The sequence below is a fragment of the Pocillopora verrucosa genome, chromosome 7 (assembly GCF_036669915.1).
Source record: "Pocillopora verrucosa isolate sample1 chromosome 7, ASM3666991v2, whole genome shotgun sequence".
Classification (NCBI taxonomy): domain Eukaryota; kingdom Metazoa; phylum Cnidaria; class Anthozoa; order Scleractinia; family Pocilloporidae; genus Pocillopora; species Pocillopora verrucosa.
Window position 1 is genome coordinate 25441125 of NC_089318.1, and position 125533 is coordinate 25566657.

Sequence of the window (125533 nt, forward strand, 5' to 3'; positions counted from 1 at the left end):
TACGTTTAAAATTTCGATAAAACCATGAAAGATTTCATATTAACGAGCAATAGATCAGTCTACAATCCCTTGTCACGAGTAAATAACAAATCTCTTCAAATGTCCAGTTTAGAAATTAAAATTGTTCTTTTACTTCATGAAAGTTCTCGTGCTTGTCTTTTTCTTTGTTTTTGTTCTTGCTCTCCAATGTTGTGTATATTTTTAATGTTTCTGTATTCCTATTACTTCATCCTGCGATTGAGACTTAGGCTCAGTCATTTTCTTTTCAATATAGGACACAAAATATTCGCAATTCAAAATCCTTTTTTCAGTTCCCCGGAGAAGGACAGTCTCCTTCATATAAAACTGAATTGACAAGGATGAAGACAACCTCCGAGTTATACTGTTCTTGTACCAAGAGCTCATAACACACATAACACTGGAATCCGCCATGCTGTAGTTTCATAAATCTCTCTTGGGCAGATAAATCAGCTACTTCGATGTTTATTATGTTTATTTTAGTGTCAGCATTGAGAAATAATTCCTTCATCGAATTCAAACTAATAAAGAGAGAGGAGAAGTTTTTTTCTCGGGGTCGAATAAAGAAAAATCTTTTTATCCGTCACGAGTGTGTAATTAAGAGAATCTAAGCATCTTCGAGGATTCAATCTCTAAACCCGTAGATCTCGATGTTTTTAATTTCTTCATTCGACGATGGAGCTTGAACTTTACTCTCTTTCCTTATTTATTTTCAGACATGACGCTTTCGACGATTCAGATCCCAGGAGAATGCGGGAAGTCTTGTCAAATATGAACCCAGCGTATGTCATGACTCACTAGCGAGGTCTTTTGTAACTTTGGACTGGAGATTTAGATCATAAAATTTGAATTTCAAGGTTCGAATCCTCGAGGGAAACTAGAGATTTTTCTTTCTCCCTCGCTTACGACGAATTAATGTCATATTTCTCTGATTCTTTCGTCGTAAGTTTAAATTTTTTTTCATATGTGTATTTAGTCATTAATCCAGTACTCACCTGTAACTCTTGTGAAATTGTGATTTTCCCCGCAAGCGTATAACAAAACGGTTTACTTGGTAACACGAGCAGTTTCGAAGAAGCTGAATACAATTATGAGCTTATTGAACTCAAAACAAAAAATGGTGCATCATTTGTTAAATTTGTAAGTCACGAATCTATTTTTTGGTCGTGCATGCTATTTTACTTTTCAATCGTCATGCTGGAACTGAACGTCAGATAAATTTATAGCTTTTCTTTTTCGTTTTAAGGAGCGGAGTAGGTCACAAATATGAATGTAACGCAGAGTCTAACTTCCCAGCGGCCAGGGACAGTCTCGTGGACTAAATGTCCAGTAGTCAGGAATTTTCACAGAAATTCTACCGAGAGGTTCTTTCAAACTTCTTAAGAGTGTTGAATGCTTGTTAAGAAATTTCATACGATTCCAAAGTTTAGTAAGTGTTTTTGTTGACGAGTTATTGCCTAGTGTCATGTAAAGAGCGTTTGATCCGATCATGAAGTCATTTCCCATGCACCCGTTTCCTGTCACGCTCTCGTCGCCTTCGCGGTCACACAACAAGCAAAAGCTGGCACTAATTAGTGTTAAGAATTACTAACAGAAATATAATTCCTTGAGTGAGGCTTAAGCGTATAACACGGCGTTTATAGGTTAAATTTGGACTGACCAAAAATCACTGTAAATTTTTCAGGTGCACCTGATGGCCGGCAAACTTAAAACTCAACTGACATCATTAGAAACTAAAACCTTACCGTAGCTTGAATTTATCTAACACTTTTAAAATGTAACAGAAAATTTTCTTTTATATCGACAATGAAACATTTATCAAAGAGACTAAATTTTGATCGCAACCTAAGGATTCAACACCAACGGATTCATTTGCGACTTTGATCACCGCTCGTGTCATTAGAGAAAATCGAGAGAAAATTTCCCTATTGATTAGCGCTGGTGCACACACAGAGTCATCTGCAACCCACCTTCGGATACTTCGGTGGCTGGGATGCATGCGGGCACTGGCCTGGACGTTAAGCCCTCAGCATTTTCTTCGGCAAAGCTGGCTTGGGGGCGGGCCATACCCGCCTTCATAAACAGTAATGCCGCCACAAGATAAATATACCCTCAAAGATGGTTATGAAAAAATTTTAAAATTTGCTTCTCAGCAACTGCTGGTAAGGACCACCTTTAAATAAACAAAGATAGAAGACCTCTTTGGAATAGATACACTGAAGACACTACTGCAACTTTGAAGATCTGTTGAATTATGCAATTCTTTTTAGTCAGCCTGTTATTAGAGTATTTTGCATATAGTTGGGTAAGAACAGAGTAAGAAAGAAGTTCGAAAGAAGGTTTATTCCCCAACTACAATGTTTTGTATCTCCAAGACACTTCGCTGATCAAAACTTTCTTCACGGCCATCGGCGTTTTGACTCGCTGAACAGGAGTTGAAATCAAATGCTTTGAAGGACCTGAGATGTTCTTTATATAATCAGCTCGTAAATCGGTTAAATATTTGTCGCTAAAACCGAGAATATTTTCAATTTTCCAAATCAACAAAATTGTGCCAAAAGCAGGAATTTCAGATAAAGAACGCTTAGAATTTTGTAATTGATGAGTATTGGGAAAAGGCCGTTTTTGAGTATTTCTTTCGTAGGAGCTAAATGTTTGGAATATTTTATCGAAAATTCCACTCAAGGCCAATTTTGTATTGCAAGGAGCCCCACCGAATTATTCCACGGTTGTAGGTCAGCGGACAAATCTTGCATTTCTGTTCCTGGCGCGCTTATAGAAAATGCTGCTATAATGACGCAGTCTAATTGTGAATCAGACTCAAGAAACCATTACGAAGGCCAAGATGGTTTTTGTAACGTCTTGGATAAGTTTTTTTACATTCCCATGTTTAAGGGAATATTTTTCGCAGAAGTCAGAAACAGAATGCAAAGAAAGGTAGGTCTTTAATCATTTAGTCCAATTTCGATAAAAGTTTTTAGTTGGTGAGTAAACAACGGAAAACTTTTACAGACCGATTGTGCGGCTACCTTTATCAAACCATTAAAATACTTTACTGGCTACCGAACATAAATGTGAATATCCAAGAGTTTAAGTAGAAAAAATTGTGTTTTAGGCGAGCTCAAGGTATTGAACATCTAAATGCACTCGATAAACGGAAGGAACGAGGCTCTCTTTTTGCCAAACTTGATTTAAAACAAAGTATCATAAGTGGTCGTTATTGTGACGCTATCATTTCTATTTTTCAGTTTTGAAAACGACTCCCGCAAAAAGATGGAGAAGCACAAAGACAAGTAACCTGATTTTTATGCCGTGTAAACGTAGCTGATTTCTTCTTATCATTTCTTTTTTTAAAGCTTCCGAACTGGAAGGACTACTTGCTAATATATAGCTGAACTGCGTAGAGCGGCCCCGGCATATTCCAAATTCCAAACCCCATCAAACCTTGAAGTTTGAAAGTTTCATCAGAACTGTTGGTATATTTAGGTCACCTTCAAATCCTGCGATAACATTTTCGTTTAATTTAAGCCTAGAGAACACAAAAATCACGCTGTGGCAAAAAAACAAACAAAAACAAACAAACAAACTGAGCAAGTCTTTAGTTTGAATTTTTTTTTTTTAATTGTCAAGGTTTCAACTACACCTAATACAGCAAGCTTGGAAAGAGTACAGAACTAGACGAAGAGTAATAATTTTTAGCCTTAGTGATCTAAATTTTACTTATTTCATCTGTAGTCCGTGTTCAACTTCTACATTTTTAAACATCCCAAAGACCAAAACAATTGACCGTAAAGAGAGTGAATTTTTTGTCTTTCAAAAATTACGATTGCTCGTTTATTCCAGACTGAACAAGAAGACAAGCAATCATTTGATTACTTATAAACGACAAACGTGAGAAATAATAATTCAGACAGCTTTTCATATTAATGCTTATGCAAAGCACGTGAATATTATACAATGTTACAATTAGTTTTTAATTCAATATTTCAAACTACAATCTTCTCCTCCTCCTTAATTTCTTATTTCGTATTCACATGCGGCTCACGTGTGATATAATCTAACGAGATTTGAACTTGGCATTGGCAGTTGATCCAGACACTTCCGTGTACTCTTCATTTTTGTCTTGTTTCGTTTTGTTGTTTTTTTCTTCAAACTATATAGAATAATCTAGCACATCTCTAGCCTTCTGATTGGCGGTGTTTCTGTAACATCTAGAAAATTTATCAGTATTAAAGGCTAAGGGTTTAGTCACGGATGCAGAAGGTTCCTATGCAAAACTTAAGCCATCGGCATCACTATTCCTTGCAATGGACCAATAAAAACAATTAATTTTTTTCCATATTGCTCTGTGCAAAGATCCATAGAAAAAGAAAAAGTCATGAGATGTCCAATTATCTTACCAAAATGCAAAGAGTGGAAGATTTGGACAACGTTGATTTCCAGGGCCTAATTGAAGTTAAGAAACTTTGGAAAGGAGGCTTTGGCGAGGTAGGAGTTTCTGTAATATGTATATTATAAATATTAAGACACATGCGGCTACTAAGAACCCCCCTTCGATCGACGAGTTAAAGGAATTTGAAGACGACATGCTAAAAATGATACAATCGACGAAACTCAAACAAGTAAACAACCCTTTTCTCAAGACGACGAAGACGACACCAAACGCATAAAAAAACGAAACCAAGCTACTCATCGCCGCTGCCAAAACAACGAACCTTTACAAACTAGAACCGTCAACATACAACGATCTACTAAAGCAAAATAACACAAAGTCCTACAAAAAAGCACAACCTAATACCACACGAGCCATCCATTCAGAAAACAAAAACATCGCAACGAAACGAGGCATCGATGACAGAGTGGACATGACAGCTAACAAAGACGCTTTCATAACACTGAAAGACCACAAACCGAACTTCGCTAACAAACCGACCTGCCGACTAATTCACCCCAACAAATCCGAGATAGGCAGAATCAGCAAAACAATCCTCGACAGAATCAACAGCAAAATCACGAGAGCATCCGAATTCAATCAATGGAAAAACACAGCATCCGTGATCGAGTGGTTTAAAGCCATTAAAAACAAACAACACCACAGTTTTATTTGGTTTAACATCGAATAATTCAACCCCTCCATCAGCCAAGACCTCCTGAACAGAGCACTCGACTTCGCCTCAGCCTACGACAACATCACCGACAACGAAAGAAACATAACCCATGCAAAGCATTCGATCCTAATGCCCAAACAAAAACCCATGCAAAAGAAGGCCGATACAACATTTGAAGTCACAATGGGCGGCTACGACGGTGCCGAAACATGCGAGCTAGTAGGAAGTTCCCTCTTTTCCCAACTGCGGAAACTCAACATCAACATCGGACTTTACAGATACGACGGACTGGCCATTTCAAACACCACACCGAGAGACACAGAAAACATCAAAAAAGAAATATGCCGCATCTTTAATCACAATGGACTACGAATCACCATCAAAGCCAACAAACAGACCATCAATTTCTTAGACGTCACTTTCAACCTGAAAAAACACCTACCAGCCCTTCACAAAGCCTAACACCACACTACAAGACGTCCACCGCGAAAGCAACCACCCACCAACCACCACAAAGAACATACCCGCCGGCATTAACGAAAGACTGTCATTCCTTACATCTGACAAAGCATCCTTCAACCAAGCCGCTCCTCCATACAAAAAAGCACTCGACGAATGCGGATACCGGTGCACTCTACACTACGAACCAGCCACGACTAACAACCGAAAAAACAATGGAACAACATACTCTGGTACAACCCCCCATTCAGCAAAAACGTCAGCACCAATACCGGACACAGATTCCTTGCCCTAGTAGACAAGCACTTCCCGAAAGACCACAAACTTAGAAAAATCTTTAATCGTAACACAATCAAGATCAGTTACAGTTGCATGAATAACACTAAACAGGTCATCGACAACCACAACAAACGCATTTAACTTCATCCAAACACATCAATGACACCGCAGATAACACAAACACAATAGACACCAAAACTTGCAAATTAGTACAATCATTGTAACGGATTGTAACATGGTACAATTTGACGCTTAAAGTCACCGCCTCTAAGCTGGCATTAAGTGCAGTAGCAGTAGTTACTTGTGTTTTATCATAGCAAGTATGTTTAATTCAAGATAAAGAAGATATCAAGCTTTATTAACAATTACAATATAATTTGGTCTTCTTTTCACGAGATACAGACCTCGCTGCACTCAGTCCCGAAGTCATGACCACGAGTCAAATATTTTTCCATCCGACCCACCAACTCAGTCTATAAGTACATAATCTGATACCTTGAGGAACAACTCAAAACAACGAGATAAATGTTTAAAAAAAAAATTGCATAAAAATTTCCCCGTTCACCGGACGACCAGCTGCCAATTTACAGAATGCAGCCAAGGAGTTGCCTAACCTTGGTTGAATTAACAGTTACATTAACGGTTGAATTAATGTCGCAACAAACTGTTCAAGGTATTGTTAAATAGACTCTTTAACGCTTGGCTATCCTCCTCATACTTCAGGTCTCGCAATATTATTGCCAAAAAACCCATGGATATTACGCAGTAAAAACCTTGAAGAAGAATGAAGCAAAAAAATTGATGGTGTTGAAAGAAACACTCATCCTCCTCCGCTTGGCTGGGAGCTCCTGCGTTACGCAGTTATGCTGGGCATTTACCATCAAAGTATGTATTTAAGAGGTAATTTAGTGTTAACAACTTAAATTAGCCACCGTAAAGGGTAAAAAAGCTAGACTAAAGCTGACACTTCGAGCGTTAGCCCTTCGTCAGAGCGATGCATGTATTTAAGAAACGTTTTTTATGGAACTTTGCACATCGTACCAGTGGAGCGTTGTGAGGACTTCTTTGTTTCAGACTCAACGCAAGTTGAGCCTGCCACTGTTGCAGTCAGTTTTTGTTTATTAACAAATAGCTAGTTATTGTTTAGGAGCCGGTTTTTTTAAGGGGGGGGAGGGCAAAAGATTTAAGGGAGGGGGAATCAGTCGTCGTCAACAAAGTATAAGGGAGGAGTTAGGGTAAATTGATTTCAATTAACATCCAGTGAGAAAGAATCATAAAACATAAAGCATTAATTGAAACAGCTGTAATGCTGAGTCAATACACTAAGTAGAATATGTTTTTTTCACAGCTCACAAAAACAGCATTAGCGCTGGAGTTTTTGCCCGGCAGGGACTTCGCTGGAGTTCTTCGAGGGGAGGGAGGAAAACTGAGTGAAGAACGCGCCAGGTAAGTTTTGAATGAACATAAATTTTACACCTTGTGAAGGAAAAAAAGCTAAGCATCCCAGGAGTATTTAAGGTTGTTTTCCTAATTGTCACTCATGCTCATTAATTCTTTACCAAAATGTAGGCTTTTTCTATGCCGCTGTCAATGCATTCAGTCTTAAGTTTGCAGACTTGCAGTTGCTTATTTTCTTTCGACTAAGACCGAGATTACAACGTAGAAAGTCAATTAAATGTATTCATACGACAGCGTCTGGTATTTCAGGTTTTACGCCGTCGACATTGGCCTAAGATTAAAATATTTGAATTAAAAAAAAGTCATCCACAGGTATGTTTGTGGCATAACGCACTCAGTAATGTCTCATTTCGAAGGAAAAATTTGCTTTTTACCCAGTGTCTTGGAGACCTTCGTCAAACAACACAGACGATATTGATAACGATACCAGTAACGATAGAGAAAATGACAGCGACAACGATAACAATAAGACTGACGACAAGAATTATAGGAACGAGAAGGATTATGGGAATGATAAAGATACTTCATAGTTTAGAGAAGATAAAACAGCCGGCATACACCCGTTTCTTTCCAATTGCTTCTAGGATACAAAAATATCTTCTCGTTCATTCCGGCTTAATTCCAATGTCGATTAACTTACCTTCCCTGTCAAACAAGCTATCTTGGTGCAAATTGGCTAAAATATAATGCACCAGTGGTGGACGACGAATCTTAGTGAGAAAACGAGAAAGGGCTTGTTTTTGAAGTCGTGGCGCCACAATTGACATGAGCTGTATTGGATTGGAATCTAGAAAGAACAGGTAGAAGATTTTCCATTATAACAGAAAAATTGATGTAAATCTGGTTTGCCCTGATGTAAAGTGATGTACACTAAAAAATGAGTGAAAGAAGTTTTTTCCAACCTATTTCATCCGAGATCCAAAACCGGAAAATATTCTGGTAAACTCAAATGGCCACCTGAAGTTGTCAGACTTCGGTCTGAGCGAAGTTGTCGCCTTTACAATCACTGAAGAATGTGGAACTTATTCATATATGGCGCCTGAGGTATAAGGCATTGTAGCAGATTATACTGAAAAGTCTTTGTTCAAATTTCTGGTGTTTTCTCTCACTATTTATTTACCTTCTCGTTAGATTTTTAAGAAAGTTCTTCTTTCTTTTCCTCTTACGCTGAGGGTAAAATGTATTCCTATAATCTTCCACTAAGGCCAATCTTAAGTCAAGGCATTGTCAAACGAGATCCAACAATTTTCTCAGCAACAAAGGGGTATGTAACCTCTCTATTTTTCACGAAAATTTGACAAATTATGATAGTAATATTTTGTACTGCCTCTCCGCCCTCAGTTCCGACAAAAAGAGAGTAGAAGGACCCCCTGCCAGAAGACCCTGACCACGCCCATGTTAATACATTGATATTTCAAATCAGGCTCATGCAGTTGAATTGTTAAAACACTTTTTGCAATGCTAATGAACTGCACTCAATCTGTGTTACAGATGATCATGGGAGAGCCTTATACTTACTCTGTGGACTGTTGGTCCTTTGGCGTGACTTTATTCCTGATGCTAACCGGCAAGGTTTGTTCAAATAATGTTGCCACAACTCACTCATATAAAACATGTTTGCAGTGTCAATTTAATGATAACGACAATGATATTGAACTTGGATCAATACACTCTCAACATCTGTAAATAATAACTGGCCCTTGGGAAGGACGCAAATGCTTACGAATCAAACCTTTAACAGTGAAGTAATCATGAATTGCCATTACCTTTCGTCCCATGGGAAGAGGACACCCTCCTGTGGCAAACATGGTAAGGGGGCATACCACCCGAAAAGGGGATTTTTTTTTAGGCTTCAGGTGTCCTAAAGGTTACAGAACAGATTACATTAATGGACAGTAAAGGAGGTTGGAAATAGTTCACCGAGGGATTTGGAAGAGAATGAAAGTTCAACGCTGATTAAAATCATGAGCCCATTTCAATAGTTTAGAAAGACGTTGCAGTCCTTTGTGCATTTGTGAAATGATTGAAAGTTGTACATGACAGCGGCATCTTTTCTGCAAAATATGGCGAAAGAAAAGACTGAGAAGGGCTTGGATATGACTGAGGACCGAAAAACAATAAAGGTTCCTACCCCCCATGGGGTATGCTATACAAAACTTACCAAGAGATATACATACATGTACATGTTTATAACTTAAAAATCATGAAATTTATTATTCAAACTAAGTTTTAGTAAATCTTTACATTAATATGGATTTTCTGATGAACCAGCTGTCAGTTATGTTAAATGGAAATTGCCAACTTCCACAATAATTAACAATAATTACATTGTTATCTTACTTCCCTAACCTACATTACTGGTTGCCTTTGTTAGAAAACCTTGGAACAGTCAAGCTCAGTTGCCTCAAACGCTGTCAGAGACTTTTTGTTGACAATACTTTTAGTAGAAATTTCATGCCTTAGACAAACAAATTCAACACCTAATTAATCTTTCTTTTTTCATGATTATTGTTGCTGCTTTTTTTTCAGTTTTTTGCTCTATTTTCATGACTAATTGCTGTAATTTTTTTTGCTGTTTTTATTCTTACAAAACATTTTTGTAAGAGTTCCAATACTTGTGGATCATCCACACACTTTGCAAACATTTGGCATGCAGACAAGACAGAGGTAGTCAATGTTCCCTTTGAGAAAAAACACCTTTTAAATGACGTCTTCAATTTACTTTATTTGAAACTCTGATCTGAAAATATTTGTCACAAGACTTGTTAGTAGTGAGAAGTATCAACCAAGTTTCCTTTCATAACTTAATTTCTTAAATGTCCCAATCACTGGATCTCCCAAAAAATATTACATCTTTTATTTTTGGTGCATATTCTTTATATAAAAATGAAAAGCGCTAGTCACACTTCAATAATAACAGCTCTTAAGTTTACTTGTTGTTCTTCTCTGTCTGTCAGCTATCAACAAAATCGTTTTATACTTCGGGCAGTGCATAACTATTTGTGGACCAGAGTTCCAACGCACCTCTGTAATCGCATATAGCTACTTCTATCTCTTGTACAAATGTTTCTCCTTTGTAAGACGCGCTCTACTCTGTTGTCAATACTGCTTTAAGTTCAGTGGAAACGACTGACTGAGGAATCGAGATGGCGGTGTTGGAACGTGTTGCTGAACGCTTGCTACGGTCAAGCTTTGTAGATTTAGGTACTGGTACACTGGGATCATCTATGTATCTCTTATACTTCCGAATGTGGTATCCTTCTTTTATAAATATGAGGGTAAAAGACGATTTGTAGTCGCATTCAAAACTGTGATTGGCTTGTGTTATTTCTCACCTTTGCCATTAACACAACTCAAGTGAGTTTCGAGTCTTTGTTTCCTCAACAACTTTCGGCCACAAATCGTGCATTTGTAATACGATCGATTCTTGTCGATAATTTCTACATAGAGTGAGCTCACATCATTATTTATATCACCAAGGTACCATCTTCTAGAAGCAGAGAACCGGTTGAAGAGGTCAGAATAAAGTTGTGCGCTTCTCTTAACACTGCAATCGGCAAGACAGCGGATTCACTTTGCTAGCCAATGACAAGTCCTAAAAGATCCACGTGATCATGCCCGTGATCGGAAACAAAGAAGACTCCATTTGGCGCTCATCTTCGAATGTACTTTTCATCGGTTGATCGCTTTTCTCAACTGTTTTGCTTTATATAACATTTCTAAAGATAGCTTTTATTGTGGTTCAATGGGAAAACGAGAATAGCGTGAGTGTTGTAAAAGAAAAGAAAGTCGTTGGCGCCGTGGAGTTGAAAGAAGGGACAACAGTTGACATATTGACTGGTACAAACAAGGGTCGAGTGGCCATCTGTAAAGCTACGATTTTGAAAGTTTGTGGTGAGTAAAAATTGCGATATTCGTTCCGTGATTAAAATCTTATAAAAGAATAGATGTAGCGGGTTGAATTAAGCTTACATAACGCTCGGCGCAACTGAAACTAGAATAATTCTGAGAATCGAATCGGTCACTTGCATGCCGCAGTTTCTTAAGCTTATGCTTTACAATGAAATAAACCTATCAGTAAGGTTTCAAGATTCCTCTAGTCACGTTTGGGAACATTCAAGATTCATAATAGGAACTGTTATTAAACAAACCTTAGTACATAAAGAAGCCCTCCTTGGTAAAAACAAAATAATGTATTCAGCCCTTTTTTAGTAAAATCCATGAGAGAGATGTACTAACTCCAATATAAAAGTCACTCAATATAACAGAAATTTCTCAATTTGAGAATCCAATGAATGCCCTTTTCCTCATAGCCATCTTAAAAGCCTGGTCTGAGCTTTAAATATACATATTTTAATACATTATTTTTTTTTCAAATTCAGATGTCAAGGAATCCAGATACAAAATGGTCAAGGTTCTTGTAGACAACCTCATTCAAGGCCAACTCATTGTGAGCCCAGGAAAAAAAATACAAACAGTACAAACAGCAGCTAAGTTTTCAGTGTAGGATAACTTCATTCTAATTTATTGTTACAGTTACAACAAGATTTTAATCAAAAAATCAATTTTATTTGTCTGTAATTAGCCCCTTCACTCCCAAGAGTGATTGGTTTTCAAATATAACTTAAGATATTGTATTTTATGGAAAAGAATCAACAGATTTTATTCACAATTTGTGTCAAACCAAATTTAATGATTGATTAGATCTATTTTATATGAATAGCTGTAATTGAGGATTAATCCGTATGAAGTTTTCAAGAAAAGAAAAATAAATCAAATTTCATCCTAATATTACCACACATTGATGTTAATAATTAATCAAAAATATTTTACATGAAAGCCTTAATTAAGCTTCTAAATAAATTTCATTAAATACTTGAACTCTAGCCGGGTTTTTTTAATTTAAAGTATTTATTTTATATCATTAGCCTCAAATTTTTGCTTAAAATTCCCAGTAATTCTTAAACATTCCTAAAAATTCCCAAAAATTCCCAGAAATTCCTAGGAATTTTTTAGATTTACAGCTTTTCAGGGAAAGTCATTGGTTCTCTGAGTTGCAGTTCCTAGGAATTCCAAGTCCTGTTGGCTTTAAACTTGGAATTTCTAGGAATTTCTAGGTTTTTAGAACCAGAGTTGTTATGGTTGGGAATTCCTAGGAATTCCTAGGAATTCCCAGTCCGAATTTACCATGAAAATTCACACCTTTATTCCTAGGAATTCCTAGGAATTCCAAAAGCCATTTTGCAAGGGATTGCCTTTTAAAGATACCTATTAAAGCTGTATTCAGAAGCAAAGACACGTAGGTAGTATACTTCTGCCTTACTTTTATATTAAGGGATTTCTTTTTATGTAACATATATCCATTTCTTTAATTTCCTCCTTAACCTGCCTGCAAATAATTAAATTTTATGTTTTAATTCAAGTGTGAGAAGATAAAACAGAAGTGTTGTAGAGTTCTCCTTTCAGACTGAATTCAGGTGAGAACATCAGTAAACTAGTTGATGTCATATGCTTCTCCTGAATCTTTAATTTTATTGCTCTGTGTTTTTTTTACAAAGGGTCTTTTATATCTTTGTGTGCCAGCTAATGAGTAAAATCTCGTTGAATAGATAATAAATAAATCCATCTTAAAGTTTTTGGCATTTACTATTTTAAAATTCATAAATGGCATTCTCTTTTAACCCATGTAAAGAGATATTACACATTTCTTAAACTAAAATCTGAATCATGAAGTCAACTTAACTTTAATGAGTTTGAAACTTCATTGTAAATAAGAACACTTTACTAGAGTATGTTACATTTATTTGCTGCCTTTCTGGTGCATATGATTACATAACCCTTTAACTCTGAAGATCTCATCAGTAATTCTCCTTACTGTCTGCCAAACAATTTATGTGCTATTAGGTTGGAGGATTTGGAATTGGATCAACCGATTATCCCCTAATTGATATTTTTCCTTATTCTCATTACTTGTCTGTTTGATAATGTACTGATGGTGTAAGGAGAAATTCTCTCTAGATCACTAGTGGGACTAAAAGGGTTAAAATGGGGGATTTCATTATACTGTAATGATTAAAATTGTTCAAAATGTAGCAAAAAAAAGAATGTTATGTTATGTTTCATTTCTCCCTGCTCTCAATATAGTGGAAAAACCTGTTGCTGGTTGCTTATGTCTTTAATGTTTGAATGTTCATGGGAAATGCTTTTTTTTTTTTAATTGAAGATAGAGAAGTTTTCAAAGCTGATAGAAATAAGCTGTTTGCAAGTAATGAAAAGCAAACTGACAATCATACCTCAATGCTTGACATTTTTGTGATTGGACAAAACGTTTTCTCCACACGTGAAAATGTCATTTCTCTGATTTGATTGGCTGTAAACAGCTGTGAATGGCAAAAATATTTGACAGATCATAATAATTACTTAATGACTGAGTGGGAAGTCCGTGCATCATGATTGAGAGCCAATATTTTCCATCTAATGAGTACGGGAAAGAGCCAGTTTGAATGTGTCTCAAAGGATAATTTTTAGAATATCCTCTCAAAAATCCCACTCAAAACTTACTTTTGTCTCCTTGGAGTCCCCTAAAATCTTGCATGGTTGTAGGTCAGTGGACACGCATTAGGAACCAAGGAAGGTTCACACATTACTGTTATATTACATGCAATAATAAGATACATGAAAAAGTTACTCAGTTGCGATTGGTTAAGGTAAATGCAGCCTATAGGTGATTCAATGCAGAAGAGGGTTACTTTGGTGCAAAGAAGTAACAAACCAGACTAAACAATTCCTTGAAATGTTTAGCCGGACTTTGAATTTTTTTGCGCCTTAAAGATGGGAAAATACCATTGCATATTATTGTTTTGATTGTATGTGGTTGTTTTTACCAAACGTACAATGTCATTTGCAGGCTTTGAATAAATTATTTTTGCACTTGATGTGCATGCTTTGCTTCTGCATAATTATTATAAGCTTTCTCGTATTTTTTCATGTATATTATTAATATGTAATCACAATTTTTCTCCTGCAGTTTGGAATAAATAAGCATGAGTAAATTTTTTCAAAGACCACAGACACATGGTTTAAATGTTGTAAAAGGTTTAAGATTCCCTCTGCTATGCTTCAGCAAGTTGATAATTTTGTTTCAAGAAAACATTTTGTTACGCTGTAAACGATCATGTCTTAGATTGGTCAAAAAACTGACAGGTGAATTCATGTGTGTAAATGAACTTTATTTTCTGATTGAATACAAAATTCTCTAAGGGATTTGTTTGCTGACGTCATGAGCGTGCACAATAGGAATATGAAGCAAACTCATGCAATTGAATTTGATCAGACAAATTTACTAGCTATGTTGTAAAATGAATTAATCGTATGACAGTGAGGAAGGGAAATTCACTTTTTCATGTTGGTTTGATTCTTGGCTGGTTTAAAAGGCCCAGTGAGATAAACTATATACCAGGCATAAATTGACTTCACTAATTTAACAGCAGTATGTTTCACTTAATTTTCAACAGTGTCACACTTAATTTTGTGAACTTTTACTCCTTTTTTTTGTGGAATAGACTTCTGTCAAACATGCATAACAGAGAGGGTCTTGTTTCTGCTTGCATGGTTCATTTACAGGGTATTTAAAGATATTTATCCAAGACAAGGGAAATAATTTAATGCAATGTTTCCTCCTCAACTCCTTGTGAGAAAATGGTTTCCTAAGGTAACATGACTTGTAAACCAATTCTAATGAAGAAATTGAACTCAATCAGCTGATACAGAATTTTTAAAGTTTTTTCCATTCATAACCCAAAATTAGTTAATTTGAATTAGCTGCAAGAGAAAGGTCACAACTTGAAAAGGTTTCCTTCAAACTTGAGTTGTGTTGATTTGTTCTGTGTGTTTAAATTTATTTGATTTTTAGGGTACTCTGAGGGACGGGACACAATTTGACAGCAGTATCCCTTGAGGAGAACCATTCGTGTTTACATTAGGAGTGGGACAAGTTATCAAAGGTGGATACTTGTGATATAGCATGCATGACTATGTGCAAAACAGGCTGATATTTGTAGTTTGCCATGATATTATGCATTTAAGCAAGTGATTGAACTTTCTACTGGTTTAGCAATCAATTGGCCCATGTGGGAATTGGGGAGAAGGCAAGAAACATTTGGACATCACAAGCTTATGAGGATCTATTACTTTAATTTATTAACAAGCATTGGGTTTAATGGTTTGATAAATTTTAGGTTTCAGAATGTTTATAGTTAACTTAGTTTCTCAAACATCTCATATGTTTTTTTTACCCAACTGTTTTATTTTATAGTCATTTGTTATAAGGCAGGGAAAACAAAGCAAATAGAGGAGTGGTTTGGGACAGGTCTTGTAATGTTCTTGTTGGATTACATTGGAAAATAACCAACTGTCCAAACAGCTGTGCAATTTCACATGATATTTGTACTCAATTTGTGTGTTATTTGTACTCTCTGAGAGCAGTTGAATAATAATTTAAGATATTTGGTGTATATTAGAAGTGTTTTTACTATTTAATAAGTCATGATTTAATTTTTGTTACAGGATGGGATCAAGGACTATTAAAGTAAGTTACAACTATAGACCATTCATCATTTGTTTTTAAGTCTTATTTATACACAATAAATTCCTCTCTCCACATTACTTACATTTTCAAACTACTTCCTCAAACTTTTCCAGAACTGTACCGAACTATACAAGAAAAGTAAACTGTGAAAAGCAAGCTTTTGAACCTTGTTGTTCCTTATCTTAATTTTGTTAAAGCTGGGGTGAATTTTGTAGTAAAAGTGCTAGTGCATATGAGTTATGGATAAGTGGTCTGGATTTAGTAGTCTGGTGTAAGAGAATTTCTGGCCAGTGATTCAATGTTCACTGTGCAAGCATGAAGTGTCAAGCATAGTCCACACAACATGGCAGGTACAGATGTATTGGGGGTCTATAAAATTGACATTTTTTTGCTCTCTCTACTTATAGCTAAGGCTGAAGAGAACCTCAACAGTTACTAATAAACTGGCTTCAAACCATTCAGCAAATGTGGAACTAGCAGCAACATAAAATTATTTTTACCCTTGTGGTTTAACCTGTTCAATTACTTATAGACATTAAATTACAAAACATGAAAACCAACCTCTTTGGAAGTCCTTTTTTCATGCAATCTTGAAAAGCATCAGTTGATTTGTTGACAACTTGAAATATGTAGTTATTGCAAAAATTTCAATAACTATGTAAAAAATGAAATATTTCTAGTCAGTAGAGTTAAGCCAAAGGGTTGTCATTTGATTTGGTATTGTTTTAGCCTACAAAGTATAATCTTACACTGTTAAATGGGCACTTAATTAGTACAGCAACTAACAATGGCCAATGAAAAAGAGATTCAGATTCAGATTCAGCTGGGAAGAGCTGAGGAGGAAAGGGAAGAATAGGAAACAGTGACGTTCTCTTGTTATGATCATATGTGCCTAAGGGTATGATGAGGACAGGCTGACTGACATATGGTATAGTTCCTATAGTTCTTTTTGGTGTCCAGCTACCAGCTTTTCTGTTTTAACATTTTGCTGTTACTTACTCAAGGTATAAATAAACTTCTTGTTGTTATTGTTGATTGAACCTTTTTTTTTTTTTCGTGTTGTTTTTAGTATGTGTGAAGGAGAAAAGAGGAAACTTGTAATCCCATCAGACCTTGGTAAGTCCCTGCTCTGATATTTAAGTATATAATTTACGTCCAATGCAGTGAGTAAGAATTGTTGCCAGTAGATACTAGTAGGATTGATAATGGGGCAACTTACCTTGCTTGAAATGCAAGCTTATGTAGATATAATTTATCTGTTACATACGAGCAAGCTGAATTATGCAAGAATTCTACCAGTCATATTCTTATTAAAATAATTTTCAGCTGTTTTTGCTATACTAAGAGGAATTTTCTTTCTTTTGTGCAGGTTATGGGGACAGAGGAGCTCCCCCTAAGATCCCTGGTGAGTAAACAGCTTGTGGTCAACAGAGACAATGCTGAGTCAGAGCATTACATGAACACCGAAGACATTGATACCAACCTCTGAAATTGTGAAATCTGGAAAGATTTGATTTTGAAGCATGGCGTTAAAGCCACCCCACCCACTTCCCCCACAGATTTGTTCATCAACACTCTGCTAGTCTCTCCTCACAGCCTGCAAGTTTGCACATAATCTGACAAAAAAGGAAAAACCACAAAACTACAACTATCTTATTTAAGGAATTATTTTGAAGTATTAATTGCTCACAATTCATATTGTCTACACTCTTATTTACTATGTATTTAACCTAAGGTCACCAGAGAAATTTGAAGTAACCATGACAATGCAAAACACAGGGCAACAAACCAAGTGGTCTATGAGCAATTGTAAAGTGGCAAATAAAAATCCCTTAACACTTTGACCCCTAGAAGTTACCAGCAGCTAATATCTCCCTTTAGTATATACCACACAGGTGAATAGTACTTTTCACACGCACTGATTGGCTATTTGGAAGTGAATAGCAAGTACTAATCACCTTCCAGCAGCCGATGACACAGCACGTCAAGAGTTTAATTTCTGACCATTTTTTGCTATATTGAAAGAAACAAACTAAATGTTTGGTATCTGTGCGGTACCTGCTAAAACAATTATTTGCATCCACTTTTGTGAATAATTGTTAAATAATATCAGCCCTGAGTCAGACATTAAGGTCACAAGAATAAAGGAAATCACCAACTAAAGAAGCTCTTGATTGTTACACAAAATTTTTCCTTTTAACGCCCTAGGAAATGTAGAGTGAACAGTGTGGAAAATACCCATACTGATGTTAGGCCAGTTAAGGTTTAAGGGGTTCTTTCCTTGTGTGATACATGAAGGCCTTCTTCAATCATATTCCGGCATGAACTTTTTTCCTCAAAACGCAACTTAAAATGAATGTACGCCAATTATTTTATCTTTTCAGGGGGCGCTACATTGGTATTTGAGGTTGAGCTGTTGAAGAAAGAGCGAAAAACAGAATTGTAATCAGATCTTGAACACCATATAGCGTGAAGGAAATCTTCTGATGTCAGAACTTTTTGAAAATAAAACTGTCTGTAAGAAAATCATAGAATACTTTCTGTTCATGTTATTTACGCTTCATATTTATTTTTTTTTTTATTTAGATTTTCGGGAAAGGACGGTTTTTGATTGACGAGAAAAGTGTTCTTTGGTTTTGTGGGTAGAAAGTTATCGGTTTTTGGGTATATCTCTAGCACAGAAGATGTCCCCGCATTTCAAACTTGAATATCTCCCACGTGTTCCTCAAATAGACTTCCTGTTGACTTTTTTGAGTCATGGGTTTGGATTGCCATGAGTTTTCTTAAAGGAACCAATCACACCCGAAGACTTCCTACTACAAGTAATGAGAATTGGTGCATTCATTAAAGTGTGGTGTTGTCAAGTGCCTTAACAAGCGCCTTTGCAAGCGTCTTGACCAGCGCCTTTACAACCGTGTCCTGGAGGGGCTCCTAATGACCGTTCAATCTTAAAATATCCATTTAGCGTTAGAACCCCTAGCCGAGTCTACATGCAAAATTTGAGCCAAATCAGTGAACCTGCTTGTCCGACCAGCCTCTCGGTTTGCAATTGGAAAATTCGCTTAAACAGAGTGTTTATGAACACTTTATAGCATTCAAACGCGTAGGAAAAATCTGTCGTAGTATCGGTAATACTAGGATTAAATACAGGTCTTAAAAAATTGTGCCATTTTAATTCCAACAAATCTGATGTTCTTGACACGAACTAATTATAACTAGGTCTAATTCCTCCAAAAGTTAATTAAAATTTCCATTGGACTGAAACTAAGATAATCGAACAATCAAACGACCAATTATTTTTCAAGTTCTATGGAAATCTTTACAAAAACATATGGCTTTAATAGCTTTATGTAAACCTTAGGGCAAAAACCGATTGAAAAAATCGGATGTTCGTGACACAAAAACTAATTAAAACTAGAAAAAATTCCTCCAAAAGTTAATTGAAATTTCCATTCGACTGTAACTAAGCTAATTTAACAATCAAACGACCAATTATTTTTCAACGTTTATGGAAATATTTACACACGCATGTGGCTGCAATACTTTATATAAACCTTAAGGCAAAAACCGATTGAGAAAAAAAAATTGCAAAAACATTTTGGGAATACGTTTTCAAGGTGTTTCAACTTGAACGTAAATATAACACCTAAACTTGTTTACAGATAACAACCTCGTTCATTTTAGATAAAAAAATGTGATGATGATTTCAATACATCACTAATTTAAAAAAATTACTTTTAAGCTAGTTCGAACAGTTCATTAAAAATAAAAAAATGCAAAGTCTTTTTTCTTCTGCGTGTCCAAAATCCTTATAGCTCATAAGAGCATTTAAGACGTGGAGAATCAACTTTTGCAAAAACAGAGATCCATATGGGCTCTTGAAGGCTCTTTCGCTTCTCCTGCTCTCAGTAGAGGACTCTTACAGAGATTTTATAGGTAGCCTTGTGGTTTCTGCTCCAAATATGAACGCTTGCGGGCAACTTTTTACTTTGTTGGGTTCTGTCTTTTCTATGATACAGCTCCAATTCTCACTGCCTTAACTGAAAAGTAAAAAAAATTATAATTCAGGGAGAATCGTTGAGATCATCTAAAATTTTTCATTCGGCCTTACGACATGAAACGATAAACTGCCCAACGATTAGTATAGCAGAAAACTGTTTTTCATTCCTATCAAATTATCTAAGAAAAAGTCTGTGCCCACTCAATTTAAAAGCATTTCAATTTCTTCGGGAAAAAAAGAAACTCCCAAACTTTACACAGCAAGATAACAAAAAAAGCATTTATGATCAAATATGTATCTCTAATTTGGATTTAAAGTTACTTTGCAATGCATAAATGTTATGAAAAGAATAATTACATGGATCAGCAACTAGATGTCGTTGAAATCAAGTGTGACGTCATCACCAATGAGTACAAATGGTGCCCAGTACTTCACCTCCTTGAAGGTTTCGGATTTTCTCAAACACTTCATGGCCTGATTGAGAGCTTCACTTGCCTTCTTGCCTTTAGCAAGTGCATCGTAGAAGAAACTCATGAACTCCAGGGTTCCTTCGTCTGCAATCGCCCACAGGGTTACCACAACAGCTCTAGCGCCAGCACCCAAGAATGCTCGGGCGATGCCAACCACACCCTCGGCCATGACCTCCCCACGAGCACTGTGACAACAGCTTAGAACAACCAGTCGCGCCCGCAGCCCAGCCTCCATGACATCTTTCATCGTCAGTAGATAGTCCTTCTCTTGAGGCTGAGGGGTTTCTCTTGTGGTGTTTGGTGCCAGGATAACTTCACCAGTTTCCATTTTACCATGTGCTGCTATGTGTACTAAAGCCACTGATGAGAGTCGTTTTAACACTTCATCTTTTGTTGCCATTTCTCCAATGAGAGGGGAAATACTGAGGATTCGTCCAATCATCTCCGCCTCTTTCCTTGCTCCCGGAAGTTGTACCAACCGCCTTCCTTGATAGATGATCTCTTCAAAACATGGGTCGCCAACAAGCAATGCACCGCTCTTCAGGTGAAAGTCAGCTGGGCAATCATTGATTAGTTGTAAGGTCGTCAGGGACGGAAGCACGCGGATTCTGAATAAATCACTCAGATAAGTTGACTTCGAGTCCTCCAATGCTGCATAAGGCACAAGACAAAATGGTCCCTCAGGAACAACCGTAAGCTCGTTTCCTTCGATCAGATCAGCAATAGGAGTAACGATGATGTCATAAAGCTTCTGTAGAGCACTTAATTGCGAGTTCTTTACATCAATTTGAATCATATCATTCGCTGCTTCCTCCGCTTTCAGCGAGTCATGGGAAGGATTTTCGTATTTAACAGCATCTCTTGAATCGATCTCCTTCAAGGCAGTTCTGTTCAGTTGCTCGATGAAAAATTCCAGTTCCTCTTCATACTTATAATTGTTGACATGTACCTTTCTCAACTGGACATTATCGTCGCTAAGGAAAACCCAGTAGTAAACGCACGGTCCACTGATAGCTATGAAAACCGTACCTAATGGAACAAAACTCAGGGTAAGGAACGAGATGCTGTTCCTTGAAGAATATCGGGGCTGATATTTTGCTTCTAGCAGATCTTTTAGAGCTTGAGCACGTCCTTTTTCTGCGGCAAGAAGAGCGTTGACAAATTCATTTTGAATTAGGTTTATACGCCACAAGCCTGTGTATGCACTTTTATGCTGATTACGATAAGAAATCTTCCACTGATCGTTGAATCGCAGACCGGTCCTGATACTATCAAACCCCTCTACAGAAGAGTGAAAGCAGTCAGAAGCCCTCTTGAGATTTCCTTGGCACTCAAAATAACTTCCAAGAGAACAGAGTGAGGATGCCTCTCCAGCCTTGTCTCCCACTTCCTTCGCAATTTCTAGATGACGTTGATGGTAATCGATTGCTGTTCTGAACTGTCCCAGACGACCATAAGAGCAGCCGAGATTGCCATAACTGTTTCCCTCTCCGGCCTTGTCTCCCACTTCTTTAGCAATTTCTAGATGACGTTGATGGTAATCGATTGCTGTTTTGAACTGTCCTAGACTATGATAAGCGCAGCCGAGATTGCCATAACTCTTTCCCTCTCCCGCCTTGTCTCCCACTTCTTTAGCAATTTCTAGATCACGTTGATGGTAATCGATTGCTGTTTTGAACTGTCCTAGACCAAGATAAGCGCAGCCAAGATTGCCATAACTCTTTCCCTCTCCGGCCTTGTCTCCCACTTCTTTAGAAATTTCTAGAACACGTTGAAGGTAATCGATTGCTGTTTTGAACTGTCCTAGACCACGATAAGCGCAGCCGAGATTGCCATAACTGTATCCCTCTCCGGCCTTGTCTCCCACTTCTTTAGCAATTTCTAGATGACGTTGATGGTAATCGATTGCTGTTTTGAACTGTCCTAGACTATGATAATCGCAGCCGAGATTGCCATAACTGTTTCCCTCTCCGGCCTTGTCTCCCACTTCTTTAGCAATTTCTAGATCACGTTGATGGTAATCGATTGCTGTTTTGAACTGTCCTAGACCACGATAAGCGCAGCCGAGATTGGCATAACTGTTTCCCTCTCCGGCCTTGTCTCCCACTTCTTTAGCAATTTCTAGATGACGTTGATGGTAATCGATTGCTGTTTTGAACTGTCCTAGACTATCATAAGCGCAGCCGAGATTGGCATTACTCTTTCCCTCTCCAGCCTTGTCTCCCACTTCTTTAGCAATTTCTAGATGACGTTGATGGTAATCGATTGCTGTTTTGAACTGTCCTAGACTATGATAAGCGCAGCCGAGATTGCCATAACTGTTTCCCTCTCCGGCCTTGTCTCCCACTTCTTTAGCAATTTCTAGAACACGTTGATGGTAATCGATTGCTGTTTTGAACTGTCCTAGACCACGATAAGCGCAGCCGAGATTGCCATAACTGTATCCCTCTCCGGCCTTGTCTCCCACTTCTTTAGCAATTTCTAGATGACGTTGATGGTAATCGATTGCTGTTTTGAACTGTCCTAGACTATCATAAGCGCAGCCGAGATTGGCATTACTCTTTCCCTCTCCAGCCTTGTCTCCCACTTCTTTAGCAATTTCTAGATGACGTTGATGGTAATCGATTGCTGTTTTGAACTGTCCTAGACCACGATAAGCGCAGCCGAGAATGCCATAACTGTATCCCTCTCCGGCCTTGTCTCCCACTTCTTTAGCAATTTCTAGATGACGTTGATGGTAATCGATTGCTGTTTTGAACTGTCCTAGACTACCATAAGCGCAGCCGAGATTGGCATAACTCTTTCCCTCTCCGGCCTTGTCTCCCACTTCTTTAGCAATTTCTAGATGACGTTGATGGTAATCGATTGCTGTTTTGAACTGTCCTAGACCACGATAAGCGCAGCCGAGATTGGCATAATTCTTTCCCTCTCCGGCCTTGTCTCCCACTTCTTTAGCAATTTCTAGATCACGTTGATGGTAATCGATTGCTGTTTTGAACTGTCCTAGACCACGATAAGCGCAGCCGAGATTGGCATAACTCTTTCCCTCTCCGGCCTTGTCTCCCACTTCTTTAGCAATTTCTAGATGACGTTGATGGTAATCGATTGCTGTTTTGAACTGTCCTAGACCACGATAAGCGCAGCCGAGATTGGCATAACTCTTTCCCTCTCCGGCCTTGTCTCCCACTTCTTTAGCAATTTCTAGATGACGTTGATGGTAATCGATTGCTGTTTTGAACTGACCTAGACTACCATAAGCGCAGCCGAGATTGCCATAACTCTTTCCCTCTCCGGCCTTGTCTCCCACTTCTTTAGCAATTTCTAGATGACGTTGATGGTAATCGATTGCTGTTTTGAACTGTCCTAGACCACGATAAGCGCAGCCGAGATTGGCATAACTCTTTCCCTCTCCGGCCTTGTCTCCCACTTCTTTAGCAATTTCTAGATCACGTTGATGGTAATCGATTGCTGTTTTGAACTGTCCTAGACCACGATAAGCGCAGCCGAGATTGGCATAACTCTTTCCCTCTCCGGCCTTGTCTCCCACTTCTTTAGCAATTTCTAGATCACGTTGATGGTAATCGATTGCTGTTTTGAACTGACCTAGACTACCATAAGCGCAGCCGAGATTGGCATAACTGTTTCCCTCTCCGGCCTTGTCTCCCACTTCTTTAGCAATTTCTAGATGACGTTGATGGTAATCGATTGCTGTTTTGAACTGTCCTAGACTATGATAAGCGCAGCCGAGATTGCCATAACTGTTTCCCTCTCCGGCCTTGTCTCCCACTTCTTTAGCAATTTCTAGATGACGTTGATGGTAATCGATTGCTGTTTTGAACTGTCCTAGACCACGATAAGCGCAGCCGAGATTGGCATAACTCTTTCCCTCTCCGGCCTTGTCTCCCACTTCTTTAGCAATTTCTAGATGACGTTGATGGTAATCGATTGCTGTTTTGAACTGTCCTAGACCACGATAAGCGCAGCCGAGATTGGCATAATTCTTTCCCTCTCCGGCCTTGTCTCCCACTTCTTTAGCAATTTCTAGATGACGTTGATGGTAATCGATTGCTGTTTTGAACTGACCTAGACTACCATAAGCGCAGCCGAGATTGCCATAACTGTATCCCTCTCCGGCCTTGTCTCCCACTTCTTTAGCAATTTCTAGATGACGTTGATGGTAATCGATTGCTGTTTTGAACTGTCCTAGACCACAATAAGCGCAGCCGAGATTGGCATAACTCTTTCCCTCTCCGGCCTTGTCTCCCACTTCTTTAGCAATTTCTAGAACACGTTGATGGTAATCGATTGCTGTTTTGAACTGTCCTAGACCAAGATAAGCGCAGCCGAGATTGCCAGAACTGTATCCCTCTCCGGCCTTGTCTCCCACTTCTTTAGCAATTTCTAGATCACGTTGATGGTAATCGATTGCTGTTTTGAACTGTCCTAGACTATCATAAGCGCAGCCGAGATTGCCATAACTCTTTCCCTCTCCGGCCTTGTCTCCTACTTCTTTAGCAATTTCTAGATGACGTTGATGGTAATCGATTGCTGTTTTGAACTGTCCTTGATTACAATGAGCTATTCCTAGAAGGTTACAACGGATTCCCTCTTCGGTCTTTTCTCTGTCGACTTTGGCATTTCCCATAATACACTCGTGGCTCTCTATTAATGTTTGAGATTTGCTCAGTAAGTGAAGCAGAGGTTTGTTATCCTTCTCAATCTTATATGGGTTAAGAATAAATAACTGATGAGTGGATGTGAACAAATTTCAATAAAAATTAAAATATTAGAGGTACAATTCTATAAGTTGAGACATTTCATGTATGTGAATCGCTGAGAAAATAAGTATGTCAGTCAAATCCTAGAACCTTACATTTAAAATTTGCATTTTTACATTAACTGAAATAATACTGATTCTAATTTTGAAACAATGGCTGAAATATTTCCAGATTGTGAATCGAAAAAGCTTCAAGAATTTATAGAAAATGCAGCAAATGTAAACACCAAAAAAAAAGACCTTTATGTGGCCAACAGTTCGGACGACGTGGGCTGAAGAAAAACGGATCCGTCTGGATATTATGAGCTTCGAAGCCAAGGAAATTGATGTGAATCTGAAGAAGTTTTTATCTCAGAAAGAATGACGACTCGGACTATAAGTCAGACAGTTTGGGGTTAATGTCAGCGTCACTGGACGTTCTTTTAATGGAAGCTCGTGGTATTTTGCAGAATTTTGGAACATCGCTCTCGCGGTGTTTTTCTCAAATACCCCTAAAAAAACATGCGCTATTCCCTAAACAAACCTTAGAAAAGGACATACCTGTCGAAAGTGGATTTCTTTTGACGATTTCCTATTTTAAATATTTTCTTACCAGAGTGAATATTAATATAAGTGTTAACAAGCTCACTAGGCGTAATCATTGTTTGGTTTGGGCGTCCTGCTGATATTCTTAGAGAGACACTGATGAGGGGCGTTCTGCGAATTAGATAAAATTGCCGTTCTGTCAAATGAAATGTTTTGGAATAACTGAAAATATTTTAGTTTCTTTTAACTGCTCAGCTTGGTGTTAGTGAAAACTGCTTGCATTTCTTTGCGTATAACATTTGAAACACTCGTTAAAGGATACGGCCAATCCCATATGTAGCCAGCTCCTTGCTTCTTTGTACAAGCAAAGCTCCACGCAAGCACTGGCGGCTGAGAAGGTAATGACGTGAGGTATCTAATTAATTACTATCCACAAATAAAAGTAGCCAGAAAATCGTCTCACACCCCATTCACATCAGCAAAACATTTTTAGTCAAACCGGGTTTAACTGAATGAAAACCAGAAAGAGAGGACTGAAAAACTTAATTTTTTCATAGAATTCATACAATCGCTTATTTGCATTTTCAATATGTTATATGTGAAGTCGACTAACATCGGTTTATACTAATTCTATGAAGAAAAAATTTAAACTGTATTTAACAAAACGACTTCAAACATGTTTAATCTTTGGTGTAAATGAACCATTACTGGTTTAATTTTCATTTATAGCTCACTGACCTTAACTTGCACTTTTTATCTACATAGCAAACATTTACGGACCAGTTATTGTTGATACTCGAGGTACAGTCAGCTGCCGTAATCCATACAATTCTCTTGAAGAAACCACAGCAAAGTGGTTTGATGAATTTTGACTGCAACACCCACCTTTCTTAATAGCTTTGATTAAATTGGGTTCCAACTGAACAGAAACTGTTGCATCATTGAGACATTCTTCGTAGTTTCCTAAGGAATTCAGGAACTAAGTGTCAGTCGTCATCACGTGCCAATTTACGTATCCGTCTTTATACCTGTCCTAGACTTGGCCTTAGTTAAAACCAGGAGAAAATCATTTTATCGGGTAAAATTGGGGGAGATAAGGTTCACATTTTGACCCAGATTTGACCCAGATTTAAGAGAATGTGGTCAAACTCCTTCGTATTTCGCCTCTTGTCCTTTAGATATTTCAAACTTGGCAACTGGGTATGATCACAAGAAACTCACAGAGTTCATCTCAGGGCAATTCTCCTCATATTGATTTTTAGTTGGTGGTTTACTTATCAAAGAAGCAGCTCTACGCTTCCTTGGTATCATATTAGTCCATCGCTGGAGTTGCCTTCTTATGCTGAATAAGCCGACGCATACCCGAAGTGCTGTATTACAAATTATTTTAATTCTCCTTTGGGAACGATGTGTTTCGGAAAAAGTATTGTTCTTTGCAACCTTGAAGACTTGAATAAAATATGAGTAGATTACTCGGATCTAGGAATTCCGGTTTTTCTAAAGCTTCTCTTCACTTTAGACTATATGACCCTGTAAGTGCTTTGCTCATATCTGATTGCTTTTCCGGGCATCTTTTGAGAGGATTCCTTGCTTTTTTCTCCATAAAATTCGTCTTTTAAAAAAGTGATTGATTCTTAAGTTGGCAGATGGCCGAGCCATTATTTCGGTGGTCGAGTCAGCAGAATATGAGTCACAACGACTGGCTAGGGAGGACATGACGCCACTTAAGAGGATTACCACCTTGATTTAAGGATACGCACTTTTTGAGGGGTAACCATCATAAACTAAATTGTTCCGTTTTAGCTTGATATAATCGTAAGCCGGCTGAGACGCAACAATTCGAAATGGAAGATGTTATACTGAGTGAATTAGACGCGTAATTAATTTTAACCACAGAACGGATAAACCTCCGCACAACATCAGTCCTGAGATGTTGGTCTTCGAACCTGTGTGGGAATTTCGATATTCTTATTAGTTGCTTTGCAATTTATTTGGCAAGTATACTTTTCATAATTTACGGTAAGAATATCTCACAATTGCGATGAAACTTTGCAGGAGAATTTCATCCTAATGGAGAATTTCCACGTGTGCGATCGACATGAAATATTAAAGTTGCCAGTTTCATTTCAATATTCATACGATAAAAGGATGCAAAAATGGCAGGGAAGTCAGCAGGCGAGGATAAAATCCCGTTTAAAATGGGTGCAGAATGTACATTCATTAACTTCACGGAGTACATTCCATGAAGAATTTAGTAGTTTTAAAAAGATTCTTACCCAAATGGAAATGAGCTGCTGCTCTGTTGCTATAAAGCTTGGCGTTCAGCCGTATATCTTCGCAGTTCACTTGAAGACCTTCCGAGTAGGAGTTTATCGCGTTTTGATGTTCTTCCTGTCTGTATTCTTTGTTACCTTCCTCGAGACATACTCTTGCTATATCTGAAAACACACCGGTTTAACATTAATGATTTCGTTTTAACAAGGTTTCGTTTTTATGTCGTTAGATCCCCTTTCTAATTCCTATCCTTTACAGGCCTTTCGTTCTTTTTGAACAGTCGGTTACTGCATACATGAGCCCGCCGACCATTAACCCTCACCCCACTGATATCTATAAGTTTTATAAACCGTTAACTCTAAGATGATGTTTTGAATCACTTCAAATGGTCTCCAGACCAATGAAATTCGGGAACTCTGGCCATATATGGTGTGGTGTGTTTGAAAGAACGCAGAACAGATAAAACTTTTTGCAAACGTTATTGTCCATTTGATTTCCACGATCAGTCTCCTCTCGACCTTATTTGCAAGTGTGTTATCTCAAATGTTTTTAAATTGTATCAGGATATCTTTAGCAAGAGTAGTGATTCATAATTTATAATGCAACTGCAAAAGTGCACGTGGTGTAAATGAGAAGCATTCTCGACATTTTCTTTGATTTTGACTCAAATCCCTCCCTGATACTGAGTACGATACTAATTTTTTCATTACATTTTTCTCTTATTTCTCGCGGTAATAGATTTAATGATGATTTTCATTCCATGTATATGTATACAATTGTACACCTCGCACTGACAGCTTGTTCGTGACCCACGCAAAAAAAAAATTCAGTGTTTGTTCTGGTGATAAAGTTTGAAATTCGAACATATAGTTTCTGTTTCAAAAGTTATTCACAGAATAGGTAAAAAAATTTAATAAAAATGTGCTTAGTTAAAAACCATACCGAGGCGTCTTTTAAAGAATCTAATTTCTCACCTCTTAATGGATCATCGTACACCTCCAGTTTGGTGTCATTTGATGTCACTTGCCTTTCGTTTGTCCCTGAAATTCGATCATTTGATAAACATTATTACTATTGCCAGAGAAAACGCAAAAATATGAAAAATAAAACTTCATTAAAATGAATTATTATGCATAAAAATTCATTTATAGTCCATGCGAATTGCTCAAATTATGACGATCGAGTTTGAAAAGCGCTAGGTCAAAACTGGTGTTCAGTTCCTTTTTCCGTGATGTCATCGGCCATTTTGAATCTTTATGCGGATTACCGCTGTACTTCCAGTCCCAGACTTGCCACTCTTGATAATGCCCACTAAAGATGTACTTAACTATTCCATCACTAAACATCACAACCGCTTCAAAATGACCATGTAGCAGTGTTTTTCTATGGCTCTCTCTCACCTGTGACCCGAATCTCATTGTTCAAATCCAGTCCTTCTCCCGTTGTCCGAAGTTTACTCTCCGCCATAGCTGGAAATAAAATAGAATATAATTTTACTGCGCTTGAAAACATCCTCACGAAACAAAAAAGGATACTTAAATGAAAATAATACAAAAAGAAAGGCGGAAACCAACTTGTCTCTGATACTTAGATAAAACGAAAGAGTGAGAATTTCAAAGTTTTCTCCCTCATGCTGTTGTGATGGGATTTTGCTTAAAAAATTCCCCACTCTCCGGATACGGACAGCAGTGTAATGCCTGTGGGTTTCCCGTGAAACGAGGTTGTTGAATCTTCGAGTTGTACGGCGCATTTTACAAACTCAAAACGCAGTCAAGGGTTTGCACAACTGTCACGAGTTCTTCCAAAATCCCGCAGCCTATTATGCAAAGAAACACGTTTACATACGATCATCTAAACATAACTATCAACTAATTAGAGCGAGAGTAAGATTTCATTTGGTTTACGTATTTTCTAGCGAATTTTCCATAGCTCTCGTGAATCAGAGTTATCAGTGCGTTTTTCCAAAGTGTGAAAAAGGCTCCAGCGAACAATATATTCCACAAATATTCTTCTGAAGAGAGCTAAGTAATCATGAATGACCGGAAGCCACTAACCCGTAACAAAATGTGTTTTGAGAAAAGTCTTCCTTTTTCATTTGTAATTTATTATGATCCAGAATTTTCTGAATAAGATGGTATTTTAGGAGCTGTATATTTATCTTTGCATCGGCCTTCTGGCTATCGAGAACAATAATCTGCTTACACATCAAAAGTAAGTGGAGAACCAAGCGCTGGTTCTCGCATCTTGTAGGCCATCGAGAGACTTTGCTGCCAGATTATAGGAGCATTTGAAACCGAAATAAAACTGGAAAAACCTTCAGATATCACAAAACTATGGAGAAATTAAAAAATATCTGTAAATGTATTACTGACATAAAATAATATGTTGCTGTTTAATTTTAAAGGGAATATAAGGAAATTTCTCTTGTTAGACAGGCGTGGTATTCTCCGCGTTGTTCGGAGCAGGATTCTATGCAACCATTAGCATTTTCAGAGCCTAAATGTTTACCTTCCGAAGTAAACACATGAGCTAATGTAGTTCGTCATTGCGCAGAGAGAATTCCCGCCAAAACCGAATTCCGACCAAACCGCGAAATACGACAAATCACCTTTTGGATGAGTAGTTTAAATTGTTGAAGAAAAAATTAATATTATTTTTTGAGGAGGTCGAACGATGTTTGCAAAGCTTCCAAAAAAAAAAATAAATAAATAAATGGTAACGCTGGCGAAGTTTCATTTTCATACATGATCAAGAATTCGTAATAATTAAAATTTTGGGGGTGAAAGTTTTCATTTTTATGTCACCTCGCTCTTTATCACGTTACCCCAACTTCCCGTCTTTTTTTTTGTTATTTTCATGTGGTGTAACCCACGAGCGAACAAGATTAAGGCGAATCCAGCTGTGTTCTGATCAGCTACCTGAGAGGGTGTGATGTGCTCTCTCAGGATTTCCCACGTTGAAGTCGAAAAAAAGAAATGATGTGCTTGTAGCTGGTTCATTACTTTGTAATTTCTTAAGCAGACATTTTTTTGTTTCACAAACATAAAACGTTTTACAGAAGTTTTAAATACAAAGGAGCCACGAATATATCTCCCTGTAAGTCAAAATAAAGAAAACTATAACGAGTCCCGCAGATTCATTCATTTTGGTAACCTCTTGGTTTATATAAATAATTTTTCTGTATAATATATCCCTCATTGACGAAACCATCGTCTCGGTCCTTAACAATCCTGAGAAGGAACTTGGCCGGATTTACGCCTTCTTAAGCTCATGATCAAGCATGTCCATGCCAGTTGCGGGGTATTACGTGTCATGATTAACAATTATTCGCCGCAGGCTCAGTGAATATTGTTGAATAATCCCTGAGACTAATCATCGAAACAATTACACTATAGTAATTCATAATATGAAAACTGTTTAGTACCTGTTAAATCGCCATCCTCTGAATCGGTTTATCCTCCAAAAGTTGTCATTATTATTTCTATATACCTGAAAATATCAAGAATAATACGTTAAGCTTTACTAAAATTTCGATGGAACCATGAAAGATTTCATATTAACGAGCAATAGATCAGTCTATAATCCCTTGTCACGAGTAAATAACAAATCTCTTCAAATGTCCAGTTTAGATATTAAAATTGCTCTTCTACTTCATTAAAGTTCTCGTGCTCGTCTTTTTCTTTGTTTTTGTTCTTTCTCTTGAATTATGTGTATATTTTTAATGTTTCTGTATTCCTATTACTTCATCCTGCGACTTAGGCTCAGTTATATTTCTTTCAATGGAGGACACAGGCCATCCGCAATCAAAATCTATTTTTCAATTCTCCTGAGCAGGACAGTTTCTGCCATATAAAACTGAATTGACAAGGATGAAGACAACCTACGAGTTATACTGTTATTGTACCAGGAGCACAAGCGGTGCACATAACACTGGAATCAGCCATGCTGTAGTTTCATAAATCTCTCTTGGGCAGATAAATCAGCTACCTCAATGTTTATTATGTTTATCTTAGTGTCAGCATTGAGAAATAATTCCTTCATCGAATTCAAACTTATAAAGAGAGAGAAGTTTTTTTCTCGGGGTCGAATAAAGAAAAATCTTTTTATCCGTCACGGATAAAAAATTAAGAGAATCTAAGCATCTTTGAGGATTCAATCTCTAAACCCGTAGATCTTGATGTTTTTAATTTCTTCATTTGACGATGGAGCTTGAACTTTACTCTCTTTCTTAATCCACTTTCAGACATGACGTTCTCGACAATTCAGATGCCAGGAGAATGCGGGAAGTTTTGTCAAATACGAACCCAGCGTATGTCTTGACTCACTAACGAGGTCTTTTGTAGCTTTGAACTTGAGCTTTAGATCATAAAATTTGAATGTCGAGGTTCGAATCCTCGAGGGAAGCTAGATATTTTTCTTTCTCCCTCGCTTACGACGAATTAATGTCATATTTCTCCGATTCTTTCGTCTTAAGTTTAAATTTTGTTCATTTGTATTTAGTCATTAATCCAGTACTCACCTGCAACTCTTGTGAAATTGTGATTTTCCCCGCAAGCGTATAACAAAACGGTATACTTGGTAACACGAGCAGTTTCGAAGAAGCTGAATACAATTACGAGCTTATTAAACTGAAAACAAAAAATGGTGTATCATTTGTTAAATTTGTAAGTCACGAATCTATTTTTTGGTCCTGCATTCTATTTTACTTTTCAATCGTCATGCTGGAACTGGATGTCAAATAAATCTTCAGCTTTTTCATTTTCGCGTTAAGGAGCGGAGTAGGTCACAAATATGAATGTAACGCTGAGTCTAACTTCCCAGCAGCCACGCACAGTCTCATTGACTAAATGTTCAGTAGTCAGGAATTTTTACAGAAATTCTACTGAGAGGTTCTTTCAAACTTCTTAATAGTGTTGGATGCTTGTTAAGAAATTTCATATGAATTCAAAGTTTAGTAAGTTTTTTGGTTGACGAGTTATTGACTAGTGTCATGTAAAGAGCGTTTGATCCGATCATGAAGTCATTTCCCATGCACCCGTTTCCTGTCACGCTCTCGTCGTCTTCGCGGTCACACAACAAGCAAGAGCTGGCACTAATTAGTGTTAAGAATTACTAACAGAAATATAATTCCTTGAGTGAAGCTTAAGCGTACAACATGGCGTTTATAGGTTAAATTTGGACTGACCAAAAATCACTGTAAATTTTTCAGGTGCACCTGATGGCCGGCAAACTTGAAACTCACCTGACAAAGAAACTAAAACCTCGTCGTAGCTTGAACTTATCTAACACTTTAAAAACATAACAAAAAATTTTCTTTTATATCGATAATAAAAAATTTATTAAAGAGACTACATTTTGATTTCAGTCGAAGAATTCAACCCCAACGGATTTATTTGCGACTTCTATCACTGCTCGTGTCATTAGAGAAAATCGCGAGCAAATTTCCTTATTGATTAGCGCTGGTGCACACACAGAGTCATTTGCAACTCACCTTGGGATAAAGTGGTGGCTGGGATGCATGCGGGCACTGGCCTTGACGTTAAGCCCTCAGCACTCCCTTTGGGAAAGCTGGCTTGGGGGCGGGCCATACCCACCTTCATAAACAGTAATGCCACCACAAGATAGCTATACCCTTAAAGACGGTTATGTAAAAATTTCAAAATTTGCTTCTCAGCAACTGCTGCATCAAATTTAAATAAACAAAGATAGAAAACCTCTTTGGAATAGATACACTGAAGACACTACTGCAACTTTGAATCTGTTGAATTATGCAATTCTTATTAGTCAGCCTGTTATTAGAGTATTTTGCATATGGTTGGGTTCGAACAGAGTAAGAAAGAAGTTGGAAAGAAGGTTTATTCCCCAACTACAATGCTTTGTATCTCCAAGACACTTCGCTGATCAAAACTTTCTTCACGGCCATCGGCGTTTTAACTCGCTGAACAGGAGTTAAAATCAAATTCTTTGAGGGACGCGAGATGTTCTTTATCGAATCAGCTTGAAATCGGTTAATGTTTGTCGCTGAAACCGAGAATATTTTTATTATTTCCTATCAACAAAATTGTGCCAAAGGCAGGAATTTTAGATAAAGAACGCTTAGAATTTTGTAATTGATGAATATCGGGAAAGAGCCGATTTGAGCGTTTCTTTTGTTAGAGCTAAATGTTTGGAACATTTTGTCAAAAATTCCACTCAAAAGCAATTTTGTGTTGCGAGGAGCCACACTGGATTATTCCACGGTTAGAAGTCAGCGGACACCCACCTTGCATTTCTGTTTCTGGCGCGCGCCTATATAAAATGCTGCTATAATGACGCAATCTAATTGTAAATCAGAATCAAGACCACCATTACGAAGGCCAAGATGGCTTTTGTAACGTCTTGGATAAGTTCTTTTACATTCGCATGTTAAAGGGAATATTTTTCGCAGCAGTCAGAAACAGAATGCGAAGAAAGGTAGGTCTTAAATCATTTAGTCCAATTTCAATTAAAGTTTTTAGTCCGTGAGTAAACAACGGAAAACTTTTACAGACTGATTGTGCGGCTAGCTTTATCAAACCATTAAAATACTTCACCGGCTACCAGACAGAAATGTGAATATCCAAGATTTTAAGTAAAAAAATTGTGTTTAACTGCCATAATTGGAAACGAGACCTTATTGAACCAATGTGTGAGAGCTGGGTGGGCGCTTGACAAAAATTGCGAGGTGAGATACGGCGCAGGGGTGATATTTAAATCGGACAACGAAACAGGTGGTAAATATCATTATGCTGTGAAAATATTAAGAGTTTCTCTCGCGACTTGAGGTTTGTAGCTTTAAAAGTCCATGTAGCGCGACAACAACAAAAAAATGCATGCGATCATCACAAGCAAACATTGAGCAATAAACACCTCTCCGATTCAAGTCAATAGACGTGCTCTGTAACGGCTGCCACGCCTTTGCCACCAGACATTGATTCGTTTTAAGTTTGTTTCGTATTAAACGTGTTAAACCGCAATAGAGACGTTACTGTTTGTCCATTAGGGACGTGATCTTTAAGTTCCACCCAGAACCGCATTTTAGTTAGTTATCTTGCGTTGGGCTAACGATAAGACGTGTTTATCGAAAAGCGCCCTTTTGCCCACCTTATCTCGAAGTTCGTTTTGGTCAAACTCTTACAAGCGGGACTGTTATGTAAGTGCTTATGTTCCTTTTCTTTGTGCTTGTTTAAACATCTAGTCTTTCGGTAGTTTCGCCCAGTTTTTTATACCAGTTTCTTTGCAACCTTGTAACACGTGGCTTACATTGTTCATGCTTTGTTAGTAAGCTACTCGTTTTTTACACTCGGTTATTAGTTTTGTTAGAATTCGTTTTCAAGCGGTTCTCCTTTATCCTTTGAAGAGAGTCTTTTGTGATCTTGCTTTTATATCGGAATGATTGGAATGTTGGTTCGTATCTTAGAATTTAGCTTAGCTTCTTCCTTATAATTTCATATTTCAGTTTACGATAAGTACTTGGATACCTCAACTACGCTAATAAAACGATTCAAATCTTTTCCGTGAAATATATCCTCGCTTCATAGTGCGTCTTCATTAGCGAAACTCATAGTTGTCGTTGAAATCTGCTTCGCTTGTGTCGGCCGCTACATGCTCTTTTTGTCTTTATTTAGCTGGTGATATACGGCTGAGCAACTCTGGCCGAGTAGAGGTTAGACTTTGAGGGATCTGGGGAGCAATATTCAGGGAATAAGGTGAACGCACGCTCACGGTACACTTGCACGCTAAAACAAAATAACGAGCTTTTAACACTTTAGCAGCGTGTAAGTTACTTGCCTTATTAACTTCGCAGCTATTGTCGTGCTTCGTACGGTCGAAGCACAGGAACGTGTTGAAATCTTGCTCGCAACTTTGCACGATATAACACGGCGACCGTGCCAATTTTACAACACGCCTCTTAAAGTTAAAGTTGCTTTCGATTTGTAAAAAGAAGTACGTCCTAATCTAAAAGGCTTTTTAGCTCACCGACATGCCCGGTCGATATACGATACTCAGTATCCAGTGCAACTAATTTGCCAAACGTAAAGGAATATTTCGACTTGTTGGCCATCATTTAAAACTATGTTTGAATTTCTTTCCTTCACTTTTTAATTCCTCGTTTTCTTAAAACAGCTTGCAAAACATGGGCCGAACGAGGAAAGTTCTCTGCTCTTGAAATCGTGCATGAACTTTTGAAGGTAGCAGGCACAAACTTTTAAAATAATAAGAGCGAACCTGTATGATGCCAAGCAAATGGCTACTTCGTTGAGAGTAAACTGTGTTCTCACCGTGTTTGTCTGTTTCGCTAGTCTCCGAGGCATTATTTATTTATATTGTTAAATTTGTTAAATCGACAAGTACGAAAGTCCGTGTGGTGCAGTGGTGGTTTTTATTTTTTTATATACGGACGGAGTTTACAAAATAATGAAATATCTAATATCTCAGAAATATCTTTTTCCTTAATTAACTAACAGCCTATTTGCCAAACTTTAAGCGTTATAGACTCCTTTGACTGTCGTCACCTAACTTGTTTGTAAACGCATTATTTTTGGCAAATAAATGATTTTCTGGTCTGCCTTTTATGCCCGGTTCTTACGCAAGGTATAGACCGCAGCGCTAAAGACTAAGAGCTCGTAAGATGCCAAGATCGGCGTATAGTAAGTAATGCGCGGCTTCACTCAGAGAGCTTCGTTTTGCGCCGGCTGACTAGCGGTTATTTATTTTAAAAATGACGGCTTGCATAAAGTGACGAACAGCGACCGCGTAGGGGACATGGAGCCGTAAATCTGTTGCAAAAGGACTCACAAAGGTTCAGTACTGGGCTAATTAACTTCGTGAAGCGATAAGGATTTGTATTTTACGAGATAAGAATTAAGTTTTAAAAAAGTAATTTATGTGTTCAAACTGAGCTCCTCTGGACCTTGTGAAACACTTCGTGCTCACTGAATTCCTTGTGAAAATCCTGAGTGAAAGAGCCGTGATTTGCAGTAAATGTTTCCTTTTTTATAGTAAATTTCGGATAGGACAGAAGATCTTCTTCATTTTCGCTTATATTCTGTAAGTAATATACTTTACAAACACCGTTCTGTATGTATGTTTCAGTGGTGTTGTTGTCCTTACGTGTGACGGTGGCTTGGTAGATTAGTGATGATTGGAGGTAGTTTCTTTTAAGTGGGCATGTGTTCTTCTGTCGGTAGTTGCATGAATTTTTGTCTTTTGTGTTGGTGTCATCTGCGTAACAATTCTCGCTGCTACAGGCAACAAAATGGCGTCGAAGAGAACGTGATGCTAACATGGTACAAGTTGACACTTAAAGTTACCGCCTCTAGGCTGGCATTAGTATTTGAATTAAAAAAAAGTCATCCACAGGTTTGTTTGTGGCATAACGTACTCAGTAATGTCTCATTTCGAAGGAAAATTTTGCTTTTTCCCCAGTGTCCTGGAGCCTTTTGTAAAAAAACACAGACGATATTGATAACGATAGCGGTAACGATAGAGAAAATGACAACGGCAACGATAACAATAACACTGACGACAAGAATTACAGGAACGAGAAGGATTATGGGATGATAAATAGAAATGTTTACTTCATAGTTTAGAGAAGATAAAACAGCCGGCATACACCCATTTCCATCCAAGTGCTTCTAGGATACAAAAAGATTTTCTCGTTCATTCCGGCTTAATTCCAATGTCGATTAACTTACCTTCCCTGTCAAATCAGCTTTCTTGGTGCAAATTGGCTAAAATATAATGCGCCAGTGGCGAACGAGGAACCTTAGTGAGAAAACGAAAAAGGGCTCGTTTTTGAGATCGTGGCGCCACAATTGACATGAGCTGTATTGGATTGGAATCAAGAAAGAACGGCTAGAAGATTTTCCATTATAACATAAAAATTGATGTAAATCTGGTTTGCCTTGTTGTAAAGTGATGTACACTCAAAATGAGTGAAAGAAGTTTTTGCCAACTTATTTCATCAGAGATCTAAAACCGGAAAATATTCTGATAACCTCAAATGGCCACCTGAAGCTGTCAGACTTCGGTCTGAGCGAAGTTGTCGCCTTTACAATCACTGAAGTATGTGGAACTTATCCATATATGGCGCCTGAGGTATAAGGCATTGTAGCAGATTACCCTGAAAAGTCTTTGCTCAAATCGCTGATGTTTTTCTCACTACTTATTTAGCTTCTCGTTAGATTTTTAAGAAAGTCCTTCTTTCTTCTCCTATTCTGAGGATAAAATGTATTCATATAATCCTCCACTAAGGCCAATCTTAATAAAGGCATTGTCAAACGAAACCCAACATCTTTCTCGGCAATATGGGGATATGTTACCTCTCTGTTTGTCACGAAAATTTAGCAAATTATGATAATAACATTTTGTGATACCTCTCCGCCCTCAGTTTCCGATAAAAACAGAGTAAAAGGACCACCTGTTAGAAGATCCTGACCACGCCCTTGTTAATGCATTGATATTTCAAATCAGGCTCATGCAGTTGAATTGTTAATACGCTTTTTACAATGCTAACGAATTGAACCTTTTGCCTCACTGTGACATTACATTTGATTAAAAACATTAACACTTTGTAAGAATCGCCAATATTCCAGTCCAAGAGGAAGTACAAGAAATTTACAGATTAGTAACTGACGCCCTGAGGTGTGTACTCAACAGGATTTACAGTACAGGTTTTGTTTTATCCACTCAAAATGCTTTTACATGGAAATGTTCACACATGACGTTAATTTAGTCAAACAAACATAAGTTGAAACTTAATCCGGTCAAAAAAAATGCTCCACCAACCAAAATTAATTGAATTCACAATAAAAGATTTGATCATCGAGGTTTGCGGATCACAAAGTTTTGCGATGAACTAAAAGGACCCAATGGACTTAGTAGACAACTTAGACAACTCCCTCAGTAAAGTGCTTCTAAATAAATATTTTTAGCAAACACTGCAGAGGAAATAGTGCAGTTCATTTTTAAAGGTATTTCAACTTCAACGAAACAAATCTTTTATTTCTCTCCCCTCCCCCTTTCATTATTTTTGACCGTCGACCGCCCCCTTGGTATAAATTTATTCCTCTCCCCAGCCTTCCGCTGCCATTAAAATCAAAGATGGCGGCCATAATATTCGTTATGAAATTACTTAGCACTCGCTCGCCAAAATTACGCCTGCTCTGCAGGCTATAATCACCAGCGCACCTTCTTTGAACCAAGCATAATCTGAACCATCCGTATGGCCATTGAGACAATTTGCTTCAAGCTGAAAAGGGGTCATCATCAAAGGGAAGCGAACTACAAGGGATCCGAGAAAGAAGAGGAGGTAAGCCGTGTCTTATCTGGGTTTTCTCTAACGCTATGGCCCAGAAAAATTCAATCTTTTTTTACCAATCGTCGTTTGATACTAGCTTTAGTTTATAATTAAAATCACGTTTCGGCAAAACAATGACTTTGGCCTTCATCGCCTAAAAACCCTCGCGCCGGTTCATCGCTCGAATAACATTCTAAAGTGTTCGTATTCTTCAAGTTATTTCTTGTCCTGTCGTTTGGAATGTTTTATACGGTCATGGTGTTAATGGAAAAGAAGTTATCTTACGGATTTTGTTTTGTCTAGAAAGTTTTCAAATGATAGCGAACGGCGAGCGCAAGTTTCTATCTCTTTCTCTCTTCAGTCAACTATCGTAGGATTTACTCTATTTTTAAAAAAATCGCGCTTTGTCCAAGAAGTATTGTTTTAGCCTGAGAACGAAGTAGTGGCCTTTCCCAAAATTCAAATAAAATGAGATCGAGTCAGCGATGATCAATTGTTTACATTGAGTCTGATGCGGTAATTTGATTTTGACAATATTGTCATGTGAGAACCCGTCAAACATCTGAGAATTAAAATACGGACCGCAAATGTGTGGTGCAAACAAACTTACGGGTGAAGTGGAGTTAGTTCTACTGCGGAATGAGTGAATTTCATTGTTTAGTTATGGTACTTTTCAGCGCTATGTTTTCATGTTTTCTACTCGAACTTCAGGAAATGGTTTCAATTGTCTCACAAAACATGGAGCCACTTTCTCTTTGCTCAACATCTCAGTCGAGGCGTACGTAATGCTCGGGTTATGGTGAACATGCCTCCGATACGATATTTTTTTCCTAATGGTGGAAACTGAAGAATCAACCTCTGAAACCGATAATGATCACATTTTGCAAGAAGCGTCTGAGCTGTGATCGTGTAATTAAATGGGGTCTTAGCAATTTGAGCTCACAAGCACGCTGGTAAGCACATGGTTAGTGTAAGTAATTGTTGTTCACAGTTTTTGAATTCGGGAGCCGTTTTTGAGAGTCTGTTTCTGTAACTTTCCTGGATATTTCTGTTGAATTCATTGAGCTACAATCTCGGAATTTCATAAGCGATTATGAACGATAATTCGTATCAGCACCATAATTCAGGGAGGTTTTATTAACCGTGACATTATCAGTTTACAATTCGTGAACCATTTCTGTAACCTGCTTGGATATTTTCTTTTGAATTAATCGAGTCACACTCTCGGAACCGTATATGTAGCACAAGTGAAGCACATTTTCAACTTTCCAAATGATTTTAGGAAACTATACTTAATTGACTCTCGATAAATTGGCCTGCCATAACGCGTTGATTATTTTATCATTTTGTAGCCCCAAAAGCTCGGCTTATGATTCCGGAGGTACTGAACTTGATATACTTGATTTAAAAGGCAGCCTTCAAAGAGGATATATGACCGTATATTGCACCCGGTTTACATATGTAGATAATTACATGAAAGATACCTATTAAAGCTGTATTCAGAAGCAAAGACACGTAGGTAATATACTTCTGCCTTATTTTTATATTAAGGGGTTTCTTTTTATGTAACATATATCCATCCCTTTAATTTCTTCCTTAATCTGCCTGCAAATAATTAAATTTTATGTTTTAATTCAGGTGTGAGAAGATAAAACATAAGTGTTGCAGAGTTCTCCTTCCAGACTGAATTCAGGTGAGAACATCAGTAAACTAGTTGATGTCATATGCTTTTCCTGAATCTTTAATTTTATTGCCCTGGGTTTTTTCACAAAGGGTCTTTTATATCTTTGTGTGCCAGCTAATGAGTTAAATCTCAGTGAATAGATAATAAATAAATCCATCTTAAAGTTTTTGGCATTTACTATTTTAAAATTCATAATTGGCACTCTCTTTTCATCCATGTAAAGAGATATTACACATTTCTTAAACTAAAATTTGAATCATGAAGTCAACTTAACTTTAATGAGTTTGAAACTTCATTGTACATAACAACACTTTACTGGAGTATGTTATATTTATTTGCTGCCTTTCTGGTACATATATACATGTTATTTGCAGGCTGGGAGGTCTGTATATATGGTGAAAAACTGTGACGGAGGTCTTGAAAATACTGCCCAAGGCCATAGGCCGAGGGCAGCATTTTCAAGACTGAGGTCACAGTTTTTCACCATACCGACCAACCCTTAGCCAGTAAATAACATATTTATTTTTTTGAAACTTGACGAAATTTGTTCCGAAAGAACCCAAATGATTTAGGGCTGTAAATACGGCAAGATCTTCCATAAACTGAACAGTTTTTGAGCCAGTAAATGGTAGTTAAAATAGAGGTGATGCAAATTCAAGAGAGATGCGTCAGCGAAACATTTTCATTTCCATAACGATAATTTAAAAGGCTTCCAAACAAACTTTGAAACATTATTTTTACAAGTATCTGTCACAATCTGACACCTGTCAATTAGAGAGTGTGTAACCAAAAGAAAGCGTAAAAACATTTGAAAAACAACGGAACTTAAGTTTGGCAAGGACTGTCATGACAATGTTTTCTTCAAAAACAGTCAATGATCTAATGGAAAGTATTATTCACTCTCATCGACGATTCATTCATGTACGAAGATTTACCTCTGTTCATTAAATAAACGGCAAGGAAAGTAATCGTGAATAAATTCAATTTTTTTATTTTGAAGTTGTGAGAGTTTGCTTGTTTGTTTGCTGCAATGGCATGTGTAAATCTGGTCTTTCCTCCACAAAAACTAAATTCGAATGGCACACTCCAACGAGACACAAGGGGATTTAATGCGGCCTATTCTCAAAAAATTCCTTCAGTTTCTCTTGTGCAATTTATGGTACAAATGTTCAAATTGAAGAGACTTGGAAAGACTCACCGAGAGCATATGTTTGTTGTAAAACTTAAATTAAAACTTCGCTCGCTCTTTCAATGCGAACAAATTGCTTGAGAAAATTCAGGTATTAAATGAATGAAAGTTCCTTCATTCAGTTTAACTGTAACAAAATCCCTCACATTTTAACTTTCTTGGTACTTTTTGTGAACGATTAAAATTAATTGCAGACAGGTTTTAGGCCACTTGTCAACCAACATAACGACACTATTGTTTATACAAATTCATTCTGAAACCAATATTTTTCTGTCAACCAAAGTGATTTGAGTGAGAGAAAAGGGAGGATTCATAAGTTATTCATCGGCTTGAAGTAGTTACTGATGTGTTTGCTTAAAAATACTGCCCAGCCGGAAACACGAGCTATATTTTATGAAAAATGGCAACAAAAGTTGGGATGTACTTGGCGACTCACGAAAGCATTACCGTGGCCCGTGGGCAGAGATAGGAAAATACTGACTGGGTAAAGAACCAATCAGATTGCAAGATTCATTACTGTGCCCTCTCAAAAAAAAATAGGATTACATAACCCTTTAACTCTCAAGATTTCATCAGTAATTCTCCTTACTGTCTGCCAAACAATTTATTTGCTGTTAGGTTGGAGAATTTGGAATTGGATCAACCAATTATCCCCTAATTGATATTTTTCTTTATACTCATTATTTGTCTGTTTGATATTGTACTGATGGTGTAAGGAGAAATTCTGTCTAGATCACTAGTGGGACTAAAAGGGTTAAAATCTGCGACTTCAATATGTTATAATGATTAAAATTTTTTAAAATGTAACCAAAAAATTGTGAGGAGAATCTGATGTTATGAGACAATGGAAAAACCTGTTGCTGGTTCCTTATCTCTTTAATGTTTAAATGTTCATGGGAAATGCGTTTTTTTTTTTAAAGTGAGGATACAGAAGTTTTCAAGCAACCTGACAATCACACCTTAATGTTTGACATGCTTCACTCAAACATGTCAGTTGTGTGTACCTACTGTTGTAGAGGTGTCTTTCTTGCCCTGTGGTTCATGAGCTGTCGCCTCTTATCGAGTCCAGCTTTGTTTACCCCCATTGCACTTGCCTTAAACCAACATCTACCAGAATACTTTGAATAGTTCATACTAAGATAGAAAGGGGCCTCAGTGGTCAGCATTGAGTTTGTTCGTTTCTTGCGATAAATTTTGTAAACAAACGCAGGGTTTCTCTCATCGAAAACTCAGTACTTCTGACAGGTTCTTCATGATTGGATGAAACGTTTTCTCCACATGTGAAAATCTTATTTCTCTGATTTGATTGGCTGTAAACAGCTCTGAATGGCGAAAATATTTGACGGATCATAATATTTACTTGATGACTGAGTGGGAAGTCTGTGCATCATGATTGAGAGCAAATATCTTCTCTCTGATTAGTACGGGAAAGAGCCAGTTTGAATGTGTCTCAAAAGGATAATTTTTAGAATATCCTCCTCAAAAATTCCACTCAAAACTTACTTTTGTCTCCTTGGAGTCCCCTAAAATCTTGCATGGTTGTACATCAGTGGACATGCATTAGGAACCAAGGAAGGTTCATGCATTACTGTTACATTACATGCAATAATAAGATACATGAAAAAGTTACTCAGTTCTGATTGGTTTAGGTAAATGCGGCTTATAGGTGATTAAATGCAGAAGAGGGTTTATTTAGTACAAAGAAGTAACAAACCAGACTCAACAATTCCTTGAAATGTTTAGCCGGACCTTAAAGATGGGAAAATATCAATGTATATTATTGTTTTGATTGTACACAGTTGTTTTGACCGAACGCACAATGTCATTTGCAGGCTTTGAATAAATTATTTTTGCACATGATGTGCATGCTATGCTTCCACATAATTATTATAAGCTTTCTCGTATTTTTTCATGTATATTATTAATATGTAATCACAATTTTTCTCCTGCAGTTTGGAATAAATAAGCACAAGTAAATTTTTTCAAAGACCACAGCCACATGGTTTAAATGTTGTAAAAGGGTTAATATTCCCTCTGCTATGCTTCAGCATGTTGATAATTTCGTCTCAAGAAAACATTTTGTTACGCTGTAAATGATCATGTCTTAGGTTGGTCAAAAAACTGACAGGTGAATTCATGCGTGTAAATGAACTTTATTTCCTGATTGAATGCAAAATTCTCTGAGGGATTTGTTTGCTGATGTCATGAGCGTGCACAATAGGAATATGAAGCAAACTCATGCAATTGAATTTGATCAGACAAATTTACTAGCTATGTTGTAAAATGAATTAGTCGCATGACAGTGAGGAAGGGAAATTCACTTTTTCATGTTGGTTTGATTCTTGGCTGGTTTAAAAGGCCCAGTGAGATAAACTATATACCAGGCATAAATTGACTTCACTAATTTAACAGCAGTATGTTTCACTTAATTTTCAACAGTGTCACACTTAATTTTGTGAACTTTTACTCCTTTTTTTGTTGAATAGACTTCTGTCAAACATGCATAACAGACAGGGTCTTGTTTCTACTTGCATGGTTCATTTACAGGGTATTTAAAGATATTTATCAAAGATGAGGGAAGTAATTTAATGCAATGTTTCGTCCTGAACTCCTTGTGAGAAAATGGTTTCCTCAGGTAACATGACTTGTAAACCAATTATAATGAAGAAATTGAACTCAATCAGCTGATACAGAATTTTTAAAGTTTTTTCCATTCATAACCCAAAATTAGTTAATTTGAATTAGCTGCAAGAGAAAGGTCACAACTTGAAAAGGTTTCCTTCAAACTTGAGTTGTGTTGATTTGTTCTGTGTGTTTAAATTTATTTGATTTTTAGGGTACTCTGAGGGACAGGACACAATTTGACAGCAGTATCCCTCGAGGAGAACCATTCGTGTTTACATTAGGAGTGGGACAAGTTATCAAAGGTGGATACTTGTGATATAGCATGCATGACTTTGCAAAACGGGCTGATATTTGTAGTTTGCCATGATATTATGCATTTAAGCAAGTGATTGAACTTTCTAATGGTTTAGCAATCAATTGGCCCATGTGGGAATTGGGGAGAAGGCAAGAAACATTTGGACATCACAAGCTTATGGGGATCTACTACTTTAATTTATTAACAAGCATTGGGTTTAATGGTTTGATAAACTTTAGGTTTCAGAATGTTTATAGTTAACTTAGTTCCTCAAACATCTCATATGTTTTTTTTTTACCCAACTGTTTTATTTTATAGTCATTTGTTATAAGGCAGGGAAAACAAAGCAAATAGAGGAGTGGTTTGGGACAGGTCTTGTAATGTTCTTGTTGGATTACATTGTAAAATAACCAACTGTCCAAACAGCTGTGCAATTTCACATGATATTTGTACTCAATTTGTGCATTATTTGTACTCTCTGAGAGCAGTTGAATAATAGTTTAAGATATTTGGTGTATATTAGAAGTGTTTTTACTATTTAATAAGTCATGATTAAATTTTTGTTACAGGATGGGATCAAGGACTATTAAAGTAAGTTACAACTATAGACCACTCATCATTTGTTTCTAAGTCTTATTTATACACAATAAATTCTTCTCTCCATATTATTTACATTTTCAAACTACTTCCTCAAACTTTTTTAGAACTGTACTGAACTGTACAAAAGAAATAAACTGTGAAAAGCAAGCTTTTGAACTTTGTTGTTCTGTATTTTAAAATTTTGTTAAAGCTGGGGTGAATTTTGTAGTAAAAGTGCCAGTGCATATGAGTCATGGATAAGTGATCTGAATTTAGTAGTCAAATGTAAGAGAATTTCTGGCCAGTGATTAAATGTTCAGTGTGCAAGCATGAAGTGTCAAGCATTGTGCGCATGACATGGCAAGTATAGATGTATCCATAGGACCTGACTTGTCATTCCCTAGGGGGTCTATAAAATTGACATTTTTTTGCTCTCTCTACCTAAGGCTAAGGCTGAAGAGAACCTGAACAGTTATTGATAAACTGGCTTCAAACCATTCATTAAATGTGGAACTAGCAGCAACATAAAATTCTATTTACACTCGCAGTCTAACCTGTTTAATTACTTATGGAAATTAAATTACAAAACATGAAAACCAACCTCTTTGGAAGTATTTTTTATGCAATCTTGAAAAGCATCAGTTGATTAGTTGACAACTTGAAAATACAGTTATTGCAAAGATTTTAATAACTATGAAAAAAATTAAATATTTCTAGTCAGTAGAGTTAAGCCAAAGGGTTGTCATTTGATTTGGTATTGTTTTAGCCTACAAAGTATAATCTTACACTGTTAAATGGGCACTTAATTAGTACAGCAAGTAACAATGGCCAATGAAAAAGAGATTCAAGAGAATAGGGTGAGCTGGAAAGAGCTGAGGAGGAAAGGGAAGAATAGGCAACAGTGACGTTCTCTTGTTATGATCATACAGTATTGTGCAAAAGTAATGCAAACACCTGTCGACGAAATTCGGCGAAATTCCTGGCTTTTCGACGAATTCTTGACCGAAACGAAACTTCGACGACATTTCCGCGAATTTTCGAGGCATGTATTGTTTTGAACGGCTCGAACTTTCGGCGACAAATTCCTTGATGGCGTAAATGCGACTCGAAATTTCGAGCGAAAATTCGTTCTATGCGGCGAATTTTCGGGGCGAAAATTCGTTGTATTGTTCATTCTTCTCAAAAAGATTTGGTTGAATTTGTGGTTGGTTACTACACTATGTAATACTCCCATAAAATTTCCCGCTACGATTCCAGTCTCCGCGCGCCCTATATTGTTTGCAACCATGGCAACACAGGTTGTTGTGTCGATGCGTTTGGGATCATTTATGTACTCTACTTTTGATAGTAATCATGGCAAAAGTTTCCAATTATTCTAGAAATAGAATCGAGATCCTTCACAAGCAAGGCCTCCACCCAGCTGAAATACTGAAAGCGTTGAAACACGAAGGGTTGCTAGTGAGCTTTTCCAGTATTACGCGCATCATTAAAAAGTTGCGACTTACCGGTTCCGTGGCAAATTTACCTCGATCGGGAAGACCTCAAAAGCTGTCTACGGAAGCAAAAACTTTCGTAGATCAGCAAATGCGCAGGGATGACGAGACGACCAGCAATACGATAAAGAAGAAGCTGGAGAGACATGGAATCTGCGTGAGTGCGTCCACTATTCGTAGAGCACGCAAACAGCAAGGTTGGACTTTGCAGCGGACTGCCTACTGCCAGCTAATCCGTGACGCAAATAAAGTCAAGCGATTAGAGTTCGCACAACGCGTCCTAGAAAGTGGTGACACTTTCAACAACGTGATTTTTAGCGACGAGTGTTCGATTTCCCTTCAGGCGTATCGCCGCACTTGCTTTAGAATGGCAAATGAGCCCACAAAGCGAAAGCCGAAACCTAAGCACCCACTGAAAGTGCATGTCTGGGGAGGGATTAGCAGAAGTGGTGCCACGAAGATTTGTATCTTTGATGGCATCATGGACGCTGATTTGTTTTGCAGCATTTTAGAGACGACGCTGGTTCCTTTTATCAGCGAAAAGCTCCCCGACCATCGTTTCATGCAAGACAATGATCCCAAGCACACATCCAGACAAGCACAAGCCTTCTTTGAAGAGCATGAAGTCAACTGGTGGCGTACTCCCCCGGAGAGTCCTGACCTTAACCCAATTGAAAACTTGTGGCATGAGCTCAAGTTCTACTTGGAGTCCAAGGTCAAGCCAAAGAACAAGCAGGAGTTGGTGGATGGAATTAAGAAGTTCTGGGAGAGGAAAGTCACGCCGGAAAAATGTAACAAGTATATTGACCACGTTTTGCAGAAGGTTGTTTCAGCTGTGGTGGAGGCTCAAGGAGCAGCGACAAAATATTAAAAACGACCGTTTTAGGAGCCAACACGCCCTGCCTCGTCGAATGCTGATTTGACATTGCACAGCAGGTCGTTAAAAATGGCTCTTTTAGGAGCCAACACATCAAATAAAAGTCAATGACCGACGAGATCTCTGTTTCACAAGATGTTCTTCCCTTTTGTCAAATCATTTACAACTCTAACCTTAAATCATTCACTTTTACAAATGCTCGTAACAACAATAACTCAAGCGCACCGATTTTTATCCCGAGTTCTTTCCTGTTACAAGTACTGAAAAATAAGTTCACAGTCGCGGCTATTGTTTGCCTAAACTCTCTAAGTAGTTTTCACGCAACGTTTATCAATTCCGGTAGCAGCGGTTTATAAAAAAACCTATATTCCAAATTCAGACTGAGTAACTTCCCTTTACTCTTACTTAAGTAAGCAATGTTTGATCACATCTTATGTTATAAAACAATACACCCTTTCTTAAGGATAAGAGTTCTCAAATATTAACTCAAATCAGCTTCATATACAATTTTTTTAAAATGTTACTAGTGAGCTGTAAATGCGCCGCTTTGAATTTAATTGTAATTGAGCCGCTAGGTGTGAGTGAGCCGCCACAATGGAATATGTGTGATATTTTCGGGAAGGATGACAGTGCACCATACGTAACTAATTTGTTTTGTTACGTTATTTTCCCTCGTTCAAAGAGCTACAGTAAGAGGGGTTTTTTTTAAGGATATTGCATTTAACCGTGATTCATCAACGCACATGAACATTTTTTAAAAATAATTTCCCGAATGAAGGAGAAACACTATAGAGTTAACACCTGATCATTTTGTCATCAAAGTCCTTCCTTGTAATAAAGGGTGCTCCTAATAAATAGATTACTTTCGTCAAAAACAGTTAGCCAATTTTGTTTTGACTTTCGTAACACTATCAGGTAGTTGAGAATAAGAAAAACGCCTAACGCCAAATAAAGCTTTTCAGAGTCTGTTTATTAACGAGGTAGGAGGCGCATGTATTCAAATTATTGTTGTTTTAAGAACAAAAGGCAGACGCGCGAAATGACGCTAAAATTAATGATTGTTTACGCAAAGTTTTTAACAACATGGGTAGTTTGCATAACAACTGATTGAAAATAACCTATCAGGTTACGGGATTTTCGATCCGACTTGATCCGAAGAGGAGTATTAAAGCCAAAAGCTTCAATAACTTCTTCATTCGTCATTAGTTGGCCGTCATTATCAAAATGGAACAAAAAATCGCAAGAGTTACTTGGAAGCGTGGTCAGTATTCGGATGTTTTTCGCTCGACCATCACTGACCCTTCCCCTTTGAAAAAGGGCCAGAAAGTGAATGTAATATGGGGTAGAACTCACAAAGAGTATAGTGCTGTGATAGAGTGCTATCCACTAGAGGATGAGGCAAGTGAAGAACCCGACCTCCCACCGCGTCGAGCACACGCGAAGAGAAAATTGGTAAGTTATTGTGTCTAGTTAACCCTTTTTACCCTAACATCAGTATTCACTAACGTGCTGACAATTCCCTTTATCCCCATGACATTGATATGTGATTCAGTAGTGATATTGTAAGGATGCTAGTCACTCTAAGGGGATAAAGGGATAAACTAATTTTGCTCGAACTTTTCACTAACTCTAATTTGATCAGACTTCCTTTTGAATTAAGTGAACATTTCTTAGCTCTAATGTACTTTGTCTTATTCGAAGATTCCAGAGTCACCCCCTGAAGCATGTAAAAAACCCAACAAGAAAGCGAGAAAGCAGAAAGAAAAACCAAAAGGAAAAGTAAGTGCGCTAACTGAATATTTATCAAAGTGGATGTTCCCTGTAGAGTAATGGTAGTTAATCGCGCAATAACAAATCCCAGATCCATTTGAAGGTTTTTGGCAAGTTAAAGCGTTTTTAGCAGTTTCTTTAAATTTCAACGTTTGAACCAGTGTTTTTTGTATTTTCCGAATTTGCTGATTTTGTCGTAGTGCGGTCTGATAACGTTATTTAAGAATTTTTATTTCGCTGTCACAAATTTCAGCTGCCATTTGATGGTTTTTGAACCAGTGTTTTTTGTATTTTCCGAATTTGCTGATTTTGTCGTAGTGCGGTCTGATAATGTTATTTAAGAATTTTTATTTCGCTGTCACAAATTTCAGCTTCCATTTGATGGTTTTTGAACCAGTGTTTTTTTGTATTTTCCGAATTTGCTGATTTTGTCGTAGTGCGGTCTGATAATGTTATTTAAGAATTTTTATTTCGCTGTCACAAATTTCAGCTTCCATTTGATGGTTTTTGAACCAGTGTTTTTTGTATTTTCCGAATTTGCTGATTTTGTCGTAGTGCGGTCTGATAATGTTATTTAAGAATTTTTATTTCGCTGTCACAAATTTCAGCTTCCATTTGATGGTTTTTGAACCAGTGTTTTTTGTATTTTCCGAATTTGCTGATTTTGTCGTAGTGCGGTCTGATAATGTTATTTAAGAATTTTTATTTCGCTGTCACAAATTTCAGCTTCCATTTGATGGTTTTTGGCAAGTTAAAGCGTTTTAAAAAACCATAACTAGGTTTAGAAACTCCTAAAACTTATAGTAGCGTATCGATATTTCCTGTCAGTTTTCTCAGGTACACATTCTGCTCGGGTAGCATTGCATTCATTTTATATGAGCAAAGTCAAAGTCTCCTAACTTAATGCTAAATTTTCCTTTTTCAAGTGGTTTTATAGTACAGGAAGCATACATTTTTGTGCCTCACATGCGTAAAACTGAATAACAAACTTTGATTATGGTTAAATCTTGTAAGATTTTAGATACAGCATCGCCTTCATCAGTTGTGATCTCTTCGTCGGATTCATCTGATGGTGAAGAAGATGGATATCCTTTGTCCTCCATAACAGTGGTGGAGGCTGAATCTGATAGTTTTTTGCAAGAAGACATTGGAATTACCTCAGACCTAGTATCCAAAGCCATCAGGACTATTGACAATACAACAAGTGTAAGTCATAACCTAAAAAAATTTTCATCTTCACTTAACCTAAACTTCAAAACATGTCACTTTAAGCATTTAGGCCATTTCGTCCATTGGAATAAAAAACGGCTTTGAAACAAATCAGGGTTTCAAACTTAACTTTACACTTTTGGATTTGACATGCGTAATATTTTTTATATAGTGGACGAACCAGAATGACTACGGCACTCAAATGATGGCGACTGAAGAACTTCAGTTTATCAGGACTGTCTTGGGCAGGCTTGAGTGCTCCTTTGCCAGGCAGGAGGCCAAGATGGATCGCATCCTAACCTTGCTGACATCTTCAACTTCTTTGCTGCAAACTCCCCTGCGTCCGTCCTTCACACCAGTTAACTCACATTTTACGACGCCATTGCCGACCGATTCTTCCGCTGAATTTCCACCGCCCCCTGTCACGCCTAGGCCGCAGGACGTGGAAGTTCGTTGTCCAGATCAGTCCTCTTCAATGTGCAGTCCTATGGAAGATGGTAAATAATATCGTTTATTTTACTTGTGTGAAGGAAAAATACCCAATAGAAATCCGTGAACTTGCCTGATCCTTCACACTCTTGCTGAGTACTAAATTAGTTTTAATGGATAAAACTATTTTGAGAGTGAAACTTACCTGTTTTATATGTTTTTTTTAAGGAACTGGTACAGTTGCAGTTGGAGGAAATGCTAATGTGCGGCTGACAAAATCTGACTACAATTTTGCGAAGGCCGCCTCCAAACCCACCGTCATGAGCCTTCGTCTAGTTGACCACCTCTTTACAAAAGACACCCTTACGAAGTCAACTGTTCAGGGTACCAAGGAATTTTCTCCCCTTGACCGAGACAAACTTGATGCAATTAAAAGTGAGTAGATGAATATTTATTGTTAAAAACTGAGCAGATATGGAATTTGTTTTCTTAAAATCGTAATGTATAATTTGGGGCTGACTTTATTCTGTTTGAAAGGAACTTCTAAATAACCTTTAGCGGATTGCAGTTATTTATTTATGTTGGTGGTTAGGAAGCCAGGATGAATAGCCGGTTTATTTGTCAACATTGATTAATCGCTGTTCATTTGCATTCTTTTCAGCTGAAGTGCTGACCGCCTTTTCTTATCAATGCCGGGGAATGGAAGACGTTCTACGGATGTGGGAACAGTGCAAAACAAGTATTGGAAAAAGATGTCAGAATTTACGAAAAAATAGAGCAATGTGACTAAACTAGTTTTTGTTTTCAGTCGTCGCCAATTGGTATTCAGTGTTTTGTTGTGAAGAATAAATATTTCCGAACAAACATGGTGTTGTGATATCTGGAAAGCATGCTGCAATCAGCGATATGGGTGATGTCTATTTGCGCACGGGATCGAAAACGAATAACGAATAAGCAAGGAACATTCTTCCCAATAGAAAACGTTTGAAAACACACTAAAGACATTCTCTGCTCCGTCTGGTTAAAAAGCGTTGTACTTAGGTTAATTTTAAAAACTATTGCAATCATTTGAGAGTTTATTTCCATGAAATACATGTCTCTTGGTCAGAATTGCTATTCATCCCGATTTACTTTCATTGTTGTAAACTGATCGAACTCTGAATTGGATATGATGGTTTAGGCCTCTTTAAACGTCAGGAAACTGAAGTTGATGTGACGCTTGGGACAATTTTTCCGATTTACTTTCGTTGTCAAACACAAATCGAGCCCAGAATCGGGCGTGATGCTTTTCGATATTTTGACCTTTTGTCTACTGTGTCTCTGTCCCAGTGACTGAAAAAGACTGGAAATACGTTTATATGTATATTTCGTGTTGCTTACACGAAAGTAAACAAACTTGAGTACTCGCGAAAGTCTATTGTCAGTTCGAAGCGAATTTTCGAACACTAATGATCGAAGAGACACTTTCCGCCGCGAAGTTTCGCTTTGAGGCGAAAATTCAACGAAAAAGCGCCCTTTGTTCAAACGAAATGTCGCTTAAGAGGCCTCGAACTTTCGATCGAATTTTCGCTCGAACTTTCGACGAAAGATCGTTAGAACAAATAACGAAATTCGCCGTATTCCGCTTGCATTACTTTTGCACAATACTGTATGTGCCTAAGGGTATGATGGGGACAGGCTGACTGATATATGGTCTAGTTCCTATAGTTCTTTTTGGTGTCCAGCTACCAGCTACCAGCTACCAGCTTCTCTGTTTTAACATTTTGCTGTTACTTACTCAAGGTATAAATAAACTTGTTGTTGAAATTAGAAGATCCTCGCAGCTAATAACACTACTGAAACTAGTAGTTGTAAGTAGGACCTGAAAAAAATTTCAGGCCCGTACGGGATTTGAACCCATGACCTCTGCGATACCGGTGCAGCGCTCTACCAATTGAGCTAACAAGCCAACTGGGAGCTGGTCAATGAATTGGGTACAAATAAACATCCGAGTGAATGAAGATTTAGATATATGAAAATTCACATATTTGCACTGCGGTGGAAAGATGAAATTAGAAGATCCTCGCAGCTAATAACACTACTGAAACTAGTAGTTGTAAGTAGGACCTGAAAAAAATTTCAGGCCCGTACGGGATTTGAACCCATGACCTCTGCGATACCGGTGCAGCGCTCTACCAATTGAGCTAACAAGCCAACTGGGAGCTGGTCAATGAATTGGGTACAAATAAACATCCGAGTGAATGAAGATTTAGATATATGAAAATTCACATATTTGCACTGCGGTGGAAAGATGAAATTAGAAGATCCTCGCAGCTAAAATTTGCACTGCTATTAGCTAATACAACAATATTAGCTGTGTTATTAGCTGCGAGGATCTTCTAATTTCATCTTTCCACCGCAGTGCAAATATGTGAATTTTCATATATCTAAATCTTCATTCACTCGGATGTTTATTTGTACCCAATTCATTGACCAGCTCCCAGTTGGCTTGTTAGCTCAATTGGTAGAGCGCTGCACCGGTATCGCAGAGGTCATGGGTTCAAATCCCGTACGGGCCTGAAATTTTTTTCAGGTCCTACTTACAACTACTAGTTTCAGTAGTGTTATTAGCTGCGAGGATCTTCTAATTTCATCTTTCCACCGCAGTGCAAATATGTGAATTTTCATATATCTAAATCTTCATTCACTCGGATGTTTATTTGTACCCAATTCATTGACCAGCTCCCAGTTGGCTTGTTAGCTCAATTGGTAGAGCGCTGCACCGGTATCGCAGAGGTCATGGGTTCAAATCCCGTACGGGCCTGAAATTTTTTTCAGGTCCTACTTACAACTACTAGTTTCAGTAGTGTTATTAGCTGCGAGGATCTTCTAATTTCATCTTTCCACCGCAGTGCAAATATGTGAATTTTCATATATCTAAATCTTCAAACTTGTTGTTGTTATTGTTAATTACAACTTTTTTGTTGTTGTTTTTTTTTGTTTTTGTTCATGTTGTTTTTAGTATGTGTGAAGGAGAAAAGAGGAAACTTGTAATCCCATCAGACCTTGGTAAGTCCCTGCTCTGATATTTAAGTATATAATTTACTTCCAATGCAATGAGTAAGAATTGTAGCTAGTAGATACTAGTAGGATTGATAACGGGGCAACTTACCTTGCTTGAAATGTAAGCTTATGTAGATATAATATATCTGTTACATACGAGCAAGCTGAATTATGCAAGAATTCTACCAGTCATATTCTTATTAAATTAATTTTCAGCTGTTTTTGCTATACTAAGAGAATTTTTCTTTCTTTTAATTGTGCAGGTTATGGGGACAGAGGAGCTCCCCCTAAGATCCCAGGTGAGTTAACAGCTTGTGGTCAACAGAGACAATGCTGAGTCAGAGCATTACATGAACACCAAAGATATTGATGCCAACCTCTGAAATTGTGAAATTGTGGAAAGACTTGATTTTGAAGTATGGCATCAAAGCCACCCCAGCCGCTTCCTCCATAGAATTGTTCATTGAAACTCTGCCAATCGATCTTCACAGCCTGCAAGTTGCTAAATTGGATGCACATAATCTGACAAAAAAAGGAAAAACCACAAAACTACAATTATCCAATAGGGAATTATTTTTAGTAATTAATTGCTCATAATTCATATTGTCTACACTCTTAAACTATGTATTTAACTAAAGGTCACCAGAGAAATTTAAAGTAACCATGGTAATGTAAAACACAGGGCGACAAACCAAGTGGTCTATGAGCAATTGTGAAGTGGCAAATAAAAATTCCTTTGACCCCTAAAAGTTACCAGCAGCTAATATCTCCCTTTAGTATATACCACACAGGTGAATAGTACTTTTTACACGCACTGATTGGCTATTTGGAAGTGAATAGCAAGTACTAATCACCTTCCAGCAGCCGATGACAGAATTGTAATCACCTTCCAGTAGCCGATTACAGAATTGTAATCAGATCTTGAACACCATATGGGGTGAAGGAAATCTTTTGATGTCAGAACTTTTTGAAAATAAAACTGTCTTTAAGAAAATCATAGAATACTTTCTGTTCATGTTAATTACGCTTCATGTTTATTTTTTTAATTTAGATTTCCGGGAAAGGACGGTTTTTGATTAACGAGGAAAGTGTTCTTTGATTTTGTGGGTAGAAAGTTATCGGTTTTTGGGCATATCTCTAGCACAGAATATGTCCCCGCATTTCAAACTTGAATTTCTCCCACGTGCTCCTCAAATAGACTTCCTGTTGACGTTTTTGAGTCGTGGGTTTGGATTGCCATGAGTTTTCTTAAAGGAACCAATCACACCCGAAGACTTCCTACTACAAGTAAGGAGAATTTGGCGCAATCATTAAAGCGTGGTGTTGTCAAGTACCTTAACAAGCGCCTTTGCAAGCTTCTTGACCAGCGCCTTTAAAACCATGTCCTGGAGGGGCTCCAAATGACCGTTCAATCTTAAAATTAGCTAATGTAGACTAACTGAGTCTACATGCAAAATTTGAGCCAAATCGGTGAACCTGCTTGTCCGACCAGCTTCTCGGTTTGCAATTGGACAAATAGTTTAAACAGAGTGTTCATGAACACCTTATCGCGTCCAAACGCATCGGAAAAATCTGCTGTAGGATTAGTATTATCGGTAATACTAGGATTAAATACTGGTCTTAAAGACTTGTGCCATTTTAATTCCAACAAATCTGATGTTCATGACACAAGAATTAATTATAACTTGGTATAATTCCTCCAAAAGTTAATTAAAATTTCCATTGGACTGAAACTAAGATAATCGAACAATCAAATGACCAATTATTTTTCAAGTTCTATGGAAATCTTTACAAAAACATATGGCTTTAATAGCTTTATGTAAACCTTAAGGCAAAAACCGATTGAAAAAATCTGATTTTCGTGACACAAGAACTAATTATAACAAGGAAAAATTCCTCCAAAAGTTAATTGAAATTTTCGCTCGACTGTAACTAAGATAATCGAACAATGAAACGACCAAACGACCAATTATTTTTCAAGTTCTATGGAAATCTTTACACATGACTATGGCTGCAATACTTTATATAAACCTTAAGGCAAAAACCGATTGAGAAAAAAAAATTGCAAAAACATTTTGGGAAAACGTTTTCAAGGTGTATCAACTTGAACGTAAATGTAACACCTAAAAACTTGTTTACAGATAACAACCTCGTTCATGTTAGATAAAAAAATGTGATAATGATTTCAAGACATCACTGATTAAAAAAAATTACTTTTAAGGTACTTCAAACAATTCCTGAAGGATCAAAACAATGCAAAGTCTTTTTTCTTCGGCGTGTCCAAAATCCTAATAGCTCATAAGAGTATTTAAGACATTTAGAGAATCAACTTATAAAAAAAAAAAAAAATCCGTATGGGCTCTTGAAGGCTCTTTCGGTTTTCCCTGCTTTTAATAGAGGACTCTTACAGAGATTTTATAGGTAGCCTTGTGGTTTCAGTTCCAAATGTCAACGTTTGCAAGCAACATTTTACTTCCTTGGATTTCATATTTTCTATGATGCAGCTCCAATTCTCACTGCCTTAACTGAAAAGTAAAAAAGGCATAATTTAGAGAGAATCGTGGAGTTCACTTAAAATATTTCATTCGGCTTTACGACATGAAACGATAAACTACCCAACAATTATTATAGCAGAAATTTATGTTTTACTCCTATCAAATTATAGAAGTAAAAGTCTGTGTCCAATCAATTTTAAAGCATCTCAATTTCTTCAGGAAAAAAGAAACTCCTAAACTCTACACAGCAAGAGAACAACAAAAGCATTTATGATCAAATATATTTCTATAATTTGGATTTAAAGTTACTTTGCATTGCGTAAATGTTATGAAAAGAGTAATTACATGGGTCGGCAACTAAATGTCCTCGAAATCAAGTTTGACGTCGTCACTAATGAGTACAAATGGCGCCCAGTACTTCTCCTCCTTGAAGGTTTCAGAATCTCTAATACACTTCATGGCCTGATTGAGAGCTTCACTTGCCTTCTTGCCTTTAACAAGTGCATCGCAGAAGAAACTCATGAACTCCAGGGTTCCCTCGTCACCTATCGTCCACAAGGCCACGACAGATCTAGCGCCAGCACCCAAGAATGTTCGGGCGATGCCGACCACACCCTCGGCAATGACCTCCCCACGAGCACTGTGACAACAGCTTAGAACAACCAGTCGCGCCCGCAGCCCAGCTTCCATGACATCTTTCATCGTCAGTAGATAGTCCTTCTCTTGAGGCTGAGGGGTTTCTCTTGTGGTGTTTGGTGCCAGGATAGCTTCACCAGTTTCCATTTTACCATGCGCTGCAATGTGTATTAAAGCCACTGCTAAAAGTCGTTTAACACTTATTCTAATTTTCGTATCATTTACTATCAGCCGGGAACCATTTGTCGGACATAACCGCCAATGGTATTCTGAGATTGAAGCGGGCAAAAACGAGTTCGTGTCGCACTTATCGTCGTACTGTTCTTCAAGTACGAGTTTTCAAACCGCTGATATCGCGATAGGAACACCACAAGAGACTTCATCTTTTGCTGCTTCTACACCTAAACATCCTACAGATGGCACCTCCGCAGAGAGCAGGGGTGACAACGAACTTTCCTTTTTCCCATGAAACTAGGCGTCCGTTCTAAGACCTCGAGGTATTTTTTCACCACTCATTCTCGGTTTGCTTTTATTTTGTTTTGTTTTTTTGCCGTTAGCTCCGCCCTGGCTCGCTAGTAGCAGACTCGTTGTTGATTTCCTCGCAGTTAAGGATTTTTTCGCAGTATGAGACTATGAGACGGCCTTGATGAATTTTTCCATAGGGTTAGGGTTAGGCGACTACGAATGGTGTAACAGGCGTCTCCACCTGAAAGAGAGGCTATAAGGCCCCTTTATTGTATGGCAAGGTAGTCCTGAGCTGAATCCAAGCGTCCTGATTAGCTCTTACTTGGTCGGGATTTTGCCATACGAACCGTTTCCACGGAAACGGTCATAAGCCATGCCTTTTTCGTCGCGAAAGCTGGGAAATTTAAAGTAAATAAGTTTGGCCCGAGTGCTATATAGTAAGCTACTTATTTACCTCGCTTGCTCGAGCTGCACTGGGGAATATTGGTCTTCGGTCAGTTTCGGCAGTAGACCGCCATCAACCGGCCTTTAGTAAAATCCCCAGGTAAGGATATACCTTCAAGCTCTCTCAGCAAGTATCGCAAGAAAAACTCAAACAGGAAATGTAAAACAAAGGCCAAAATTGTTGATATAGTCGTCTTATCTCTCAGGTCGTTCGCGGGGAATGCCGAGGACAGGCAGTCGCCATCGAGTTCTACATTAAAAGTGATGAATCCGAACCCTTCAGGCATTACCGTGAGGCGCCCAAGGAACTGAACAAGCTGCTTCGTGTACGACAGCATCCTTTCCTTACCAACATCATCAGTGTGTCCTTGTGCCCCTTGTGCCTTGTGCTGGAACTAGCAGGGCGCGGGGCTCTCACCGAGATCTTATCCAGCCCAAACTTGCTTGATCACATTGTCCTCTTTCACACTGCATATCAAGTTGCAGACGCACTGAGATTCCTTCATGGCATAGATGTCATCTATAGAGACTTAAAACCGGAAAACGTCCTTGTTTGGTCCTTGGAGGAACACGCTGATCTTCACGTCAAGCTCATTGATTTTTTGCACGGTTTCGCGACTGGTTTGATTTCATGCGCTGGATCTCCCGGTAACCATGCACCTGAGATGTTGGAATCAGCAAATAAAGAGGAATACACCTTTCAAGTAGACGTATATTCGTATGCGATCCTCCTTTACCGAATTATCACCCGCTTAATTCCGTTCATCGGATACGATTTAGGTGCAAAAATCAACGCGGCTGTAATTGCTGGAGAGCGTCCGCAGTGGAAACACGTTCCGATAGCGACTTTCGGCTTTCCGACGCTTACCGAGCTTATGCTTTGATGCTGGTCGGGTCGGCCGACCAAGAGACCGACGACCGCTAAAATAACCGAGCAAGTCTGTCATCCCACGTTCCAGTGTTCGATAGCCAAGCAGCTTATCCCCTCAGTCTGTGCGTCATGCTTGTCTCGTGCAAGATTCCCTTGATCTGTGGTTAGCTTGTGATGACCACACAGGCAACCGAATTTTTGTCTACGATGGTCGCACACTCAGCATGAAGTTTTCTTTCTCAATTGAAACCTATCAAGAGCAGCGTCTCTTGTTTCAGATCCAGTACATGCATATTATGGCACCTTTCGTTTTAATCGCTGCCCGTGGAGAGTTTGCCTTGGTCAACGCCTACTACACTTGGAGTGAGTCGCGTTATAAGTACGTGGCATCCATGAGATTCGACCGACCAGTTAGCTGCGTCGCATCAAACGATGAGTACGTGTATGTTGGACTTCACGATGGAAATGTGCATTGTATCTTGAAAACAGATATGAAGAAGAGCTTCAGGAAACGTGCTTTTCACAGCTTCAATGTTGGATGCCACCGAATTCTGGTACTCACAGCAGCACAGGATAAGCTGTCCACGAGCCGATTCATTTACAGATAATTAACGAAACCAGGCGAAATGGAGGCTTTCGACATCGACACCGTATGGTACGGTGGCCCTGAGGGACTGGAGAACAACCCACAAACGTAAATCTCCTTTCTAAAGGTTTCTCGTGACGAAAAAAGCGTTTTGTCTGTGTGCAGGTCCGTAATCAGCAAATGGGATTCAGAGAACAGGCAGAACCACTTCAGCGTTGATTGCACAGTGTTCTTAGGAGTCTCTCTGCGGAATCCGAGTCACACAAAGATCACGATGACGCAGTTGCGTGTATTACCTACGTGGAGCCCACCACCCATCTATTTGGGTGGGCATTGCGAATGGCCACATAATGATATTTGATCCGGAAACAGAACATCTACTCACTTGGTTTCATCCTTTTGATGAAACGCGTAGTCTGACCGTTATCAATTCTCCTGGTCCCTGCGGCACTGAGCAAGGATACGTCATAAGTACCGGGAAAGGATTAAGACCGGACGGATTAGGCCCGGTATGCGAACTTTCGGCGGAACGTGTGACATAAATCCCGAGGGAAGATACAAATCGTAAAGTGAGTTAACCGGTACGAAAGAAGATTCACAGAAGAAATTCAACAGGAAGAAAACCCAGGACTCCTACTCCACCCATAGACGAGCAGGAAAACGATACCGTAGACGCAAACCCTACTTTGCGGTCGAAATGTTCCATGATGATGTGGGAACTGTTGTCCAAGAATGGCTTCGCAAGAGTAGAAGCCAAAAGCGGCCGAGGACGCTTTTCTTGCAGCCACAGTACCAAAGCAAAAAGTAGTGATCAGCCCTTGCAGAATGGCGATGAAAGTAATCAACAGTGAAAGTTAGAGAGAGTTCATTGTCATGGTCTCATGCTTTGAAGATCAGGTAAAAATACCCTGAAGAGACTGGCTAGCATATGACGGGTGTCGGGGCAAGCGCGTTAGCTCGACCATTTAAACCAGAGTGGTTTCTGATTCTTATTTCCATTCATTGCGTGGAATAAAATAATAGAGAACTGCTGGCTTGGCCAGTTTTCGATAAATACAGTCTTTCCAACTTTGGGTCTCAGGGTCTGTCTTCTTTCCATCAGCTAAGGCGGAAGTGAGAGAGGGAGACAGGTCAGAAGTGGGAAGAATAGAAAGCATAAAACCGTCTCATCTGTTTTGGTGTAAAGAAAATTCAATTGAGGTGCCTTGATGTTGCTTGTGTACAATGTGGGCCAAATCCTATGTAATAGGTGGTCGAGGCTTTTTCTCCTTCTCCCGGCTTCCTAACCGACCCTTTTCCCTCCTTCCTCTTTTTTTCCTACTTTCCCCTTTATTTGGTTACAGTTAAAGTCTAATATGCATTAAAATCTCTGTATGACCACTTTAAAGCAAGCAACGCCTCACAGACCTCATTGCACTGGATACACCTCAGACACGAGTGCAACTTTGAAACTGTTGAATTATGCAATTCTTATTAATAGCCTGTTAGTGGAGTATTTTGCATATGGTTGGGTGAGAACAGAGTAAAACAGAAGATAGACAGCCGGCATTTCACTTCCTTACACTAAATAAGACCATAAAGCGTTAATCTCGTACTCGTGATTATTCATCTCAAAGACTTTCGAAGCTCTTTTTCCGACCGCGCGTAACCTTTGTCGTGGAAACTTTCATACAAGTTAACTCTCTTTACTCGAATTGCGTTTCCTGACAAGTCAAAGCGAAAAATTATGTGGTCCGAAACACTGAAAGACTCTGGGACTTTTTTGTATTGTTGTTGTGATGGGAGGGTAGGGAGCTTCACAGTTTGGTCCTCTTCAGGTTTCGCTAGTTAAGGGTCGTTTAGGTACATTTCCCAACTACAGTGCTTTGTATCTCAAAAAAAAATTATGATGAAACGGTTTCTTCACGGCCATTGGCGTCTTCGCAGAACAGGAGTTAAAATCAAATGTTTTGAGGGATCATAAATCTTCTTTTTGAGATGAACCTATAAAACAATTAAATGCCGTTGAAACCGAGAATATTCTTTGTATTTCCAATGCCCTATCAACAAAATTGTACCAAAAGCCGGAATTTCACAAAAAGAAGGCATAGAATTTTGTAATCGATGAATATCGTGATCGGGAAAGAGGTAACTGTTGAGAATATTTGATCAAAAATTCCACTCAAAACTAGTTTTTGTATTTCTAGGAGTTCACCGGAATATTCCGTGGTTATAAGTCAGTAGACACACATTTAATCAGGGAGGTTCTCGCGTTAATATTACTTTAAATGTAATTCTTCATGAATTTCTGTTTCTAGCGCGCGCTTAAAAGAAAAAGCTGCTATTATGACGCACTCTGATCATAAAACAGACTCGGGGAAAACATTACAAAGGCCAAAATGGTTTTTGTAACGTCTTGGATAAGTTTTTTTACATTTGCATGTTTCAGGGACTATTTTTGGCAGAGGTCAGAAACTGAATGCAAAGAAAGGTAGGTCTTTAATCATTAAGTTCAATTTCGATAAAAGTTTTAAGTTTGTAAATAAACAACGGAAAACTTTTACAAACCGATTGTGCGGCTTGATTTATCAAACTATTAAATTGCTTCACTAGCTACCCGACATTAATGTGAACATTCAAGATTTTAAGTTTAAAATATGTGTTTGAGGCAGGCTCAAGGTATTTAACATCTTAATGCACTAAATAAATGGAAAGAACAAGGCTTTATTTTTGCAAAACTTGTGTTGCGACCAAGTATTAATGGTAGTCGTCATTGTGACGCTAACATTTCCTTTTTTCAGTTTTGAAGAGGAAGCCCGCAAGAAAGATAGAGAACAGAAAAGACAGGTATTCTGATTTCTCTGTAATGCCGTGTCAACGTAGCAGACTGCTTATTATTATTATTATTATTATTATTTTTTTTTTTTTTTTTAAAGCTGATGATGAGGAAGGATTACATGCTAACAACTAAACTGCGTAGAGCGGGCCCGGCATAATTATCGAAAACTCCAAACCCCAACAAAACAAAATTTAAAAGTTTCATCAGAACTATTTATTTGGGTCATATTCAATTTCAGAGATACTAATGCAAAAAGATTTCCTTTAATTGTATTTTTCAAAGAAGAAAATAAACTATGAAAATAGTCAAGAGAAGATAAGAATCACACCATGATGGGAAAAAAAAAATCGAAGCAAGTTTTAGTTTACTTTTTTTTCAGTTGTCAAGGTTTCAACAACGCCCATTATAAAAAAGGAGAGAACATTTCTGAAAGTAAAACACGTAATAAATAACAAGTACATGATTCCGTTTCTCTCCTGACAAATTAGAGCTGCAACGTTAATTCAACGGGTTCGAAGCCTATATGGTTGACTTTGCAGCTCTAATATTTCAGACTCTTTGAAAATCTAATCAATCTTTGTCCAAAATACCACAAATGAAAAAATTTTGAATAATAAAACCTTTGTTTCACTCACCTACCGAAACGGCGCAGCAGTGTTTTTAAAAGCTGCTAACTTGTCAACTAGTGTCATATGCTTTAAACATTTTTAAATGGAATATCTTCCTTGAGGAAATTAAGATGTAGTTTACTTGTAACTTTCTAAATTTTACTTTGTAGAAAGCGGAAAGTAGCGGATTGGTATAAAGGTAGCCATTAGGGGGGAGTGATTTTCCGTCTCTGTCTTTTCTTTGAGGGGCTATTGGAGAATATTTTCCATTTTTGAAATTCCATTACAGCATTGCAGCATGCAAAACAAAAATTTATATTCACAGAAAACTTTTAAACTAAACTGAGCAAGCAGCGTAACATATTGATTAATTGCTTCAGATTACTCAATTTAATTTCTTGAAGTGAAATAAAGCTGTCAGGGACTGTCTATTTGCTCGAGTTGTCACACATCTTGTTACACCCTCCTTCAGTCGGGTTTTTGAATCGGCTGTTTAGACGCACTCAAGTTACCAAAACGTTGTGAAAAGGTTGCCGTCATAAGGAGGTGGGCGTTGGGAGGTGGATGTTACTCTTAAGAGAAAGACATTGTTGGAATGTGGCGTTTGATAAAAGTTAATCGTTGTTGAGAAAGTTCCCGTTGTAGGGAGAAGACCGTTTTCAAAACGTTGGCCGCAGCAGTTCCACAGAAAAAATTGACCGTTGATATCAACATCAACAGAATATGAAGTTTTTAAGATGATGAAACTGGAAGTTTATGCGATGATCAGGGATATTTTGGATGCTGATATTAACTATTAGTATCAAAATGTTTGTCCTCTTTGCAGAATGAATGCGCCTTCATAATTCAACGGGCTTGGCGTCGACTAATATCAAAAAGACTTGAATTTCAGGTAATTTGATATAGTAATGACAGTATAATAACTGTTATACATGGTAAATTAAATCATTTTGTTTTATGGAGCGATTTTAGTTGTTTAAAATGATGGGATTATTTTAAAATAAAACGGGAAGGGGGTTCCAAAGGTTAGCATTAAAACATTTATTTCAAGATGTTTACAATGAGTTCGCCTTAAAGGAAATCCAAATCGAGAGTGGAATATTTCACTCCATGTACACTGGGCTTCAACTTTCCAACTCTTCAAAGGTGCTTATGGTGACATCTTATTACAATCACAATGAAAACAAATAGATTAGAAAAAACAAAACAAAACAAACAAACAAACAAACGTGATGCTTGTGAAAAACATCCTAACCGAGCCTGAACCAGCAATATGTCATTGTGAGGGGGTGGCTGTTGTAAAAAAGAGGCAGTTCATGGGAAGGTGTCCTGTGTACAGAGGTGAACCTTTGAGGAGGTGGTCATTTCTAGGAAGGCAGCCGGTGTACGGAGGTGACCGTTGTAGGTGGATGACTGAAGAAGAGACTTTTCATAGACAGCAGACCTCTATTATGTAATTCAACATGGCATGACGACTTTAAGATGCTGATATTCTATGCGGACATTATCAAAATTGTTGTTTACTTTGCAGAATAAATGTGCCGTTAAGATTCAAAAGGCGTCACGTCTTATAAATCTTAACTGCAAGTTTCACTATTAAAACTTTCTCGGCGATTTTAGTCGTAGTCTGCTCCAACAAGATGAGATTCTTTCTAAAAAGCATTATTTGTTCCCTTTCGACTCCATGGCCTTATCAGGGAAATGGATTCACAATTATCATCAGTATATAACTACTTAACAGTTTGTAATTACTGCTTTTCTCCTGACAGAACAAGGCTGTCAAATTAATACAGAGAGCTTGGAGAAAGCATCGAAGAACGAGGAGGGTAATAATTTTTAGCCATAATATTCTGTATTTTTCATATTTTATCTGTAGTCCGTGTTCAACTTCTACATTTTTAATCCTCCACATAGACCAAAAAAATTGACTGTAAGGGGAGAGAATTTTTTTGTCTTTGAAAACACATCTTGTTGCCCCCTGTCAGTCGGGTTTTTGAATCGGCTGTTTGGACGCACTCAAGTTACCGAAACGTTGTGAAAAGGTTGCCGTCATAAGGAGGTGGGTGTTGTGAGGTGGTTGTTGTTCTTGAGACGAGGGCATTGTTGGCATGTGGCGTTTGTTGAAAGTTAATCAATGTTGAGAAAGTTCCCGTTGTAAGGGGAAGACCATTTTCAAAACGTTGGGCGCAGCGGTTCCACAGAAAAAAATAGACCTTTGATATCAACATGAACAGAATATGAAGTTTTTAAGATGATGACACTGGAAGTTTATGCGATGATCATTAATATTTTAGTTGCTTATATTAACTGTTGATATCATAATGTTTGTTCTCTTTGCAGAATAAATGCGCGTTCATAATTCAACGGGCTTGGCGTCGACTAAAGTTAAAAAGACTTGAATTTCAGGTAATTTGATATAGTAATAACAGTATAATCGCAGTTATACATGGTAAATTCAATCATTTAATTTTATGGAGCGATTTCAGTTGTATAAAATGGTGGGATTATTTTAAAATAAAAAGGCAGGGGGGTTCCAAAAGTTAACATCAAAAATTTTCTTTCAAGTAGTTTACAATGAATTCGCTTTTTTAAAGGAAATCCAAATCGAGAGTGGGATATTTCACTCCATGTACACTGGGCTTCAACTTTACAACTCTTCAAACGTGCTTATGGTGACATCTCATCACAATCACAATGAAAATAAATAGATTAGAAAAAACTAAACAAAACGAACAAACAAACAAACAAACAGTGATGCTTGTGAAAAACATCGTAATCGAGACTAAACCAGCAAGGTACAGAAGTTAAATCATATTTCATAGCCTCCCTTAATTAAGTATTGTAGACATTTCATCCACTCTTTAGTGATATAAAGCCGACAAGGTTCCCAGTTAAAAATATTTTTCTAAATTGGGCCTTGACAAAAGAAGAGTGTCGTTGCAGTTGGGACACGCTTTAGTTGCTGTGTCATTGTGAGGGGGTGGCTGTTGTAAGAAATAGGCGGTTCATGGGAAGGTGTTCTGTGTAGAGAAGTGGCCCTTCTGAGGAGGTGGTCATCTCTAGGAAGGCAGCCAGTGTACGGAGGTGACCGTTGTAGGCGGATGACTGCAGAAGAGACTTTTGGTAAAAAGTAGACCTCTATTATGTACTCCAACATGGCGTGACGACTTTAAGATGCTGATATTCTATACTGACATTATGAAAATTGTTGTTTACTTTGCAGAATAAATGTGCCGTTTAGATTCAAAAGGCGTCACGTCTATTAAATCTTAACTGCAAGTTTCATTATTTTACTTTCTCGGCGATTTTAGTTGCAATCCGATCCAACAAGATGAGATTCTTTCTAAAAGGCATTATTTGTTCCCTTTCGACTCCATGGCCTTATCAGGGAAATGGATTCACAATTATCATCAGTATAAAATTACTTATCGGTTTATAATTACTGTTTTCCTCCTGACAGATTGAGACCGTCAAATTAATACAGAGAGCTTGGAGAAAGCATCGAAGAACGAGGAGGGTAATAATTTTTAGCCATAACATGTATTTCTCATCCTTTATCTGTAGTCCGTGTTCAACTTCTACATTTTTAATCCTCCACATAGACCAAAAATATTAACTATAAGGGGAGAGAATTTTTTGTAAACACATCTTGTTACACCCCCCGTCAGTCGGGTTTTTGAATCGGTTGTTTGGACGCACTCAAGTTGCCGAAACGTTGTGAAAAGGTTGCCGTCATAAGGAGGTGGGCGTTGTGAGGTGGATGTTGCTCTTGAGACGAGGGCATTGTTAGAATGTGGCGTTTGTTAAAAGTTAATTGTTGTTGAGGAAGTTCCCCTTGTGGGGAGAAGACCATTTTCAAAACGTTGGCCGCAGCGGTTCCATAGAAAAAAACAGACCTTTGATATCTACATCAACAGAAATATGAAGTTTTTAAGATGATGACACTGGAAGTTTATGCGATGATCATGGATATTTTAGTTGCTCATATTAACTGTTGATATCATAATGTTTGTTCTCTTTGCAGAATGAATGCGCGTCCATAATTCAACGGGCTTGGCGTCGACTAAAGTTAAGAAGACTTGAATTTCAGGTAGTTTGTTATAGTAATAACAGTATGATCACAGTCAAACTTTTTGTTTACTTTGCAGAATAAATGTGCCGTTAAGATTCAAAAGGCGTCACGTCTTTTTCATCTTCATTGAACTTTTATACTGCAAATTTGCCGCCATAAATTGAAAAGATTAAAATAAGAAGAGCTCAAACTCAAGGTACTAGGAGATAATAATAGCGGTTGGTGCAGAGTTAGATGGCAAGTTTTATCATTTAACTTTCTCGGCGATTTTAGTTGTAGTCTGATCCAACAAGATGAGATTCTTTCTAAAAGGCATTATTTGCTCCCTTTCGACTCCATGGCCTTACCAGGGGAATGGATTCACAATTATCATCAGCATATAATTACTTATCGGTGTATAATTACTGCTTTTCTCCTGACAGAACAAGGCTGTCAAATTGATACAGAGAGCTTGGAGAAAGCATCGAAGAACGAGGAGGGTAATAATTTTTAGCCATAGTTTTCTATATTTTTCATATTTTATCTGTAGTCCGTGTTCAACTTCTACATTTTTAATCCTCCACATAGACCAAGAAAATTGACTGCAAGGGGAGAGAATTTTTTGCCTTTGAAAACACATCTTGTTACACCCCCCATCAGTCGGGTTTTTGAATCGGCTGTTTAGACGCACTCAAGTTACCGAAACGTCGTGAAAAGGTTGCCGTCATAAGGAGGTGGGCGTTGTGAGGTGGTTGTTGTTCTTGACACGAGGGCATTGTTAGAATGTGGCGTTTGTTAAAAGTTAATCGTTGTTGAGAAAGTTCCCGTTATAAGGAGAAAACGTTGGCCGCAGCGGTTCCACAGGAAAAAAATAGACCTTTGATATCTACATAAACAGAATATGAAGTTTTAAGATGATGAAACTGGGAATTTTAGGCAATAATCACGGATATTTTAGATGCTCAATTTAACTATGGATATCATAATATTTGTCCTCTTTGCAGAATGAATGCGCGTCCATAATTCAACGGGCTTGGCGTCGACTAAAATTAAAAAGACTTGAACTTCAGGTAATTTGATGTAGTAATGACAGTATGATCACAGCTATACATGGTTAAATTCAATCATTTAATTTTATGGAGCGATTTCATTTGAAAAAATGGCGGGGTTATTTTAAAATAAAAAGGGAAGGGGGGACCAAAAGTTAACATCAAAAATTTTCTTTCAAGTAGTTTACAGTGAATTCGCTTTTTTAAAGGAAATCCAAATCGAGAGTGAGATATTTCACTCCATGAACACTAAGCTTCAACTTTCCAACTCTTCAAACGTGCTTATGGTGACATCTTATTACAAACACAATGAAAATAAATAGATTAGAAAAAACAAAACAAAATAAACTAACAAACAAACAAACAAACAGTGATGCTTGTGAAAAACATCCTAACCGTGACTGAACCAGCAAGGAACAGAAGTTAAATCATTTTTCATAGCGTCCCTTAATTAGGTATTGCAAACATTTCACCCACTCTTTAGTGATATAGAGCTGACAGGGTTCTCAGCAACAAATATTTTTCTAAACTGGCCCTTGACGAAAGATGAGTCTCGTTGCAGTTGGGACGCGCTTTAGTTGCTGTGTCATTGTGAGGGGGTGGCTGTTGTAAGAAAGAGGCGGTTCATGGGTAGGTGTCCTGTGTAGAGGGGTGGCCCTTCAGAGGAGGTGGTCATTTCTAGGAAGGCAGCCGGTGTACGGAGGTGACCGTTGTAGGTGGATGACTGCAGAAGAGACTTTTCGTATAAAGTAGACCTCTATTATGTAGTTCAACATGGCGTGACGACTTTAAGACGCTTATATTTTATGGTGACATTATCAAAATTGTTATTTACTTTGCAGAATAAATGTGCCGTTAAGATTCAAAAGGCGTCACGTCTTTTAAATCTTAACTGCAAGTTTCGTTATTTTTAAGACTTTCTCGGCGATTTTAGCTGTAATCCGATCCAACAAGATGAGATTCTTTCTAAAAGACATTATTTGTTCCCTTTCGACTCCATGGCCTTATCAGGGAAATGGATTCACAATTATCATCAGTATATAATTACTTATCAGAATATAAATAATGCTTTTCTCCTGACAGATTGAAGCCGTCAAATTAATTCAGAAAGCTTGGAGAAAGCATCGAAGAACGAGGAGGGTAATAATTTTTAGCCATAGTATTCTGCATTTCTCATCCTTTATCTGTAGTCCGTGTTCAACTACTACATTTTTAATCACAAAGACACAAAAAATTGACTGTAAGGGGAGAGAATTTTTTGTCTTTGAAAAAATTACTAGTGCTTATTTATTCCAGAATGGACAAGAAAAAAAATAAATGATTTTATTACTAAAAAATGACAAACGTAAATTGAGATCATCCTGGATTATCTACACAATTAAGCTTTATCATTATATAAGTACTGCTTTTCTCCTAACAGATCAAAGCAACCAAATTAACACAGCAAGCTTGGAGAGACTACCAAACTGGACGAAGGGTAATAATTTTTAGCCTCAGTGATCTAAAGTTTACTTATTTAATCTGTAGTCCGTTTTCAACTTTTTCATTTTTAAACATCCCAAAGACCAAAAAATATTGACCGTAAAGGGAGTGAATTTATTGTCTTTAAAAAAATTACAAGTGCTTATTTATTCCAGATTGAAGAAGAAAAAAATGATTGATTTTGTTACTAATAAATAACAAACGTGAAAAAAACAATACAGTATTGAGATCATACTGGTTTATTTACACAATTAAACTTTATCAGTATATAATTACTTCTTTTCTCCTGACAGCTCAAAGCAACCAAACTAATACCAAAAGCTTGGAGAGAGTACAGAACTAGACGAAGGGTAATAATTTTTAGCCCTAGTGATCTAAATTTTTACTAATTTCATCGTAGTCCGTGTTCAACTTCTGCATTTTTAAACATCCCAAAGACCAAAAAAAATTGACCGCAAGGGGGTGAATTTTTCGTCTTTGGAAAAATAACGAGTGCTCGTTTATTCCAAATTGAACAAGCAATCATTTGATTACTTATAGATGAAAAGCGTGAAAAAATGTAATTTATGACGTTTGAGTGACATGGGAACGTGCCATCAGAAATTAATATTCTGATGGTACGTTGAAGAGGTTCGCGTGGCATCATGGAAGTTTCGGATTATTTAAGCGTTTCATGGGAAAATGAAGTCATTGTTGGTCGGTCAGTATTATGTTTGACCACTTTCTTTTTTTTTTCCTTTTGTATTAATATGCTTTTCTTTTTCAAAGCCCTGTAAACTATTACGACATTCATTAACTTTTCTTTCTGATTAGCAGCGTAACCAGGTTAGTTTACCCTTTCCTAAGGGTTTTGTGCTGCTGTTTGTCGTATCTGGCGTGGCACAGGTTCTTTTTGTAGAACCCTTGGTTTTCAGTGTACAAATGTTAAGACAATTTTAGGATGCTTATACTACAAGACTGGCTGACTCATCCTAAATAAACTTTTCACATTAATTGAATAACTCGTCTGAGTGTAGTCAGAATATAGTAATTCAGACAACTTTCATACTAATGCTTATGCAAAGCAAGTGACTATATTATACAATGCTACAATTAGTTTTAAATTCAATATTTCAAACTTCAATCTTCTCCTCCCCCCTTAATTTCTTATTTCGTAATCACGTGCGGCTCACGTGTGATATAATCTAACGAGATTTGAAGTTGGCATTGCCAGCTGACGCGGACACTTCCGTGTACTCTTTATTTTTGTCTCATTTTCTCAGACTATATACAATTTTTAAGCACCTTTCTAGCCATCTGATTGGCTGTGTTTCTGTAACATTTGATAAATTTATCAGTATTAAAGGCTAAGGGTTTAGCCATGAATGCAGAGCGTTCCCATGCAAATCTTAAGCCACCCGTATCACCATTCCTTGCAATGCACCAATGAAATCAATTAATTTTTTCCATTTTGCTCTGTACAAAGATCCGTAGAAAAAGAAAAAGTCAGGATATGTCCGATTATCCTACCAAAATGCGAAGAGTGGAAGATTTGGACGACGTTGATTTCCAGGACCTAATTGAAGTTAAGAAACTTGGGGAAGGAGGCTTTGGCGAGGTAGGAGATTCTGTTATATAAATAATATAAATATAAATATATATAATATATTATATATATATATATATATATATATATATATATATATATTGTGGGAGGAAGAAGACAAATAAACTAAAAGTTCATCCTTACAGGCCTGTTTCGTGGTTGCCCACCCATCAGGGGAATTTTTTTTTAGGAATTTTAGGAAAATTAGATACTTAAATTAGAGATAGTTATGACTTGTTTAGTCTCAAGGATTGATCCATGGTTCAGTCTATCTTCAATTCTTATTAATTTCTTGGGGAAAGAGGGCTGCTGCAACGCGGAGTTGTTCGGCGTTTATAAGACTGGGGAAAACCAAAACTAAAGGTTGCGTCAATTAATGTCACTGCAAATTGCTCAAAGTACTGTTAAGCAGATTCTTTAATGCTTGGCTATTCTATTCCTACTTCAGGTAGCGCAATTTTATTGCCGAAAAACCCATGGATATTACGCAGTAAAAACCTTTAAGGAGAATGAAGCAAACAAATCGATGGTGTTGAAAGAAACATTCATCCTCCTCCACTTGGCCGGGAGTTCCAGGGTTACCCAGTTATGCCGAGCGTTTACCATCAAAGTATGTACCTAAGAAACGGCTTTTGAATACATACAGAAAGGTTGGCTACAGGAACAGATAAAACACGTCCATATTTAGGAATCTTTTACTAGCGTGGCCATGGAACTTTGCACATCGTAACAGTGGAGTGATCATGCCTTCAGGAGGCAACAATAAGCGTGCTGAGGAATTCATTGTTTTAAACTGAACGCAAGTTGAGCCTGCCACTATCTCAGTCAGTTTTTTTTTTATTAACGAATAGTTAGTTATCGTTTACGAGCCAATCTTGGGGTCCAAAGGATTTGGGGGGGGGGGTCTACTTGATTTTAAGGGGGAAGGGAGGAGGGATTAGTCGTCGTTAACAGGGCATAAGGGAGGAGCTTGAGGAATTTGATTGTCAATGAAATTCCAATGAGGAAGAGTCAGAAAGCCTTAGGGAGGGATTAAATGAATTTTAATGAACGATTCATTAAGTAATTAACGCCAGTTTGTTGAAAAAAGAAACAAAGCATTAATCAACACAGCCGTGATGCTGATGTCAATAAACTAAACAGAATGTTTTGTTTCAGCTCACAAAAACAGCCTTAGCGCTTGAGTATTTGCCCGGTGGGGACTTTGCTGGAGTTCTGCGAGCCCAGGGAGGAAAACTGAGTGAGGAACGCGCCAGGTACGATTTAAATGAAAAGAAGTTTCAACGCCTTGTGAAGGAAAACAGCTGAGCATCCCGGAAGTGTTTAAAATTGTTATCCTAATCGTCACTCATGCTCATTAAATCTTTACCAACATACAGGCTTTTTCTATGCCGCTGTCAACGCATTCAGTTTTAAGTTTGCAGACTTGCAGTTGCTTATTTTCTTCTGACTAAGACCCAGGTTACAACTTAGAAAGTCAATTAAAAGTATTCATACGACAACGTCTGGTATTTCAGGTTTTACGCCGTCGATATCGGCCTGGGATTGAAATATTTGAATTCGAAAAGAGTCATCCACAGGTATGTTTGTGGCATAACGTACTCTGGAATGTCTCACTCTGAAGAAAGATTTGTTTTTTCCCCGGTGTTTTGGAACCCTTTATAAAACAACACAGACGATATTGATAACCATAACAGTAACGACAGAGAAAATGACAACAACAACGATAACAATAACACTGACGACAAGAATAACAGGAACTAGAGGGATTATGGGAATGATAAAGAGAAATGTTTGAAAAATAACGCAGCCAGTATGCACCCATTTCTTTCCGATTGCTACAAGGATACAAAAAAATTTTCTCGTTCATTCCGGCTTAATTCCAATGTCGACTAACTTACCTTCCCTGTCTAACCAGCTTTCTTGATGCAAATTGGCTGAAACATAATGCACCACTAGCGGTCGAGAAAAAGAAAAAAAACTTGTTTTTTGAAATCGAGGAGCCACAATTGACATGAGCGGTATGGGATTGGAATCGAGAAGGAACGGGTAGAAGATTTTCCATTGTAACAGAAAAATTGATGCAAATCTGTTTTGCCCTGTAATGTACACTAAAAATGAGTGAAAGAAGTTTTTGCCAACTTATTTCATCAGAGATCTAAAACCGGAAAATATTCTGGTAACCTCAAATGGCCACCTGAAGCTGTCAGACTTCGGTCTGAGCGAATTTGTCGGCTTTGCAGTCACTGGAGTATGTGGAACTTATCCATATATGGCGCCTGAGGTATAAGGCTTGTAGCAGATTACCCTGAAAAGTCTTTGTTCAAATCGCTACTGTTTTTTTCTCACTAATTATTTATCTTCTCTATAGGTTTTTAAGAAAGTTCTTCTTTCTTCTCCTCCTTCTCTGAGGGTAAAATGTATTCCTATAATCTTCCGCTATGGTCAATCTTAAATCAAGGCATTGTCAAACGAGACCCAACAATTTTCTCGACAATAAAGGGGTGGGTAACCTCTCTGCTTGTCATGAGAATCTGAAAAATTACGATAAAAAACATTTTTTATGCCTCTCCGCCCTCAGTTTCGGACAACAAATAAAGTAGAAAGACCCCCCTACTACACGATCCTGACCGCGCCCTTGTTAATACACTGATGTTTCAACCAAGCTCACGCAGTTGAATTTGTTAATACACTTTTTGCAATGCCAATAACCTCCACTTAATCTGTTACAGATGATCATGGGAGAGTTTTATACTTACTCTGTGGACTGGTGGTCCTTTGGCGTGACTTTATTCCTGATGCTGACCGGCAAGGTTTGTACAAATAATATTGCAACAACTCACACATTGCAAATATGTTTACATTTGTACACAATAACTCGCCCTTCGGAAGGACACAAATGCTTATGAATCAAACTTTTGACAATGAAGTAATCATTAATTGCCATTACCTTTCGTCCCGTGGGAATAGGACACCCGCCTATGGCAAACGTGGTAAGGGGAGACTCCACCCGAAAAGGGGATCTGTTTTAGTCTTCAGATATCCTAAAGGTCACAGAACAAATTACATCAAAGGGACAATCAAAGAGTTTGGAAATATTTTACCACCGAGAGATTTGGAAGACAATTAAACTTCCACTGTGATATAAATCATCAGCCCATTTCAATAGTTTAGAAAGACGTTGAGTGATAAATTAAATATTTTCATTTTTCTGCTTATCAGCTACCATTTTATGGTAAAGACAAGAGACAACTTTTCGAAAACATCGTATACACAACGCCTGATATCCCCAATTGGCTTGGGAGAGAGACCAGAGATTGCCTTTTCAAGGTCAGCCAACGAAATCCAAAGTTATTCGATTTAAGTAAATAACTTTCTTCTAAGACAAGTGAGGATGTCCTCTTTTGTTTTAAATGATACCGATTTTCTCAAAACTATCATACATAACCTCTGACAATTGATCTCCTTCTGCCCCACTGCAAAATTAAGTTTGATTAAAAACATTGGCATTTAACATGCACACGTGGCGCGAGGAATCATAGAATTGCTTCGGTAAATTTGACGCAAAAATCACCAAGATTCCGGTTCAAGAGGAACTACAAGAAATTTACAGATCAATATTTTCAAATTTTTCAAGCTGTAACTGACACCCTGAGGTGTGTACTCAACAAAATTTAAAATAAACGTTATGAACGAACCAAAATTAATTGAAATCAAAATAAAAAATTAGATCATTGAGGTTTGCGGATCACAAACTTTTGTGATGAACTAAAAGGACCCACTGTAATTTGCAGAAAAAAGTTTAAACAACTCTCTTTTAAAAGTATTTCTAAATTAATATTTTTGGCAAACGCTGTAGAGGAAATAGTGCACTTCATTTTTTAAGTCAGGTATTTCAATTCTAACGAAACAAATCTTTTATTTCTGTATAAGCAGCTTCTCCAAAAATGCCCAGATGTGAGGCTTGGCGTTGACAATTTTCAATACCATCCGTTCTTCAGCTGTCTTCAGTCTTCAGAACCTCTCGCAATTGCATGTGGTCCATCCGCGGTAAATACGACAGCAGAGAATGAGGTATGCTGATATCAGTGTCAATAGATCCAAAGTCAGTCCATTTGACTGTAAGGGTTTCATGGCAGACAGTGCTTCCTGAAAATTGCATCTTCTCTACTTCTTTGTAGATTAACTACATCTCAGGATTTTCATCTTTACTGTCAGACGATGCAAATATCATCATTGCAGTAAGTGTAAAATTATCTTATTAAAAGATAAAACAAAAAAATATTCAAAGCCGGGCCCCTTTTTTTTACCTCTTTGGAAACGATAATTAGCCTTAATAATTGTTTCTCTGCTCAACTTGACTCAACTTGACGCCACAAGTGTTACAAAAAAAAACTTTTCGACAAAGCTTCAAAAGAAAAATAGATAAGGTAATAAGCACCAATGAAAATATCAAACGAAAACAAATGAGAACCAAAAGTAAAGTGATAAATGTTACGGGTCAGAAGCGCGGAAAAACAACGATGATCAAGTCACATGCAATAACTTTAAGTATTTTATTTGATTGGTTGAGAAAGTAGGGCAAGTTTCCTTGGCAACAAACCTTGTGCAACTTTGAACTGCCGATCACCACTTTGAAGTAGAAGTGGTAAATATCCAGTTTAAAGTGGCTATTGCCAATTTAAAGTCGCGATCGCCAGTTCCAAAAAATGTGTCTATAGCAAAGCTCTAAATAAGTATTGTATTGTTCGGTTGCGAAAGTGGCCACCTACTCTTTTCCCTGGCTTACACGCTCTGCCCACCGACGAACACCTAAAAACAAAAAAACTAACAATGACAAGTCTACATTTCACCATAAGACAATATGCAACAAATACAAACGAACCGAAACAAACATTCGCCACGTTCTACAGAAATACCATGCAACAAGCGTACCAAAGTTCACAAAGAACTACAACGTTCGAGCTGTGGTTGGAATATTTGCCTTTGAGTTATTTCACACACTCATAGTTCATCAACCCATCCAATAACTCATTTGTTTATCTCGTTATTAAATCAGTTCGTTTTTCGAATTTGTCTTTTTATCATGTTCTAGGATGACCCTCTTTCAAATTAATTACCACTGAGTTTGGAGGTTTTTCAAATCTACGTCAAAAAAGATGTGAGCTTAACAATGTAAGTGAATAAGCAATTTTATTGAAACAAATGCATCTTCACTGGTTCTGTATGGATGCAAAAATAGTCTTATATCGTACATAAACCGACCTGTTTTCCAATGAGTAGCTCAAGTGTTTCACCTCTCACACCCTAACTGAGTCAGTTTGTATATTTTCCACATCGTTCTCTATAAGTTTCCTATTGCACTGGCAAGGAAAATTCTTAATGAAAATCGACTGACTGAGTGCAGTTTGTTGTGAAATCACACGCGTGATTTCAAAATTGAACGAGCGACGACTGATGAATGAGTGAAATACGAATGAAATAATAATAATGTTCGTAACAAAAACTGCATTGATTATTAAAAGCTAACCGTAGCTTTAGGTTGTGGTAACTTATAGAAAGTTTTTTTTCTTCTTTTCAGATGTTCAATTGCACTTAATAAAAGATATTTTCGATCGAACTTATCAATGTGTCTCTTGTTTGTTTGTCACACCGATAACTATCCATTACGTGAGATCCTCCTTCTCCAAAAACTTATGGCAAATAACAACCGTCTTGAGAAACTTTAAAAACAGGAAGCCTCGGAACGTAGAGTAAAATCAAGTTGCTGCCAATAACAGGGACTTTTTCTTATACAGCGTATGGCAAGCTGCCGATCAGTTGAGGCAAGCAAATAGTGGGCAGGCGAAATTGGCGAAAGTATAACGACATCTTCACCCAAAAACAGCTACGCGTCTTGCCTGAGGTATTTGAGAACGAGGTGCCTGAGGTGCTTGAGAGTGAGTTGTGTGCCATGAATCAGCGGTTATTGCGCGTAATGGCTAACGTAAAATTAGACTTCTCTTCGTTCGAGCGTTTCCTTGCGAGAATTCATAGACTAGAAAATATGTATTTGTCTCTGCGAGAATAGTTGGAAAATAAGATGGCTACTTGCCACCGACCCCGCGACATACACTGTGGTCCAACAAGAACAAACGAGGAACTTAAATTCCACGAAAATCGAAAGCTTGTATTTGCCACCACGCAATTATTTTGCATTCGCAAAAGTGGATTTCAAAGAATTTCAAACGTTTTCTCAGACCCATTTACGCTCAGGTAAATGGGTCTGAGGGTTGATTTTAATAAATGAGGATAAACTTGTCAGTATTAATTTCGGACAATTTTACCCTTCACTCGAATCAACCCTAACCAATACAGGTTACTAGCAAATCAAACCAAAAAAACCTGGAGCCTTAAACACTGAAATATTTTTTGTTTTGTTGTTGTTGTGATGGACAATTTTACTGTTTGGTCTATTTCAGGTTTCGCTGGTTAAAGGTACATTCAACTACAGTGCGTAGTATCTTCAACCTTTGCTTATAAAAATCTTTTTCACGACTATCGGTGTTTTGCCTCGCTAAAAGGATTAAGGATAAAATTCCTTGAAAGATCTGAGGTGTTCTTTTTGAGATGAGCCTATAAATCGGTTAATTATTTATCGTTGAAAAAGACTATTATTCCTATTTCCAATTTTCGGTAATACATTCATGATTTCCGTCACGAATATAGAACAGGGTTCCACACCATCTTAAAAAAAATTAACACTTATTCCTTAATAGAATCGAGAGATTCGTGTAGTAGGTGTGGTAGGAGTAATTTGTAGTACTAGAGGAAGTTAGGTGTAGCAGGTGAGGTAGGTGCAGTTTTGTGTTGTAGGTTTAGTTTGGTATTGTAGGTGTACTTTGTTGAAGAAATGTAAAATGGTTTCCTTGTTTACATAGCCTGATGTAAACACGCGGGAGGTTGGACCAAGTGTTTACATCAGGCTATGTAAACACGGAAACCATTTTACATTTCTTTTATAAAATAACTAATGAAAGAGGAACGAACACCGTGTTTATATACGCTCGTGTAAAATGGTTTTATGGCCAATCAGAGCGCGCGTACTATTTGAATTATTTTATAAAGTAGTTTGGTGTAGAGCATGCAGTTTGATTTAGTAGGTGTAGTTGGGTATTAGTTGTTGTAAGTGGTTTGGTGTAGTATGTGTAGAAGGTTTAGTTTGGTGTAGTACGTGTAGTTTGGTGTAGCAGATGTAGTTTAGTGTTGTAGATGTAGTCTGGCGTAGTAGATATTGTTTGGTGGACTTCGGTGTAGTAGATTTAGTTTAGGGTAGTAGGTGAAGTTTTGTGAAGTTTGGTGTAATACGTGCAGGTTGATGTAGTTTCGTGTAGTTTAGTGCAATAGGTGTAGTAAGAGAAGACTACTGTGGTGGGTGTCGTAGATGTAGTTCGGTGTTACCTACTACAAGTAAGGAGAGTTTGGCGCAATCAATAAAGCGCACGGTATTGCCAAGTGTCTTTACATGCGCCTTTACAAGCGTGCAAAACAAAGTCCTCCATCTCCAACGAGAAGAAACATCTGTCATCTGTTCTTGTTACTGATGGTTTTTCTTCCTCTTCCATGCAGAGTAACAAAAACCACGACACAAACCGCCATTACTGAACCCCCCACCGAGCTCAGATCCATCGCAGTTCTGCCTTACGTCAAAGGCCTCTCTGAAAAACTTCGCTTCTGTTAACAGCAACTGTTTTCAAGTCAGCTTCGATCACACCTAGTACACCCGAAGGATAACGTCGACGCTGCTAAACAGGATGGCGTAGTCTACAGGATTTCCTGCGAGTGTGCAAAGGTTTACAACGACCAAACAGGTAGACCTATACAGGAGAGAATCAAGGAACACGACAGGGATATCCTACTCCCTAAGACGCTGGCCTTTGCCGTTTCAAAGCACAACCTTAAAACCGAACGCGCCTGCTCTGTAAAGACTAAAGTTAATCGATCGTGATGCCCATTTCTATACATGCAGGGTAAAAGAGGCAATTCACGTCAGACTTCACCCTAACAACATTAACAGGGACAAGGGAATTGAGTCTCAGAAGCCAGAAGCCCGATCAAAAAACACAACAGCAGGAGGGCCGTGCGGCAGCTGACCATAAAGAGAAACTGATCCAAAAGTTGCACCAATCACAGCTATCGAATTCCATCCAAACTCGTTAACCCGACATGTTAACAGTATTACAAGCTTCTGGACTAACGATATTTTTCAGGGATCTTAAAACACCTAAAACTGAGTTAATTAAATGGCGCGTTTCCCTCCCTTTAATTTTTCGACGAAATTTACATTCAAAACACAAAACAAGAGTTTCAAATTTGTTTTACAATAAAAAAAGATACAACAATTAGAGAGCAAAGGAAGCCCAGGCATTAAAAACTTGCTCTTTTTCAGCCTCGTTTCCATGTCCTGGAGGGGCTCCAGATAGCCGTTAGCCGTAATTTCCTGCGCAAAACAAATTTCAATCTTGAAATATTCATTTCGTGATAAAAACCCTTAACCAAGTTTACAAGCAAAATTTGAGCCAAATCTGTGAACGAGCCTGTCTCATTAGCCTCTCGTTTTGCAATTGGGTAATTGGTTTAAACAGCGCCCTCAAAATATGTCGCAATGCCAGTACATGAACACTCTATCACGTTCAAAGGCATAAGAAAAATCTGTCGCAGTATTGGTAATACTAGGATTAAATACTGACCATAAAAAATCTGCCATTTTAATTCCAACAAATCTTATGATCATGACACAATAACTAATTATAACTAAGTATTAAAATTCCTCCGAAAGTTAATCAAAATTTCCATTCGACTAAAATAATCAAGCAATCAAACGACTGATTATTTTTCAAGTTCTATGGAAATCTTTATACATGCATATGGCTGTAATAGCTTTATATAAACCTTAAGGCAAAAACCGATTAAGAAAAAAAATTGTAAAAACATTGTGGGAAAACGTTTTCTAGGTGTTTCAACTTGAATGTAAATGTAACACCTAAAACTTGTTTGTAGATAACAACCTCATTCATGTTAAATAAAAAAATTTGATGATGATTTCAAGACATCACGAATTAAAGATATTACTTTTAACCTAGTTCGAACAATTCATTAAAGATCAAAACACTGAAAAGTCCTTTTCCTTTTGCGTGTCCAAATCCTTATAGCTCATAAGAGCATTCAAGACAAGTGGAGAATCAACTTTTGAAAAAGCAGAGATCAGTATGGGCTCTTGAGGGCTCGTTCGGTTGTCCCTGCTCTCAATAGAGGACTCTTACAGATATTTTGTAGGTAGCCGTGTGGTTTCTGCTCCAAATATCAACGCTTGCGGGCAACTTTTTACTTTCTTGGGTTTCGTCTTTTCTATGATACAGCTCCAATTCTCACTGCCTTAACTGAAAAGTAAAAAAGTCATAATTCAGGGAGAATCGTTAAGATCATAGAAAATTTTTCGTTCGGCCATGCGACATGAAACGATAAACTGCCCAACAATTATTATAGCAGAAAACTGTTTTTTACTCCTATCAATTTATCTATGAAAAAGTCTGTGTTCACTCAATTTAAAAGCATCTCAATTTCCTCGGGAAAAAAAGAAACTCCTAAACTCTACACAGCAAGAAAACAAAAACAGCATTTATGATCAAATATGTATCTCTAATTTGGATTTAAAGTTACTTTTTAGTGCATAAATGTTATGAAAAGAATAATTACATGGATCAGCAACTAAATGTCGCTGAAATCAAGTGTGACGTCATCACCAATGAGTACAAATGGTGCCCAGTACTTCACCTCCTTGAAGGTTTCGGATTCTCTCAGACACTTCATGGCCTGATTGAGAGCTTCACTTGCCTTCTTGCCTTTAGCAAGTGCATCGTAGAAGAAACTCATGAACTCTGGGGTTCCCTCGTCTGCAATCGCCCACAAGGTTACCACAACAGATCTGGCGCCAGCACCCAAGAATGCTCGGGCGATGCCAACCACACCCTCGGCCATGACCTCCCCACGAGCACTGTGACAACAGCTTAGAACAACCAGTCGCGCCCGCAGTCCAGCCTCCATAACATCTTTCATCGTCAGTAAATAGTCCTTCTCTTGAGGCTGAGGGGTTTCTCTTGTGGTGTTTGGTGCCAGGATAACTTCACCAGCTTCCATTTTACCATGTGCTGCTATGTGTACTAAAGCCACTGATGAGAGTCGTTTTAACACTTCATCTTTTGTTGCCATTTCTCCAATGAGGGGGGAAATACTGAGGATTCGTCCAATCATCTCCGCCTCTTTCCTTGCTCCCGGAAGTTGCACCAACCGTCTTCCTTGATAGATGATCTCTTCGAAACATGGGTCGCCAACAAGCAATGCACCGCTCTTCAGGTGAAATTCAGCTGGGCAATCATTGATTAGTTGTAAGGTCGTCAGGGACGGAAGCACGCGAATTCTGAATAAATCACTCAGATAAGTTGACTTCGAGTCCTCCAATGCTGCATAAGGCACAAGACAAAATTGCCCCTCAGCAACAACTGTAAGCTCGTTTCCTTCGATCAGATCCGCAATAAGAGTAACGATGATGTCATAAAGCTTCTGTAGAGCACTTGATTGTGAGTACCTTACATCAACTTGAATCATATTATTCGCTGCTTCCTCCGCTTTCGGCGAGCCATGGGAAAGATTTTCGCATTTAACAGTATCTCTTGCATCGATCTCCTTCAAGGCAGTTTTATTCAATTGCTCGATGAAAAATTCCAGTGCCTCTTCATACTTATAATTGTTGACATGTACCTTTCTCAACTGGACATTATCGTCGCCAAAGAAAACCCAGTAGTAAACGCACGGTCCACTGATAGCTATGAAAACTGTACCTGTTGGAACAAAACTCAGGGTAAGGAACGGGCCGCTGTTCCTTGAAGAATCTCGGGGCTGATATTTTGTGTCCAGCAGATCTTTCAGAGCTTGAGCACGTCCTTTTTCCTCAGCGAGAAGGGCGTTGACAAATTCATTTTGAATTAGTTTTATACGCCACAATCCTGTATATGCACTTTTATGCTGATTACGATACCAAATCTTCCACTGATCGTTAAATCTCAGACCGGCCCTGATACTATCATACGCCTCTACACAAGAGTGAAAGCAGTCAAAGGCCCTCTTGAGATTTCCTTCGCACTCAAAATTTTTTCCAAGAGAGCAGAGTGAGAATGCCTCTCCGGCCTTGTCCCCCACTTCTTTAGCAATTTCTAGACCCCGTTGATGGTAATGGATTCCTCTTTTGAACTGTCCTAGACCAAAATAAGCGCAGCCGAGATTGGCATAACTCCCTCCCTCTTCGGCCTTTGTTCCCACTTCTTTAGCAATTTCTAGATGACGTTAATGGTAATCGACTGCTGTATTGAACTGTCCTACACTATCATAAGCGCGGCCGAGATTGCCATGACTTCTTCCCTCTCCGGCCTTGTCTCCCACTTCTTTAGCAATTTCTAGATGACGTTGATGGTAATCGATTGCTGTTTTGAACTGTCCTAGACCAAAATAAGCGCAGCCGAGATTGGCATAACTTCTTCTTTCTCCGGCCTTGTCTCCCACTTCTTTAGCAATTTCTAGATCACGTTGATGGTAATCGATTGCTGTTTTGAACTTTCCTAGACTATCATAAGCGCAGCCGAGATTGGCATAACTTCTTCCCTCTCCGGCCTTGTCTCCCACTTCTTTAGCAATTTCTAGATGACATTGATGGTAATCGATTGCTGTTTTGAACTGTCCTCGATTATGATGAGCTATTCCTAGAAGGCTACAACGGATTCCCTCCTCGATCTTTTCTCTGTCTTCTTTGGCATTTCCCATAATACGCTCTTGGCTCTCTATTATTGTTTGAGATTTAATCGGTAAGTGAAGCAGAGGTTTCTTATCCTTCTCAATCTTAAAACGGGTTAAGAATAAATAACTGATGAGTGGATGTGTACAAATTTCAATAAAAATAAAAATATTAAAGGTATTATTCCATAAGTTGAGACATTTCATGTATGTGAATCGCTGAGAAAGTAAGTATTTCAGTCAAATCCTAAAACCTTACATCTAAAATTTGCATTTTTACACTAACTGAAATGATATTGATACTAATTTTGAAACAATGGCTGAAATATTTCTAGATTGTGAAACGAAATAGCTTCAAGAATTTATCGAAAATGTGGCAAATGTAAACACCAAGAAAATTATGAAGACCTTTATGTGGCCAACAGTTCTGACGACGTGGGCTGAAGAAAAACGGATCCGTCCGTGTATTATTAGCTTCGAAGCCAAGGAAATTGATGTGAATCTGAAGAAGTTTTTATCTCAGAAAGAATGACGACTCGGACTATGAGTCAGACAGTTTGGGTTAGCGTCACCGGACGTTCTTTTAATGGAAGCTCGTGGTATTTTGCAGAATTTTGAAACATCGCTCTCGCGGTGTTTTTCTCAAACACCCCTAAAAAACATGCGCTATTCCCTAAACAAACCTTAGAAAAGGACATAACTGTCGAAAGTGGATTTCTTTTTACGATTTTCAATTTTAAATATTTCTTACCAGAGTGAATATTAATATAAGTGTTAACAAGCTCACTAGGCGTAATCATTGTTTGGTTTGGGCGTCCTGCTGATATTCTTAGAGAGACACTGATGAGGGGCGTTCTGCGAATTAGATAAAATGCCCCTTCTGTCAAATGAAATGTTTTGGAATAATTGAAAATATTTTAGTTTCTTTTAACTGCTCAGCTTGGTGTTAGTGAACACTGCTTGCATTTCTTTGCGTATAACGTTTGAAACACTCGTCAAAGGATACCGCCAATCCCATATGTAGCCAGCTCCTTGCTTCTTTGTACAAGCAAAGCTCCATGCAAGCACTGGCGGCTGAGAAGGTAATGACGTGAGGTATCTAATTAATTACTATCCACATATAAAAGTAGCCAGAAAATCGTCTCACACCCCATTCACATCAGCAAAACATTTTTAGTCAAACCGGGTTTAACTGAATGGAAACCAGAAAGAGAGGACTGAAAAACTGAATTTTCCATAGAATTCATACAATCGCTCATTTGCATTTTCAATATGTTATATTTGAAGTCGACTAACATCGGTTTATACTAATTCTAGGAAGAAAAATTTAAACTTTGTTTAACAAACGACTTCAAACATTTAACATTTAATCTTTGGTGTAAATGAACCATTACTGGTTTAATTTTCATTTATAGCTCACTGACCTCAACTTGCACTTTTTATCTACGTAGCAAACATCCACGGGCCAGTTATTGTTGACACCCGAGGTATAGTCAGCTGCCGTAATCCATACAATTCTCTTGAAGAAATCACAGCAAAGTGGTTTAATGAATTTTGACTGCAACACCCACCTTTCTTAATAGCTTTGATTAAATTGGGTTCCAACTGAACAGAAACTGTTGCATCATTGAGACATTCTTAGTAGCTTCCTAAGGAATTCAGGAAGTAAGTATCAGTCGTCATCACTTGCCAATTTACGTATCCGTCTTTATACCTGGCCCAGACTTGGCCTTAGTTAAAACCAGGAGAAAATCATTTTATCGGGTAAAATTGGGGGAGATAAGGTTCACATTTTGACCCAGATTTGACCCAGATTTAAGAGAATGTGGTCAAACACCTTCGTTTTTCGCCTCTTGTCCTTTAGATATTTCAAACTTGGCAACTGGGTATGATCACAAGAAACTCACAGAGTTCATCTCAGGGCAATTCTCCTCATATTGATTTTTAGTTGGTGGTTTACTTATCAAAGAAGCAGCTCTACGCTTCCTTGGTATCATATTAGTCCATCGCTGGAGTTGCCTTCTTATGCTGAATAAGCCGACGCATACCCGAATTTCCTGAGTGCTGTATTACAAATTATTTCAATTCTCCTTAGGGAACGATGTGTTTCGGAAAAAGTATTGTTCTTTGCAACCTTGAAGACCATGAAAAAAAAAAAATTACTCAGATCTGGGAATTTCGGTTTTTCTATAGCTTTTCTTCGCTTTAGACTATATGACCCTGCAAGTGCTTTGACCATATTTGATTGCTTTTCCGGGCATCTTTTGAGAAGATTCCTTGCTTTTTTTCTCCATAAAATTCGTCTTTTAAAAAATTCATTGATTCCTAAGTTAGCAGATAGCCGAGCCATTATTTTGGTAGTCGAGTCAGCAGAATATGAGTCACAACGACTGGCGAGGGAGGACATGACGTCACGTAAGAGGATTACCACCTTGATTTAAGGATACGCACTTTTTGAGGGGTAACCACCATAAACTAAATTGTTCCTTTTTAGCTTGATATAATCGTAAGCCGGCTGAGACGCAACAATTCGAAATGGAAGATGTTATACTGAGTGAATTGGACGCGTAATTAATTTTAACCACAGAACGGATAAACCTCCGCACAACAACAGTCCTGAGATTCTGGTCTTCGAATCTGTGTGGGAATTTCGATATTCTTATTAGTTGCTTTGCAATTTATTTGGCAAGTATACTTTTCATAATTTACGGTAAGAATATCTCACAATTGCGATGAAACTTTGCATGAGAATTTCATCCTAATGCTCTGTTGCTACAAAGCTTGGCGTTCAGCCGTATATCTTCGCAGTTCACTTGAAGACCTTCCGAGTAGGAGTTTATCGCGTTTTGATGTTCTCCCTGTCTGTATTCTTTGTTACCTTCCTCGAGACATACTCTTGCTATATCTGAAAACACAGCGGTTTAACATTAATGATTTCGTTTTAACAAGGTTTCGTTTTCATGTCGTTAGATCCCCTTTTTAATTCCTATCCTTTACAGGCCTTTCGTTCTTTTTGAACAGTCGGTTACTGTATACATGGGCCCGCCGACCATTAACCCTCACCCCACTGATATCTGTAAGTTTTACAAACCGTTAACTCTAAGATGATGTTTTGAATCACTTCTAAATGGTCTCCAGACCAATGAAATTCGGGAACTCTGGCCATATATGGTGTGGTGTGTTTGAAGGAACGCAGAATCAGATAAAACTTTTTGTAAACGTTATTGCCCATTTGATTTCCACGATAAGTCTCCTCTCGCCTTTAGTTACAAATGTTTTACCACAAATGTTTTTTAATTGTATCAGGATATATTTAGCAATAATAGTGATTCATAATTTATAAAGCAACTGCAAAAGTGCACGTGGCGTAAATGAGAATCATTCTCGACATTTTCTTTGATTTTGATTCAAATCTATCCCTGATACTGAGTACGATACTAATTTTTTCATTACATTTTTCTTGTATTTCTAGCGGTAATAAATTTAATGATGATTTTCATTCCATGTATATCTATACAATTGTACACCTCACACCTACAGCTTGTTCGTGACCCACGCAGCAATAAAACTCAGTGTTTCTCTGTTGATAAAGTTTAAATTCGAACATATAGTTTCTGTTTCAAAAGTTATTCAAAGAATAGGTAAAAAACTTAAAGGAAATGTGCCTAGTTAAAAACCACACCGAGGCGTCTTTTAAAGAATCTAATATCTCACCTCTTAATGGATCATCGTATACCTCCAGTTTGGTGTCATTTGATGTCACTTGACTTTCGTTTGTCCCTGAAATTCAATCATTTGATAAACATTATTACTATTGCCAGAGAAAACGGCAAAAATATGAAAAATAAAACTTTATTAAAATGAATTATTATTCATTATTATTACCGAAATAAAGCTGAAAAAACCTTTAGATATCACAAAACTATGGAGAAATTAAAAAATATCTTTAAATGCATTGCTGACATAAAAGAATCTGTTGCTGTATAATTTGAAAGGGGATATATGGAAATTTCTCTTGTTAGACAGGCGTGGTATTCTCCGCGTCCTTCAGAGCAGGATTCTACGCAACCATTAGCATTTTCTGAGCCTAAATGTTTACCTTCCGAAGTAAACACATGAGCTAATGTCGTTTGCATTGCGCAAAGAGCATTCCCGCCAAAACTGAATTCCGACCGAACCGCGAAATACGACAAATCACCTTTTGGATGAGCAGTTTAAATTGATGAAAAAAAATATATTTTTTGAGGAAGTCGAACGATATTTGCAAAGCTTCCAAAAAAGTAAATAAATAAATAAATGGTAACGCTGGCGAAGTTTCATTTTCATACATGATCAAGAATTCGTAATAATTAAAGTTTTTGGGGTTAAATTTTTAATTTTTATGTCACCTTGCTCTTTATCACGTTACTCCAATTTCTCGTCCTTTTTTTTTCTTTTCATGTGGTGTAACCCACGAGCGAACAAGATTAAGGCGAATCCAGCTGTGTGTGAATCAGCCACCCGAGAGGGTGTGATGTGCTCTCTCAGGATTTCCCACATTGAAGTCGAAAAAAAGAAATGATGTGCTTGTAGCCGGTCCATCACTTTGTAATTTCTTAACCAGACATTTTTTTGTTTCACAAACATAGAACGTTTTCCAGCAGTTTTAAATACAAAGGAGCCACGAGTATATCTCCTTATAAGTCAAAATAAAGAAAACTGCAACGAGTCTCGCAGTTTCATTCATTTTGGTAACCTCTTGGTTTATACAAATAATTTTTCTGTATAATATATCCCTTATTGACGAAACCATCGTCGCGGTCCTTAACAATCCTGAGAAGGAACTTGGGCGAATTTACGGCTGCTTAAGCTCATGATCGAGCTTGTCCAGTTGCGGGGTATTACGTGTCATGATTAACAATTACTCGCCGCAGGCTCAGTGAATTTTGTTGAATAATCCCCGAGACTAATCCTCGGAACAATTACACTATATTAATTTATAATATTAAAATTTTTTAGTTCCTGTTAAACCGCCATCCTCTGAATCGGTTTATCCTCCAAAAGTTGTCATTATTATTTCTACATGCCTGAAAATATCAAGAATAATACGTTTAAAATTTCGATAAAACCATGAAAGATTTCATAGTAACGAGCAATAGATCAGTCTACAATCCCTTGTCACGAGTAAATAACAAATCTCTTCAAATGTCCAGTTTAGAAATTAAAATTGTTCTTTTACTTCATGAAAGTTCTCGTGCTTGTCTTTTTCTTTGTTTTTGTTCTTGCTCTCCAATTTTGTGTATATTTTTAATGTTTCTGTATTCCTATTACTGCATCCTGCGATTGAGACTTAGGCTCAGTCATTTTCTTTTCAATATAGGACACAAAATATTCGCAATTCAAAATCCTTTTTTCAGTTCCCCGGAGAAGGACAGTCTCCTTCATATAAAACTGAATTGACAAGGATAAGACAACCTCCGAGTTATACTGTTCTTGTACCAAGAGCTCAAGCGGTGCACATAACACTGGAATCCGCCATGCTGTAGTTTCATAAATCTCCCTTGGGCAGATAAATCAGCTACTTCGATGTTTATTATGTTTATTTTAGTGTCAGCATTGAGAAATAATTCCTTCATCGAATTCAAACTAATGAAGAGAGAGGAGAATTTTTTTTCTCGGGGGTCGAATAAAGAAAAATCTTTTTATCCGTCACGAGTGTGTAATTAAGAGAATCTAAGCATCTTCGAGGATTCAATCTCTAAACCCGTAGATCTCGATGTTTTTAATTTCTTCATTCGACGATGGAGCTTGAACTTTACTCTCTTTTCTTATTTATTTTCAGACATGACGCTTTCGACGATTCAGATCCCAGGAGAATGCGGGAAGTCTTGTCAAATATGAACCCAGCGTATGTCATGACTCACTAACGAGGTCTTTTGTAACTTTGGACTGGAGATTTAGATCATAAAAATTTGAATTTCAAGGTTCGAATCCTCGAGGGAAACTAGAGATTTTTCTTTCTCCCTCGCTTACGACGAATTAATGTCATATTTCTCTGATTCTTTCGTCGTAAGTTTAAATTTTTTTTCATATGTGTATTTAGTCATTAATCCAGTACTCACCTGTAACTCTTGTGAAATTGTGATTTTCCCCGCAAGCGTATAACAAAACGGTTTACTTGGTAACACGAGCAGTTTCGAAGAAGCTGAATACAATTATGAGCTTATTGAACTCAAAACAAAAAATGGTGTATCATTTGTTAAATTTGTAAGTCACGAATCTATTTTTTGGTCGTGCATGCTATTTTACTTTTCAATCATCATGCTGGAACTGAACGTCAGATAAATTTATAGCTTTTCTTTTTCGTTTTAAGGAGCGGAGTAGGTCACAAATATGAATGTAACGCAGAGTCTAACTTCCCAGCGGCCAGGGACAGTCTCATGGACTAAATGTCCAGTAGTCAGGAATTTTCACAGAAATTCTACCGAGAGGTTCTTTCAAACTTCTTAAGAGTGTTGAATGCTTGTTAAGAAATTTCATACGATTCCAAAGTTTAGTAAGTGTTTTTGTTGACGAGTTATTGCCTAGTGTCATGTAAAGAGCGTTTGATCCGATCATGAAGTCATTTCCCATGCACCCGTTTCCTGTCACGCTCTCGTCGCCTTCGCGGTCACACAACAAGCAAAAGCTGGCACTAATTAGTGTTAAGAATTACTAACAGAAATATAATTCCTTGAGTGAGGCTTAAGCGTATAACACGGCGTTTATAGGTTAAATTTGGACTGACCAAAAATCACTGTAAATTTTTCAGGTGCACCTGATGGCCGGCAAACTTAAAACTCAACTGACATCATTAGAAACTAAAACCTTACCGTAGCTTGAATTTATCTAACACTTTTAAAATGTAACAGAAAATTTTCTTTTATATCGACAATGAAACATTTATCAAAGAGACTAAATTTTGATCGCAATCTAAGGATTCAACACCAACGGATTCATTTGCGACTTTGATCACCGCTCGTGTCATTAGACAAAATCGAGAGAAAATTTCCCTATTGATTAGCGCTGGTGCACACACAGAGTCATCTGCAACCCACCTTCGGATACTTCGGTGGCTGGGATGCATGCGGGTACTGGCCTGGACGTTAAGCCCTCAACATTTTCTTCGGCAAAGCTGGCTTGGGGGCGGGCCATACCCGCCTTCATAAACAGTAATGCCGCCACAAGATAAATATACCCTCAAAGATGGTTATGAAAAAATTTTAAAATTTGCTTCTCAGCAACTGCTGGTAAGGACCACCTTTAAATAAACAAAGATAGAAGACCTCTTTGGAATAGATACACTGAAGACACTACTGCAACTTTGAATCTGTTGAATTATGCAATTCTTATTAGTCAGCCTGTTATTAGAGTATTTTGCATATGGTTGGGTTCGAACAGAGTAAGAAAGAAGTTGGAAAGAAGGTTTATTCCCCAACTACAATGTTTTGTATCTCCAAGACACTTCGCTGATCAAAACTTTCTTCACGGCCATCGGCGTTTTGACTCGCTGAACAGGAAATCAAATGCTTTGAGGGACCTGAGATGTTCTTTATATAATCAGCTCGTAAATCGGTTAAATATTTGTCGCTAAAACCGAGAATATTTTCAATTTTCCAAATCAACAAAATTGTGCCAAAAGCAGGAATTTCAGATAAAGAACGCTTAGAATTTTGTAATTGATGAGTATTGGGAAAAGGCCGTTTTTGAGTATTTCTTTCGTAGGAGCTAAATGTTTGGAGTATTTTATCGAAAATTCCACTCAAGGCTAATTTTGTATTGCAAGGAGCCCCACCGAATTATTCCACGGTTGTAGGTCAGCGGACAAATCTTGCATTTCTGTTCCTGGCGCGCTTATAGAAAATGCTGCTATAATGACGCAGTCTAATTGTGAATCAGACTCAAGAAACCATTACGAAGGCCAAGATGGTTTTTGTAACGTCTTGGATAAGTTTTTTTACATTCCCATGTTTAAGGGAATATTTTTCGCAGAAGTCAGAAACAGAATGCAAAGAAAGGTAGGTCTTTAATCATTTAGTCCAATTTCGATAAAAGTTTTTAGTTGGTGTGTAAACAACGGAAAACTTTTACAGACCGATTGTGCGGCTACCTTTATCAAACCATTAAAATACTTTACTGGCTACCGAACATAAATGTGAATATCCAAGAGTTTAAGTAGAAAAAATTGTGTTTTAGGCGAGCTCAAGGTATTGAACATCTAAATGCACTCAATAAACGGAAGGAACGAGGCTCTCTTTTTGCCAAACTTGATTTAAAACAAAGTATCATAAGTGGTCGTTATTGCGACGCTATCATTTCTATATTTCAGTTTTGAAAACGACTCCCGCAAAAAGATGGAGAAGCACAAAGACAAGTAACCTGATTTTTATGCCGTGTAAACGTAGCTGATTTCTTCTTATCATTTCTTTTTTTAAAGCTTCCGAACTGGAAGGACTACTTGCTAATATATAGCTGAACTGCGTAGAGCGGGCCCGGCATATTCCAAATTCCAAACCCTATCAAACCTTGAAGTTTGAAAGTTTCATCAGAACTGTTGGTATATTTAGGTCACCTTCAAATCCTGCGATAACATTTTCGTTTAATTTAAGCCAGAGAAGATAAAAATCACGCTGTGGCAAAAAAACAAACAAAAACAAACAAACAAACAAACTGAGCAAGTCTTTAGTTTAAATTTTTTTTTTAATTGTCAAGGTTTCAACTACACCTAATACAGCAAGCTTGGAAAGAGTACAGAACTAGACGAAGAGTAATAATTTTTAGCCTTAGTGATCTAAATTTTACTTATTTCATCTGTAGTCCGTGTTCAACTTCTACATTTTTAAACATCCCAAAGACCAAAACAATTGACCGTAAAGAGAGTGAATTTTTTGTCTTTCAAAAATTACGATTGCTCGTTTATTCCAGACTGAACAAGAAGACAAGCAATCATTTGATTACTTATAAACGACAAACGTGAGAAATAATAATTCAGACAGCTTTTCATATTAATGCTTATGCAAAGCACGTGAATATTATACAATGTTACAATTAGTTTTTAATTCAATATTTCAAACTACAATCTTCTCCTCCTCCTTAATTTCTTATTTCGTATTCACGTGCGGCTCACGTGTGATATAATCTAACGAGATTTGAACTTGGCATTGGCAGTTGACCCAGACACTTCCGTGTACTCTTTATTTTTGTCTTGTTTCGTTTTGTTGTTTTTTTCTTCAAACTATATAGAATAATCTAGCACCTCTCTGGCCTTCTGATTGGCGGTGTTTCTGTAACATCTAGAAAATTTATCAGTATTAAAGGCTAAGGGTTTAGTCACGGATGCAGAAGGTTCCTATGCAAAACTTAAGCCATCGGCATCACTAACAATTAATTTTTTTCCATATTGCTCTGTGCAAAGATCCATAGAAAAAGAAAAAGTCAGGAGATGTCCGATTATCTTACCAAAATGCAAAGAGTGGAAGATTTGGACAGCGTTGATTTCCAGGGCCTAATTAAAGTTAAGAAACTTTGGAAAGGAGGCTTTGGCGAGGTAGGAGTTTCTGTAATATGTATATTATAAATATTAAGACACATGCGGCTACTAAGAACCCCCCTTCGATCGACGAGTTAAAGGAATTTGAAGACGACATGCTAAAAATGATACAATCGACGAAACTCAAACAAGTAAACAACCCTTTTCTGAAGACGACGAAGACGACACCAAACGCATAAAAAAACGAAACCAAGCTACTCATCGCCGCTGACGTTTATAAACTAGAACCGTCAACATACAACGATCTACTAAAGCAAAATAACACAAAGTCCTACAAAAAAGCACAACCTAATACCACACGAGCCATCCATTCAGAAAACAAAAACATCGCAACGAAACGAGGCATCGATGACAGAGTGGACATGACAGCTAACAAAGACGCTTTCATAACACTGAAAGACCACAAACCGAACTTCGCTAACAAACCGACCTGCCGACTAATTAACCCCAACAAATCCGAGATAGGCAGGATCAGCAAAACAATCCTCGACAGAATCAACAGCAAAATCACGAGAGCATCCGAATTCAATCAATGGAAAAACACAGCATCCGTGATCGAGTGGTTTAAAGCCATTAAAAACAAACAACACCACAGTTTTATTTGGTTTAACATCGAATAATTCAACCCCTCCATCAGCCAAGACCTCCTGAACAGAGCACTCGACTTCGCCTCAGCCTACGACAACATCACCGACAACGAAAGAAACATAACCCATGCAAAGCATTCGATCCTAATGCCCAAACAAAAACTTATGCAAAAGAAGGCCGATACAACATTTGACGTCACAATGGGCGGCTACGACGGTGCCGAAACATGCGAGCTAGTAGGAAGTTCCCTCTTTTCCCAACTGCGGAAACTCAACATCAACATCGGACTTTACAGATACGACGGACTGGCCATTTCAAACACCACACCGAGAGACACAGAAAACATCAAAAAAGAAATATGCTGCATCTTTAATCACAATGGACTACGAATCACCATCAAAGCCAACAAACAGACCATCGATTTCTTAGACGTCACTTTCAACCTGAAAAAAACACCTACCAGCCCTTCACAAAGCCTAACACCACACTACAAGACGTCCACCGCGAAAGCAACCACCCACCAACCACCACAAAGAACATACCCGCCGGCATTAACGAAAGACTGTCATCCCTTTCATCTGACAAAGCATCCTTCAACCAAGCCGCTCCTCCATACGAAAAAGCACTCGACGAATGCGGATACCGGTACACTCTACACAACGAACCAGCCACGATTAACAACCGAAAAAACAATGGAACAACATACTCTGGTACAACCCCCCATTCAGCAAAAACGTCAGCACCAATACCGGACACAGATTCCTTGCCCTAGTAGACAAGCACTTCCCGAAAGACCACAAACTTAGAAAAATCTTTAGTCGTAACACAATCAAGATCAGTTACAGTTGCATGAATAACACTAAACAGGTCATCGACAACCACAACAAACGCATTTAACTTCATCCAAACACATCAATGACACCGCAGATAACACAAACACAATAGACACCAAAACTTGCAAATTAGCACAATCATTGTAATGGATTGTAACATGGTACAATTTGACGCTTAAAGTCACCGCCTCTAAGCTGGCATTAAGTGCAGTAGCAGTAGTTACTTGTGTTTTATCATAGCAAGTATGTTTAATTCAAGATAAAGAAGATATCAAGCTTTATTAACAATTACAATATAATTTGGTCTTCTTTTCACGAGGTACAGACCTCGCTGCACTCAGTCCCGAAGTCATGACCACGAGCCAAATATTTTTCCATCCGACCCACCGACTCAGTCTTTAAGTACATAATCTGATACCTTGAGGAACAACTCAAAACAACGAGACAAATGTTTAAAAAAAAAATTGCATAAAAATTTCCCCGTTCACCGGACGACCAGCTGCCAATTTACAGAATGCAGCCAAGGAGTTGCCTAACCGTGGTTGAATTAACAGTTACATTAACGGTTGAATTAATGTCGCAACAAACTGTTCAAAGTATTGTTAAATAGACTCTTTAACGCTTGGCTATCCTCCTCATACTTCAGGTCTCGCAATATTATTGCCGAAAAACCCGTGGATATTACGCAGTAAAAACCTTTAAGAAGAATGAAGCAAAAAAATTGATGGTGTTGAAAGAAACACTCATCCTCCTCCGCTTGGCTGGGAGCTCCTGTGTTACGCAGTTATGCTGGGCATTTACCATCAAAGTATGTATTTAAGAGGTAATTTAGTGTTAACAACTTAAATTAGCCACCGTAAAGGGTAAAAAAGCTAGACTTAGCGTTAGCCCTTCGTCAGAGCGATGCATGTATTTAAGAAACGTTTTTTATGGAACTTTGCACATCGTACCAGTGGAGCGTTGTGAGGACTTCTTTGTTTCAGACTCAACGCAAGTTGAGCCTGCCACTGTTGCAGTCAGTTTTTGTTTATTAACAAATAGCTAGTTATTGTTTAGGAGCCGGTTTTTTTTTAAGGGGGGGGGGGGGCAAAAGATTTAAGGGAGGGGAATCAGTCGTCATCAACAAAGTATAAGGGAGGAGTCAGGGTAAATTGATTTCAATTAACATCCAGTGAGAAAGAATCATAAAACATAAAGCATTAATTGAAACAGCTGTAATGCTGAGTCAATACACTAAGTAGAATATGTTTTTTTCACAGCTCACAAAAACAGCATTAGCGCTGGAGTTTTTGCCCGGCAGGGACTTCGCTGGAGTTCTTCGAGGGGGGGGAGGAAAACTGAGTGAAGAACGCGCCAGGTAAGTTTTGAATGAACATAAATTTTACGCCTTGTGAAGGAAAAAAAGCTAAGCATCCCAGGAGTATTTAAGGTTGTTTTCCTAATTGTCACTCATGCTCATTAATTCTTTACCAAAATGTAGGCTTTTTCTATGCCGCTGTCAATGCATTCAGTCTTAAGTTTGCAGACTTGCAGTTGCTTATTTTCTTTCGACTAAGACCGAGATTACAACGTAGAAAGTCAATTAAATGTATTCATACAACAGCGTCTGGTATTTCAGGTTTTACGCCGTCGACATCGACATCGACATCGGCCTAAGATTAAAATATTTGAATTCAAAAAAAGTCATCCACAGGTATGTTTGTGGCATAACGCACTCAGTAATGTCTCATTTCGAAGGAAAAATTTGCTTTTTACCCAGTGTCTTGGAGACCTTTGTCAAACAACACAGACGATATTGATAACGATACCAGTAACGATAGAGAAAATGACAGCGACAACGATAACAATAAGACTGACGACAAGAATTATAGGAACGAGAAGGATTATGGGAATGATAAAGATACTTCATAGTTTAGAGAAGATAAAACAGCCGGCATACACCCGTTTCTTTCCAATTGCTTCTAGGATACAAAAATATCTTCTCGTTCATTCCGGCTTAACTCCAATGTCGATTAACTTACCTTCCCTGTCAAACAAGCTATCTTGGTGCAAATTGGCTAAAATATAATGCACCAGTGGTGGACGACGAATCTTAGTGAGAAAACGAGAAAGGGCTTGTTTTTGAAATCGCGGCGCCACAATTGACATGAGCTGTATTGGATTGGAATCTAGAAAGAACAGGTAGAAGATTTTCCATTATAACAGAAAAATTGATGTAAATCTGGTTTGCCTTGTTGTAAAGTGATGTACACTAAAAATGAGTGAAAGAAGTTTTTTCCAACCTATTTCATCCGAGATCCAAAACCGGAAAATATTCTGGTAAACTCAAATGGCCACCTGAAGTTGTCAGACTTCGGTCTGAGCGAAGTTGTCGCCTTTACAATCACTGAAGAATGTGGAACTTATTCATATATGGCGCCTGAGGTATAAGGCATTGTAGCAGATTATACTGAAAAGTCTTTGTTCAAATTTCTGGTGTTTTTTCTCACTATTTATTTACCTTCTCGTTAGATTTTTAAGAAAGTTCTTCTTTCTTTTCCTCTTACGCTGAGGGTAAAATGTATTCCTATAATCTTCCACTAAGGCCAATCTTAAGTCAAGGCATTGTCAAACGAGATCCAACAATTTTCTCAGCAACATAGGGGTATGTAACCTCTCTATTTTTCACGAAAATTTGACAAATTATGATAGTAATATTTTTTAATGCCTCTCCGCCCTCAGTTCCGACAAAAGAGAGTAGAAGGACCCCCTGCCAGAAGACCCTGACCACGCCCTTGTTAATACATTGATATTTCAAATCAGGCTCATGCAGTTGAATTGTTAAAACACTTTTTGCAATGCTAATGAACTGCACTCAATCTGTGTTACAGATGATCATGGGAGAGTCTTATACTTACTCTGTGGACTGTTGGTCCTTTGGCGTGACTTTATTCCTGATGCTAACCGGCAAGGTTTGTTCAAATAATGTTGCCACAACTCACTCATATAAAAAATGTTTGCAGTGTCAATTTAATGATAACGACAATGATATTGAACTTGGATCAATACACTCTCAACATCTGTAAATAATAACTGGCCCTTGGGAAGGACGCAAATGCTTACGAATCAAACCTTTAACAGTGAAGTAATCATGAATTGCCATTACCTTTCGTCCCATGGGAAGAGGACACCCTCCTGTGGCAAACATGGTAAGGGGACATACCACCCGAAAAGGGGATTTGTTTTAGGCTTCAGGTGTCCTAAAGGTTACAGAACAGATTACATTAAATGGACAGGAAAGGAGGTTGGAAATAGTTCACCGAGGGATTTGGAAGAGAATAAAAGTTCAACGCTGATTAAAATCATGAGCCCATTTCAATAGTTTAGAAAAACGTTGCAGTCCTTTGTGCATTTGTGAAATGATTGAAAGTTGTACATGACAGCGGCATCTTTTCTGCAAAATATGGCGAAAGAAAAGACTGAGAAGGGCTTGGATATGACTGAGGACCGAAAAACAATAAAGGTTCCTACCCCCCATGGGGTATGCTATACAAAACTTACCAAGAGATATACATACATGTACATGTTTATAACTTAAAAATCATGAAATTTATTATTCAAACTAAGTTTTAGTAAATCTTTACATTAATATGGATTTTCTCATGAACCAGCTGTCAGTTATGTTAAATGGAAATTGCTAACTTCCACAATTATTAACAATAATTACATTGTTATCTTACTTCCCTAACCTACATTACTGGTTGCCTTTGTTAGAAAACCTTGGAACAGTCAAGCTCAGTTGCCTCAAACGCTGTCAGAGACTTTTTGTTGACAATACTTTTAGTAGAAATTTCATGTCTTAGACAAACAAATTCAACACCTAATTAATCTTTCTTTTTTCATGATTATTGTTGCTGCTTTTTTTTTCAGTTTTTTGCTCTATTTTCATGACTAATTGCTGTAATTTGTTTTGCTGTTTTTATTCTTACAAAACATTTTTGTAAGAGTTCCAATACTTGTGGATCATCCACACACTTTGCAAACATTTGGCATGCAGACAAGACAGAGGTAGTCAATGTTCCCTTTGAGAAAAAGCACCTTTTAAATGACGTCTTCAATTTACTTTATTTGAAACTCTGATCTGAAAATATTTGTCAACAAGACTTGTTAGTAATGAGAAGTACCAACCAAGTTTCCTTTCATAACTTAATTTCTTAAATGTCCCAATCACTGGATCTCCCAAAAAATATTACATCTTTTATTTTTGGTGCATATTACAAGTCCTTCTTTATATAAAAATGAAAAGTGCCAGTCACACTTCAATAATAACAGCTCTTAAAGTTTACTTGTTGTTCTTCTCTGTCTGTCAGCTATCAACAAAATTGTTTTATACTTCGGGCAGTGCATAACTATTTGTGGACCAGAGTTCCAACGCACCTCTGTAATCGCATATAGCTACTTCTGTCTCTTGTACAAATGTTTCTCCTTTGTAAGACGCACTCTACTCTGTTGTCAGTGGAAACGACTGACTGAGGAATCGAGATGGCGGTGTTGGAACGTGTTGCTGAACGCTTGCTACGGTCAAGCTTTGTAGATTTAGGTACTGGTACACTGGGATCATCTATGTATCTCTTATACTTCCGAATATGGTATCCTTCTTTTATAAATATGAGGGCAAAAGACGATTTGTAGTCGCATTCAAAACTGTGATTGGCTTGTGTTATTTCTCACCTTTGCCATTAACACAACTCAAGTGAGTTTCGAGTCTTTGTTTCCTCAACAACTTTCGGCCACAAATCGTGCATTTGTAATACGATCGATTCTTGTCGATGATTTCTACATAGAGTGAGCTCACATCATTATTTATATCACCAAAGTACCATCTTCTAGAAGCAGAGAACCGGTTGAAGAAGTCAGAATAAAGTTGTGCGCTTCTCTTAACACTGCAATCGGCAAGCCAGCGGATTCACTTTGCTAGCCAATGACAAGTCTTAACGATCCACGTGATCATGCCCGTGATCGGAAACAAAGAAGACTCCATTTGGCGCTCATCTTTGAATGTACTTTTCATCGGTTGATCGCTTTTCTCAACTGTTTTGCTTTATATAACATTTCTGAAGATAGCTTTTATTGTGGTTCAATGTGAAAACGAGAATAGCGTGAGTGTTGTAAAAGAAAAGAAAGTCGTTGGCGCCGTGGAGTTAAAAGAAGGGACAACAGTTGACATATTGACTGGTACAAACAAGGACCGAGTGGCCATCTGTAAAGCTACGATTTTTAAAGTTTGTGGTGAGTAAAAATTGCGATATTCGTGACGTGATTAAAATCTTATAAAAGAATAGATGTAGATAGATGTAGCGGGTTGAATTAAGCTTACATAACGCTCGGCGCAACTGAAACTAGAATAATTCTGAGAATCGAATCGGTCACTTGCATGCCGCAGTTTCTTAAGCTTGTGAATTACAATGAAATAATCTGTAAGGTTTCAAGATTCCTTTAGTCACGTTTGGGAATATTCAAGATTCATAATAGGAACTGTTATTAAACAAACTTTAGTACATAAAGAAGCCCTCCTTGGTAAAAACAAAATAATGTATTCAGCCCTTTTTTAGTAAGATCCATGAGAGAGATGTACTAACTCCAATATAAAAGTCACTCAATAAAACAGAGATTTCTCAATTTGAGAATCCAATGAATGCCCTTTTCCTCATAGCCATCTTAAAAGCCTGGTCTGAGCTTTAAATATACATATTTTAATACATTATTTTTTTTTCAAATTCAGATGTCAAAGAATCCAGATACAAAATGGTCAACGTTCTTGTAGACAACCTCATTCAAGGCCAACCCATTGTGAGCCCAGGAAAAAAAATACAAACAGTACAAACAGCAGCTAAGTTTTCAGTTTAGGATAACTTCATTCTAATTTATTGTTACAGTTACAACAAGATTTTAATCAAAAAATCAATTTTATTTGTCTGTAATTAGCCACTTCACTCCCAAGAGTGCTTGGTTTTCAAATATAACTTAAGATATTGTATTTTATGGAAAAGAATCAACAGATTTTATTCACAATTTGTGTCAAACCAAATTTAATGATTGATTAGATCTATTTTATATGAATAGCTGTAATTGAGGATTAATCCGTATGAAGTTTTCAAGAAAAGAAAAATAAATCAAATTTCATCCTAATATTACCACACATTGATGTTAATAATTAATCAAAAATATTTTACATGAAAGCCTTAATTAAGCTTCTAAATAAATTTCATTAAATACTTGAACTCTAGCTGGGTTTTTTTAATTTAAAGTATTTATTTTATATCATTAGCCTCAAATTTTTGCTTAAAATTCCCAGTAATTCTTAAACATTTCTAAAAATTCCCAAAAATTCCCAGAAATTCCTAGGAATTTTTTAGATTTACAGCTTTTCAGGGAAAGTCATTGGTTCTCTGAGTTGCAGTTCCTAGGAATTCCAAGTCCTGTTGGCTTTAAACTTGGAATTTCTGGGAATTTCTGTGAATTTCTAGGAATTTCTAGGTTTTTAGAACCAGAGTTGTTATGGTTGGGAATTCCTAGGAATTCCTAGGAATTCCCAGTCCAAATTTACCGTGAAAATTCACACCTTTATTCCTAGGAATTCCTAGGAATTCCAAAAGCCATTTTGCAAGGGATTGCCTTTTAAAGATACCTATTAAAGCTGTATTCAGAAGCAAAGACACATAGGTAGTATACTTCTGCCTTACTTTTATATTAAGGGATTTCTTTTTATGTAACATATATCCATTTCTTTAATTTCCTCCTTAACCTGCCTGCAAATAATTAAATTTTATGTTTTAATTCAAGTGTGAGTAGATAAAACAGAAGTGTTGCAGAGTTCTCCTTCCAGACTGAATTCAGGTGAGAACATCAGTAAACTAGTTGATGTCATATGCTTCTCCTGAATCTTTAATTTTATTGCTCTGTGTTTTTTTTACAAAGGGTCTTTTATATCTTTGTGTGCCAGCTAATGAGTAAAATCTCGTTGAATAGATAATAAATAAATCCATCTTAAAGTTTTTGGCATTTACTATTTTAAAATTCATAAATGGCATTCTCTTTTAACCCATGTAAAGAGATATTACACATTTCTTAAACTAAAATCTGAATCTTTAAGTCAACTTAACTTTAATGAGTTTGAAACTTCATTGTAAATAAGAACACTTTACTGGAGTATGTTACATTTATTTGCTGCCTTTCTGGTGCATATGATTACATAACCCTTTAACTCTGAAGATCTCATCAGTAATTCTCCTTACTGTCTGCCAAACAATTTATGTGCTGTTAGGTTGGAGGATTTGGAATTGGATCAACCGATTATCCCCTAATTGATATTTTTCCTTATTCTCATTACTTGTCTGTTTGATAATGTACTGATGGTGTAAGGAGAAATTCTCTCTAGATCACTAGTGGGACTAAAAGGGTTAAAATGGGGGATTTCATTATATTGTAATGATTAAAATTGTTCAAAATGTAGCAAAAAAAGGAATGTTATGTTATGTTTCATTTCTCTCTGCTCTCAATATAGTGGAAAAACCTGTTGCTGGTTGCTTATGTCTTTAATGTTTAAATGTTCATGGGAAATGCTTTTTTTTTTTTTTAATTGAAGATAGAGAAGTTTTCAAAGCTGATAGAAATAAGCTGTTTGCTAGTAATGAAAAGCAAACTGACAATCATACCTCAATGCTTGACATGCTTCTCTCAAATATGTCAGTTATGTGTATCTACTATTGAAGTGGTGTCTTTCTTGTGCTATGGTTCATGAGCTGTCACCTCTCATCAAGTCCAGCTTTGTTCACCCCCATTGCACTTGCCTTAAACCAACATCTACCAGAATCCTTTAAATAGTTGATACTAAGATAGGAAAGGGCCCTGGTGGTCAGCATTGAGTTTGGTCTTTTCTCATGATAAATTTTGTAAACAAATACGGGGTTTCTCTCATTGAAAACCCAGTACTTCTGACAGGTTCTTTGTGATTGGACAAAACGTTTTCTCCACACGTGAAAATGTCATTTCTCTGATTTGATTGGCTGTAAACAGCTGTGAATGGCAAAAATATTTGACAGATCATAATACTTACTTAATGACTGAGTGGGAAGTCCGTGCATCATGATTGAGAGCCAATATTTTCCATCCGATGAGTACGGGAAAGAGCCAGTTTGAATGTGTCTCAAAAGGATAATTTTTAGAATATCCTCTCAAAAATCCCACTCAAAACTTACTTTTGTCTCCTTGGAGTCCCCTAAAATCTTGCATGGTTGTAGGTCAGTGGACACGCATTAGGAACCAAGGAAGGTTCACACATTACTGTTACATTACATGCAATAATAAGATACATGAAAAAGTTACTCAGTTGCGATTGGTTAAGGTAAATGCAGCCTATAGGTGATTCAATGCAGAAGAGGGTTAATTCGGTGCAAAGAAGTAACAAACCAGACTAAACAATTCCTTGAAATGTTTAGCCGGACTTTGAATTTTTTTTGCGCCTTAAAGATGGGAAAATACCATTGCATATTATTGTTTTGATTGTATGTGGTTGTTTTTACCAAACATACAATGTCATTTGCAGGCTTTGAATAAATTATTTTTGCACTTGATGTGCATGCTTTGCTTCTGCATAATTATTATAAGCTTTCTCGTATTTTTTCATGTATATTATTAATATGTAATCACAATTTTTCTCCTGCAGTTTGGAATAAATAAGCATGAGTAAATTTTTTTCAAAGACCACAGACACATGGTTTAAATGTTGTAAAAGGGTTAAGATTCCCTCTGCTATGCTTCAGCACGTTGATAATTTTGTTTCAAGAAAACATTTTGTTACGCTGTAAACAATCATGTCTTAGATTGGTCAAAAAACTGACAGGTGAATTCATGCGTGTAAATGAACTTTATTTTCTGATTGAATACAAAATTCTCTGAGGGATTTGTTTGCTGACGTCATGAGCGTGCACAATAGGAATATGAAGCAAACTCATGCAATTGAATTTGATCAGACAAATTTACTAGCTATGTTGTAAAATGAATTTATCGTATGACAGTGAGGAAGGGAAAGTCACTTTTTCATATTGGTTTGATTCTTGGCTGGTTCAAAAGGCCCAGTGAGATAAACTATATACCAGGCATAAATTGACTTCACTAATTTAACAGCAGTATGTTTCACTTAATTTTCAACAGTGTCACACTTAATATTGTGAACTTTTACTCCTTTTTTTGTTGAATAGACTTCTGTCAAACATGCATTACAGACAGGGTCTTGTTTCTGCTTGCATGGTTCATTTACAGGGTATTTAAAGATATTTATCAAAGATGAGGGAAATAATTTAATGCAATGTTTCCTCCTCAACTCCTTGTGAGAAAATGGTTTCCTCAGGTAACATGACTTGTAAACCAATTATAATGAAGAAATTGAACTCAATCAGCTGATACAGAATTTTTAAAGTTTTTTCCATTCATAACCCAAAATTAGTTAATTTGAATTAGCTGCAAGAGAAAGGTCACAACTTGAAAAGGTTTCCTTCAAACTTGAGTTGTGTTGATTTGTTCTGTGTGTTTAAATTTATTTGATTTTTAGGGTACTCTGAGGGACGGGACACAATTTGACAGCAGTATCCCTCGAGGAGAACCATTCGTGTTTACATTAGGAGTGGGACAAGTTATCAAAGGTGGATACTTGTGATATAGCATGCATGACTTTGCAAAACAGGCTGATATTTGTAGTTTGCCATGATATTATGCATTTAAGCAAGTGATTGAACTTTCTACTGGTTTAGCAATCAATTGGCCCATGTGGGAATTGGGGAGAAGGCAAGAAACATTTGGACATCGCAAGCTTATGGGGATCTAATACTTTAATTTATTAACAAGCATTGGGTTTAATGGTTTGATAAACTTTAGGTTTCAGAATGTTTATAGTTAACTTAGTTCCTCAAACATCTCATATGTTTTTTTTTTACCCAACTGTTTTATTTTATAGTCATTTGTTATAAGGCAGGGAAAACAAAGCAAATAGAGGAGTGGTTTGGGACGGGTCTTGTAATGTTCTTGTTGGATTACATTGTAAAATAACCAACTGTGCAAACAGCTGTGGAATTTCACATGATATTTGTACTTAATTTGTGCATTATTTGTACTCTCTGAGAGCAGTTGAATAATCATGTAAGATATTTGGTGTATATTAGAAGTGTTTTTACTATTTAAGAGGCTGTCTCTCTTATTTCCACCCGGTCAATTTTGCGTCAAAAATAATTTTGCCTGAAACTCTGTTAACAGAAAGACTTTACCTAGGAAAGAACTAAATTAGATTTGGTTTGATTCGAAATAATTTTCTGACTGCATTACGGGCCATAATTATTTCCCAGTCCGTAGGGACCGTCGCAACGTCTCGAAAATTGAAAATTAGGCATATTTTGTAACGTTGTAAAATATTTGATTCGCATAGTTAAGCCACAGAATTTATATCAGATTGCTTAAAAACCTTTCTAGTTTGCCAAGAAAGTTAGAATTTGCCCTCTCAACATATTTGAAAAGGCGAATTTTAGCATATTCTGACCACTAGAAATCGCCATCGGCCGATGGCCGTAAATAACCTTGATTTAGACGCTAAGTTTTGGGATTTGGGACCTGGTTGACGATTCTATCCTACACAGCCGTTAAGTTTAGACCTTCATAGGCAAAAATGTGCAAAAACCCCTGTACGTTTTCGATTTTTCAAAAGTTATGACCGTTTGAATCAGCACATGTACGAGCATTCGCGATTTTTTCGCCTACACCAAAATCGAACCACTGGAGCAGATTTTGTCATAAAAACAGCTTACCCGCTTTTCAGCCCGGCTTCATGGCTCACTTCAGAATTTTTCTAATAACCAAATTGGTGAAATCCATGATAACTTCAACAAATAGCTAGGTATTGCCTTCGAAAAGTAGGCGGCATCCATCGTGATTCGTGGTATCAAAACAAATGCCGGAATTGGCCACGTTTCGCGGTGAATCACCCATTTAACATCGCTGCAGAGCTGAATTTTTTCCAAAATCAGAATATAAACTCTCCATGTCTGGAAGCTGAGGGAGAAATGAAGGTTTTAGGCTTCTGAAGTGAAGAAATAATCGCTTAAATTTAGATTCAGTTCGATGTTATACTGTTCTCACAAAGGTCCGCACAAAAGAGAACACCGCTGATAGCTTGTGCCGTACGTTGTGCCATATGGTTTTGTTTTGTACCCCAAAGTAATATTTGGGCAGAAAAATTTTGGATGAAAAGAATAATTGCTTTTACCTGGAGTTTGATATCATATAATTAATAAATCAATTTCAAATATCCTGAGCTTGCTTCTCTCGGTTCCGCGTCGATTGTGTCCACAGAACAGCAACCTGTCAATAGCCGGAGAAATCATGGGTGTTTGTGAAATTTCAGATATTCCTCGCTTCCCAAACTGGTGAACTGGAGTTTATGATAACTCCAGCAAATACCTCCAAAATTCAGCGGTCGGTATCTGTCGATACTCTTCTTTTACTCGTTGTTGCAAACTAAACTCGAAAACTAAAGCCATGTTTCGCGCTTAATGTCCCGTTGAAACTTTGGATTGCAGCTGCATTCTCTTCAAGAATCAGTCATAGAACTCCACTTGTAAGTCTATGTGTCGAAGTTTGGCGTTTTGGAATTTAAAGCTGAACGATTGCACTATCGTGCATGACAGAGTTCCGCATTAATCATTGCGGGTGAACCCGCTAACCCTTTATTTTTTTTGGAAGGCCTGCAAGTGTAGTATGGCATGCAAGTGCTTTTTCGAAACCAGAGAGGCTTCAGTCTGTAGCGAGTCTTCAGCGAGGTTGTTAAAGCTTTCATTGGACAGAGGATACGCATTGATGAAACACCAAGTGAAGGGAACAACAGCTGCAGTAAGAATAGTAGACGAATCAAAGAACACTCTCTGTATAAATAAGATTGAGCATTTTAGTAGCTTTCACAGCTTCGAATATGGGTCTGAGAGTTTGGAAATGTTATGGCATCGGTAAAGGGAAGTATATTCCATATGAAGTAATTTATATCAAGCACCAAGGTCAAACTTCCCTTCAAACCATAGAATCTCAAGGGTTTTATGATCCTCCTGAAAAGCGTGTGGTCAAGCGTCGTTCAAAGGGCAGCAAGGAAACAGAGAGTACAACGCCACTGTTTGAATGCTCTGTGTTTGGATGTGTTGAAGTGTTCGAAACCTTTTCGCAGCTGGAGCTGCACCTGGACGTTGGAAAGCATACAGTCAGCAGGTTAAAGCCAGTATTATGTAATCAAAAGGGACTGGGCCCTTAAGTTCTCGTCGATAGATACCGCTGGTATCGAGTGTTCGAGCTGTTCGTTAGATTCTAGTACACCTCTCACTTCTCCCGTGGATACTTCGTCCCACTCGTCTTTACGAACAGGATGGGCCGTAAGCAAACCAAGGGGCAGCGTTAGATTTTCAGAGAAGGTAAAAGAATACCTAACGGCACGGTTTGCACTTGGAGAAAGAACTGGGCGAAAGGCCGACCCCGCCCAAGTTGCAGTGGACATGCGAAATGCGAAAAATGAATCAAATGCACGTTTGTTCACTAGAGAACAGTGGCTGACAAAGAACCAAGTTCAGAGCTTTTTCTCCCGGCTAGCAGCAATGCGGCGAAAAGATCAGGGTGTGATCGGGATATCACTGGATGAGGAGGAAGATATCCAATGCGTCCAGGAAAATTCCGAGAGATAAGATCTGGTAGACAAAGTTAACAAAGAGATCAAAGTCTCACATCCAATCTGCTACGATACGTAGGACCTCTGTGAACGTTACCACAATAACACACTTCAGAAATTCAATGTGGTTTTGTTGAGAGCCATCTGTAGGCATTTTGAGATCCCTGTAAAATTGAGAGACAAAAAACAGATCCTCATAGACAAACTGTCGGACGTGATTAGTGATTGTCAGTGTGTTTCTCAGTAGACTTATGTAAACAATGTCTTATACGGTGGCTGAAAGTGTAGAATATGCTCTACAGATACAAACTACCTTTACTTCTGATATCAAGTTCTGACGGCGTTGTTATAGTGTAATATATTATAATATCTAGTAGTCAGTGAAATGTTTTGATGAAATCGATTGAAAATTTACCAAAAGCAACACTTATAACATCTGTTCATGCAAAGCATGTGTCAAGTTTTTGACAAGTTGGTAGCCGATTTCTCCGGCTATTGACAGGTTGCTGTTCTGTGGACACAATCGACGCAGAACCGAGAGAAGCAAGCTCAGGATATTTGAAATTGATTTATTAATTATATGATATCAAACTCCAGGTAAAAGCATTTATTCTTTTCATCCAAAATTTTTCTGCCCAAATATTACTTTGGGGTACAAAACAAAACCATATGGCACAACGTACGGCACAAGCTATCAGCGGTGTTCTCTTTTGTGCGGACCTTTGTGAGAACAGTATAACATCGAACTGGATCTAAATTTAAGCGATTATTTCTTCACTTCAGAAGCCTAAAACCTTCATTTCTCCCTCAGCTTCCAGACATGGAGAGTTTATATTCTGATTTTGGAAAAAATTCAGCTCTGCAGCGATGTTAAATGGGTGATTCACCTCGAAACGTGGCCAATTCCGGCATTTGTTTTGATACCACGAATCACGATGGATGCCGCCTACTTTTCAAAGGCAATACCTAGCTATTTGTTGAAGTTATTATGGATTTCACCAATTTGGTTATTAGAAAAATTCTGAAGTGAGCCATGAAGCCGGGCTGCAAAGCGGGTAAGCTGTATTTATGACAAAATCTGCTCCAGTGGTTCGATTTTGGTGTAGGCGAAAAAATCGCGAATGCTCGTACATGTGCTGATTCAAACGGTCATAACTTTTGAAAAATCGAAAACGTACAGGGGTTTTTGCATATTTTTGCCTATGAGGGTCTAAACTTAACGGCTGTGTAGGATAGAATCGTCTACCAGGTCCCAAATCCCAAAACTTAGCGTCTAAATCAAGGTTATTTACGGCCATCGGCCGATGGCGATTTCTAGTGGTTAGAATATGCTAAAATTCGCCTTTTCAAATATGTTGAGAGGGCAAATTCTAACTTTCTTGGCAAACTAGAAAGGTTTTTAAGCAATCTGATATAAATTCTGTGGCTTAACTATGCGAATCAAATATTTTACAACGTTACAAAATGTGCCTAATTTTCAATTTTTGAGACGTTGCGACGGTCCCTACGGACTGGGAAATAATTATGGCCCGTAATGCAGTCAGAAAATTATTTCGAATCAAACCAAATCTAATTTAGTTCTTTCCTAGGTAAAGTCTTTCTGTTAACAGAGTTTCAGGCAAAATTATTTTTGACGCAAAATTGACCGGGTGGAAATAAGAGAGACAGCCTCTTAATAAGTCATGATTAAATTTTTGTTACAGGATGGGATCAAGGACTATTAAAGTAAGTTACAACTATAGACCACTCATCATTTGTTTCTAAGTCTTATTTATACACAATAAGTTCCTCTCTCCACATTACTTACATTTTCAAACTACTTCCTCAGAACTGTACTGAACTGTACAAAAGAAGTAAACTGTGAAAAGCAAGCTTTTGAACTTTGTTGTTCTGTAATTTAAAATTTTGTTAAAGCTGGGGTGAATTTTGTAGTAAAAGTGCCAGTGCATATGAGTCATGGATAAGTGATCTGAATTTAGTAGTCAAATGTAAGAGAATTTCTGGCCAGTGATTAAATGTTCAGTGTGCAAGCATGAAGTGTCAAGCATTGTGCACATGACATGGCAAGTATAGATGTATCCATAGGACCTGACTTGTCATTCCCTAGGGGGTCTATAAAATTGACATTTTTTTGCTCTCTCTACCTAAGGCTAAGGCTGAAGAGAACCTGAACAGTTATTGATAAACTGGCTTCAAACCATTCATTAAATGTGGAACTAGCAGCAACATAAAATTCTATTTACACTCGCGGTCTAACCTGTTTAATTACTTATGGACATTAAATTACAAAACATGAAAACCAACCTCTTTGGAAGTATTTTTTATGCAATCTTGAAAAGCATCAGTTGATTAGTTGACAACTTGAAAATACAGTTATTACAAAAATTTCAATAACTATGAAAAAAATGAAATATTTCTAGTCAGTAGAGTTAAGCCAAAGGGTTGTCATTTGATTTGGTATTGTTTTAGCCTACAAAGTATAATCTTACACTGTTAAATGGGCACTTGATTAGTACAGCAACTAACAATGGCCAATGAAAAAAAAGATTCAAGAGAATAGGGTGAGCTGTGAAGAGCTGAGGAGGAAAGGGAAGAATAGGCAACAGTGACGTTCTCTTGTTATGATCATATGTGTCTTAGGGTATGATGAGAACAGGCTGACTGACATATGGTATAGTTACTTTAGTTATTTTTGGTGTCCAGCTACCAGCTTTTCTGTTTTAACATTTTGCTGTTACTTACTCAAGGTATAAATAAACTTCTTGTTGTTATTGTTGATTGAAACTTTTTTTTTTCGTGTTGTTTTTAGTATGTGTGAAGGAGAAAAGAGGAAACTTGTAATCCCATCAGACCTTGGTAAGTCCCTGCTCTGATATTTAAGTATATAATTTACGTCCATTGCAGTGAGTAAGAATTGTTGCCAGTAGATACTAGTAGGATTGATAATGGGGCAACTTACCTTGCTTGAAATGCAAGCTTATGTAGATATAATTTATCTGTTACATACGAGCAAGCTGATTTATGCAAGAATTCTACCAGTCATATTCTTATTAAAATAATTTTCAGCTGTTTTTGCTATACTAAGAGGAATTTTCTTTCTTTTGTGCAGGTTGTGGGGACAGAGGAGCTCCCCCTAAGATCCCAGGTGAGTAAACAGCTTGTGGTCAACAGAGACAATGCTGAGTCAGAGCATTACATGAACACCGAAGACATTGATACCAACCTCTGAAATTGTGAAATCTGGAAAGATTTGATTTTGAAGCATGGCGTCAAAGCCACCCCACCCACTTCCCCCACAGATTTGTTCATCAACACTCTGCTAGTTTCTCCTCACAGCCTGCAAGTTTGCACATAATCTGACAAAAAAGGAAAAACCACAAAACTACAACTATCTTATTTAAGGAATTATTTTGAAGTATTAATTGCTCATAATTCATATTGTCTCAGTACACTCTTAAACTATGTATTTAACCTAAGGTCACCAGAGAAATTTGAAGTAACCATGACCATGCAAAACACAGGGCAAAAACCAAGTGGTCTATGAGCAATTGTAAAGTGGCAAATAAAAATCCCTTAACACTTTGACCCTAAGAAGTTACCAGCAGCTAATATCTCCCTTTAGTATAAACCACACAGGTGAATAGTACTTTTCACACGCACTGATTGGCTATTTGGAAGTGAATAGCAAGTACTAATCACCTTCCAGCAGCCGATGACACAGCACGTCAAGAGTTTAATTTCTGACCATTTTTTGCTATATTGAAAGAAACAAACTAAATGTTTGGTATCTGTGCGGTACCTGCTAAAACAATTATTTGCATCCACTTTTGTGAATAATTGTTAAATAATATCAGCCCTGAGTCAGACATTAAGGTCACAAGAATAAAGGAAATCACCAACTAGAGAAGCTCTTGATTGTTACACAAACTTTTTCCTTTTAACGCCCTAGGAAATGTCGAGTGAACAGTGTGGAAAATACCCATACTGATGTTAGGCCAGTTAAGGTTTAAGGGGTTCTTTCCTTGTGTGATACATGAAGGCCTTCTTCAATCATATTCCGGCATGAACTTTTTTCCTCAAAACGCAACTTAAAATGAATGTACGCCAATTATTTTATCTTTTCAGGGGGCGCTACACTGGTATTTGAGGTTGAGCTGTTGAAGAAAGATTGAAAAACAGAATTGTAATCAGATCTTGAACACCATATAGCGTGAAGGAAATCTTCTGATGTCAGAACTTTTTGAAAATAAAACTGTCTGTAAGAAAATCATAGAATACTTTCTGTTCATGTTATTTACGCTTCATATTTATTTTTTTTATTTAGATTTTCGAGAAAGGACGGTTTTTGATCGACGAGAAAAGTGTTCTTTGGTTTTGTGGGTAGAAAGTTATCGGTTTTTGGGTATATCTCTAGCACAGAAGATGTCCCCGCATTTCAAACTTGAATTTCTCCCACGTGTTCCTCAAATAGACTTCCTGTTGACTTTTTTGAGTCATGGGTTTGGATTGCCATGAGTTTTCTTAAAGGAACCAATCACACCCGAAGACTTCCTACTACAAGTAATGAGAATTGGTGCATTCATTAAAGTGTGGTGTTGTCAAGTGCCTTAACAAGCGCCTTTGCAAGCGTCTTGACCAGCGCCTTTACAACCGTGTCCTGGAGGGGCTCCTAATGACCGTTCAATCTTAAAATATCCATTTAGCGTTAGAACCCCTAGCCGAGTCTACATGCAAAATTTGAGCCAAATCAGTGAACCTGCTTGTCCGACCAGCCTCTCGGTTTGCAATTGGAAAATTCGCTTAAACAGAGTGTTTATGAACACTTTATAGCATTCAAACGCGTAGGAAAAATCTGTCGTAGTATCGGTAATACTAGGATTAAATACAGGTCTTAAAAAATTGTGCCATTTTAATTCCAACAAATCTGATGTTCTTGACACGAACTAATTATAACTAGGTCTAATTCTTCCAAAAGTTAATTAAAATTTCCATTGGACTGAAACTAAGATAATCGAACAATCAAACGACCAATTATTTTTCAAGTTCTATGGAAATCTTTACAAAAACATATGGCTTTAATAGCTTTATGTAAACCTTAGGGCAAAAACCGATTGAAAAAATCTGATGTTCGTGACACAAAAACTAAGTAAAACTAGAAAAAATTCCTCCAAAAGTTAATTGAAATTTCCATTCGACTGTAACTAAGCTAATTTAACAATCAAACGACCAATTATTTTTCAACGTTTATGGAAATATTTACACACGCATGTGGCTGCAATACTTTATATAAACCTTAAGGCAAAAACCGATTGAGAAAAAAAAATTGCAAAAACATTTTGGGAATACGTTTTCAAGGTGTTTCAACTTGAACGTAAATATAACACCTAAAACTTGTTTACAGATAACAACCTCGTTCATTTTAGATAAAAAAAATGTGATGATGATTTCAATACATCACTAATTTAAAAAAATTATTTTTAAGCTAGTTCGAACAGTTCATTAAAAATAAAAAAATGCAAAGTCTTTTTTCTTCTGCGTGTCCAAAATCCTTATAGCTCATAAGAGCATTTAAGACGTGGAGAATCAACTTTTGCAAAAACAGAGATCCATATGGGCTCTTGAAGGCTCTTTCGCTTCTCCTGCTCTCAGTAGAGGACTCTTACAGAGATTTTATAGGTAGCCTTGTGGTTTCTGCTCCAAATATGAACGCTTGCGGGCAACTTTTTACTTTCTTGGGTTCTGTCTTTTCTATGATACAGCTCCAATTCTCACTGCCTTAACTGAAAAGTAAAAAAAATTATAATTCAGGGAGAATCGTTGAGATCATCTAAAATTTTTCATTCGGCCTTACGACATGAAACGATAAACTACCCAACGATTAGTATAGCAGAAAACTGTTTTTCATTCCTATCAAATTATCTAAGAAAAAGTCTGTGCCCACTCAATTTAAAAGCATTTCAATTTCTTCGGGAAAAAAAGAAACTCCCAAACTTTACACAGCAAGATAACAAAAAAAGCATTTATGATCAAATATGTATCTCTAATTTGGATTTAAAGTTACTTTGCAATGCATAAATGTTATGAAAAGAATAATTACATGGATCAGCAACTAGATGTCGTTGAAATCAAGTGTGACGTCATCACCAATGAGTACAAATGGTGCCCAGTACTTCACCTCCTTGAAGGTTTCGGATTTTCTCAAACACTTCATGGCCTGATTGAGAGCTTCACTTGCCTTCTTGCCTTTAGCAAGTGCATCGTAGAAGAAACTCATGAACTCCAGGGTTCCTTCGTCTGCAATCGCCCACAGGGTTACCACAACAGCTCTAGCGCCAGCACCCAAGAATGCTCGGGCGACGCCAACCACACCCTCGGCCATGACCTCCCCACGAGCACTGTGACAACAGCTTAGAACAACCAGTCGCGCCCGCAGCCCAGCCTCCATGACATCTTTCATCGTCAGTAGATAGTCCTTCTCTTGAGGTTGAGGGGTTTCTCTTGTGGTGTTTGGTGCCAGGATAACTTCACCAGTTTCCATTTTACCATGTGCTGCTATGTGTACTAAAGCCACTGATGACAGTCGTTTTAACACTTCATCTTTTGTTGCCATTTCTCCAATGAGAGGGGAAATACTGAGGATTCGTCCAATCATCTCCGCCTCTTTCCTTGCTCCCGGAAGTTGTACCAACCGCCTTCCTTGATAGATGATCTCTTCAAAACATGGGTCGCCAACAAGCAATGCACCGCTCTTCAGGTGAAATTCAGCTGGGCAATCATTGATTAGTTGTAAGGTCGTCAGGGACGGAAGCACGCGGATTCTGAATAAATCACTCAGATAAGTTGACTTCGAGTCCTCCAATGCTGCGTAAGGCACAAGACAAAATGGTCCCTCAGGAACAACCGTAAGCTCGTTTCCTTCGATCAGATCAGCAATAGGAGTAACGATGATGTCATAAAGCTTCTGTAGAGCACTTAATTGCGAGTTCCTTACATCAATTTGAATCATATCATTCGCTGCTTCCTCCGCTTTCAGCGAGTCATGGGAAGGATTTTCGTATTTAACAGCATCTCTTGAATCGATCTCCTTCAAGGCAGTTCTGCTCAGTTGCTGGATGAAAACTTCCAATTCCCTCTGATACTTATAATTGTTGACATGTACCTTTCTCAACTGGACATTATTGTCGCTAATGAAAACCCAGTAGTAAACGCACGGTCCACTGATAGCCATGAAAACTGTTCCTAATGGAACAAAACTCAGGGTAAGGAACGAGCCGCTGTTCCTTGAAGAATCTTGGGGCTGGTATTTTGTGTCTAGCAGATCTTTTAGAGCTTGAGCACGTCCTTTTTCTGCGGCAATAAGAGCGTTGACAAATTCATTTTGAATTAGGTTTATACGCCACAAGCCTGTGTATGCACTTTTATGCTGATTACGATAAGAAATCTTCCACTGATCGTTGAATCGCAGACCGGCCCTGATACTATCAAACCCCTCTACAGAAGAGTGAAAGCAGTCAGAAGCCCTCTTGAGATTTCCTTGGCACTCAAAATAACTTCCAAGAGAACAGAGTGAGGATGCCTCTCCAGCCTTGTCTCCCACTTCTTTAGCAATTTCTAGATGGCGTTGATGGTAATCGATTGCTGTTTTGAACTGTCCTAGACTATCATAAGCGCAGCCGAGATTGCCATAACTCTTTCCCTCTCCGGCCTTGTCTCCCATTTCTTTAGCAATTTCTAGATCACGTTGATGGTAATCGATTGCTGTTTTGAACTGTCCTAGACTATCATAAGTGCAGCCGAGATTGCCATAACTCTTTCCCTCTCCGGCCTTGTCTCCCACTTCTTTAGCAATTTCTAGAACACGTTGATGGTAATCGATTGCTGTTTTGAACTGTCCTAGACCACGATAAGCGCAGCCGAGATTGCCATAACTGTATCCCTCTCCGGCCTTGTCTCCCACTTCTTTAGCAATTTCTAGATCACGTTGATGGTAATCGATTGCTGTTTTGAACTGTCCTAGACTATGATAAGCGCAGCCGAGATTGGCATAACTCTTTCCCTCTCCGGCCTTGTCTCCCACTTCTTTAGCAATTTCTAGATGACGTTGATGGTAATCGATTGCTGTTTTGAACTGTCCTAGACCACGATAAGCGCAGCCGAGATTGCCATAACTGTTTCCCTCTCCGGCCTTGTCTCCCACTTCTTTAGCAATTTCTAGATGACGTTGATGGTAATCGATTGCTGTTTTGAACTGTCCTAGACTACCATAAGCGCAGCCGAGATTGCCATAACTCTTTCCCTCTCCGGCCTTGTCTCCCACTTCTTTAGCAATTTCTAGATCACGTTGATGGTAATCGATTGCTGTTTTGAACTGTCCTAGACCACGATAAGCGCAGCCAAGATTGGCATAACTCTTTCCCTCTCCGGCCTTGTCTCCCACTTCTTTAGCAATTTCTAGATCACGTTGATGGTAATCGATTGCTGTTTTGAACTGTCCTAGACCACGATAAGCGCAGCCGAGATTGCCATAACTGTATCCCTCTTTGGCCTTGTCTCCCACTTCTTTAGCAATTTCTAGATCACGTTGATGGTAATCGATTGCTGTTTTGAACTGACCTAGACTACCATAAGCGCAGCCGAGATTGCCATAACTGTATCCCTCTCCGGCCTTGTCTCCCACTTCTTTAGCAATTTCTAGAACACGTTGATGGTAATCGATTGCTGTTTTGAACTGTCCTAGACCAAGATAAGCGCAGCCGAGATTGCCATAACTGTATCCCTCTCCGGCCTTGTCTCCCACTTCTTTAGCAATTACTAGATGACGTTGATGGTAATCGATTGCTGTTTTGAACTGTCCTAGACTATCATAAGCGCAGCCGAGATTGGCATAACTCTTTCCCTCTCCGGCCTTGTCTCCTACTTCTTTAGCAATTTCTAGATGACGTTGATGGTAATCGATTGCTGTTTTGAACTGTCCTTGATTATAATGAGCTATTCCTAGAAGGTTACAACGGATTCCCTCTTCGGTCTTTTCTCTGTCGACTTTGGCATTTCCCATAATACACTCGTGGCTCTCTATTAATGTTTGAGATTTGCTCAGTAAGTGAAGCAGAGGTTTGTTATCCTTCTCAATCTTATATGGGTTAAGAATAAATAACTGATGAGTGGATGTGAACAAATTTCAATAAAAATAAAAATATTAGAGGTACAATTCTATAAGTTGAGACATTTCATGTATGTGAATCGCTGAGAAAATAAGTATGTCAGTCAAATCCTAGAACCTTACATTTAAAATTTGCATTTTTACATTAACTGAAATGATACTGATTCTAATTTTGAAACAATGGCTGAAATATTTCCAGATTGTGAATCGAAAAAGCTTCAAGAATTTATAGAAAATGCAGCAAATGTAAACACCAAAAAAAAAGACCTTTATGTGGCCAACAGTTCGGACGACGTGGGCTGAAGAAAAACGGATCCGTCTGGATATTATGAGCTTCGAAGCCAAGGAAATTGATGTGAATCTGAAGAAGTTTTTATCTCAGAAAGAATGACGACTCGGACTATAAGTCAGACAGTTTGGGGTTAATGTCAGCGTCACTGGACGTTCTTTTAATGGAAGCTCGTGGTATTTTGCAGAATTTTGGAACATCGCTCTCGCGGTGTTTTTCTCAAATACCCCTAAAAAACATGCGCTATTCCCTAAACAAACCTTAGAAAAGGACATACCTGTCGAAAGTGGATTTCTTTTGACGATTTCCTATTTTAAATATTTTCTTACCAGAGTGAATATTAATATAAGTGTTAACAAGCTCACTAGGCGTAATCATTGTTTGGTTTGGGCGTCCTGCTGATATTCTTAGAGAGACACTGATGAGGGGCGTTCTGCGAATTAGATAAAATTGCCGTTCTGTCAAATGAAATGATTTGGAATAACTGAAAATATTTTAGTTTCTTTTAACTGCTCAGCTTGGTGTTAGTGAAAACTGCTTGCATTTCTTTGCGTATAACATTTGAAACACTCGTTAAAGGATACGGCCAATCCCATATGTAGCCAGCTCCTTGCTTCTTTGTACAAGCAAAGCTCCACGCAAGCACTGGCGGCTGAGAAGGTAATGACGTGAGGTATCTAATTAATTACTATCCACATATAAAAGTAGCCAGAAAATCGTCTCACACCCCATTCACATCAGCAAAACATTTTTAGTCAAACCGGGTTTAACTGAATGAAAACCAGAAAGAGAGGACTGAAAAACTTAATTTTTTCATAGAATTCATACAATCGCTTATTTGCATTTTCAATATGTTACATGTGAAGTCGACTAACATCGGTTTATACTAATTCTATGGAGAAAAAATTTAAACTGTATTTAACAAAACGACTTCAAACATGTTTAATCTTTGGTGTAAATGAACCATTACTGGTTTAATTTTCATTTATAGCTCACTGACCTTAACTTGCACTTTTTATCTACATAGCAAACATTTACGGACCAGTTATTGTTGATACCCGAGGTACAGTCAGCTGCCGTAATCCATACAATTCTCTTGAAGAAACCACAGCAAAGTGGTTTGATGAATTTTGACTGCAACACCCACCTTTCTTAATAGCTTTGATTAAATTGGGTTCCAACTGAACAGAAACTGTTGCATCATTGAGACATTCTTCGTAGTTTCCTAAGGAATTCAGGAACTAAGTGTCAGTCGTCATCACGTGCCAATTTACGTATCCGTCTTTATACCTGTCCTAGACTTGGCCTTAGTTAAAACCAGGAGAAAATCATTTTATCGGGTAAAATTGGGGGAGATAAGGTTCACATTTTGACCCAGATTTGACCCAGATTTAAGAGAATGTGGTCAAACTCCTTCGTATTTCGCCTCTTGTTCTTTAGATATTTCAAACTTGGCAACTGGGTATGATCACAAGAAACTCACAGAGTTCATCTCAGGGCAATTCTCCTCATATTGATTTTTAGTTGGTGGTTTACTTATCAAAGAAGCAGCTCTACGCTTCCTTGGTATCATATTAGTCCATCGCTGGAGTTGCCTTCTTATGCTGAATAAGCCGACGCATACCCGAATTTCCTGAGTGCTGTATTACAAATTATTTTAATTCTCCTTTGGGAACGATGTGTTTCGGAAAAAGTATTGTTCTTTGCAACCTTGAAGACTTGAATAAAATATGAGTAGATTACTCGGATCTAGGAATTTCGGTTTTTCTAAAGCTTCTCTTCACTTTAGACTATATGACCCTGTAAGTGCTTTGCTCATATCTGATTGCTTTTCCGGGCATCTTTTGAGAGGATTCCTTGCTTTTTTCTCCATAAAACTCGTCTTTTAAAAAAGTGATTGATTCTTAAGTTGGCAGATGGCCGAGCCATTATTTCGGTGGTCGAGTCAGCAGAATATGAGTCACAACGACTGGCTAGGGAGGACATGACGCCACTTAAGAGGATTACCACCTTGATTTAAGGATACGCACTTTTTGAGGGGTAACCATCATAAACTAAATTGTTCCGTTTTAGCTTGATATAATCGTAAGCCGGCTGAGACGCAACAATTCGAAATGGAAGATGTTATACTGAGTGAATTAGACGCGTAATTAATTTTAACCACAGAACGGATAAACCTCCGTACAATATCAGTCCTGAGATGTTGGTCTTCGAACCTGTGTGGGAATTTCGATATTCTTATTAGTTGCTTTGCAATTTATTTGGCAAGTATACTTTTCATAATTTACGGTAAGAATATCTCACAATTGCGATGAAACTTTGCAGGAGAATTTCATCCTAATGGAGAATTTCCACGTGTGCGATCGACATGAAATATTAAAGTTGCCAGTTTCATTTCAATATTCATACGATAAAAGGATGCAAAAATGGCAGGGAAGTCAGCAGGCGAGGATAAAATCCCGTTTAAAATGGGTGCAGAATGTACATTCATTAACTTCACGGAGTACATTCCATGAAGAATTTAGTAGTTTTAAAAAGATTCTTACCCAAATGGAAATGAGCTGCTGCTCTGTTGCTATAAAGCTTGGCGTTCAGCCGTATATCTTCGCAGTTCACTTGAAGACCTTCCGAGTAGGAGTTTATCGCGTTTTGATGTTCTTCCTGTCTGTATTCTTTGTTACCTTCCTCGAGACATACTCTTGCTATATCTGAAAACACACCGGTTTAACATTAATGATTTCGTTTTAACAAGGTTTCGTTTTTATGTCGTTAGATCCCCTTTCTAATTCCTATCCTTTACAGGCCTTTCGTTCTTTTTGAACAGTCGGTTACTGTATACATGAGCCCGCCGACCATTAACCCTCACCCCACTGATATCTATAAGTTTTATAAACCGTTAACTCTAAGATGATGTTTTGAATCACTTCAAATGGTCTCCAGACCAATGAAATTCGGGAACTCTGGCCATATATGGTGTGGTGTGTTTGAAAGAACGCAGAACAGATAAAACTTTTTGCAAACGTTATTGTCCATTTGATTTCCACGATCAGTCTCCTCTCGACCTTATTTGCAAGTGTTTTATCTCAAATGTTTTTAAATTGTATCAGGATATCTTTAGCAAGAGTAGTGATTCATAATTTATAATGCAACTGCAAAAGTGCACGTGGTGTAAATGAGAAGCATTCTCGACATTTTCTTTGATTTTGACTCAAATCCCTCCCTGATACTGAGTACGATACTAATTTTTTCATTACATTTTTCTCTTATTTCTCGCGGTAATAGATTTAATGATGATTTTCATTCCATGTATATGTATACAATTGTACACCTCGCACTGACAGCTTGTTCGTGACCCACGCAAAAAAAAAAATTCAGTGTTTGTTCTGGTGATAAAGTTTGAAATTCGAACATATAGTTTCTGTTTCAAAAGTTATTCACAGAATAGGTAAAAAAATTTAATAAAAATGTGCTTAGTTAAAAACCATACCGAGGCGTCTTTTAAAGAATCTAATTTCTCACCTCTTAATGGATCATCGTACACCTCCAGTTTGGTGTCATTTGATGTCACTTGCCTTTCGTTTGTCCCTGAAATTCGATCATTTGATAAACATTATTACTATTGCCAGAGAAAACGCAAAAATATGAATAATAAAACTTCATTAAAATGAATTATTATGCATAAAAATTCATTTATAGTCCATGCGAATTGCTCAAATTATGACGACCGAGTTTGAAAAGCGCTAGGTCAAAACTGGTGTTCAGTTCCTTTTTCCGTGATGTCATCGGCCATTTTGAATCTTTATGCGGATTACCGCTGTACTTCCAGTCCCAGACTTGCCACTCTTGATAATACCCACTAAAGATGTACTTAACTATTCCATCACTAAACATCACAACCGCTTCAAAATGACCATGTAGCAGTGTTTTTCTATGGCTCTCTCTCACCTGTGACCCGAATCTCATTGTTCAAATCCAGTCCTTCTCCCGTTGTCCGAAGTTTACTCTCCGCCATAGCTGGAAATAAAATAGAATAGAATTTTACTGCGCTTGAAAACATCCTCACGAAACAAAAAAGGATACTTAAATGAAAATAATACAAAAAGAAAGGCGGAAACCAACTTGTCTCTGATACTTAGATAAAACGAAAGAGTGAGAATTTCAAAGTTTTCTCCCTCATGCTGTTGTGATGGGATTTTGCTTAAAAAATTCCCCACTCTCCGGATACGGACAGCAGTGTAATGCCTGTGGGTTTCCCGTGAAACGAGGTTGTTGAATCTTCGAGTTGTACGGCGCATTTTACAAACTCAAAACGCAGTCAAGGGTTTGCACAACTGTCACGAGTTCTTCCAAAATCCCGCAGCCTATTATGCAAAGAAACACGTTTACATACGATCATCTAAACATAACTATCAACTAATTAGAGCGAGAGTAAGATTTCATTTGGTTTACGTATTTTCTAGCGAATTTTCCATAGCTCTCGTGAATCAGAGTTATCAGTGCGTTTTTCCAAAGTGTGAAAAAGGCTCCAGCGAACAATATATTCCACAAATATTCTTCTGAAGAGAGCTAAGTAATCATGAATGACCGGAAGCCACTAACCCGTGACAAAATGTGTTTTGAGAAAAGTCTTCCTTTTTCATTTGTAATTTATTATGATCCAGAATTTTCTGAATAAGATGGTATTTTAGGAGCTGTATATTTATCTTTGCATCGGCCTTCTGGCTATCGAGAACAATAATCTGCTTACACATCAAAAGTAAGTGGAGAACCAAGCGCTGGTTCTCGCATCTTGTAGGCCATCGAGAGACTTTGCTGCCAGATTATAGGAGCATTTGAAACCAAAATAAAACTGGAAAAACCTTCAGATATCACAAAACTATGGAGAAATTAAAAAATATCTGTAAATGTATTGCTGACATAAAATAATCTGTTGCTGTTTAATTTTAAAGGGAATATAAGGAAATTTCTCTTGTTAGACAGGCGTGGTATTCTCCGCGTTGTTCGGAGCAGGATTCTATGCAACCATTAGCATTTTCTGAGCCTAAATGTTTACCTTCCGAAGTAAACACATGAGCTAATGTAGTTCGTCATTGCGCAGAGAGAATTCCCGCCAAAACCGAATTCCGACCAAACCGCGAAATACGACAAATCACCTTTTGGATGAGTAGTTTAAATTGTTGAAGAAAAAATTAATAGTAATTTTTGAGGAGGTCGAACGATGTTTGCAAAGCTTCCAAAAAAAAAATAAATAAATAAATGGTAACGCTGGCGAAGTTTCATTTTCATACATGATCAAGAATTCGTAATAATTAAAATTTTTGGGGTGAAAGTTTTCATTTTTATGTCACCTCGCTCTTTATCACGTTACCCCAACTTCTCGTCTTTTTTTTTTTGTTATTTTCATGTGGTGTAACCCACGAGCGAACAAGATTAAGGCGAATCCAGCTGTGTGTGAATCAGCCATCCGAGAGGGTGTGATGTGCTCTCTCAGGATTTCCCACATTGAAGTCGAAAAAAAGAAATGATGTGCTTGTAGCCGGTCCATCACTTTGTAATTTCTTAACCAGACATTTTTTTGTTTCACAAATATAGAACGTTTTCCAGCAGTTTTAAATACAAAGGAGCCACGAGTATATCTCCTTATAAGTCAAAATAAAGAAAACTGCAACGAGTCTCGCAGTTTCATTCATTTTGGTAACCTCTTGGTTTATATAAATAATTTTTCTTTATAATATATCCCTCATTGACGAAACCATGGTCTCGGTCCTTAACAATCCTGAGAAGGAACTTGGCCGAATTTACGCCTTCTTAAGCTCTAATCAAGCATGTCCAGTTGCGGGGTATTACGTGTCATGATTAACAATTATTCGCCGCAGGCTCAATGAATATTGTTGAATAATCCCTGAGACTAATCATCGGAACAATTATACTATAGTAATTTATAATATGAAAACTGTTTAGTACCTGTTAAACCGCCATCCTCTGAATCGGTTTATCCTCTAAAAGTTGTCATTATTATTTCTACATGCCTGAAAATATCAAGAATAATACGTTTTGCTTTACTAAAATTTCGACAAAACCATGAAAGATTTCATATTGACGAGCAATAGATCAGTCTATAATCCCTTGTCACGAGTAAATAACAAATCTCTTCAAATGTCCAGTTTGGATATTAAAATTGCTCTTCTACTTCATAAAAGTTCACGTGCTCGTCTTCTTCTTTGTTTTTGTTCTTTCTCTTCAATTGTGTGTATATTTTTAATGTTTCTGTATTCCTATTACTTCATCCTGCGATTTAGGCTCAGTTATATTTCTTTCAGTGGAGGACACAGGCCATCCGCAATCAAAGTCTATTTTTCAATTCCCTTGAGCAGGACAGTTTCTGCCATATAAAACTGAATTGACAAGGATGAAGACAACCTACGAGTTATACTGTTATTGTACCAGGAGCACAAGCGGTGCACATAACACTGGAATCAGCCATGCTGTAGTTCCATAAATCTCTCTTGGGAAGATAAATCAGCTACCTCAATGTTTATTATGTTTATCTTAGTGTCAGTATTGAGAAATAATTCCTTCATCGAATTCAAAGTTATAAAGAGAGAGTAGAAGTTTTTTTCTCGGGGTCGAATGAAGAAAAATCTTTTTATCCGTCACGGATAAAAAAATAAGAGAATCTAAGCATCTTCGAGGATTCAATCTCTAAACCTGTAGATTTCGATGTTTTTAATTTCTTCATTCGAGGATGGAGCTTGAACTTTACCCTCTTTCTTTATCTATTTTCATACATGACGCTTTCGACAATTCAGATCCCAGGAGAATGCGGAAAGTTTTGTCAAATATGAACCCAGCGTATGTCTTGACTCACTAACGAGGTGTTTTGTAGCTTTGGACCGGAGCTTTAGATCTTAAAATTTGAATGTCGAGGTTCGAATCCTCGAGGGAAGCTAGATATTTTTCTTTCTCCCTCGCCTACGACGAATTAATGTCATATTTCTCTGATTCTTTCGTCTTAAGTTTAAATTTTTTTCATGTGTATTTAGTCATTAATGCAGTACTCACTTGTAACTCTTGTGAAATTGTGATTTTCCCCGCAAGCGTATAACAAAACGATATACTTGGTAACACGAGCAGTTTCGAAGAGGCTGAATACAATTATGAGCTTATCAAACTGAAAACAAAAAATGGTGTATCATTTGTTAAATTTGTAAGTCACGAATCTATTTTTTGGTCCTGCATTCTATTTTACTTTTCAATCGTCATGCTGGAACTGGATGTCAAATAAATTTTCAGCTTTTTCATTTTCGTGTTTAGGAGCGGAGTAGGTCACAAATATGAATGTAACGCTGAGTCTAACTTCCCAGCAGCCACACACAGTCTCATTGACTAAATGTTGGGTAGTCAGGAATTTTTACAGAAATTCTACTGAGAGGTTCTTTCAAACTTCTTAATAGTGTTGGATGCTTGTTAAGAAATTTCATATGAATTCAAAGTTTAGTAAGTTTTTTGGTTGACGAGTTATTGCCTAGTGTCATGTAAAGAGCGTTTGATCCGATCATGAAGTCATTTTCCCATGCACCCGTTTCCTGTCACGCTCTCGTCGCCTTCGCGGTCACACAACAAGCAAGAGCTGGCACTAATTAGTGTTAAGAATTACTAACAGAAATACAATTCCTTGAGTGAGGCTTAAGCGTACAACATGGCGTTTATGGGTTAAATTTGGACTGACCAAAAATCACTGTAAATTTTTCAGGTGCACCTGATGGCCGGCAAACTTGAAACTCACCTGACAAAGAAACTAAAACCTCGTCGTAGCTTGAACGTATCTAACACTTTAAAAACATAACAAAAAATTTTCTTTTATATCGATAATAAAAAATTTATCAAAGAGACTACATTTTGATTTCAGTCGAAGAATTCAACCCTAACGGATTTATTTGCGACTTCTATCACTGCTCGTGTCATTAGAGAAAATCGCGAGCAAATTTCCTTATTGATTAGCGCTGGTGCACACACAGAGTCATTTGCAACTCACCTTGGGATAAGTTGGTGGCTGGGATGCATGCAGGCACTGGCCTTCACGTTAAGCCCTCGGCACTCTGTTCGGGAAAGCTGGCTTGGGGGCGGGCCATGCCCGCCTTCATAAACAGTAATGCCACCACAAGATAGCTCTACCCTCAAAGAAGGTTATGTAAACATTTCAAAATTTGCTTCTCAGCAACTGCTGCATCAAATTTAAATAAACAAAGATAGAAGACCCCTTTGGAATAGATACACTGAAGACACTACTGCAACTTTGAATCTGTTGAATTATGCAATTCTTATTAATCAGCCTGTTATTAGAGTATTTTGCATATGGTTGGGTTAGAGCAGAGTAAGAAAGAAGTTCGAAAGAAGGTTTATTTCCCAACTACAATGTTTTGTATCTCCTAGACACTTCGCTGATCAAAACTTTCTTCACGGCCATCGGCGTTTTAACTCGCTGAACAGGAGTTAAAATCACATTCTTTGAGGGACGTGAGATGTTCTTTATATAATCAGCTTATAAATCGGTTAAATGTTTGTCGCTGAAATCGAGAATATTTTTATTATTTCCTATCAACAAAATTGTACCAAAGGCAGGAATTTCAGATAAAGAACGCTTAGAATTTTGTAATTGATGAGTATCGGGAAAGAGCCGATTTGAGCGTTTCTTTCGTTAGAGCTAAATGTTTGGAATATTTTATCAAAAATTCCACTCAAAAGCAATTTTTGTGTTGCGAGGAGCCCCACGGGATTATTCCACGGTTAGAAGTCAGCGGACACCCATCTTACATTTCTGTTTCTGGCGCGCGCCTATAGAAAATGTTGCTATAATGACGCAATCTAATTGTAAATAAGAATCAAGACCACCATTACGAAGGCCAAGATGGTTTTTGTAACGTCTTGGATAAGTTCTTTTACATTCGCATGTTAAAGGGAATATTTTTCGCAGAATTCAGAAAC

At 37.7% G+C, this 125533-nt stretch overlaps 5 protein-coding genes across 13 annotated transcripts; 2 read left to right on the forward strand and 3 right to left on the reverse strand.

The window, feature by feature from the left end:
• The first annotated feature begins 10968 nt into the window (after window positions 1-10968).
• LOC136282710 (peptidyl-prolyl cis-trans isomerase FKBP2-like) lies at window positions 10969-111341 on the forward strand. Of its 9 annotated transcripts, XR_010718376.1 has the most exons (8): window positions 39074-39287; window positions 39987-40228; window positions 40628-40794; window positions 40914-40968; window positions 44985-45075; window positions 45638-45659; window positions 54427-54473; window positions 54731-55461. XR_010718376.1 is itself a non-coding variant. In XM_066170431.1 (6 exons), the coding sequence occupies exons 1-6, from the start codon at window positions 103716-103718 to the stop codon at window positions 111269-111271; spliced, it is 285 nt and encodes a 94-aa protein (XP_066026528.1). In that variant the 5' UTR covers window positions 101252-103715; the 3' UTR covers window positions 111272-111341. The 9 variants fall into 9 exon arrangements, 1 of the variants encoding a protein (XP_066026528.1); XR_010718378.1 differs by lacking the exon at window positions 40628-40794; XR_010718374.1 differs by lacking the exon at window positions 39987-40228.
• LOC131770870 (tetratricopeptide repeat protein 28-like) lies at window positions 19575-24949 on the reverse strand (the record flags this gene model as incomplete). Its single annotated transcript, XM_066170329.1, has 3 exons — window positions 19575-19949; window positions 20267-21874; window positions 22475-24949. Coding segments are annotated over 2 exons (4071 nt in total), but the record flags the coding sequence as incomplete, so codon positions are not given.
• On the forward strand, window positions 49188-52226 carry LOC131775528 (uncharacterized). The gene is made up of 5 exons (XM_059091644.2): window positions 49188-49796; window positions 50802-50993; window positions 51169-51493; window positions 51654-51860; window positions 52087-52226. Exons 3-5 carry the CDS (start codon window positions 51199-51201, stop codon window positions 52209-52211), a joined length of 627 nt encoding a protein of 208 aa, XP_058947627.2. The 5' UTR covers window positions 49188-49796; window positions 50802-50993; window positions 51169-51198; the 3' UTR covers window positions 52212-52226.
• LOC131775297 (tetratricopeptide repeat protein 28-like) lies at window positions 81305-85377 on the reverse strand. The gene is made up of 4 exons (XM_059091393.2): window positions 85288-85377; window positions 84805-84899; window positions 84387-84454; window positions 81305-82926 (listed from the first exon to the last, which is right to left on the reverse strand). Exons 1-4 carry the CDS (start codon window positions 85375-85377, stop codon window positions 81305-81307), a joined length of 1875 nt encoding a protein of 624 aa, XP_058947376.2.
• A 1265-nt stretch (window positions 111342-112606) lies between the features above and the next one.
• Window positions 112607-119189, reverse strand: LOC131788975 (tetratricopeptide repeat protein 28-like). Its single transcript, XM_066169893.1, has 5 exons — window positions 119095-119189; window positions 117696-117773; window positions 117133-117200; window positions 113197-116229; window positions 112607-112879 (listed from the first exon to the last, which is right to left on the reverse strand). Exons 3-4 carry the CDS (start codon window positions 117142-117144, stop codon window positions 113209-113211), a joined length of 3033 nt encoding a protein of 1010 aa, XP_066025990.1. The 5' UTR covers window positions 117145-117200; window positions 117696-117773; window positions 119095-119189; the 3' UTR covers window positions 112607-112879; window positions 113197-113208.
• Window positions 119190-125533: the final 6344 nt, after the last annotated feature.

What these genes read in the sequence shown, in the direction of transcription:
- LOC136282710 (XM_066170431.1), top strand. Translation starts at nt 103,716, where the DNA reads ATGTTTCCTCCTCAACTCCTTGTGAGAAAATGGTTTCCTCAG. An exon ending in TGAGAAAATGGTTTCCTCAG is followed by an intron (nt 103,758 to 103,958) that starts GTAACATGACTT and finishes TTTGATTTTTAG; the next exon opens with GGTACTCTGAGGGACGGGAC. An exon ending in TGGGATCAAGGACTATTAAA is followed by an intron (nt 108,825 to 109,908) that starts GTAAGTTACAAC and finishes TGTTGTTTTTAG; the next exon opens with TATGTGTGAAGGAGAAAAGA.
- LOC131775528 (XM_059091644.2), top strand. Translation starts at nt 51,199, where the DNA reads ATGATGGCGACTGAAGAACTTCAGTTTATCAGGACTGTCTTGGGCAGG. An exon ending in GTGCAGTCCTATGGAAGATG is followed by an intron (nt 51,494 to 51,653) that starts GTAAATAATATC and finishes GTTTTTTTTAAG; the next exon opens with GAACTGGTACAGTTGCAGTT. An exon ending in CAAACTTGATGCAATTAAAA is followed by an intron (nt 51,861 to 52,086) that starts GTGAGTAGATGA and finishes CATTCTTTTCAG; the next exon opens with CTGAAGTGCTGACCGCCTTT.
- LOC131775297 (XM_059091393.2), bottom strand. Translation starts at nt 85,377, where the DNA reads ATGATACCAAGGAAGCGTAGAGCTGCTTCTTTGATAAGTAAACCACCA. An exon ending in GATAAAAAGTGCAAGTTGAG is followed by an intron (nt 84,455 to 84,804) that starts GTCAGTGAGCTA and finishes TTACCTTCTCAG; the next exon opens with CCGCCAGTGCTTGCATGGAG. An exon ending in GGCTACATATGGGATTGGCG is followed by an intron (nt 82,927 to 84,386) that starts GTATCCTTTGAC and finishes AACGTCATCTAG; the next exon opens with AAATTGCTAAAGAAGTGGGA.